At 42.2% G+C, this 140,976-nt stretch overlaps 12 protein-coding genes across 18 annotated transcripts in view; 6 read left to right on the plus strand and 6 right to left on the minus strand.

Annotated features, from left to right (window-relative positions):
• Window positions 1-3,439: 3,439 nt before the first annotated feature.
• stard10 (StAR related lipid transfer domain containing 10) lies at window positions 3,440-17,493 on the minus strand. The gene is made up of 6 exons (XM_085795465.1): window positions 17,057-17,493; window positions 9,094-9,241; window positions 8,791-8,894; window positions 5,925-6,042; window positions 5,243-5,295; window positions 3,440-3,901 (listed from the first exon to the last, which is right to left on the minus strand). The coding sequence occupies exons 1-6, from the start codon at window positions 17,213-17,215 to the stop codon at window positions 3,695-3,697; spliced, it is 789 nt and encodes a 262-aa protein (XP_085651591.1). The 5' UTR covers window positions 17,216-17,493; the 3' UTR covers window positions 3,440-3,694.
• Window positions 17,494-21,914: 4,421 nt separating this feature from the next.
• Window positions 21,915-51,780, plus strand: clpb (ClpB family mitochondrial disaggregase). Its single transcript, XM_085795466.1, has 16 exons — window positions 21,915-22,573; window positions 22,758-22,809; window positions 26,054-26,140; window positions 31,739-31,842; window positions 33,410-33,538; window positions 38,577-38,674; window positions 40,950-41,064; window positions 46,010-46,087; window positions 47,664-47,719; window positions 48,003-48,047; window positions 48,445-48,606; window positions 48,714-48,870; window positions 49,255-49,328; window positions 49,454-49,573; window positions 50,707-50,811; window positions 51,402-51,780. The coding sequence occupies exons 1-16, from the start codon at window positions 22,114-22,116 to the stop codon at window positions 51,597-51,599; spliced, it is 2,040 nt and encodes a 679-aa protein (XP_085651592.1). The 5' UTR covers window positions 21,915-22,113; the 3' UTR covers window positions 51,600-51,780.
• Window positions 51,781-62,101: 10,321 nt separating this feature from the next.
• Window positions 62,102-65,379, plus strand: phox2a (paired like homeobox 2A). Its single transcript, XM_085795467.1, has 3 exons — window positions 62,102-62,797; window positions 64,314-64,501; window positions 64,723-65,379. The coding sequence occupies exons 1-3, from the start codon at window positions 62,575-62,577 to the stop codon at window positions 65,215-65,217; spliced, it is 906 nt and encodes a 301-aa protein (XP_085651593.1). The 5' UTR covers window positions 62,102-62,574; the 3' UTR covers window positions 65,218-65,379.
• A 2,063-nt stretch (window positions 65,380-67,442) lies between these two features.
• Window positions 67,443-91,991, minus strand: inppl1a (inositol polyphosphate phosphatase-like 1a). The gene is made up of 27 exons (XM_085795468.1): window positions 91,411-91,991; window positions 84,548-84,611; window positions 83,711-83,858; window positions 83,540-83,621; window positions 81,861-82,007; window positions 81,433-81,523; window positions 80,658-80,747; window positions 79,876-79,974; window positions 78,342-78,492; window positions 77,657-77,763; window positions 77,013-77,115; window positions 76,684-76,880; window positions 76,381-76,498; window positions 75,980-76,076; window positions 75,651-75,789; window positions 75,418-75,517; window positions 74,654-74,742; window positions 74,434-74,515; window positions 74,140-74,229; window positions 73,367-73,480; window positions 72,810-72,986; window positions 72,562-72,717; window positions 72,202-72,286; window positions 71,735-71,821; window positions 70,862-71,636; window positions 69,914-70,047; window positions 67,443-69,798 (listed from the first exon to the last, which is right to left on the minus strand). Exons 1-27 carry the CDS (start codon window positions 91,602-91,604, stop codon window positions 69,699-69,701), a joined length of 3,816 nt encoding a protein of 1,271 aa, XP_085651594.1. The 5' UTR covers window positions 91,605-91,991; the 3' UTR covers window positions 67,443-69,698.
• A 3,824-nt stretch (window positions 91,992-95,815) lies between these two features.
• folr (folate receptor) lies at window positions 95,816-98,188 on the minus strand. 2 transcript variants are annotated; one of them, XM_085795469.1, is made up of 5 exons: window positions 98,051-98,188; window positions 96,991-97,123; window positions 96,669-96,857; window positions 96,358-96,493; window positions 95,816-96,154 (listed from the first exon to the last, which is right to left on the minus strand). In XM_085795469.1, the coding sequence occupies exons 2-5, from the start codon at window positions 97,117-97,119 to the stop codon at window positions 95,880-95,882; spliced, it is 729 nt and encodes a 242-aa protein (XP_085651595.1). In that variant the 5' UTR covers window positions 97,120-97,123; window positions 98,051-98,188; the 3' UTR covers window positions 95,816-95,879. The 2 variants fall into 2 exon arrangements, with proteins under 2 accessions (XP_085651595.1, XP_085651596.1); XM_085795470.1 differs by having other exon boundaries at window positions 98,046-98,187.
• A 2,490-nt stretch (window positions 98,189-100,678) lies between these two features.
• anapc15 (anaphase promoting complex subunit 15) lies at window positions 100,679-102,919 on the plus strand. Of its 3 annotated transcripts, none has more exons than XM_085795471.1 (5): window positions 100,679-100,764; window positions 101,048-101,169; window positions 101,491-101,550; window positions 101,733-101,873; window positions 102,029-102,919. In XM_085795471.1, exons 2-5 carry the CDS (start codon window positions 101,050-101,052, stop codon window positions 102,074-102,076), a joined length of 369 nt encoding a protein of 122 aa, XP_085651597.1. In that variant the 5' UTR covers window positions 100,679-100,764; window positions 101,048-101,049; the 3' UTR covers window positions 102,077-102,919. The 3 variants fall into 3 exon arrangements, with proteins under 3 accessions (XP_085651597.1, XP_085651598.1, XP_085651599.1); XM_085795472.1 differs by having other exon boundaries at window positions 100,691-100,715; XM_085795473.1 differs by having other exon boundaries at window positions 100,696-100,835.
• Window positions 102,920-103,680: 761 nt separating this feature from the next.
• tomt (transmembrane O-methyltransferase) lies at window positions 103,681-106,467 on the minus strand. Its single transcript, XM_085794446.1, has 5 exons — window positions 106,237-106,467; window positions 105,041-105,303; window positions 104,429-104,625; window positions 104,114-104,236; window positions 103,681-103,917 (listed from the first exon to the last, which is right to left on the minus strand). The coding sequence occupies exons 2-5, from the start codon at window positions 105,300-105,302 to the stop codon at window positions 103,720-103,722; spliced, it is 780 nt and encodes a 259-aa protein (XP_085650572.1). The 5' UTR covers window position 105,303; window positions 106,237-106,467; the 3' UTR covers window positions 103,681-103,719.
• An 812-nt stretch (window positions 106,468-107,279) lies between these two features.
• sfrp2l (secreted frizzled-related protein 2 like) lies at window positions 107,280-109,806 on the minus strand. Its single transcript, XM_085795474.1, has 3 exons — window positions 109,165-109,806; window positions 108,102-108,182; window positions 107,280-107,901 (listed from the first exon to the last, which is right to left on the minus strand). Exons 1-3 carry the CDS (start codon window positions 109,703-109,705, stop codon window positions 107,486-107,488), a joined length of 1,038 nt encoding a protein of 345 aa, XP_085651600.1. The 5' UTR covers window positions 109,706-109,806; the 3' UTR covers window positions 107,280-107,485.
• A 2,342-nt stretch (window positions 109,807-112,148) lies between these two features.
• Window positions 112,149-118,152, plus strand: lamtor1 (late endosomal/lysosomal adaptor, MAPK and MTOR activator 1). The gene is made up of 5 exons (XM_085795476.1): window positions 112,149-112,383; window positions 113,470-113,615; window positions 113,735-113,812; window positions 114,673-114,796; window positions 116,117-118,152. Exons 1-5 carry the CDS (start codon window positions 112,342-112,344, stop codon window positions 116,207-116,209), a joined length of 483 nt encoding a protein of 160 aa, XP_085651602.1. The 5' UTR covers window positions 112,149-112,341; the 3' UTR covers window positions 116,210-118,152.
• A 420-nt stretch (window positions 118,153-118,572) lies between these two features.
• lrrc51 (leucine rich repeat containing 51) lies at window positions 118,573-120,001 on the minus strand. Its single transcript, XM_085794447.1, has 4 exons — window positions 119,928-120,001; window positions 119,571-119,776; window positions 119,281-119,429; window positions 118,573-118,761 (listed from the first exon to the last, which is right to left on the minus strand). The coding sequence occupies exons 1-4, from the start codon at window positions 119,977-119,979 to the stop codon at window positions 118,626-118,628; spliced, it is 543 nt and encodes a 180-aa protein (XP_085650573.1). The 5' UTR covers window positions 119,980-120,001; the 3' UTR covers window positions 118,573-118,625.
• A 1,171-nt stretch (window positions 120,002-121,172) lies between these two features.
• Window positions 121,173-137,139, plus strand: LOC146975981 (uncharacterized). 4 transcript variants are annotated; one of them, XM_085795479.1, is made up of 25 exons: window positions 121,173-121,320; window positions 121,465-121,537; window positions 121,644-121,729; window positions 121,906-121,979; window positions 122,300-122,388; window positions 123,018-123,092; window positions 123,223-123,316; window positions 123,465-123,624; window positions 125,184-125,323; window positions 125,843-125,954; window positions 126,845-126,962; window positions 127,132-127,272; window positions 128,367-128,480; window positions 128,640-132,128; window positions 132,292-132,501; window positions 132,619-132,803; window positions 133,236-133,373; window positions 133,633-133,738; window positions 134,093-134,273; window positions 134,489-134,625; window positions 134,897-135,187; window positions 135,635-135,736; window positions 135,860-136,144; window positions 136,459-136,506; window positions 136,860-136,951. In XM_085795479.1, the coding sequence occupies exons 2-24, from the start codon at window positions 121,499-121,501 to the stop codon at window positions 136,501-136,503; spliced, it is 6,411 nt and encodes a 2,136-aa protein (XP_085651605.1). In that variant the 5' UTR covers window positions 121,173-121,320; window positions 121,465-121,498; the 3' UTR covers window positions 136,504-136,506; window positions 136,860-136,951. The 4 variants fall into 4 exon arrangements, with proteins under 4 accessions (XP_085651605.1, XP_085651606.1, XP_085651603.1 ...); XM_085795480.1 differs by lacking the exons at window positions 136,459-136,506; window positions 136,860-136,951 and adding an exon at window positions 137,084-137,139; XM_085795477.1 differs by lacking the exon at window positions 136,459-136,506 and having other exon boundaries at window positions 136,860-137,076.
• A 1,465-nt stretch (window positions 137,140-138,604) lies between these two features.
• The window catches only part of nlrc3l (NLR family, CARD domain containing 3-like), a 9,614-nt gene continuing 7,242 nt past the window's right edge, over window positions 138,605-140,976 (plus strand). The window contains exons 1-4 of the mRNA XM_085795481.1: window positions 138,605-138,971; window positions 139,842-140,030; window positions 140,454-140,543; window positions 140,862-140,976. The exon at window positions 140,862-140,976 is cut by the window's right edge and continues 60 nt beyond it. Of these exons, the coding sequence (XP_085651607.1) occupies window positions 138,946-138,971; window positions 139,842-140,030; window positions 140,454-140,543; window positions 140,862-140,976 (420 nt within the window). The 5' untranslated portion in view covers window positions 138,605-138,945. The remainder of the gene's footprint in view (window positions 138,972-139,841; window positions 140,031-140,453; window positions 140,544-140,861) is intronic.

A 140,976-nucleotide genomic window follows, 5' to 3' on the forward strand; every position in this document is an offset into this window, starting at 1 on the left:
TGAAGATATAACAAATGCTTAAAATCCTAAACATATCATACCTAATATCCCATTAGGGATAAGTAGTTGAAACTTACAGTGATATAAATTTTAAAAGCTTTTTTTTTTTTTTTTAAGTTGGATGTGTAATTTCATCCTTTTGGTCACATAATAAATGGCTGACACAGGGCCCACTCAGAGATGTTACGTATTGCAAGGAACCCTTCTTACTAAACTGATACTTTGTAACTGATACTTTGTATAAAGGTGGCAGTGATGTGGCACTCAGATAAGCAGACAGGGGAGAGGAAGATTGTAGCTGTATGGTCCCATAACAGCCAGAAGAGGGCAGCCATGCACCATCAAGATAATGAGCCTTGTCGATGGATTTCAAGAGAACAACATAATAAAGTGAAACACCAATTTATAGCAGAAAGAGAATGTTGTATCTAAATAGACTTTCAATTTTAAAGAGGATATCTTTGTTTGCATTTCAATCTTGGAAAAAAAAAAAAAGAAGAAAAATCCAAGATGTTAGCAGCTGAGACAGCATGTACAACAGAATAAAGATCCTGAGGTCGATCAATTTGAGACCGAACTTCACAGTCACAATGTAGATCACAATGTACCATGGGACTCAAGGCATGAAGCATTTATGAGCTAAGATAGCCCACTTGGGAATTTACATGAATAAAAGACATTGCATGTGGTATCATTCTGTATCAAACCTTTAATGTTTACCATGTGCGTTTTTATAGAATTAAATGGGAAACATGCCTATTGTGTCATTTGTGAATCTATATACGTGTCATGTATGTGATTCAGCGTGCTGTTCTCTCATGTTGCTGTCAAAAGCCATGTAGCCCTGAGGACCTAATGACTATCAGGATAATGATTTGGCTTTTAGGAGCCTATAGACAATACACCGTCTCTGTGGCAAGTCAGTGACTTAGTCATTCACTTCTGACATATAAGGACAAGGGGGTGTGGTCCAGAGAGATACGCTTGGGAAAAGATGGAAGGGGGAACATCGAGATGAAAGGAATAGAGAGAAGACGTAGGTGAGGGACGATGAGGAGTCATTTTGCGTAATCACTGAGTAAAAGTTCCAAGAAGGGAAATATAGATGGGTGAAACACCCAGAAAAAGGAAAGAGAAGTGATGAATAAATTAACAGGCTGGAGACAAAATGGGACAGGATGGAAATAAATGAGGGAGAACGAATGGTTTAGATTAATAAAGGAAAAAGAAGGAGAGGAAGAGGCGAGTTGCAGAGGAAAAGAAGAGATGGAGAAGAAGGGAAAAGAATGAGAGGAAAGGAATGAAGCACTGGGGGAAAGGGGGATCAAAGAAGAAAAGAAGACTGTGGATGAGAGGTGGATGGTGGCATGGATGAGTGGATGGAGAAAGTGGGAGAGGAAGAGGGAAAGAAAAAAGAGCTGAAGGGGTGAGGACTCAAGGAAAGGAAGAGCAGAGAGAGAGGGGGGTAGAAAAAGAGTAGGGGGGAGAACACAGGAGATGGAGGGAGAGAAGAGGAGGAGGTGGGGTGGTGGTGGTGGTGGTGATGAGTCATCAGCAGGCTATCAGCCCTGGTGGGCCGGGTTGCTGTGGGGGTGGCGGTGTGACACATATGCAGAAACACACACAGGGATGCTGGCCGTCATGCTGCTTATATAGCTCCTCCTGCTGTGGGGGCGAGAGGAAGACAATGCAGGGATGCCACTGGGACACAGTTCATGCACTCTCTCTCTCACACACACGTAACCCTGTCCTCTCTAACACACACACACACACACACACACACACACACACAAACACACACACTTTGCCTATAATGATGATGGCTGAGCTAGAAGCCTCATTAAGACTCTGAGGATGGATGGATTGTTGTGTCCAAAGGCAGAGAGGGACAAACAGTCAATACAGCTGTAGGAAAGAAAGCCAGTGCTGTATGAACCTCATGCCTCTCTGCATCTCTCACATACACTTCCCTTCATCATCCATACTTTATTAGATGGTGCATATGCAGAGGCAGATGCTGTAAAAGGGGAACAGGCACAGTAGATGACATGCAAAAAATATATCATGCCATTAAATTACATGTACAGCAGCAGAGCGTGTTCCTCTTACTGAGGCTTTAAAATAATTTTCTCAAGTTATGTGTTTAGTGTGTTTGGTGTCGTTTTGTAGCCAAACTGGAAGCCACTGTGCTATTTATGTTCTGTATGTGTGTGTGTGTGTGTGTGTGTGTGTGTGTGTGTCATGCGAGACAAGTATCCTGCATCCCGCTAACTCACCACAGGAAAACAAGACATTGTTGTGGAGATGACACATTCCCAAAATACAGTATGTGCTGCTCTTAAAGTCTAATTCTATACATGGACAGACACCCAGCAACATGTCACTTCCTCTGTGACATGCAAGCTCTCATCTCCCTGCGTCTCTCTTTGGTGCCGAGTCGATCTCAGAGTTGCCATGCCAACAGATTGGGGGGGGATTCCTAATTCTGATCTAGGCGACTGCACGCACACATGCAACAAAACATGCACCAGTGCAAAATCAAACTAATGCACATTCACACTTTCCACTGAGTGAAAATAGGTTATTACAGTACTCAAACAGTTAACCAGGTCAGAGATCTTTTATATGTGTCTTACTGTAGCATCAGCACAACCATACAAGTCTGCAGGCAGATGTCAACCAAAGTGAAAGGTACTGGCACATGTGAAGCAAAAAAACACAAACAGAAAAAATGCCCGGACTACCAGTGAAATTTGAAAACCTTTGTAGGAATCTGTATTTAATTTTTTAAACTCTACATACATTCAAACATCTCTCAAACAGAGGAGCAGACAGTACATGTGAGTGTAAAATCTGTGTGTGTGTGTGTGTGTGTGTGTGTGTGTGTGTGTGTGTGGGTGTGTGTGTGTGTGTGTGTGTGTGTGTGTGTGTGTGTGTGTGTGTGTGTGAGAGAGAGAGAGAGAGAGTGGGGGGGTTGAAGGTTGGGTTTGAATTTCCAGCTGCCTTCTGAACACCTTTATATTTATCATGTGCTTACAAAATGTGATGAAAACACATAATGAGTGACAGAGAGACCAGAAAGATACAAATCTAATAATGTTTATACATGTCTGAGTGTATAAATGTAATACGAATAAATGTTGTTTGTCCATTTGTCTACACAGGTTGGTATGTTCTTACGGAATACCTGACCATTAGGGGTTGCACCAGTGTTTTCCCAGCAGGAAAGCAGCTTTTTTAAAACCATTGTTCATAATTTGAATGACAACAGCATGTTTTAAACTGTGGATCTTAAAATATATTTTTGTTACGATCATCTGCATAGGCCCTGATTACAAAACTTTTATATCATCTGAACAGGCATGAAAAAAAAAAAAATCACATTTACAGGCACAAATTTGACAACAGTAAATATTAGTTGACAAAGTTGTAAAAATAATCTTGCAGCCCCTCATGAGTAGGTGCATCTATGATGCATGTTTGTACATGTATGTGGTCATACATTATGTATCTAAATGTGGAATCAAGTTGGTGAAGTATGAGTTGGTCTGTGTGCATGAATGCTTACATACATGTGCCTGTTAGCATGCCTGCATATGCAAATGCAGTATGGAATCAAGAGTGTATGTGCATGTATTCATGTGTGTGTGTGTGTGTGTGTGTGTTTGTGAGTGTGAATACATCAGTGTGTTTGTTAGTCGCTGTCTTCTCTCTCCTGGGTCTCAGCCAGAGAGCTCTCATCAATATTCTCCAGGCTGTCTGCATGCTGAATGCTGAGCTCAGACAGTGGGATGCTGGGTAATGTTGTCTGTTCGGGGTAGAGCCAGGGCTTGAAGCCAGGGTTGTGCCTCTGCTTCCACTCTGAATACTTCACACAGGCTTTGTTGATCTTCTTCATTGCCTACAAAGAATGAAAAATGATGACATGATGACAAATCTGTTTATTTTGTTACAGGATTACACTGATGCTGAAACACTCAAGCTTACAGAAAGAGAATAATGGTAATAACTGCTAGAAATAATTGATCTCGGTCAACACTGACATGAGGTGGTCTAAACTCAACAGAGTGGCAGACTATGGGACACCGTGTGGATAGACATATCTACAGAAATGTAAAAAAAAACAAGCCTAGAGGTCAAGAGGGAGCTATTGAGAGGTGTTGTGTGGATCCATACTGTAGATATATATGCTGACTAGATGCCGCCTTCTGCTTCTCAGCGTACGTCAATAGTGCCGCCATCTTGGTCTGGGGTTTCTGACCATAGACATATATACATCTGACAAGCAGTCAGACCCGGTCAGACCCTTGTAGAACAAATGTCAATCTATGTATGCATGTGGGTGTGTGTCTGAGTATGTAAGTGTATAACACATTAAAAAAAATTATCTATATTTTTTTGTTGTTGTTGTATCATAAATATATGTCTGACATTTATAATAAACCAAACAGCTTGAAAATCGGTTTAATATTCAGTGAGTTATGGTGATTTTAATGGTTGATAGACCTCTGCCTCTGTTGACTAAATGCAGTAAGTAGACATGGCTTCCCCGGACCAAGTTGGCTGCCGCGTTGACGTATTCCACTCAACAGAGCTGCATCTAGTCAGTATATGGTGTGGATCTACATGAAAACTGTTGTAAAGTGTTGAGTCCAATCATCAGGGACTGTCGTACATTTAGTACAAAAAGGCAAATTATACACAAATGTGTATAATTCAAAAAACTTTACACAAAATGACTACTTGACTACAAATGCGGCCCTTAATGTAACACTTTTTATATTTTTAAATTATGAATGATGACAAATAAGAGAGAGAGAGAGAGAGAGAGGGAGAAATCCCTAAATATTTACTACACTGAAGTGATCAGCATGGTTAGTTTCAGTGGGATTCGTACATCTTGCTGTTATTCTATTTTTTCACTCTATCATCCCAGGGTGCTCTCTCTTGTAAGAGAGACAGAGGGAAAGAGAGACAGAGGGAAAGAGAGAGAGAGAGACTCTTTGCCCTATTTCAACAAATAAACGCACTCCCTCAAAGAGACAAACAAATACAGTCAACTAGTGTGTTTCTGGAATATGTAGAAGAGACTGCACATTTTACATGCATATAAACGTCTGCATATTTCTCACGGTGAGAGGCACCGTGCCATGTATAACCTCAGTGCACTGTCTGTGGATTAACACGTCGACAAACACACAACACACTCACACAATCTGTCTTAATCTGCAAAATTACTTACGCGAGGAGCAAGGAAGTGGGAAGACTTGTTGACAACCCACTTGGGTAATGAACCTGCAAAAAGAGACAGAGCGAGCACGTGAGTATGAAGAAGAGACAGCGAAGGAGAGAAGTGTGAAAATGAAAGTGAGAGAAGAGAAGGATGGAGGACATATAAAAGAGGGATTTAAAGGTTGCTTCATTACATGTCATGTCATCTGGATCAAAGTGAGGCTTTGGACACACGTCACACCACAGACTCTCTCTCTCTCTCTCTCTCTCACACACACACACACACACACACACACACACATTACAAACGGGTGATTAAAGAGATTTACACAATCAGCACTCGCATGCAACAGAGTGACAACACAGTGAATTAAAGGGAGAATAAGAGAAAGGGATAAATTTATAGACAGACACCAAAATAAAGAAGGGAAAGAGAGAGAGCAAGAGAGAAAGAGAAGAGAAGGGGGGGCAGTGATACGGACTCTGTCCTTCATATGGTTACTATGACGACTCATTTTGACATAAAGGCAAGGGGATGAATCATTCATTACAAGTTAGAGCATGTATTCAGCACCTGTGTGTGTGTGGCTCAGTCTTTTGTGTGTGTGTAGTGAGTTTGTCCTTGTGTGCTGATTACCTCTAATTGTGTGTGTGTCTGTGTGTGTGTATGTGCGTCTGTGCATATTAGTTACCTCGTGGGTCGACCTGGGCCATGTATGTGAGCATGCAGTGGTTGGGTCCCTGGCTTTGGATCATGTAGCCAGTCTGAATGGACACAGCTCGCACCATGTCCTTTTTAGGCGGGTATTTCTGTGGAGACACACACACACACACACACACACACACAACACACACACACAGATTAATATCATACTTATGCAATTCAAGTATTTCCTGTCCAAAAAAGAAGCACAAGTAACCCATAATCTTGATCTTTGGTTACTTCAGATCAAACTGCCAGCTAAATATATCTCAGTCACATTAATTCACTTATTGACTTGTACACCACAAGTAATCATATATAAATTGATGAAAATAACACACACGGGTACCAGCAAGAAATCACAGCATAAGAACAACATTATTGTAATATCCATTTTATGTATGAACGCTTTGTCTTTAGATCATGTAAGCATCCATCAAATAATGTGTAAAAGGTCTGCAGGGTAAGCACTGGGATTCAGAGCTCTTTGCTGTGTTGTGTTTTTTAAGCTGCCAGTCAATTTGATTTTCTGCTCCACACTCATATTTCCGATGTAAATCCACTTCACACTACCCAGTGGATGCCACAGCAGTAAAGGCCAGCATCAGCCCCACTACTCCACTGCTGACTCCTTTTACTAGGCTTATATATCTAACATTATTATTCATGATGATAAAGTACAGCACTGGTTAGCCTGTGCTAATTGGGACAGGCACACTGCGGAGAACCAAAGAAGCACACAGAGCAGCAGCTGGTAAAAAAGAAATGTTATCTGAGGAGAACTTCTGATAACAGCTTTATCTTTTTCCTGCTATTTGACTCACATTTTTTGGTACCTGCTCTACAAACGGGTTACATTGTAGGAATTTCTTCTTGCAGTACAATGGCAGCTTTTGTGAATCATCCAAAGGCTTCTGGGAAATCAGGGACAACTTTATAATTTTCTGAATGTTGAGGATTTGTATGGGACAGCATCAAGAAATCTGAGGCATTAGTCAACAGCAACATGTTTCTCTACAATCTTGTAATATCAAGCTGTTGGCCGCACGAAAAAACTACAAAATATCACTTTGGTGTCGGGTAACTTGTCATGGGAATATGTTATTTTTGACATTTGCACAACATGATTTGAATGCAGAGCCATGCTAGCAGCTCTGGGAGGCTGCACTAGGCGCAGTGGTGCTTTGATCTAAATGCTAATGTCAGCATGCTAACATGCTCACAGTCACAAAGCTGCTGTAGATGATAATATCTAGTAGGACGATATACAGTACTAATGTAATGTTCACTGTGGTTTAGCATATTAGCAGGCTAACATTTAAAAATTGGAGCTACAAGGTGTTGCAGGTATTTAACCACAAACCACAATATTGGACCATTAAATTTGACCTGATAATGAAGCAAGTAGTTATAATTAATTTTGAGAAAGACCAGATTTCATGGTAATCCGTGCAACTAATGCAATCCCCGGAGCCACGCTATCACCAAGGCTTTAGAAAACAGATCAGCTGATAGAGCTGTCATTAGCACTTATGAGCTTCAGCACTTGTAGTCCTCTTGAAAAAGTCTGAATTAGATCATAACAATCTGCCATAAATGCAATGAAACCTGGATTCACAATGCTGATTATTGACACTATTTGATGACAGTAAAATATTCAGTTGTTATCAATCCTGGACAAGAGAGAAAGTAACATCAAATACAGTACAAGTGGACTGACTATGGACCCATGAACTCAGCACTCCACTCCACAAGTCAAGCTCTCAAATACTACTGCTTATCAAGAGTGACCTTGGCTAACCACACACACAGAGTCATGCACAGACACACGAGGAACACAAACACACATGCACACACTGTCTATTATGTTCGTAGCCACTTATTGATGCAGGAATGCGGAAGGCGAGGCGGAAGTCAACAGCTAGCAGTCACATGAGAGGTCTTATCCTTTTGTAAACACATCAGTGAGGGAAAACCAGGAATGAGCGACAGAAAGGGAAAAAAGACAGAAATGCAACAAATACAGAATAAAAAGAAAGCGAGACAGGAAAAGAGAGGAGACAGGCAGATAAGAAGACAGACAGATAAGAAGACAGAGCGAGGAAGGTAGAACTGAAACACTTACTTGGTTAATTGATTAGGTGTTGAAAATTAATATTCAGCTATTTGATAATCAATTTTCTGAGAAAATGGTGGAAATAATCAGCCGCTGTGGCCCCAGAGAGATAGGTGACGAGTGCAGGCTTTTTGGATAATGCATGTGCTGCTCTACTTGTCAGACAAGAGACACAGAAATAGAGCCAAGCTAAAAGCTGAGATTTTGGGCCTGATTCCAAACTGAAAGTCTCTCACATGCTCTCTAAGTGTTCCCTAATCAGTCTGTTTGTTCCCCTGCTCTCCGGCATTCAAATTACTCATGTTCTTAAAAAGCGCTGGACTGGAAGCTGAGCTAAAAACACACAAATCATATCAGCTATCCTACTCTCCAGCACACAGTGGGTACTACATGACTGAGTGTTCTCTCTTTGGAAAGATGTCAAACTTGTCTTCACTTCCTGAATGCAGTGGTTCCATATGAGCAGACTTTGAAATGACTAACACACAAAGCTTTGTAGTGCACTGCCGCCTTCCCACAAATATTTGGGGATTTCATTTCATGCAGCACGATGCCCCGAAGCTCGCAAAAGTTGATATATACAGTAGGTTTGTGTCTGCTCTCCCAGTGTGTGCTCATTTCAAAATGATATTTCACAGGTCACCTTTGAGCATGCATACACAGAGTTACCGAGGGGGGAGTGGGCAGGTCTCCAGCTGAGCATGTGTAAAACCCTGTGTGTGTTTGTGTGTGTACTTACAGCATGTTTGACAGAGTAGTTCATGATGATGTAATCTTTCCCTATTGGCAGCCAGGAGCGCAGTGTGATGACATCACGGTTCCGAAGAGGTTTTGGACACTTCCCTGTTGGCGAACAAGATCAATCTGGTGAACGCCACATCAAAAGGTCAATGTGCACTTCTGTGTGTATCTGCTTCCCTTCACAGCCTCAAATCATATTAATGACAAATGAGCGCAGGTGCTTGTTCTAAACAGCACACGTTTACATGACGTGCTACACGTTTACATGACGTGCTACACGTTTACATGACGTGCTACATACATGAGTAGTAACCGACATCCGCGTTGACCGTGAGTCTCCCGATATCGAAAGTCTCGATGACGTTTGTGTCCCATTTCCTCCTGTATTCGATGTCATGGAGAACGTCGTACATGGTCTCAGCTGACACGTCCTTACACACCATCCGACACTGAGACACAGGGACAGAAAAGACAGACAGGTTTTGATTCAGACAATAAAAACCTACACAGCTCAATTACAGTATAGAGAAACAATTTAACTCTAAACCATTTCCTTGAACATACCCTACATCTGCCGTATATCCTATGCAGGCTATGCAGCAGGGAAATGTATTAAATTTTAATGAAGCTGCATCCCATAAATTGACAGCAAAGTACTGTGCTATGGTTGAGGAGAGCTACAGAGTTCACTGCTATTCATGCTGACAAAGGCAGATGTGAAACAAAAACCAACCGTGGTGCACACATCAAAGGACCAACACAAATTTCAACATCCATACTTAATCTGGGATGGATACAAACAGAATAAATGAATGAAGAGGATCAGAGTAAATATAAGGGTTGAAGGACGCTGCACATACTCAGTTTTAAAGAGGCAAACAGAGACGCACACAAACGCACACACTGCAACTGACGTGTAAATGATTAGACATCAGATGGCTGGAAAGTGTCAGTGTCAGAGAGCAAAGAAAGAGACATTGTCTGTGTGTGTGAGAGAGAGAGAGAGAGAGAGAGAGAGAGAGAGAGAGAGAGAGAGAGAGAGAGAGAGAGAGAGAGAGAGAGAGAGAGAGAGAGAGAGAGAGAGAGAGAGAGAGAGAGAGAGAGAGAGGGGAAGAGAAAGAGAGCCTGAGAAAATTAGCAGAAGATCAGAGGATGGGCCACGGACCACAGATGACTCATTACAAGACCCAAGCTCTTAAAATTGGAAACAACACACTTAGAACAGGTCAGAAAAGGACACACACACACACACAAACACAAACACAAACACAAACACAAACACACTATCTACACCACACACAGTCTGTCAAATGGTTGTGAGAGTGAAGGGTTAACAGGGGGTCGGACTGCTTGATTTTTCAAGGCTATACACGTACACGGCTCCCCTGCTGTTTGGACAAAAACATGATGGATATGTACAGTTTTAAACCGTAAATGAGACTGAACGGCTTCATGCTTTGAATCGAATTCAGTCACACTCAACTCAAAATGTAAATGTAAAGTAGGCTGAAATATGCTAGTATCCATTTTGAAAAGTGAAACATTTTCAAGCTAAATTTAAGAGGAAGTAGTTGTTTTCACATCCACTCTTGTTGATATGAAACCTGTCTGGTGTAGGTGTGCTGCAGCTTCTTAATGAAACCATGGGGACTCGTGCCTCTGTCAGGTTTGAAGTAGATGGAGCTGTAGGTACACCCGATGTAAAGAGAGGTCTGCAGCCCCAGAGTGAAGCTGTTACTACAGTTACAATTGTCAGAGGGGAAAAGGCCTTCATAATAACAACAAGGAGAAAGAGAAGGGAGAGTTGATGAAAGAAAACAACTTGGATAAAGACACAGACGAACAAAGCAAAACAAGAGGATGCATGACACAAAAAAACCCACAATTTATGCATGTGCATGTGGTGGTTATCGGTCCCTGATGATTTTAACTCCCATCACAAATAGTCCAGACGATTTAAAGCTCAGTCTGTACCATCTTCTCTTCCCCGTTCCCTCAGGGCTTAATCGGAGAAGTTATCACTTCAGACTTCAATCTACATCTGGCTTTCCAGCTGTAAAAACAAAAAGGTATCCGCTCAAGTATATGAAAACAACAGCCACTACAATAATACACACTCTTCTCTGATGTAACAGCATGAAATATGCACAGGCCATTTAAAAACATGTTACCTGACGTATTCGTTCAGATACAAATCGGCAAAATTCATCACTGACTGATGATTTGGTCATGTGAAACACTAAGATAACTACATTTTGAGTCTCTCAGCGCGTTGAGCTAAATGCTACCACCAGTATGCTAGCTGCTCTGACAGATGTAACATGCTACTTTATGACAGGTAAAATGTTTTCCACGTTTATGGTCTCAGTTTATTTCCACTGTTTCTTAAGAGTTGGAAGTTCCACCCCTCACTCGAAAGGGGATACAACAATGCCTCTGTATGCACTATAGCAATGTTCACTTGTTGCTGGGCCACTGCCATTTAAATCAACTTTATTTATAGAGCCCTTAGATGCAGGCACAGGCTCGCAGTGCTGTGCTGTGAAACAAAAAGAAATTGAAAACACTAAAGTGAAATGACATCCGCCAAACACAAAACCCCCCCACTGTAAACAAGCCAATGAAGAATGGGGGCAGAAGAAGCAGGCGAAAAAATATTAACGTGGCAGAATAAGAACATGTTAAAGTCAGACTGTGGTGCAGGGCATCAGTGTTATGTGGTCTGACCTCAGCATTTATCATAATGTAAGACATCACTGGGGATAATTTATGGTTCTGTTCGGTAGGTACAATGAGTCATGATTTGGGGGTCAGACGCTGACACATAATGCGGAGAGAAATCTGAAAATGTCTGTTAGACTCAGTTATTCATGCTCAGAGCGCAGACCGCTAGAGCACTTGAGCAGCAGTCAGGCAGTGAGTGCAAGTTCATAAGATTTTAAGGACAGACAGGCAGCAGGTTCAGGTTCAGGTTGGACAAACTAAGCTGCATGCTGCAGTAAACACAGACCTACTGTATGCACAGACAGGTGGCAAATAAAAGGAAAAACCCTGAAAATTAGTTCAGAAACAGGATGTCAATGCCCCCATCCACAGGGCACAAAGGGTCACTGAATGGTTTGATGAGAATTACAATGAATCATGTGTTATGGCCTTTACAGTCACCTGATCTCAGCACCTTTTATGACCATTCTGGCCGCATGTGGTGAGTGACCCAACAAATTACGAGACATTTCTGTTGGGTTTTGATTAAATTTGTCTTTATGTGTGTGTGGTCACATTGTTGAATAAAAACTAAATAAAGACCAACACAAACTGAAAAGATCACTAACTGCTTACAAAACCATTACAAAGCTGGAACATATTATGCACAAATACCTCCACTTAAATGCATCGTTATACTGTAGAATAAAAATATGCAACCACTAAGCTTATTTACTTGGTTCACCTGCACTTAACGCAGTCTGTCATAAAGTCTTTATAATGTTAATTCAATTACATGTTTTAGCACTTAGCATCAGAGTTAGTGCTGCTGTTGTACTGGGCCCGGTTCTATTTTCTCAATTACCATTTTAAAATGTAATGGACAAAAATGAGAAACACCTGTCACCATAATGTGTTGTACCATTTTAACTATGACCTCAGTCATTAACATAATTGAAATGCACATTTATAATCAATACATTAACATTACAATAAACACATATTTCTGTGTGAATGTTAACATCAATCTAAACATTATCAACTTCACTGTTTTGTACACGTGTATGGATTAAGGCTGGGTGTATGAATCCAGCAGCCACAGCATGACTTTATTAATCCTTTACTTTATAATATGTGCAAACTATTTAATACTCCCTACTAAATTATAACCATTCTTAATTAAGTACGGGATGCAAGTAAAGTTTCAAGCACTGCGAGTGAGAATCCAGAGCTCAGGGAGTCAGTCCAGTGCTGTCTGCCTTTACTAATGTGATACAAGCCTATTAAAGACCTTACCCGGAAATAATTGAGTGAGTGTAGAAGGTCTGTGCAGATCGACATTACAAGGAGACAACAAGACCTATTAACAGAGATTGCATGCGGATTCCTGATGGAGACACTGTTGTTACGATGGAATTACAGGCTTGTTTCTGACTCTCCATACTGGAGCTATTAAAGCACATACAGTAAACAGTATGATGAGGTTTAGAAAATAAACTGTAACTGTGCCCGAGTCACTTTTGTTGACCGCAAAATGCTCCCACAAGAAAATAGTAATTCAGAACACCAGTGTCAGAAAGGTCCCACATTTGATATCTGTGTGTGTGTGTGTGTGTGTGTGTGTGTGTGTGTGTGTGTGTGGACAGATTCAAAGAAGACTTGTAGCTCAGAAAAGACCAGGGAGAATAAAGGATGTGTTGTATCCACACAGGCAAACTGAAACAGGAGTAGGAGGAAGGAAAAAAAGCAAATGAAAAGGTGAAAGAAGAAACTGCAGGGAGGAAAAGACGCCCAGCACAGGATAAAGACATACGGGCAGCGAAGTACACTTGTGCATGATCCCATTATGTACTAATTCAGTAAACTCAGCAGATGAAGCAAAGACAGCGAGAGAGGCGGGTGAAAGAGAGTTCAGGAAGATAAAACGGAGATGGAGGGAGACAAACAGGCGGATAAGTACAAACAATAGGTATATGTGTGTGTGTCTTTTCTTCAAGCCTGCCCACTCAGAATACCCAATGACCTCTGACCCCTGCACCAACCCACCAACCGCTCTTTCTCTCCCTTCTTCCCTGTCTCACCCACTCTCGTTCTCTCCCTGCCACTTTCTCCCTTCCTTCCTTCTCTACCTCCCTCCAACCTGTCAGCTCTCATCATTTGCTCCTCTGGGTGCTGATATGTGATTGAAAAAAAAAAAAACACTCAAAAAATAGAGGGGTGAGTGTGTGATTCAGAGCCAGGCCTCCCTCTGTGTCAACATGGGGAAAGGCAGACCCCGGAGTCTCCTGATGGCGTGTGTGTGTCTGTGTGTGTGTGTGTGTGGCGGAGAGGCAAAAGGAGCTGGCAGCTATCTGACAGTTTGTCAAACTATTAAAGTAAAGAAAACCACCTACACACAAACACGCACGCTCACATGCACACTGTGCACACCGCATGGAGTCATGTGCTGACAAACGGCACCATGATGATGACTGTGATGTGAGTGATTACAGCTATGATTACACGCCATTATTGGTTGAATATGCCAGCAGTGGTGATGGTTACGATGATAATGAAGCTAATAATTACACAGCTAATGATAATGATGATTGCCAGTCTGTTCTCTCTCACGTGTTCTCTGATTTGGACACAACCCCATGTTTTACCCTTTGCTGTTGTCATTCAATGCTACAGAAAAGAGAGCATCTGAAACAGGAGGTTGGAAAAACAAGTCTCGGCTCACATCAATCATTTGACATGCATCAGCAAAGATTAATGCTTTTACTCCATCTATAAATAGAAGAGCTGTATTCATGGAATCACTGAATGCCCCAGCCGCCACCGTTACCCACATATACACACACTTCTAGCCGTGAGTGTGATACAGCAACTACCACATTTATATGCGACCACAAATTCAATAACAATATCTTGTCTACGTTTGCAAAGTGGAAGATTGAACGTGTGGGGAAAAGAACGAAGAGATGCAAAATCAAGCTCCTGTAACTGTCATATTTACATAAAGATACAGTTTAGATAGAAGCCCCACCCAAACCTCAAATGTCTGTGTGTGTGTGTGTGTACTTTCTACTTCTCTCTGTTTGTGGAGCTGTTGTGAGGAAACACACCTGTCCTGTATCAAAAAGCATAAGCATTGACTTATCCTCCACACACACACACACACACAGATCTAAACACACACTTTTATTCCCCGCTGATGCAGACATGGTACACCGCTCCTTGTGCACACAAGACATGCCCTGAGGAATCACTCAGGCAAATGAGGCTAATTTACACAAACCTGATTAACCTATACACAACACAACACCACAACACACACACACACCCACGTACACAAAGAACCTGGCTCACAGGTACAAAGACAGGCAGCAGGGGGGCTGAAAGAAAGGACCCTCTGCTGTTGTGGCCCCTGCAAATGAAGACAACGCCCCTGTGCACACAGACACACACCCATGCACCAACTCACGCACACACACACCACTTTATTTAACAAAGTAAACACCTGGTGGCTTGCTCACGCTCCCCAGACCCGGATACAACAGCAGGAAAGCACACACACACACACACACACACACACACACACACACACACACACACACACACACACAGAGGAGAAGGTGTTCAATTTCCATCTCTGGATATGAGAGGGAAATGTTTCCCAGAGTCACTGACAGTAATCAGATTTTTACATCAGCTGTGGTCAGACCGGTAAGTAGTGTGAAAGTTGGAAACGTGGAAGCAGCTTCCTCTAAACTGTCAGCTGTGAAGCCAAATCAGCCTTGAAGTGAAACGGACCAACACGGAGAGAGGTCTGGAGCCAGTTAAGCACTAAATTGTCAGTCTCACAGGTTCCCAGCCAATATTTGAGGCTAAGTAGAGACTGTAGGAGAAGCTGGACTGCCACTATACCCGTCATATATATATAACTATAAATGTATTCCCCTCAATACTATTTTTTAGTATTTGAAAAATCTCCATGGGGCTGTTAGCACAAATCGCAGCTGGATTGGATCAGAACTGTGTTGAGATGTAGACGATTGGATGAAGTCTTCATACTGTACATGTGTTAGCCTAATGAACACATAACAGCCAACTTCAATGTTATGGCTATGGTGACACTCACCTGAGCCAACAACCTGCAGCATATTCCTATATATTCAGGAGATAATGGTGTGTTGTGTGCTGTGACGAGAGCATCTGAATTAGTTTTCTCCTCAAGGCCTCAGAACACAGAAAACTACGATGACATTATTAATGACAGTTTCCCCATGGCTTAAAGCAGAGACGTTCTAATATGAGAGAAGGACTTTGCTTAAAGTGACATTACAACTCCATCATCGACTCCCAAGACAAACAAACACTTACTGTAAGGCCAACTGCCATGACGGCTTCTTTAGATAGATAACAAAGTCTGCTCATCAAGTATTTCACATGGCTGTTCTATTATTTTCTTTCCTGAATTATAAACAGGAACTACTGCATTTTAAAAACCACCCAGCAGCACACCTATTGTTTTCAATGTCAAACCACAAAGTAATGTAGTAGAAGCAGACTTGAATCCTTGGCTTGAAGATTGTTGTCAAAGCACACGGTAATAACAAAATGGCCAGAATATGTTATTATATTACATATTCTACCATTAAGCCCAAAGATATTCAACTTATAATATAAGCCAGAGTATTGGGGGCAATCCTCTCTGTAACCACTGAATAAAAGAAAGATTTACAGCTCAATATATGAATTGATTTTCCTTTTCTCCCTCCTGATCAGCTCATTGACTGCTGTCCTCAGCTCCACTGTATATTGTAGGAGGTTGTGCCTCTGTACACTTCCCTGTGTATGTAAATGGATGACAAACTGCATGCAAATCCAATTCCACAAAAGTTGATATATCATTGATTGACCTTCTCAAAACAAGTTGAAGTAAAGTAAGCACAGGCGGAGACACGAATAGTTTCACGGGCAGAAGATGATGTGTCCCGAAGGGAATTAAACCCGCCCCCTGGGGCCAGCTCCTGCTGTCACTTCTCCTTAGCATGGGAGGGGGGGGTTCTTACATCTGTGTCTATCAGGCATGAATTCACAAGCCTATACCACTACACACATTCACACACAGATCAGTGAATCTAACACAGGATCACTGAACAGTAACTAAAAACACACTCTTTACAGTTGCACTGTCATCATCATGTTTGAACTTTTTTTTTTTCTTCCTCCTGTGCTTACAGTGACAACACTACAGTATGCTGCTCTGTCATTTGAAATCTGATGTTGGGGGTTTGGAGAAACCTCTGCAGTGACAATAGGACTGTGCAGCAAAAAGCAGTGGTTAAAGCATGTCAGCACTTTGAATCATAAGGGAATTTCCACTGGATAATACAGCAGGGTTTATTCCTCTCCATTCCCTTTGTGTTTGTGTTGCCCCTGACTACTTTCTAATATGCATATAAAACTCAATGGGTGCACTGAATTTATCTTTCTGTCATTCTAAGAAGTTCCTCTATATATAGCCTATTTTCTTTCTTGACACATTTCCTACCTGTGGGCTTAACAGGTCTCACCTTAATTTTGTGGACGGACTTCCCTTCCTCCAGACCCTGGGTCCACACCGTGATGCCCGCCTTGTTGTAGGTCATGCTCCAGCCCTCCTCGCACAGACACTCGGCCTTGAAGCTGGCGAACGACCGGTCGTCCGGGATGGTCACAGTCTGTCCAGACATGGCTTGTTACCGGGGGGGAGAGAGAGAGAGGAGGGGGGAGGGCTGAGGAGAGACTCCCTGGTGGGGCCCGGAGAGTAGACACGGTGATCCGGGGGGGAAGCGACAGCCAGCTCCTCCTGTGCTCCTCTTCAGCAGGGAACAACTTGTCTAATTCAATTTCCTCCTTTGCAAGAAGCTTTTTGTGGGCTGCACCGCGTCTTGTGATGATCTGTGTGTGTGTGCGCGTGTGTGCGTGTGTGTGTGTGTGTGTGTGTGTGCGCGCGCGCGCTCAGGGAGGTGCAACAACCGCAGTCCAGCCTGCACAAACTAATCAAACAGATGTGTAAAACACAGCAGAGGAGAAGTGACCGAAACAAAAATGAAGAGGGTGAATTAAAAAAAAAAAAAAAAAAAAGAGCCTCGTCAGTCGATCGCGGTTGGTTGAATAAGTTTGAGCCCGGCTCAGCAGCAGTCCTCTCCTCAGAAACACACAGCCGCTCTACACACAAACCATATGTTTCCACTCTCTCTCTTTCTGTCTTTTTCTCACTGTCTCTCTCTGCCTCTTTTTCTCCCTGTCTTTTACCTATCCTTTTCCTGTGCGGCGGCGTCTTGCTCTGTCGATGGCGGTGGTCTTCTGTGAGATTACAATAATTTGCAGCAGCTCTCCATCGCTGCGTCGCAGCTGTGGCAGGTGGCAGAGGAGATGCGGTGAGAAATAAGAGGAAGAGGAGGAGGTGGAGGAGGAGGAGGAGGAGGAGGTGGAGAGGAGGAGAAATCGGGCTGAACCGGCAGGAGACGAAACGATGGAAACGCCTCCCTGTGCTGCCTTCAGGTACTCCTCGTAAAACCTAGAGGTTTCCCCATTTACAGTCAATTCACGACAACCACCGGATAGTAGGCCTATAGGCTACTTGTGGTTAACTTATTACAGATCGTTATATAAATATTTTATTTAACAAGTGCAGGTGGTAATTGATGTGTCTTAATGTAAACATACGTCTTTAAAGCCAACTGTAGTAAAGTTTTGTCACTTACAAAAAACAAAATAGGCTATATGGATTGTTACGAATGGAGTTAAGCCTATCATTTTTCAAGTGCTGTTTAGGCTAAGACCTTATTCTCCCCTGTAAGAACACGAGGTGGTGGTTGAAATACAGATGTGCTATATTTGTTCCTATAAAGCTACCAGTAGCCAGCCAAGTGGCCTAGGCTATCACAGCAGTGTGGTGGTGACCTTTCTTGTCTCCGTGGTTTTCACTTTCAACCTTCATAAATGATAAGGATGTTCTCTGCAGCGTATAGGCTACAGGCAACTGCTGTATGTCACACAGTTAAATATCTTATCACATTTCCTACTGTACTTGAACGCAGCAGAAACTGCCACACCATACAGGCAAACCTGAGTTAGTTCACGCAGCAGCGGGCGCGCGCCTGGCTCCTGTTGGCTGACGTGTAGTGTTTACCTGTCGTTTTGGTATACTTTATATACTATAAATATATACACTATATACTTTAAGAACTGGTCACCATTAGAAGAAAGTCAGACAAAACACGGTGTAAAACGGAAAGCGATAAATATTTTGATGTCCTATAATAAAATAAATGGCCCTGTGTTGCCCTTTGACAGTCTATTTACTCTTTCATCCTGGTCTAACTTCATCTGGGAGTGCCCAGCCGTCTTTCTCTCAGTTTGATCTGTGGGTGTTCTCACGATGTCTTGAGACCCAAATAATCTCATGTTTTTTCTGTGTGGTGTAATCTAGGCTACGGTCACCTGTTTAAAGTATACACACAGTGACCAATAGGCTACATACATTTTGTCATTTGGGTATAATTCCTTTCAGCAAGCATGGACTTTCATCACTTGACTGTTACAGTTCAACTATCACACCAATGCAACAACTTTATTGATCAAAAACCCTAGAAAAGCCACATGTTTTCCATTACAGATTTCAAATCTTGACCTTTGACCTTCAGCAAGACAGAGGGGGGATTTCTATACCTGGACGGACTAAGCACCTCTTTGTCACAGTAAAAACATGAAGTACTCTGTCATAACACACATGTTTGACCTGTTAGATGCAGGTGTGATCAATCACATAATGCATTTCTGCATTGATAGCTGAAGTAGTGATATAATTTGTGTTATTAACACCACCTGTGATTTTCCCACTTAGACCAGTCAAGATGTCTGCTGTGAAACACTGGAATGGCATTTAGAGGCAGAATCTAGTCTGACCTGTGCTTGCCACTCTGTTTCGGTGTCTGGATTAGGCAAAAGTCTGAAGTTGCATTTATTCACTTTGATAAAGTGTGTTTGAGTTGCCGGTGTTTTTAAAAAAAGAACAGAATGAGGATGACGTATTGTCAGGTGACTACAATATTATAACTACTCCAACAAGCATTTTGCTGAGATGGTTTGTAAAGGTGCCTGTGGATTTATGATGGCAGAGCGTGTTGTCTTCTATGATTCATGTCTAGTGAGGCACAGTAAACCTGCTGCCAGCAGCACACAACACACCCACTTAATAAATTACAACCCTACTCCACCGTGGGAAGGCCACTCTGCTATATGTTGTGCTTTGACTGTATTTCAGTCACAGCACAATTACGTTTTCACCAACACCATGTTCCCTTGATCCCAGTGTCTTAAGTAACCTCATTATATACAGGTAATACGTGTAGATGAGTTAAACCATGGCAGATTTCTGAACAATCCAGTCATACCAATTATCCCACAAAATTTCTAGATTTCTCTAACTGCTTTAGGATAAAATGATACTTTTCCACATAACTGTCTGCTGAAGCATAACATCGCAACAGTAAAAATGCCATAAACCCAAGGAGGTCAGATGCCTTCAAAATAAAGTTTAATTGTAACTTAAAGGACATGCTGATACATTATTATTAGACATATCAAGCCAAGTTGCTGATGCAGGAAGTAATAAATTTATGTTGAGTTACAGGCACAGCCCTGCTTGAGTATGTGTTTTTGTGTGACAGACGAGTGTAGTTCTTCCTGATACTAGAACTTAGTGAATCATTTCTTGTTCAATGGTCCCTCCACTATGACTCTTTTTTTAATCCTGTGTTTTTCTTCCTTAACGACATAGTACACAATAAACAGGACTAGAAAAAAACTCCTAAACAAATGAATACAAATATGGCCTATGTAACACCATGGCTGATGTCATTCACAAGATGTGACAATTAAACCAAAATGCACACATAGTTGTCCTATTTATCTTAAAATCACAAGTGACAGAGGAGAAAGGGATTTGGGTCTATTTAAAGTTTGGGAAAAGATTTGATTTTTGGGGGGGGGGGATCTGTTCCAACAAATATTGTACTCTACTAAGTTCTGTGCCAGTGGAAAAAAATGAATATGGAAATATGATACAGCTTGAAAAAGGGAAACAAATAAACTCTGTTCAGGATGACTGGAACCAGTGTCCTCGGATGATGACATTTGCTTGCAATGGCCCCGTTGTGATGCAGCCGAAACCGCATCAGCAGCACAATGCATTGACGCCATCTGGCGGCCACGTTGGCACTATCACAGGCCAAATGCTTTCGACAAAACAACAGCTTGTCTCATCACATTTTAGTCACAGTGATTGCCCTTTAGAGAATAACAGCACTTGTTGAAAGGGGATGCAAAAGAAAGAGCCAGAAGACCAAAAACAATTGTCCCGTTGACGTTTTTCAGATAGCTACAAAACGACGGTTGAGAACTGTAAAAGAGACATCACCTCCTATTTTTTAAGGAAAACAGCCCAGTGGTTGTTTGAATGGGACACCGTGACACTAAAGTTGTTTTATATTACACCAATTATTCACATAGTATGTACAAAACCTTCTGGTTTGTAGACAAAACTGCTATTAGGCAACAAACTCCAGAGGTAGCCATAGGGTTTGGCATGCGCAATGATCAACATCAAGATTCTTACAGCTGTGTTTAAACCATAGACTGCAAAGGAAACCCTTGCGATATCTTTGCAGCATTATAAGAAAAAAAAAAAAAAAATTAAATATATGTAGGCCTATCAGGGTTGACATTTACAGTTGTTTCCTAACTGTTTGACTTTCGTTTGTCTCCCTCCTTGTCCCATTAGGAAATAGACGGCAGGTTTTCAATGGGAAAAGTGAACGTGATTATTTCGTCCCATAGTTAGGAAATTACTGTTTCAATTTTTTTGCAGCACATATATCCACAGAAAACAGACCCACACATTTAGGGGAAACCACAACTTTGTTTCAGGAACAAACTCTCGCGAGATTTCACTAAAGTCAGTGGTGCAGTGCAACAGATACCGGTTTCCAATTTTGGGGGAAATGAAACGTTCAAACTGAAATAAAACTAGTGAAACAGTTAAACTATTGCGGTGGGTTTGCACATGGTTTGATCAGATATCTGATCAGGTGTATGCTGACATTAACAAATGATCAAAACCACAACAACTGAAGGGACAGGAAGTGTACAGCCTTTCTTTATGTGCCTCTGGTCCTGCTTGAAATGCATTATTCTGTATAGCCTAGACTTCCTTCGGTAAAGTAAAATTGCAGTCAAACGTCCTCTTTACTTCACTATCTCTGCTGCAGGTTTGCCTGGTTTAAGCGAACACGGAAGTACGTACAGGATATATTTTGCATCATGCGGCTGCCGCAGAAATTTCTAGTAAAACAACATTTCCCAAAATGCACCGCGGATTCTGGCGACATCCACGCTACGATTATGCGAGGCGCTTGTTTTCGTCCCGGGGGTTGTGACCAGCTACCTGTAAACTGAAGCGTAACGGGCTGTTACGGCGGAAAAAAGGCATCATTCCCGGCCTGGAGGGTCCCGTTGCCCCGCGGAACTACTGACAGGCAGACGGTTTTACCCCCCGCTTCTTTTTTTTGGTGAGTTTATCGCCATGTTATCATCGGTACCCACCAGGCTAATTGCACGAAGGTCGCGCAGCCTGTCACCGTGCAGCCGCGTGCTCCAGACCAGCGCGAGCGGTGCCGCGTGCCAGGGCGCCCGTGAAACACCTGCGGAGACCAACCGCAACCCCATCGTGTCCACCTCCCGCGTTTCAAGGAGGGGGATTTTAGCAGAGGAGACCGCGGCTGGTGCTGGTGTCAGTCTGTCAGTGCAGTACCACCACCTCGCCCCAAGATGGCTGTCCAACCTGCAGAACCGCCGCAGCTCGTGGGCGGCTCTGGCCAGCAGGGGGCGCAACAATAACAGATACTGGGAGGAGAGCGGACAGAGCGGTGGAGGTGAAGGCCGGGAGGGGGGCAGCAGCAGCAGCAGGGCAGGGGTGGCATCTGTCGGTATGCTGTCTGCTGCAGCCATGGCCTTCTGCCTGAAGAAAGACTCTGACTCCAAAGGTAGATTTAATCAGCTGTTATTGTTTTGTCTGACTGAGAAGCAGTGATCATTTTGAGGACCTGTTACTTTTGCACATTTGCACAAAAATACACACAAGTTGTGTTGTGGTCAGAGCTACCACTGGGGTGTAATGATTTGTTAAACGTGTGCTCATGTTTTCTGTTTCTCTTTTGGGGCTTCAAGGTGACGCTCTTCTGGAGGCAGCAAGGACCAATAATTCTCAAGATGTGGCCAGGTACTTCATCATCGACAGCTACTCACGTTGGCTTTTAAATAATCCCATTTCACCTTTGTATATACCAAACCTTAAACATGGTCACACACATGCACTCTAGTGCTTAGAGAAGCATCCCTGAATTTCCATTATGATTCACATAATTCAGCGAGGCTAATATGTGTAGTCAGAGACGTTCTTGTAGTGCAGGTGCTCATAATTGGGTGATATGGTAGTTTTCTAAACTTAAATTGTTATAATCCATTCATTAGCCCAGGAAATAGTATATATTACCCTTGTCTGTTTTGCTGTCAGTGGACTGTATGAAGAATAATTGCCCTATGAAGTGCATATAGAACAAACTACAGTCATAATGGTTCTGTAGTCTGATTTATATGTATATTTAATATAAAGATATGGAGGCACAATTTGTGTTATAGGTCTCAACCTGGGCTGCGTGCCACTGGATTTCCTTGTATAAAGGCTCCATGGGTTTCTCCGTCCAGGGTTTTGCATAAAGCAAACAGTATCACTTGTAATTGTATTTCCACTGATAAACACTAGATGGAAGAAGAGGGCCGTGTGTGTGTGTGTGTGTGTGTGTGTGTGTGTGTGTGTGTGTGTGTGTGTGTGTGTGTGTGTGTGTGTGTGTGTGTGTGTGTGTGTGTGTGTGTGTGTGTGTGTGTGTGTGTGTGTGTGTGTGTGTGTGGTGTGTGTGTGTGTGTGTGTGTGTGTGTGTGTGTGTGTGTGTGTGTGTGGAGGAGCCTCAGCCTCATCTTAATTTCAACACTGCGCCTTAAGGTTTTCAGATATTTTTTTTCTCTCTGGCGTTGCATTACTGTTATTCATCTTTTCTAACCCACAAGTGTAATAATATAAACAAACGGTCTGAGCTTGATCTTAAACTTAAACATATCCCAAACAAATTCCCTTCACACTTGGTGCCACTCAACCAAAACAGGTATGCCTTAGAAAGGTGTGTGTGTGAGACCACTTTCCCAAGCTTGTAGTACTTCATGGTCCCATCTGTCTTGCTGATAAGATTGCATTGCTAGAGTTGGGGGACTGACGCAGGTAGAGACACTCTGTTAGTGAGATGCATCCACAGACTCAGTAAATCTAAACCCAGTAAGCAGCAGTAAGTGCATTGAGTACATTGGCACACACACACACACACGCACACATCACGCTTCATATTGGTGTGTGTTAATCGTGCTTTTCACTATTGGGGGAAAAAAACTGGATTAACATTTACATATATTTTAATAGTGTTAAATGGATGATTGTTGTGTGTTGCTGGACATTGATATCTCACTCCATGTATCTGAGTCTGTGCATATGTGTTTATCCATGCATGTCTCCATTTGCAGGCTTAGGTTACCTGTGCCCATGTGGCAGATGGTGCAGGTGAGAGTGCAGCCAGACAGCCAGACAGCCAGTCAGCAGGTCACAGATGTGTTAAGTGCTTTGGTTGAGTTTATAGAGGTAGTAGAGTGTCAGGGTGTGTCTGCTGAGAGCCACTTGATAGGTTGTAGAGGTTTCGCTTTCATACAGGCTTTACAAAAGATTCTGCTACAACTGTACCTGTGGAACATTTTACATTGATCAGTCATCATCATAGGATGCATTTGAAACTTATCTTGTTATTAAAGCAGGTTCTTCAAGGCTGGTAACATTTATGTATTTTTTTATTTTTTTTATTTTTTTTGCATTAAGGCTACTGTCACCGCACATTTTTTATTAAAATATATGTTTTTGGTATTATTTATTACTGGAATTGAAATGGGGATGTTGCATCTTAACCATTGAACTATTAGTGTGACTGATGCTCAATATTTTTAGATTAGTGGTTAGAAAAAGTCAATATATTCCTTTTTATTTTAGGTGGCTAAACCTCTTCTTAAGGCCTGCATTTAGATTCCTCTGCAGCTTCCAACGTATGGTTGTCCCATTGGTCGATCTTAAATACACATAAAATGTCATTCTTAGTCTACTGTAGTCTCACCTGTCACATTTGCTCATTTTGCTCTTTTAGTCTTTTCCACAGTGTCCAATCATTTAGTAGTAACAGTAAATTAACTGGACTGGACCGAACTCTCAACCTGCAACCTGAAAAGTCTGGATGTGTCTGATAAAACATAGAGAGCAGGCACTGAAAACAGAGCCAGAGAGCTGCAGAGCTGAGTGCAGACCTGACAGAGGCCACTGTGTTGACTGTAAACACACACACTGTCTGCCTGCTCAGCACAGGAGACGACAGACAGATTATTTACTCTCTAACACACGCACACACACTTATAAAGAAGGCTGTGCTGCTTCAGTACTTGATGTCATGCCCTCAGGGGAAAAAAAAAACTTAACACACACCTGGCTTACACCACAGACACTAACTGGTCAAGGAGCAAGTGTGTGTGTCATCAGATAAAGACAAAGATGTGGTGTGCAGGTTTCATGCTGCACACAGAAATCAGTGGTCAGCTGTAAATGCGTTTTCATTTACATTCTTCTTACTCCAGCATCATTATACTGTATTATATATGTTATAATGCCAATGAAACACTACTACTACTACTACTACTACTACTGACATACAGTGGTGGCCAAAATTATTAGAAAAACTGACAGATCTGAAAATGCCTGACCTTTCTTTGGCTCTGAAACATGATTTCATTTAATAATGTTCATGAAATATGCAGGTGGTTGCTCTGAGCACAATCGGATGAAGTGAGTCCTACTGTTTTTATGGTATGTCCACCTTTTGCAGCAGTTACAGCAGCACATTTCTCTGGCAGTGTCCATATTATTTCCTGAGAACTTCAACACTAATGTTATCCCATGCCTTCTGCTACTCAAGCTAAAGGTTCTTCTCTGAATGTACAACAGATGTGTTCAGTTCATTTTCCAACTTGCAGCAAATTTACTCGATGGGGTTGAAGTCCAGAATTTTGTAAATAATTTGGTGTCTTCTGTGAAGGAACACGATTGTGTGACATTTACAATGAAATAGGCCTAGCTTATTTTTATTTTTTGTGAGGAAAAATGACCTAAACCTTCTTATGATAGCTGTGTTCTATGGTTCATAGAGCATAATGATGATTGGTCAATTCAACAAAAACAACTGAAACCTCTTAAATATTCTAATAATGTTGCCCACCACTATGTCTAGTACTACTATAGAGACACTGGTTTCATACCACTAAATGTTGACATTAATCGTGATGCTGAAATAAGATGATAACTCTTCTATGTTTCTTTTCCCTATCAGGCTGTTAAAGGAAGGGGTGGATCCAAACCACCGTCACCGTCTGGGTTGGACCGCTCTCATGGTGGCTGCCATGAACCGACAGCACAGGTCTGTGTGTGTTACATCCGACTAAACCCGCTGAACAAATCCTGTGTCTTTTAGAGTCGTGAGACACCCTCACCCTCCCCGGTGAGCATATGTTAACAGTAACGTAGCGTTTTGGTATCGTGCAGCTGTCTGCACCAGCTCGCCTGTGAGCATATGTCATCCATGTCCCTGCTCCAGTTGTTACAGTAGGCCTTCAGAAGTGCAAAGTGCGACTTTCAGACTGACAGACGGTCTTTACCCGTTCCCCCATCTCTCTGTCCCAACAAATTAAATTAGCCTCCTGGCCCCCAGAACACACACAACACAGAGAGGGGCCGAGGTTAAGGCTGGGCCAAATCCAATTTACGGGCTCTTTTTTTTTTTTTTCTTTTTATAAATTTTCCATCAGGTCTGTGTGGTCATTGTTTCTGTTTAAGGGTCTCACGAGCCACTGAGAAGCATAATGTGACATTTGAATATAAAAAGTAGCTGAAATTTAGCTTCTTTCAAATCTCAGCTTTTTCTTATTCAAGTTTGTAAGATGGTTTGAATGAATGGCTTTAAAATGGAAGCATATTGTGCATCAGTGATTTCTAACGCTTCAATATGCATGTAAAGTAGTCAGTGTTGAATCAATTAATCAAAGCTTCAATTAACCTAAAGTTAATTGACAACTATTTTGATAAATGGTCAATAGTTTATTGACTATTTATCAACAAAAACTGTCAAATATTTAAAGATTAAAGCTCCTCAGACGTGAGAATCTGCTGCTATTATATGACTGCAAACTGACTGATCTCATTTACAGATAAAATCTGAGTATAACAAGAAGAAATATTAATTGTGATATAAATATAATATACATTCTGATATGTATTCATTACAAACAAGTGGGCATGATAAATGAGAGTTTACATCAAACTGCTTCTAAATATGTAAGATGCACAACCAGACGTCACTTTGGACATTTGGACATTTTAATTAACATTGCTTGTAATTTTTCTTCCATTTTAGAGACAATAATCAGTCATAAAAACGGCATGCAGTCTTCTCTACTTTGGTCATTTCACACAGTTTGTCTTTGTGTTACGTGACATGTGCTGAATTGAACATACTGATTTATGTTTTGTCCTGTGTAATGACGTCATGTGTCTCGCAGTGTTTTTGGATATGAATTTGGTTGTATGTTTGAATCTGCACTGTCTTGTGTGGGTGTGTGTTTGTGTGTGTGTGTGTGTGTGTGTGTGTGTGTGTGTGTGTGTGTGTGTGTGTGTGTGTGTGTGTGTGTGTGTGTGTGTGTGTGTGTGTGTGTGTGTGTGTGTGTGTGTGTGTGTGTGTGTGTGTGTGTGTGTGTGTGTGTGTGTGTGTGTGTGTGTGTGTGTGTGTTATTATGAGTGCTATAACTCAGCCAGGCAGTGACACTCCTCTATGTTTAATCCCGTCCTCCAACCCCCCAGTGAGCCGTCACTGCTGCAGGGAAGACAGAACATCGGTTCACACACATCACTCACACACACACACACACACACACACACACACACACACAAAAACAAGGGGATTTTATACCAAATATCTTACAGGCCAACTGTCTATTACTCAGCCACACACAACTTTATTTGTAGCCGTTAAGTGAAAACACAGGGAGCATTAGTCATGAACAAGGTCTACCCCGTAGCTAGGAAGTCAGTATGGATGCTGCTGGTGAATTATTTCACCCCTCCCTCACGGTGGATATATATTTTCCTGGACCAGCAGCGGTAACGGAGACGCCGCGCTGCCTTCTCAGTTGTAACTGTGTCCGTCCTCTGACTGTTTCTCCGTGCAGCATCCAACAGGCAGCGTTGTGTTGAGGGGTGGAGGTGCGGCTGTGTAAGGGCATCAGGGGTGGAGTAGCGGGGTAAGGGTGAGGCATCAGGGGGGCGTGAGTTTGCTTAGCTTTGATGTGGGGCTAAAACAGGGAGGCGCAGGGCCTGGGCCACTGTTTGCACTCTTTAACACACAATGCCCATCTCCATCTCTCTTTCTCTCCCTCCATCCCTCCATCGCTGCATTCACGTGCACAATGAGCGCTCAGCCGAGTGAAACGCCTGTTGACCGTTCCGACCTGTCGGCCGAGTGACTTGATGGGAGGGAGGAAACGAGGGAAAGCGGAGGGATGGTGGAACGAGAGGATGAGTGGCTCATTGGGAAAGAGGGGCATATCAGTGAAGAGAGAGAGAGGGTCATGTGGAGTGGGATTAGAGGTTTGGGATCAGGATTAGATTTCTCATTTGATGTTGTAAGAGACAGAAATTAGCACTTTTTTCTTTGTTTAAGTTAAAGTAAATCATTCTAGTGCATAATTTCTGTATAAAATGAAGATGTTTCTAAAATAATCCCATCTTCTAACTGCCGTGTGTCCAAAAAAAAAAAAATACAACAACAAGAAAACGTGTTAAATTTTGACCAATGTGTCAGTTTCCATATCTTTCTGGCATCTACCTGACCCCAGGTGTGTGCACCAGGTGAGATAAGGTCAAGTGAGGTCCAGCGTCTGGGCCAGGTGGTCAGAGACATGGATGGTCAGTTCAGCTCGGGTGTCTATTATAGCACCGGAGGGACGGAAGTGTCTGTTTCCTGTCTTCCTCCAGGGCACGATGGGGAAACTAACACCAGTGTCCTGCAGTAACACCGGTCACCTGCTGGGAAAAACCTCGGGCCGAGCCGGAAAGTTCAATCCAGTTTGTGAAATAATGGGTGGTTAATGTTTGTGGTACAAATGGAGAGAGAGTTAGCGTCCTTAAGCAAGACGCTGGCTGACCCCCACTCAGCGCTGGGAGTGGTGGATCCCTGATGAAACAGGCAACATTTTAATACAAGTACACCTGTTTGGTGAGTGGTGTGTAACTGCACCACAGGAAAACATGCAAAAAAATGTTGCGCCCAAGACTGGTGAAGGAACTGGATGATGGTGATGATAAGTCGGCAGCTGGATAACTGCCTCACATTCAGTTTATATGTATAGTAGGATTAGAAAGTAGAACAATCTTGTTATTGTTTTCTTAATTGTGAGATTGTATTAGGAAGTTTGTAATTTCAACTTTTGGTTCTGGTCTGTTTAAAATGGGAGTTTAACCTAATTAACCTCTGCATGCCTTCAGTTTGGCCTCAAATTAGTGCTGCAACTCTCCTAAATGTCCCAAAATAAAGTTAGCCACTTGATCATCAGTTGATTAGTAAAACTATAAAGTGTTTTCAAAAGCTCATTAGTTTTAGCACTATACTGTGTAATTAAATCTCCCTCTCTTTCATCTTTTTAGCTGCTCTTCCACTCCTCCTCCTCCTCCTCTCTGCCGTTTTCCTCTCTTTATCCCTCCTTGTTTACCTTTCTGATGCCATTAACCCTTTCTTCAGGCCATCTCATTTCTTCACACAGTCCTGCCCAGCCTCGTGTGACCAGCCATAGTTTGAGTTTGTGTGTGCGCGCCTGTATGTGTCTCGCAGGATGCATCGACGTGTTTGTAGAAGTGCTTGCAAGGGTGAGAGGAGAGCCCTCTGTGGGTCAAACCCTCCCCCTGCTCCCTCCAGCCACAGTGATACAGTAACAAAGGGGGACCTCCCGATAGTCCTTTTATCCCCCCTCAGCAAGGTCAGACACAAAGACTTGGTCAGGCTGTTCTTAGCCCGGCTCCCACAGGAACACGCATGTTCTGTGGCGATGACACAAACTCAGTCTGGCCAGGTTTTAATGATGTTAAAAGAAGCTGAAGGGAAGCACTGTCTCATGCTTTCTAAATTAAATTGCACTGATACATTAGAGTAATGTGTTTTCGTACTGTATTGTGATATTTCACATTCTACTGATACCAGATTTTATTTGTAGGCAAAAACATTTGAAGTGTCCAACTATGTCATACTTTGCATCATATCTAATAGCAGACCTTGTGGTTTGATAAAGCTAATAATCTGTGTACGTCATCTTGGCTCCTTCAAAAAATGTTCAGATTTTTTATTTTTACAAGAAAGAAATCATAAAAGGGGAAAATTGTCATTTAAATATCTTCTGATTCCCTGTTTTAAAAAAGAATGCTTTTCCTATTGCTGTAACAGGTGTTTAATATCACCCTTCACCTTTAAATTGGCTCAGTGGTGTAATATCAGCGTTGACTTACGAAGCTGCTCCATCACTAAGGTCATATCTCCTGCCATGTTTCATTTCTCAGAGCACGGCCTCTCTGGGTAAGAGAGGCAGCAGCCTGTTACGTGTGGTAGCTCTAAAAAAAGGAGTCCACCTCTCATCCTCTTATGAGTAATCATTTTTGCCCCATTTAAGCCTCCTCAGACCCCTGCCATAACCATTTAGCTGAAAATGATCCATCACTCCCTCCCGGGCTGCATTACATAGTCACAGGTTTAATGACAGCCAGCAGCGGGCTGGCAGGGTTCATGTTTCGGCCATCGCCCCCGTTCTCCTCTCCCAGTCGGCGCAGACGAGCTCGCTAGTCTTTGTGTGTTTTGTGTTGCATTCATGTGCACATCTGCGTCTCAATGTCAAAGCCACCGCTCATGTTCACGGCGGTAAAATGTAAAAGTGTGACGCGAGTGTGTTCTGTAGACGGAGAGACGGTACCTGGAATGTCCGCCGGGTCACAGTGAGTGGTGTTGCCGAGGTTCTTGTGTTTGTTCTATAAGGCGGTACGCTCCAATGAAGGACTGCACACAAACACCCACCGCAACACATCAGACCCCCACCCCACAACAGCGCCGGAAACAGGCCCGACCCTTGCCCCTTCAGTGTACACACATGTACATGTTAGGAGGCGGACGAGTGTGTAGCGAAGTAGAGAAGCAGCCATTGGAGCGTATTCACCATAACGGGACCGACTAGAAATGCAAGTGAGTCAGGTGAAAGAGTTCTTGTCATCTGAGGATTTTCTTTTTGTTTTTAACCTTTATTTTCACTGATGTTGAGAGTACAATTTACAACACAAAATACAAATAAGACGACACCAACACAGCACAAGTTATAGAAAGCAACACAGCAGTTACATTCATAGACAGAGGAGTTTGTTATCATAGTTTTAAACTGACCCAGAGACACAAGTGTCTGTAGTTTTAATGTTGGTTGTAAATTATTCCAGGTGGATGCTGCAGAAAAACTAAAAGCAGTTCTTCCAAATGTGTTTGTCTGTGTGTTTATGAGTGTCAACCAATTGGATCGTCTGTGTGCCTCATGTTTTTTAACATCTTACAACCCGTTGTTAAAGGGTGATGGTTTATGAAGGTGATAATGAGGAAAAGTCTCATCTTAGTCCCAATAAAGAAGGTTTTCTTTTATCCCATCTTTACTGATGAGCACATGTTGGCTAGAAAATGGTTTGAATAACTGAAGAAGAATTGACCTTGAAAATCCTCCGCCTCCGCTCAGCAGCAGGTTTTGAGTCACAGCTACTGTATTAAACTGTATCCACCCATTTATCTGCAGAAGTCGACTGTATTTGAACAGTAACAGCAGTGAGTAAAAACATCCCAGTCATTTGTCAGGAATATGGGGATTATATACAGTACAGATATATATGGTCCATCCGTTGTAAGATTTCAGTTTATATAAATGTGTCTGTGTCTTCTGTTGTTCTCCAGCGTGGTGAAGGTTCTGCTGGAGGCCGGTGCCGACCCGAACGCCGGAGATCACTTCAACAATGTTTACGACACCTCGCGGGAGAAAGGCATCCACTCCCTGGAAGGTAAAAAAAACAACCAAACAAAACCAAAAAAAAAACCCCACCATGTTTGTATTCATCGTGTGTGTGTGTGTGTGTGTGTGTGTGTGTGGTGGCTATATTACACATATGAATCCTAAGTGTTGAACCAGATATTATGAGACATTATAATTTGCATAAAGCTTTGCATATATGTACACGATTCATTTCCTCTGTGTTATTTGTTTTATATGTTCTGTGACAAGTAGTGTGTGTTTTATTTGTTTTTCCTCCTAAGCTGCACACACACAGTCACACACACACACACTGACAGGACGGCGCAGGAGCACACACACACACACACACACACACACACACACACAGAGGCATTACCCCCTCCCACCCCCCTCCTCAGTCTGTGTTGGGTTTCTGCAGACATATTTATATGGGATATGTATATTGCAGACATTTATATGGCTGTCAGGTTTGGGTCCACGTGGGGCTGGTGCAGCGTGGGGAAGCGTTTCCCAGACGCACACTGATGGATGGGCTAGGGGGGCCTGTGCGACGCTTTATTGGGTTAGCTATGATTATCCCGCCCTGTCTCTCTCTCTCTCTCCTTCTCTCACATGCACACACACACACACACACACACAAACACTGCAGAGAGAGACTGTCAGAGCGATAGAGAAAAAGGAGTGGGATGGATTGAAGAAGGAAGGGAAAGACTGATGAAGCAAGGAAGAAGGAGAAGAGAGGAGCAGCGAAAGAAAAAATGGGGATGGGAGGAAGAACCGGAGTGTCGATACGCAGCGAGAGATTAAAGATGGAGGGGAAGGAGGAAGATGTGGATGTTTGGAGGGGTGTTGGAGGGAGGGAGGGAAGGAGGGAGCGACCGAAGGAAATGGGCTGGATGATGAGGGAGGGAGAGGAGAGGAGAGGAAGTCAGGAAATGGATGAGACAAAGTTATTGGGATAGAGGGAGCGGGGAGAGAGGGAGGAAGGGAGGGAGGAGGAACAGGGTGCAAGTGATGAAAGGAATTGATGGATGCCGAGGAGGAGAGGAAGGAGGCGGAAAAAATAAAAAGGGATGATGGAGGAGTGGCACGAGATGAGTGCTCTTATGAAAAAGAGAAGTAAGGAGAGAATGATAGACTATCTCTATTATTAGTGAGGAGCAGAGCAAAGGAGGCCTTAAAACACAACTCGCATTACTCCGATCACGTCGGACAGTTGAGCTTAAATTTGTGGAAATGAACAAAGCTGGAAACAGGACGGACAATTTTGCACAGTGCAGCGTTATCATTGTGTGACAAACTGCACATAACATAACACTGAGGAGCGTCGCTGCTGAGTGGGAAAAGATTAAATAAAGTTCTTCTGGATTCAAAGGTTCAAACATTCCCTGTGAAGTTTGTTTGTTACTTCATGATAATAATGATTTCTCCAGCTACAGAGAGTGTATTGTTTGTATCGCTGGTTGGACTTGTTTCTGTATTTAAGAAATTTTCTTATATCCATTTTGATTAAAACTTAGGAGGGCTGAATTATTTGCATCACACATTAAAAAAGAAGTCTCATCTTTCTCTCTCTTTCCCCTCCTATCGTGCAGTCCTGGTGTCCAGAGAGGATGAATTCAGCAGCAGGCTCAGCAGCAGAGCTGGTTTCCGTGGCTGCACAGCGCTTCACTACGCCACGCTGGCTGATGACCCGCTTACTGTCCGCATGCTGCTGGAGGCTGGTACGACACGACACAACACGACACGACACAACACAACAACCCCACAATACGGTCCAGGCCAGACATCTTAAAGGTTTTTAGCACATACACATGAACACTTTTTGCATCACAAATCTGCAGTTTTCCTTACGTCAACAAAAACTTCCTCAGTCTTTTTTCTCCAAACCAAACTATTGAGTGTCTGAAGCTCTGGTTTGAAGGTCGGATCAGTTTCTAAGCCAGCAGGTATTTTTAGACTTTGCTGGGATTCACATTCTTCTTCCTTTGGTTTATTCTCTTGAGGCTTTCCATCTTCACCAGCTATAATAAAGACAAAGGAAGAAAAAGGATTCTTTTCCCCCGTGCGTAGATAAAACAGAGTTCATCCCGCAAGAACGAAAGGTACAAAAAAAAAAAAAATGAGTCGCCTGAATCAATCAGACTGTTCTCAGGTAAATTGTCCAGTGGAGGAGAAAAGTCTCTGTGGTTTAACAGAACACCCGCAGCTGCTGTTAGGACGAAGTTAAGCAATTTAAATTGTCGTCATTCGACTGTAAGTTTTCTCAATTATTACCTCTGCCAGGGAGTTCACGTTGCTCCTCCCACACAGTCTGTTTGTCTGTTAGTTATAGACGGTGTATTGTGTTCAGGTCGTCCATCTGTCCCGTTCTAGTGGACACGGTATCTCAGTCACACCTACAATGAACTTCTACAAACATTCACTTGAACTAAAAGACGAACTGATCAGGCTTTGAGGGTCAAAGGTCAAGGTCACAAAACTCAAAACACTTTTTGACAATACTCTAGATTTTTACCAATTTCTTAATAGATGCTGATTTGATTTAAGTAAATGGTGGTATCTAGAGATCTCTTTACATTCTCAGTCATGTATTTAATGTAGAAATAAAATTTTAGCCTCACCTTTTTTCTCCTTTTTTTGCCACAGTCTATAACCTGGTCCTCTTAATCTTGATGATCATTATTATTTACTTTTGCCCTAGTACATCATTGCACACAAGTTGTATTATCTTTTACATCCCACTTCTATTAGCAGATGTTGACTGAAAGTCATTCAAACAATCACTTAATTATTTTAGGAAATAAATGATTGATTCATGCATTTAAGTAACTATTTCAAGGGCACCAGTTTTACAGAAACACATGAAGGGCTCCTAACTTTACTCTTTGATGTTAACACACTAAATGGTTTTCATTCTGCCCTCAGAGCTGAGTCGGTGTTGTCTCCATCAGCTCTAAGACGCCTACATGTGTCATCATCTCAGTGTAATATAAACAGTATTACAAAGCTCATTTGAAATTGATCGCTTGTTCACCCCCCCTCTCCATTCACCCCCATTACACTCGCACCTGTCGTTGACTCAACTCTGCAGACACACACACACACACACACACACACACACACACTCCTAGACCCAGAGGGCAGAATATCCCCCTCAGCTTCCAGGCGAGCAGCTCTTAAACAAGCCAGGCCTAGTTGAACTGTGACCTCTGCACAGAACACGCCCTTGGGGTAACTCCACAATCACAGGATGTGTGTGTCTTTGTGAGTGTGTTTGTGCGTGAAAGCGTGTGTGTATTTGTGCACTCAAGCCTCCATTTCATTAAAATATTCATATATTCATGTATGCTTTCATCCTTTTTATATGCTTCTGTTAGTACACGCCTCTTTGAACCTTAACTCGGGTGACATTCGGAGCTGTTGCTTTTTAGGCTGATGGGTTTTTAATCTAAAAACACTTGGATTTTTTGGCTCAAACACCCCCTACACACACACACACACACACACACACACTGAGACAAACACACACAAACTAGTATTAATGTCTTGTTTATGTTTATGATGGATGATGCATCCAAAGCTGTGTCTGCCTGTCTCTCCCGCCTCACCCCTCGCCGCCTGTAAGCACTCTGTAAGCTTAAACAAATCACCTCGTCTAACTCGATCAAATGTTCTGCAGACGCATTTTTGAATTAAAAAGGTAAGAAATTTCACAAAGCAGAGACATTTGTTTTAGGACAATCAGATTAAAGACGGGGTCGGTTGTTGCTCGCCCGACGGTGCCATTGCTGGGTTGGCGCCACCATCACGGCCAATAACAATCATGACATCACGCACTCTCAATCAAAAACACATCGCTGTTTGCGTGTGTTGTTTAAATCAGTGTATAATTCAGTCTTTAACTTTTATTATCATTATTTGATTACTGATTCATTATTCCTAACAAAGCTTGTGTTGTTTGTATTCCTCTTTTTAGCTTCCCAACCATTGTGTTTTTTTTACATCATAACCAAAAACTCTTATGAGCTGCCGCAGCTTCAGGACATCCATGTGGACTTGGGTGTGTGCGCCACCTTCCCTTCATGTATGTGCACATTGTGTGTGCCCTGTACCTTGTTATTTCCCCTGTGTTTGTGTGCGTCCATGTTCCTCTGCCAGCCGTGGGGTTGCTCTTTTGGCCTTAGCCGGCCCTCGACTCACATCTTCATCCATCACAGTCTCCAGGCCCGGCCTCAGGCCTCAGTCCCTCTCTCTACCTGCGGAGGCTCTCCAGCTTCTCCCCGATCTCCACATCAGGCCCGTGGCCAGGGGCGCTCGGTAATGGAGCGCTCTGTAGGTGGTAGGAGGCTGGAGGAGACACACATGCTCACAGACACACACAATACAGATACAGGGACACACACACACACAAAGAGCAGCAGGGTCTCTCTCCCACCAGCTGCAGTGAAAGAGAGGGAGGAGGAAATAGGAAAGAGGAGGGGACCCCTAATAGGCATAACTAAAGCGCTCCTAATGAAGGGATCCTATGTATGCGAGGGAGTGTGTGTGTGTGTGTGTGTGTGTGTGTGTGTGTGTGCGTGTGTGTGTGTGAGTGTCGTTAGTGTTGATCCTGTTATAAAGTGCTATGGCCCAGAGGGTTGGCCTGATATTAAAGCCCTAAATGATGCTATTTATTATGTCCAGTGTCTCTGTGTGTGTGTGTGTGTGTGTGTGTGAGTGTGTGTTGGTACTTTATTGCTTTCCTCCCTCATGTTTTTGGTGGGCTGGAGGGGGGCGGTTATGTGGCGTATTGTTGTTTGGATCGATAGCTTTGTGAGCAGGTCACAAAATTTAGGGGATTATCAATAATCAGCTCAGTGATTATTAGTCTCTGTGCACAGAGCAGGAGAAACCAGCAGCACCTGTATCGATCACAAGCAGTTTTATAACTATAGTATAGTTTACTCAGAAAAACTTCAGGGGAACATTCTGGCTCGTAATTCTCTGAGTTTGTACATGTTGCACAGACGTTGCTAATGTCCTTGAATGATAATATTCACACATGTTGTGTCACTCCCATGCGTCTGCACTGTTGCATTTCCTCTCATGAGTGTCAGTAATGTCTTAAATTGCATTAGGGCCTCAGAATAAATTGCCAAAGATTGTTACACAGTCACTTGTCACAAAAAATGTCCTGGACGTGCAGTGGTCCCAGAAAGATCTGAGTCAATCCAGAGACATCTGTCACTGGGAGACAGAACATTATGCTGCAGTGTTTGGTTTTTCAAAAAGAGTAGAGAGTTTGAAATTCTCTTTTACTAGAGCAGATTTTTACACCATATTCATTAAGCAATGCAAAGACCTCTCAAATGCTAAATGTTGTTGAACTGTGCCTAAATAATCAACTAAAACTGTACTGGTAAAAATGTTGATTTAAAGGGACAACGAGGAGTTTTGGAAAGCAAAGTGTTTTCATACTACATTTCCCATGAGCCTCCGCGCGCACCGTGGAATTCCTTGGACCGGTGCAAGACGGACGTCTTGCCAAGAATGTTTTCATTCATCAAGAATGAAAGTCAGAGGTTCGAAGACGATCACATACCGTCGTAGTTCGACCATAAACGGCGTTTCGGCGGCGTTGTTATGACTCGCCGGGCAGCGTCCGTGAAACTGAAAGTAAGGAAACGCTGGTCGGCTCGCCCAGCATTTCCACCATTAATTAAAATAACAAAATAACAATAGAGACAAAACGATATATTTATCGAAAATGGAGCCGTTAACAAGTGTGGGTAACGTCGATTCATCCACATTAAGGTGAGACTTTTTTATAACCAAATACAAACTCCTCGTTGTCCCTTTAAAATCAGAATCTTATATCAAAGAATAAGTGTTGATCAGTGTCAAAGTTGATACTGATCAACAATATTATTATTAGGTGAAAGTAACATATTGATGCCAACAATTAAATATTCAGGGCCTTTCCTGCCTGTTCACAGTTATTAAGATGCTAAACTCCCACAGTCATCTTTGTTCACCGTGTGTGACTATTTAAACACCTTATCTTCTATTTATTTCCACTCATTGTCGGGTGAAACTCATGTGGTGGAAACATTCACTTGTTCATGTGCAGGCACGAGTGTGTTGGTGACTGAGGTTGGGAGCAGAAAGCTGCTAACCATCCTCACTGACAAGCCCACCACTGACCACTGACCAGGCCTGGCACACTTCACTCGTGCTGTGACATTATGTCTCCTCTACGTTTCTACTCCAGCCCTGCAAACGCGGTCCGTTTAACAAAATCTTTCCTCCGTCCGACCCCTCCCGCCGTGAGGAAGTGTGCGAGCTTTTGTGTCTTGGTGGCCCCCAACCTGCAACAACCTGCAGTGTGTATACATTTGATAATAGTCCAGGGCGGTGGTGTGCGGGTGTAGGGGTCAGAGTTTGTCTTATTGGCACGCGTTGCAGATATGAAACCCCCTACAGGGTCATTGCGTGGCCCTCCTGCTTCACTGCAGTTAGCCTCAGTGACCCCTGAACCCGTGTGACCTCTCACCCATAACCTCACAGGCCTGATCGATGTTCAGACCCTCCTGCTGAGGGAGTTTGTGCATGTTCTTGCAACTCTCAACAAAAGCAAAGAAATCATTCTTTAAAAAAATAGAAAAGATGTTGATGTTTTCTATGAGTTTTGGTCATTTTATGTTTGGTTTTTTTTGTTTTCACATGATTCATTCGTGTTTCAAATGAAATCTTTATTCATTTGTGTTAACTTGCAAACAGGTGCCAACCCGCTGCAGCCCAACGGTTTGGGACACGCAGCACGGGCCTATGCTAAGGAGGGAGAAGTGGGCACAGTGCTGCAGGAGTGGGAGGGCAAGGTAAGACACATGCTCACAGACACACTAACTTTGTTTTGCTTCCACACAAATTGTCCAAGCAATTAAAACGGCATTAGTTTCCATGCACACACATGTGTTGATCCTGTAGTTGTTTCCTGCAGCCTCCTCTAAATGACTCAGCAGCGCAGTTCACCCAGCAGACATCTGTGTCATTTACTTGCCCTCTTGCACACAGACACGCGCTCGTCAGGAGGTCTGTGTCGGTCTGGTGACTGAGTGACAGGTGCTATTGAATAATACGGATGTGAAAGCTGGAAAGGGTTAACTGGGGTTAAAAACCTGCTGAAGAACAAAGCCTGGTTACAGATCACTAAGAAATAATGAACATCTGATATGAGACTTGATAAAATCTGGAATTTCTTCTATAATATTGTGACTTACAGCAGGTAAAACGTTTTTCTGCACTGAAGGCTCTTTTTAGTGTGAAAATTTTAACAATAATAGTAATAAACACATGGACTTTAGTGCAACTATGTACAACCAAGTATAGTAATACATTCTCAAAAACAGGTGCCAGAAAAATATAATATATTATGTTTTACCATCATGTATGTATTTACTATTGTCACCCTTTTAAAATATTAGTAAATAATTAGTTTGATTGGACGAATGTCTTCTTCAAATGCACTTATTCCTTGTTTGAACAGGCAAGAAGATGTAATTCAGCACTTTTTTTGCATCTGAGGACATTAACACCCTCACAGTAGCTTTGAAATGACAGTCTGTGAAATGAAAAACACCCTCCTGGATGGTTCTGATAACGGTGTGTTAAAATTGTGAAAGGTTTTAACTGAGCAGACCTCCAGAAACAGCTGACTGAGAGGACTTCCTCCTCGCTGCACAGCTCTTGTTATTTCACAGGTGTGCAGTTGTGGAAGTGGGGGTCTGCTCCTTTGTTAAATAAAACTTGAGTTATCTGTAGTTATCCAGCAGCTTGACAGCAGGCTGGAGCTAAGCAAGATGGAGAGAGAGAATAAACAGCCTGCCTCGACTGCAGGGTGAAAAACCTGGAGTCTGAGGAGACAAAGAGGAGAGGATGAATGAGTCATGGGGTGGCTGCAAGAAAGAAAGAAAGACGGAGAGAGACCAAGGGGGAAGGAGAGGAGGAGAGAGAGAGAAAGGGGAAAGAAAGTACAATGATGGAAAGATATCAGATCTGCAGAAGAGAGGAAATGGGTGTTGGAGAGGAAGGCAAAGTCAGATAGAGAGGTAGAATGTGTTAAAGAGGATGACGACAGGAAGGAGATAGCTGCTGGGAAATGGAAAAGGAAATTTCTAAACTGATAGGAAGAGAAGGGAGAAATAAAGAGATTGTAAGAGGATGGAAGATTTCAGAGGGTTTTCAAAAATGTCATTATACACAAAGCCAATGTTGACAAAAGAATCATATTTATGGCCTGGCATTGCTCACAAAATAATGTCCATTAGTTAACAGTAAGTCCCTGTAACACAATGTATGAATCTGCTGAACAGCTACACTGTGAAAGTCCCTTATCTGGAACATAGCCGCTTTGTTAATGTTCATTAACATGTGTATGAATACAGGTCTACAGAGATTGCACTTCCTGTTTGACACAATTTAGCAGTAAAATCATTTACTACTGGGAGGAAAAGTCAAATAAATGTTATTGATTAACCCCAAAATTTGCTAATGTGTCTTTTTGTTTGTTCAACATGAGCCCACCCTCTACCTGTTTGGAGAGGCAAAACTGACACAGAAGTAATATTAAAGTAGAAAATAGAGGGAGGGAGTCACAGTCCCACATATGACAGCTTTTTTTTTAGCTGGAGCAGCAATTTTGCTTTTGATAAAGGTATAATGCGTTATAGATCCTAACACTCATGTTGTACAGATGTAAGGGAACGTGTTTGTTTGGTACAGGCCCAACAAAAATCATTCTCTTCTTTTCAGATAAAATCCACAAATGATCATTCCAACCAAAAAGTGACTCGTATCACAATCACAATGTCTGCCAAAAACAACAGCAGTATGATGTTGCATACCATTGATCTTTTAAACCTAAATCTGTCTAGGTGCATGTTCTTCCACAGCCTCAGTTCTTCACAAAGGGAAGAGCTGTGAAGTTGGAAAATGTGAAGAGGAAAAGGTGATGATAAAGAGATGAAGGAATAAGTGGAGACACACCTGCAGACTCTTTGTTCAGACTACTCTTGATTCATTGAGTGTCTCATCTGTTTTATTACATATTGGTCTCCTTTTTTTTTTTTTTTTTTTTTTTTTACGTCCATCTAGTTCCAGGAGGCGCAGGCTCGGCGGGAGGCAGAGGAGAGGAGGAGGTTCCCCCTGGAGAGGAGGCTGAAGGAGCACATCATTGGACAGGAGGGAGCCATCAACACCGTGGCCTCAGGTAAACACACACACACACACACACACACACACACACACACACACACACACACACACACACAGGTAAACAGGTGGACACGCAGCCACACTGATTCATACACAACACACAGTCTCGTCCTCCTCGTCCTCGTCGCCTCTTCTCGTCTCTGTTTTCAGCATGTTTCTGTTGTTCTGTCCACCTCTTCCTCTCCTCTGCTCTCCTCCCTTCCCTCTAGCAGTGGGCGGGTTCAGACAGACCGGCGGAGGCTGTAATTGGTTAATTGTGATGAATGAGCTGTCTGTCAGGCATACACAGGTGCTGTGTGCATGTGTGTGTGTTTGTGTGTGACAGCTGAAGAGGCCAGGCTTGGAGCCGCCAGTTAACACGATTACAGAGAGAGGAGACATACTACAGACCCCCCCTCACCCCACACACACACACACACACACACACACTCGTCCCCTCCTCCTCTTTTCTCTCCCTCTTTCTGCCCCCCCTTCTCCCCTTTCACTCCCTCTGTTTCTCCTTCCATCTCCATCTCCTTACCCCCTCCATCTCCATCACACACCACTCGCTCTCCTTCACCCCTCCGTCCTCTCCCACTCGCACTTTGTGGCCTTCGCACACCTCACAAGTCCTTCATCATTGTTTGTCCATGATGCGCCGTCCATCTCCTTCGCAGAGCCATAGATGGACAGGCAGAGACAGAAAGTGATGGGGACAGGAAGAGGAAAACAGATAAGATAGGAGAGGAGGGGGGGACGAATGAAAGCGATGGAAGACACAAAAAAAGAGAGACAAGACCGCTGATGGGAGAAGATAGCAGAGAAGTATCTGAGGAGCAGAAAGCGTGGAGCATTGACAGAAAGACAAAGAGAGCCAGTGTAATGCATGGAGAAGAGGAGGGAGGATGAGTTAGAGCACAATAACACTGCAGACAGTAAAGAGCTGATATTACACCAGGCATCCATGGAGGCCATGTATTGATCCGTGTGTGTATGTGTGTGTGTGTGTGTGTGTGTAGAGAGGGTTTCAGCAGAGGATGTGTGTTATTTTTATGATCTTGCACATTTTCTATTTAGATTTGTGAAAATAATCAACTCTCACTCCCAAAGCTAGACACAGACATTATAAACTGTAATGTGTATTTGTAATGTGCAAATACTGCAGGATTTATAACCAACAAAGGAACAATTCAACACTTTGTAAAAAAAAAAAAAAAAAAAAACTACAAATGTAAACGTAAAAGTTCACAGCCTTCGCAATAAACCAGAAGACATTGGTGCATTTTTAAGCAGCAGTTTCAAGTGCCGCTGTACAAAGGGGGAAGAAGTGGAGTCAGAGGAGGAGGAGAGAATCATGGGACCTGTAGTCTTTGGCAGGGTGATGAATGATTGTTGTTATCGTGGCAAATTGTCCTGAAAGCCATAGAAGACATCACCACGGTGATAAAGGAACAGCTTATTGATCCCTCAGAAATATTACAGTGAATATATCACACACACACAAACGCACACACTTAGAGGGAGTGAGAGAGTGTGTGTGAGGACTAAAGAGGTAGACAGAGGATCCATCTGCAAGGATGCTCACAAAAACACAGCCAGTCTGTGGCACAGTCCCACTCATGGCGTGTGATCCCAGCAGGACTGGGCCACGCTCAGGCGGGCGGAGAGAGAGAGAGAGAGGAAGCAGAGATTCACAGACATGAGGAGATGGACCAGGAAAGAGAGGAAGAGATATAGTCTAGATAGGGAGGCTGCAAATGAGAAGAGGATGTAGAGATAAAGAGAGAAAGAGTGCTACGTAGAGCAAAGGCTAGCCATATACTTTACATGGTTAAAAAATATTTTTTTATCGATTAACGTGGCTCTTGGTATTAATCACTTTGGCTGTAAAATGCCTGTCACAGCGTTTGAAATTTATACCGCGCGATGGAGACATCACCTGAATAATGCAATAAACATTTGTCTTGTGTCAACACCTCTTCTCTCTTCCTATTTGTGTGCCATAAAAAATATCACAAATGGCCGTCACAGGTTCCCAGAGCCTAAGGTGACGTCTTTGTTTTGTTTATTTGGTTTGACGAGTAGCACTGAAACACAGATAAAAACTAGACTAGAGAAAAATGTATTTTTTTTCTTGATAGATTAAAAGATGAATCACTTATCCAGATTGTATCAATCTGCTAATATTGCTATTGTTAATTTATCTGTATGTGTCATTGGGAATAAAAACAATTGGATGAACTGATCGTCACAGTAAAAACTAGTGCAGACTAAAATGTGAGAAGAAAAAGAAGTTAGTTTTTATATTTACATGCTGGCTGTTGCCATGTCTCCTGTTTCAACCTGAACTCCTCCTGACAAACAGCTGGCCTGCTGCAAACACACTCACACACACAAAGCACCAACACACTAACTGCATATGCACACACACACACACACACACACACACACACACACACTCATGCTTACACACAGGAAGGAGGTTAGATTGATCCAGGTTTAGCTCTCAGGGCTAAGAGTTATTGAAGAGAATCATCCCTCTGTAATCATGTTAGAGCCAACCAGACCTGCCCAATGCACACTGCTCGGAGTGTGTGTGTTTGCGCATCTGTGCCTGCGTGTGTGTGTGTGAGAGAGAGAGAGAGAGAGAGAGAGGCTGAGCTTTCATTTGTTTTGTGTCTCCTTCCTTTCCTTGTTGTTGTCAGGCTCCTCTGAGAAATGTCAATGTGCCCTTCTGTCAAAGTCGCTCTCAATCAGCTAAAACACACAGAAGGTTACGCTGTCATTCACACAGTCATTGATAAAGCAGACGGAGCTTTGGAGCCCCTCTTGTCACTATTCATCTCTGTGGCCATCTCTGACACACTCGTTTTGTTTCTCTGCCTCCTTATCTCCATCACTCCTCTCTCATGTATCTCCTCCTACATCCTTGCTCCTCTTTCCTCTCTTTTATCTTTGTTCCTCCCTCTTTGCCGTGTCGTCTCTCCATCTCTCTACCTCCCTTGTTCCGCCTCCTCCTCTCCTCCTGCAACACTTCTACTCCTTTTGTTTATCAGCTGTTGTTTAACACTCATATGTGTCTGTCAGTGATTTAGCTTCTCAGCCGCAGCAGCTTACAGTGAACATGCTGGACGAGGCGCCACCGTCTTCGCACAAGATAATTTGACGAGACTCAAAGCTGTTTCTTTGGCGCTCAGAATTAAATCCGAAGTTCTGGTTCCTCTATCTTCTCCTTAGCAGCTTGGCCGCGGGTTTCTCCTGCCACTTATCTGGCTGCACACGACAACTTGCCAAGAAATTGACACCTCAGAGACAGATTGTTTAAGCTTGTTATCTTGAACCGTGTTGCTAACTGTTATATATTTATGCTACACCCTTGTGGGCCGTTATGAACCTCTTGGCTTGATGTTTAAAGGCAGGGACAAGTTGAGAAGAATACATGGCGAGAAATCAAGGACAAATTTCAACAGGCTACTAAATCTCCAACAGTGGTTCTTGGGTCAAGGTTGTATTCTCACTTGTCAGATTCAAAGAGGAGTTTAAAGTTAAAACACGGCTTTTAACAGCTCAATTATACAGATGTCAAGTTTTCAACAAGAACACAAAGACAGACCTATTAGTTATATTAAACATGACCAACCCTGAAAACTGTCATTAAAAACATAATTGTTACTATTATAAAACTTAAATCATTATTTGTTTTTTTCCCCCCTTGTAATAGCATCTTATGTTTAGGAAAATGAGGAGTGACTGGAGTAAAATACACTAATCTGTATGTTGTGTTTTATGGTGAGACGATGCAGGTTTCTGCCTGAAGATGTTCAAACATACAGAATCTGATCTGCCTCAGAACGGGGAAGGAAAGCAAGTTGAAAGGAAACAGCTGCTGTTTTTTATTTTATTTTATTGTAAACGGTAATAATTTAAAATAAATGGTACATTTGTTCTTACAGAGGACACACTGGGTCCTCTACAGTCTCCTCCACACCCAGAGGGATGATCCTACCAGCCATGTCCCAGCTCCCAGAAGCACCGGCTGCTCTGAGGTTGATGCACAGCTCATGAAGGCGACTGTGTCCATTTTAGTCTCAGCTTGATTGAGATTTAAACACTAACTCAACTTAATAATGCAATAAGAAGAACATTTTTCCAGTTCATCTAAAATACAAGTTCTTGGGCTGTGGGAAGAAATGTGGAATCTGAAAGAAACCAACACGAGGAGCACATGCAGACACTACAGCCACTAGATTCAAACCCAGGAGCTCTATACTAAAGCCCGCATTGCTGATCACAGAGCTGCTGCTCCACTGACTGAACTCTGTTCGTCTACGTCTCTGGTCTTGGCCTCGGTCTCTCAGCAGGTTCAGATTTGGACGAGTTTTGTGCTGGTGTCTGCTTCTTCGTGGAGTGTCCGAAAACCACGGCCAAATACACTCTTTACTCTCCTGCCATCCACCTCATCATCTTGTCTTTGTGTATATGTGTGTGAGTGTGGTTGCTGGGGTGATGGCAGGGTTGGGTAGGCACTCCTCTTTAAGCAAGCAAGCGTGCGTGTGTGTGTGTGTGAGGCTACGATCCATGCTAAACTGATTTCGCCATGGCCGCGCCAGGGAGGCTAACACAATTACTGCTGGCTAATGGCCCCACTGACTGAGGTAGGGGGGAGGAGGAGAGGCATCATGGGTAGCTTTCTGGAGGTCTCTCATCTCGGGCTCTTGCTCTGTTTTCTCTCTTCTTTCTCCTTTTTTTTTCTCCACCAAATGTCTCTGACCTTTTTCTCATCCCCGCTCTCTCTCTCTTTTATCATAGTTTCTGGGATACCCGCTGCCCTCGGGTCAGCTCGGTTCAGTTGGGTGAAACTTAGATTACTTAGTGGAAAAGCAAAGTCAACAAATGCAAATGACTGAAATAATAGCCTGCCTTTCTTTTCTTTCTCTCCTGCCTGTGTCTGCGCTCTTCAGCCATCAGGAGGAAGGAAAATGGTTGGTACGATGAAGAGCATCCTCTCGTCTTCCTTTTCCTCGGTTCATCAGGAATCGGTAAATCACTCCCTCATCGTTCACACCCGACACTTCCTCTGTGTTTTCGTCTCATTAAGCGATGTACAAAAAAGACAAAAGTAAAAAGTTGCTGCCAAGATAAACACGACACTCGAGTAAGTCAAGTTTCTGAAGTGCACTGAATGCATCTGGAGTGTACTGTATTCTTTTGTTATTTAATTTGTTTGGCAGGAGGAGAATACACAAGGCTGAAAAAGCATGTGCCACAATGTAAATTTGAAAACACAGTTGGCTGTTTCTCACCCTCTATTGAAATGATTAATTCAAAGAAAAAAAAAAAGAAGAGCTTTGTTTGTTTACATCAAGACAAACAACTCCGGCAGTCACAAGAAGCTTCAATAATGAACCGTCCCTGCTCACAACTGATGGTTTAACAGGTTTACTAGTATTCGTGTGTTCAAGATAGATTGCTAAGTTAGTTAATTTATTAGCTAATGTTAGTCATAAGTTGTTAGTCATGCAGTCTCTCATATATGCAAGGTATAAATAGTCTCAGTCCGCCTGATTGGTTCTCAGTTTATCAGTCAGTCCATCTCCAACTTGGAAACTTGTCCACGCCCATAACACTTGAGCTGGAGAACCAAGCTAGCAATGTCACATCTAGTTCAACCGAACCAAAAGCAGACTTCCACAAACAGATCCGTAAGACGTGAGATGTGTTGGTATGATCTGGAAGATGAACGTCAGGCCTATTTAACGGCGTTTTAATTGATCAGTGATGGATCCATCTCTCTGATTGCAATGCATTGAACTCTGTGGGCACCAGCTGTCAAAAACAGCTCATTGCACTTTGAAACACTGGAAGCTCATCCTAACGTGACGTACTGTACTGTACATCTTTCTGAGTGATCAAACCTCATAGCAGCATTTACAAAACAATGTTTAATCAGATTTTAAGACTGAATCTGAATCATGAGATATTCCGCCGTAAAGGACAGAGGCTTAGTGTAGTTTACGCAAAATTTTAAATGTTCACAAGCAGCAGCAGAAAGTGTGTTAGAGTGAAGGCAGTGGGGAGACGGAGGAAAATGATGGGCCAGATAGATAGCTAAAAAAAGAGGGAGATAGTAAAATGGCAGGCCAGAGTGATAGATGAAGGAGAGGCAGCGTTCATATTCTCTGTTGCCTTCAGCGACAAACAGTGGCCATGAGACATCAATATTAAACACAGCAACAAGACACAAGCTCAGAGTCACACACACAATCACCAAACCCATATGCATACCAAACATAGGACATCAATATCGTATATGAGCATTTATATGCAGAATATTTTAGCGACAAACATAATGTGGAGAGCGGGAGATGATTGAAAGCTTTGTACGGGGAGGCGCTGGGATTTAGGCCAACACTTAACAGAAAGACCGACATCGTCTCTCTGTCTGAGATGAGTAAGACTTCCTGAAATCTCTGCATACTGATGGACTCCAAAAAAAACATTGAGTGTGTTTTATTTTTATTGTTTTATTTTTTTCTGTTTTTTAAATAATTGAATGGGTGCAAAGGTTATTGAAAAATTAAATAATGCCTACATTTTGTCTCTGTGGTGTCACAGGAAAGACAGAGTTGGCCAAACAGGTGGCCCGCTACATGCACAAGGACATTAAAAAGGTATGTGATGAAGCATCTGGTGTGTACGTACACACACACACAAACTCTCACTCACAGCTGTTTCAATCAAGGGGTGGCAAACGGGTCTTCTCACAGATATAAAACACATATAAGACATTTAATTTAGTCGGCCTTGCCGCCATGAAGAAATGACAGAGAATTCAATTTGTGTTGGTTCCCATGGTAACTGTACAGTCAGCTGAGTGCAACACAAAAACACACACTGACACGGTCCACACAGTGGTGTGTGTGATGGGAGGGTTAATCTGTTGTGTGATTGCAGGGTTTCATCCGGATGGACATGTCCGAGTTCCAGGAAAAACACGAGGTGAGACACTTCACACTGAGAACAGTTGGTTTCACACAGAGTGGGTGAATATTTGGCTGCAACAGAGGTTCATTCATTAATAGACCAGAGCTGATCTGTTACTGTTGCATCACTGCTGCAGATTCATGGCAGTGACACATTGGGTTAATTCTGTTTATGTTCCCATAATGGATGCATAAAGCAAAGTTAATGTTTTTACTGTTTTTTGTGAAGTTTTGTTGATGAATATATTCAATCTGAATTAGGAGTTACATCATCAGTGGAGAACTACATCTCACGATTCAACTTCAGTGCAATTTCTGCATAGCTCGCAGCAACAGAAAACGCTACAGGTGGAAGTTCATTCCTGTAAAACGTGTCTTCGTGCTCCATTGTTAAAGTCACCTCTGACCTTCAGGTGGCGAAGTTCATTGGCTCTCCACCGGGCTACGTGGGCCATGAGGAGGGAGGTCAGCTGACCAAGCTGTTGAGGGCGTGTCCCAACGCTGTCGTCCTGTTCGATGAAGTAGACAAGGCCCATCCTGATGTGCTCACCATCATGCTGCAGCTCTTTGATGAGGTGTGTGTGTAAGACAAACACAGTACATCATTGAACCTCTATTGAATGAAGACACAAATGTAACTCTACTGACTTGATCTCTCTCACCTCTCCTGTTCCTCCCTCAGGGTCGTCTCACAGACGGCAAGGGGAAGACCATCGAATGTAAGGACGCCATCTTCATCATGACATCCAACGTCGCAAGTGATGAAATCGCCCAGCATGCACTGCAGCTCCGCCAGGAAGCTGAGGTGGTCAGCCGCAGGAAGCTGGCGGACAACCTCGGTGAGAAAAACGCACACAAATACAGATTTTAAATGAAAACACAAACACAATGATGTACAACCTTAAGGTGTTTGTTCTCCGAGACATAACTCGCAAAATTCATTTTATTCGTTTCCACCCAGGAAATGTGTTAAAACCTGTTTTGACAAGTTGCTTTCCATTTCCATCTGTTGCTGGAGTTAAAAATGAGCCTGATGATTGGATCTGATGTTTAAATCATTTTGTTTATCAGATCATCTAAATGTATAGTTGGGGCTCATCACAGTACCTTGCCTAAATAAATAGGATCATGATCTTAATTACAAGCTACACTGTAAAGACATGCGTAGGTCATGTGAATAAAATCTGCAGTGAAATAAATGTTGATACTTTACTTCTCCTCAGAGGATGTACAGAAAAGTGATGACATCAAAATCCCCCGTCAGTTTAAAGACTCAGTGATTCGTCCGATCCTGAAGGTAACACAATTACACGAAATAACAAATAAAACGCATGTTGATTCGTTGTAATTACAATTTCCCGCAGCATTTTACTGGAGGAGAAGCTGTAGTTGTCACTGGTAATTGTTTTTGCTCCTGTCTAGGCTCATTTCCGGAGAGACGAGTTTCTGGGTCGGATCAATGAAATCGTATACTTCTTGCCATTCTGTCACTCAGAGCTGCTACAGCTCGTCAGCAAAGAGCTCAACTTCTGGGCCAAGAAGGTATGAAAGGCTATTATTGTATAAATACACAATTATTTATATCTTTCCTATCTGGAGAAACACATTTTCAGTTGAGTTTCCAAAAACCTGTTGTCTGAAGTGTTCATGACCTGGTTCATAGTTGATACTGTCAACTTGTATGTGAGGGTGGAGTAAGAGCTGCTTTAAATACCAGATCTAAACACTGGCTCCACGTTTATATTTTATACCCTTTGACAGTATAGACTGACAAATGATAGTTGTCACTACAGCAGCCTTACGAAGTGGAGGAGAACTCAGTGTGTGTGTGTGTTTGAGAGAAGGAAGCGAGGCCTGTCCTCTCAGCATTTATAACGTGGGTGTCCTCCAGTGGGACACACCCTCCTCGTCCAGCAGCCGCTGAGCTGTGCAGGAACACACCCAGATCAATATTATGTGCCACTGCTACTCACTATAATGTGATTACAGTGTTTAACATGTGGAGCCTTCATCAATATTTAATTATTAATATTACAGCTGGTGTCCTGACAGCAAACATGGGCCCTGCAGGCATCTGATAGGGACCTGACTCATGACTCTCATTCAGTCCATTTGTGTGTCTTTTGAATGCTGCTGGTGTGTGTGTGTTGTCTTTAATTTTTTAAGTGTCCATGTCTAGTATGTGTAGTATTTCTCCTCTGTCTGTATGAGGCGGCCGCGCTCACAGCACAGATCTCATTATTACAGGATCCTCTGGAGCCATTTGTTTGTCACTCAGTTGTATTAACTGAATTAAATGTTTAGTGTTCTCATTATTGCCTTACAGCAGTATTTAAATTGTTGTAATATTAGTGTTTATGTCTCTGGTGTAAAACGTGGCATCTTATTTATTGAATGCAGCGTTAACGTCAGCGGCTAAATGAGCAGCTCTGATCACTACTATTGACTTGTGTTTGATTAAAACGCATTAAGGGCCTGTTGATTAGCGCTGGCAGACATGTTGCTTGACAGTATCTCCTCTCTTCTACGTTTGTCTCTTTCTCTCCATCTCATTACTCCTCCGTATCCGTCTCCCCTGCCATCCTCTCTCCCTGGCTGGATTATAATACTTGTGTCATTTGAAGGTCTCACTCTCGTCTCTTTTTTCTCTTCTTTCTCTCTTTTTTTCCCATTAGGCTAAGCAGCGCCATGACATCACTCTTCAGTGGGATCGTCCCGTGCTGGACCTGTTGGCAGGAGGGTATAACATGCATTATGGAGCACGCTCCATTAAACATGAGGTATGCTCACACTATAACACACACACTGCTGCACCAGGGTGGATGACCTAAAAGGCCTGATATTATTTGTCTGTCCTAAAGGCATTTAAATATATTTTAATATTTATTTTCATCTATTATTTCAAGCTTTTTGCACTTTTTACACTGAGCGCACCTTTAAAAAAAAGTGCAAAAAGATATTTAAGACAGTTTAGTCAATAAATAAAATGTTTTCTTGAGTTTTAACTTCAACAACAGTGACACTAGGTTTGTGTAAAACCTGTGGTTGCCTTGTTAGATACATTACTAGGTCCCGACAACTCACCAGTGAAAAATTTTATAACTGGTAATAATGATGGCCAAACTATGAAAAGCCATTGGTGTAGTGCAAAAAAATCATCAGCCTATTTTAGTATTTTGCACAAAAAACTTATATCTCTGGAGAGGAGTAGATATTTGGTTATTGATCATGGAACAAACTTAAATCATCATAGACTAATTTCAGTATCAGCCAACAGCATGGGTGAAAAGCAACTATAGTTAATTTATTTACTAACCAAAATTGGAATTAACTTGAGAAACTAAACTCTGCCTCATGTCTGATCCCGCAGGTGGAGCGGCGGGTTGTCAACCAGCTAGCTGCGGCGTACGAGCAGGAGCTGCTGCCAAAAGGCTGCACCCTCCGTCTGTCCGTCCAATCGGAGGGCCAGGAGGAGCGGAGATCGCTCAGCCTGCGCCTGGAGGTGGTAGGAGAGGACAGCTCACCAAGAACACTGGACATCCGCCCTCCACTCAGCCCTGAACACTAACAACCAACACAACACAGACACACAAAGGATCTATACAGATACATATATATAAATATATTTATGCACACATCTACGCTCCATCACACAGCATCATCTACTTCATCATCATCATCATTCAGTGTCAGGAGGATGGATGGTCCCTGATGGATGTTACCAATAAAAGTACCTCTGATAAACACAACATCACTGCCTCTCTGTTTCAGTACACACATGCAGTAATCTCATGCCAACCTGTCCACAGCGTGCAGTGCAGTGTCTGCCAACACTGTACTCTTATTATCATTATTATTATTATCACAACAGACCTTCAGAGCAGTTGGAGCTGATATTAGAAGTCATGCACAGACTCAATAGATAGAAACTCAAACACAGACTGGGGCCATTGAAGCAGCACAGAGGTCTGTGTGTCTGTGCAGCTGCTGACCTTCATTTGATCAGTTCAGACGTTGATGCTCTAACCCCAGAGTGAACAGCACTCACTCCTACATTATAACAATACAACTCAGTTGTTACTACTATGTTATTACCTGAGTACTGAGTACTCACAGATCGGACCACACCTGTCTTTGAACTCAGCCTTAATTCTGATCTCAACTAGTTTCTGTCCACAGACGTAATCACCTGCCAAAGTCCTCGAAACTTTGGTCATCCCCGTGTCTTTAGGACCACAATTTGCCATTGATGACACACACACACACAGAGACTCACAATACCAGCCACACCGCCACAGCTGGGAGTCAGACATGTCACCATTAGTGGATCGAAGCCTTTGCACTAGCTGAAATGAAAGCTTTGCTGCATTGTGTTGGTAGAAGTGGACTGTTGATCCACTCAGTAGTAAAAGCTTAATGTCCACCTCATCAAAGAGAGCACTGAAAACAAGAATATTTATTTAAGCTATTATATGTAAGTTAAGTTAAAAACAGTGGGTAGTGCTATGGTGGTGAAAGCATGAAGTAGTTCAGGGGCCTGTTAAAGCTGTTGTATGGAAGCAGAGATGAAGAACGGAGGAAGATTAAGTCAGAAAATGAACTTTACTAGTAAAACTACTGATTTAATTCAAAAATGACTGAGCTATTTTCTCCATTTAGTGTGAAGGAAAAGAAAACATGACTGACCAAAGATAGTTTGCCTCATGTTGTTGCCTGTGTTGTCACTTTAATCACACTTCTCTCACCAGCGGAGCCACACTGATAAATATAAGTAGAAACAACCTGTTCAGTTCATTTCAGTAATGAATGTGTTAGTGGAGAAATCTCCAGTAAATATATGTGCAGCAGTCACTTTGAGTTACAGATAATGTAACTGCCAGGTGAATAGTTTTCTGTTGATGCATGTTAATGTAGAGACGTGTCGTCTGTCCTGGCAGCGTGCTCTGGTGCTGTACAGTATGTCTCTTGTGTGACATAAAGATGAAATCTAGAGTCGTAGAGAATTAAATAATCAAAGTGTTGTGTCATTAATGTTGGAACAGCGTGTTTACAAGGCGCCAAACATTTCTCATTCTTGTATCTCAAACTCGTCCGTGTAAATAAAATCATCACAACAAAAAGGGGAATTCCTGTTTTTTGTGTTCTGTTTGTGTTGCAGTGACACTCCTGATGGATGGATGGGTGTGTGTGTGTGAGACTGAGAGAGAGAGAGCGCGGTGCCTGGGTGGGACTTCTGCAACAATAACGCTTGTCCACCTTGTGAAACAACATGACAGAGGAATTTGCCTGGAATCTGGCTCTGTGAGTGTGTGTGTGTGGCTGGCGGTGGGGGGGGGTCTGTGTCGGACACTGGGTGCGAATGCAGCACGTTAAATGCCACAGAAATGTAGAAAGCATGTCACACACACACACCATGCAGGAATGTCTTCCCTATAGGGAGGAATTAGCATGTAGGGAAAAGACACATTCACTCTCACTGTGCTCCGCCTGGACCCCCCAACAACACTCACACTCTGCTGCATTCACTGCTGTCTCCTGTGAGGAGGAAGTGTCTCTGCAGTGTTTAGAAATCATCAGCATCAGCACCACCACCACTTTTATGATACAACACAGCTTTGAGATTGAAACAATCGGTCAATTAATTGATTAGTTGGATGACAGAAAAATTGGTCATGAATTCAAGTTTCAAGAGAAAAAAACACCAAATATTTGCAGGTTCCTGCCTCTTTAATGTGAGAATTGTCAGTTGAATTTATTCTTTTACGTACATTCTGACATTTTATTCTCATTGTTTGTCTAAGAAACGAATTGAAAGGTTCACAGACGAATCAATAAGAAATCTTTTATGATAGCACTACTATAGTTTTAATAATGGAAATCCATAGGAATGGCTGCTATTATCAATCTTATGCAAACTCTGCTGCCACCCGCTGTGGTTGTATGAATTGTAAACAAAGTGTCGCACACATGAAGCATCCACCTGCATGTTTTGAAGCTGATGGGAACTAAGATCTAGACGCCCACAGAGGAATCAGCAGCACTGACGTGGGACTCTAGAAACGGTCGCATCTGGACAGTATGAGGTTTTTGCTGTGATACCTCAAGGCTTTTCCCATCTCTATAATCCTCAAACACATCTACACTTTATGGTTTTAGGAAGTCAAGCTGGCGTGTGTGTCTATGTGTGTGTGTGTGTGTATATCCATTTACCCTCCCCGAGGAAGAAGACAAGAATAAGAGGAGGAGGAGAAAGAGAAGAGGCTCTTAGTCTGTCCGTCAGGCTATTTCTGACTGCTGCCATTTCTCTGATTAGATTATGGAGAAACAGAAACCTGGTCCTCCATCGTCCTAACCTCCCTCTCCCTCTATCTCGCTACATTTTGCTCACTCACCCACTGCCCCCCCCCCGCCCCCCATCTTCCCTCTCCCTCTCTTTCTCTTTCTCAATCCTCCACCTTTCTCTCCTAGCCCTTCCTCCTTCTTCCTCCTTTTGTCTGTCCATCTGCGTCCATCCCTCTTTGCCCTGAAAGCTCCCTTGAAGTTAAGTGGAGCTGCCCCGTGGACCAACACCGACATCCATGTCGCAGCAGTCGTGCATGTAGATAAAAAAGATACATAGACAATTTTTTCCTCATTTCTGTCAGAGGAGGTGCCCACACACAGGAGGAGCCTGGTCCAAGTTGCCATCAAGCACAATAAACACTACACAGACCCAAACACCAACCACTGCTATCGCCGTCATCAGCTGATGCTACTGCGCATCACTCTGTTTACTTCCCTTTTTCAGAATCTGCACTAAATTAGCACAAAACCCAAAGAAGACATGGGTAGAAAAAGGTTTAGTAGTACCTTGACATGTTTCAACAGATACTTCCGTCTTCTTCCATCGAAGCATGTCAAGGTACTGCTAAACCTTTTATATACTGTAAGAACCTTTTTCAACTAGTTGAATACAGACACTATGAACCCATTTGGACTAAAACCCAAAGCAGTGTGCAACATAAGGCCACAACATGAAATAAAAACGCACAACCTGGTTCACTTTAGAGGTGCAAATTCTCCAAACAAACTGTAATGAACCAAATTTTAGAAAAAACAAACAAACATCAGAAGTGCTCAGTCTGGACGCTGCAGGTCTAATCTGCACCCTCTCCTCTCTACTGTCTGTTGTCCAGCAAGCCCATAAAATGCACAAGAATTGTTTCTTAAATGACCATGCAGTTCTCCTGGGGGTGGAGGGGTCTGACAGAGCTGAGTTATGTGTGAGATCAGGCTGTGGCTCTACTTGGTGCTGAAAACTAATCTGTTGTTTGGAGGAGAAGCTGCTGGTGAAGGAGTTAGATTTGGGTGGCGTCACGGTGCAGCTGAGGCAGCAGCAGCAGCAGCAGCTCTGTGAGGTGCAGCAGCAGCCAGGTGGAGGTGCTGAATGATGAACGACTACTAGAGGCTCTCCCATTATCATATCTGTCCCTGCTCTTAACGGGGGATTTTCATCCGTGTCCCTCTGCACTACTCTCACCGCCCCCCACCCCTCCACCCCTCTCCCTCTCTCTCATTGTGCTCCCCCAGGAAAGCGATCGATTTCACCTCCATTACCTCAGTCCACTCAGCCCGGAGTGAAGATGCTCCTCATTCATGGAGAGACGCTGTTACCAGCCCGCACTCCGGGCTTTTATTTTGGGTTGATGTGTTTGTTAAAAATCAGACTCTTGACCCCCACCTGTGTTAACGCCTGGACTAACTGGTGGCTCGGTTCTGGTCCTGGTTCTGGTTCTGGCCAACCGGATGGTAACCCCCCCCCTCCTCCCCCCGGCGGATGGAGAATTAGCATAAAAGACAAATAAAGGACCCCACCAAAAAACACACCAGTCTGTCCTCCTTTTCTTTTAAAGAAAAGGAACAAATCCATTCCGCCTAATTCGAACCTTGCTCAGGGACAGCTCGCGTGGCAGATTGCAGCCTAATTAGTTTAGAGGAAATTTAATTCAATTAACTTTCCACAGCTCCGCGCGCCCCGCCGCTGGGCTGCTTTCAGAGCGCGGGGCCAGAGCTCCAGATCTAATTAGCGTGTTTGGAGAAGCTCTCCTGCGCGCGGCCATCCCTCGCTGCTCCAGCTGTGGTGTGCATGAGTGTGTGTGTGTGTGTGTGTGTGTGTGTGTGTGTGTGTGTGTGTGTGTGTGTGTGTGTGTGTGTGTGTGTGTGTGTGTGTGTACTGTGGTCTCCCGGGACCTGGTTTTTATCCTAAAAAGCTTCTTTTTTAAGTAACATGCCGTTATCCATTAGGATAATACAGGTCTGGTGCCGCAGTGGAGAGATGTATACGCAGCATGTGAATACCCGCAGCTGCTCTGCGTCATGTTCTGGCTGATGAGTGCGTGTTGAACTGATGTTAGAAGTGGACTTCAATTAGTCTGAGTGTAATTTGATGGGTTACAATGAATGCACCATATTTCAGTCTTTGTGCTGCACTTGTTATTTTGTCTCATTTGATTCTCGCATTATTTTGTTTAAAAATTGTTGTGTTTGTTTATGTGTTTATGATTTATGGATTTACTGGTATATTACAGGTGCCAGGGATGGTGCAATATATCTGAACATTGCTATCAACAGTTTGCCTCAAATGCGTATTTACATTGTTAATCAAAAGTGGGAATATAAAACATAAGATAAAGCAATACTTTGTAAGGCATTGTCAATTTGCTCCCCAATGTTCTGCTGGTTTCTGGCATGTCCATCCTTTGTGCAGGTGGTTTCTAGCTTCAACAGGCCCAAATACAACTCCTCAAAACGTTACTACTACAACTAAGTTACTAGTACTTGAAATATCTGTGTATTTTCCTCCTGTGTATTGGACACCAGGCTCAGTCAGGATCCAGATTTGGATCTTGTGTATCATCACTACCTGTCTGAAGTCTCACATACACAACACACTGAGTGCTGCTGCTCTCGTCTCTAACCCGGTTAAATGCGCGCCGTCGTCTCGAGCCGCAGCGTCACGGCACATTCCGGTAATTGGGGATTGAAATGCGGGGACTGAGGCACCGATGGGACCCCCCTTCCTCTCCTCCCTCTCCTCCTTCCTTCCCTCCCAGCCCAAAGCCCACCGCCACCATCCCCTCCTTCCTGCGCTCTCTCTCATCCATCACCGGGCAAATCAAATGCGCACCAGCAGCAGCCTCTGCTGCTGCAAAGACGCGGGGCCCGACGTTAACGGCGGGATCCGTGATTTCTGATTTTATTTTATGCGCAATCGAATCCACCTGCGAAGGGAGAGCATCTTCAGAGGGGCGATGACACGACACATTTCAGTGACACTGGTTGAGAGCTGTGTGATCACACCGAGGCCTGCACTCAGCGGAGCAGAGGAGCCTGCAGGCCCCAGTGGTCCCATTCAATTATACTCTTAAATATCAAGACAGGGACTGTGATTAATATTAATAATGCTGATAGGAGATTAAATATTCCATCTAACGACCACGGTAAATTATGGACAGATAGTAAAACCGGAGATGTTATGATGATACAGGGAGAACCCGATCAGATCAATCAAGATTCAATCAGCCACTGCACATTTTGCTCCAAAATAAAATACGCAAAAATTGCAATTAAAGCAGAGTCAGCGACTCCTAAACAAGATGATTAAGAACACAGATGTTTCTACTGTTGCCATCCATATCATATCTATCCTGAGTGGTCTATAATAAATCCATATTCACAACAACATTATGCCCAATCAAATTCAGACAAAACACACATGCCCAAATTGAGCGAGTAATTTTGATACATCATCTGGCCTATTAATTCATATATTATTACAAAATATAATATGAGGGTCGTGACTCGTGTTATACAAATAAAAGAAATAACTGTATACATTCAAATTGATTTTTACATATTAAAAACTCAAGTCACTCTATTCTTGAAGACAATTAAAACACATAAAGCTGTTGAAATTACTGCAACTGATTTCACATTAATTGTCACATAAATATCACATTGATTGAAATGTTATGCAGGGAATCGAGCGCTGGATGGTGAAATAATAATAAATGTTACAGTCCACACTAAAATCTCATCCAAAGTTTTGAGCTCATTCTGCCTGTTTCACCTGCTGTAAACATCAGCAGATTAAAATCAGTTTGGTGTATGATCTGGATCAGTGGCACTGACTCCAGTCTATATAGTGTGATCTCCGTATGTTATATGTGCCTCTAACTGTGTGTTTTACAAAGATCCACACAGACAAAGTTACTATCCACACAAGAGAATCAATAGCTGCCCGAGTCCGAAGCACGAAAAGCGGCTTTGGGACATTTGGGACGTGTTTTTCTTTGAGTCTCTCCATGATGGATGGAGCTGGCAGGCTCTCTGTCTGTCTGTCTGTCTGTCTGTCTGACTGCTTCAGACCACCACCGCGTGTCACGGGACAGATACCGGGCTGGGCCTCCCGCGTGGCTATTCTTTCAAACCAGTGTAGCGGTTTTCCCATCCTTTACTCATCCCTTATCCCCTGTCTCTATCCATATACCTCTCCATCTCTCCATCAAGACCATCCAGCCATCCATCATAGAGCCCAGCCTGCTCCACCGGCCTGACTTTCTCCTGCTGCCTGCTTCATTAAGGCCGGACTGGGTCTAAGAGCTGGAGGAGCATCGCAAACAATTACACTGGAAGGAGATATGCGAGCAGAGAGGGAGCAAATGAAAGGAATTTAATTAGGATTTATCGTGACTCAGCATGTTAGAAATAAAACTCGGAACGCTGAACGGGATCTGAATATGAGGTCCAAACATTTGGAATAATACATCACATAACATAACATATCTACATGTAGTCCCTAGTCCAGGCCTTACACCCTGACACCCCCATAAAGCCTGCTAACAGAAAGTACTCTGTTTATTACAACTGATTTGTTGTCTTCCTAATTATTCCTCATCACCGCTGCGGTAGGCCTATGGCCCATACCGTATGTTTCCCTCATTACTCCCATTCAGGGCCTTGTGGGTAATTGCTTTATGGTCTTAATCGCTGGACTCTTTCAGTTTCGGTCGCCTGCCATTAAAGCCTAATGACTTCCTAGTGGATGCTGCCTCTGCCTATAAGGCTTTTTGAACAAGGACACAAAACAATCGCTGAAAAGGTGTATTGGTCCTTTAATGTTAACTCAATCATAACTCTCACCAGAAACGGACAGCATAAGACTTTCCCTAATGGCCCAGTCCTCCATGGGCCCATAATCCCCTATATAGTCGGGGTCCCTCTCTCGGGCGCCCTCAGGAGCCTCTAGGGGACCATTGTGTCCCCCTCTGTTGACTCAGACGTCATGAATGCCAAAGCTCTGTTTCCGTCAAATCGCCCCATGAATGTAAAAGTCCAAAGTTAAAGCCTCCGCGGAGGAGAGGTCTCCCCCTGCGCTGGAGCACTATAGGGCGGATTAGTGGCCTGGAAGAGACCGGTCCCCTCTTTGAAGGGATTAAATGTTTAAATGCTTTAAAGCGGGACAGCTAGGGTCGCTCCTGGATGCTCTTTTTCGAGAGGAAGAACCGGCATGGAGAGTTTAACTTTGAAACAGTTTAAGTTTCTTGGTAAACTCACCTCTGAACCCTCCAGACGGGACGGGAACAGACAACAGAGGTGCAGTCTGAGTCTGGGAGCCGAAACCACCAGGCATTGCATCTATAAAATGTATAGGCCTATTTATTTTAATGATCTTAAAGAAAAAAACGCGCTCATGATCATGTACTAATTGATTTTTTATTTTTTATTTTTTTGTCGGTTGTGTGGCATAGCAGTGTGTTTTTGAGCCATGTTTTATTAGTGGGGTTCAGGACAGAAACATTTCTGTTTGCAGCGTGATTTCACAAGATGTGTGTTCCCGTCCAACAAATGTGCTGCAATGACATCTTTATTGTCTTATAAATTCGTCTTGCGGGGCACTTGTATACGTAAATGATGCAACAAGTAGCCTAACAATAGAGGCTGCGGTATTTTCTGCTTACACTATTTTATGCCGTGTAGCATCTATAAAGCCTAATGTGCACTGGGGCTTAAAGCATCGAAAGTGTGATGTAACACCAGCACAGACCTGTGATCCACGATGCATTATGACACTCCAGTCCAGTAAAAGGAGCTCAGCTCAGTATCTCCGGTGAGGCAAGTGAAACAAAGTCACACGATCTTTGTATTAATATGTGAAAGGACGTTTCCAATTGGAGCAGTAAGTTTGAGCAAATAATTACCATTAATAATTTGTTATTATCAGATGTATATTCAAAATATGCAATAATAACCATAGAAACAGGCCACAGTATAAAGCTGAAGTTACCACAGCTAACAGCTATAAAGACCTGGACTCGCACTGTAAATGTTGTATCTTTAGACTCAGACCGAGGGCTGGACTGTACTGGTTCTCTTGAATTCAGATCTGTCGTGTCCCCCGGCCGCAGCAGCGAGGGAGACAGAAATGTTAAACCAGACAAAATAAACCAGCATCAGCACAAGATGAACCGCGTGCCGCCCCGCCTCAAACACCCACCAACTCTCACCAACCACACAATAAACACCTAGAACAAATCTTATCATTAACACTCATTTGTAGTTTAAGTGAGTACGGCGCAGAAGATGCACGCATGCGCGCACGAGTGGGGTTAGTTAATGTCATTAAGGAGCATCTGCAGCCTCTGGTCGAGCAGAGAGATAAGAGCGCACTTTGAGCTCTATTATGCATTTTACGCACGCGCGCTCACGAGCCAAACTTAATTAATTTCTCGCGTGCGTCATGCACAACGTAATTTTGGTCGGTGGATTATATTATTTGGTGAAATTTATCCACTAATAAAAAGCCTGTTAATTTCACGAGGAGACTCTGAAATGTTTTTAGACGGCACCACATTTTGAAACAGCACGGAGCGCGCGCCCGCCTGTCGGTCTGAAGCCCTTCGCGCGCGCAAGTGCGTGCGATGGGGGCCGTGTGGGATATGACTTATCACATTGTATGACACCGAACAATAAACTTAAACCAATTTATGAAGCGTCAATGCGTTTATGGTTAGCCTGTCGTGGTTGCTCCGGTTGTCTCTGCAGCCGCTTCTCTCTCTAGTCCTATACATCAAACTGACGCGCACTCTGGTGACATCTCCGTAAAAGTGATCGGAATCAAATCAAAGCTTTTAATCTCAGCAATCACCGTCACATCTGGACGTTTTCCCCCTCATAAGGACTTCTGTGGTTGAGCTGCACTTGTTTCCACGAGCCGTTTGAGGGGCACTGAAACAATATTGACCGGTCATGGAGCAGTAGAGTATGTGAGACTCTACCTGCACCTGCTAAAAAAAATGCAGCAATAATCCCGATGATAAAAGTTAAAACATGCAGTTTGGTCTTGCATCTAAACCAAAATAACTACACATTAAAGACTGCCCCAATAGTCTGTTTGCCAGATGAGTCCAATATCGGACAATTCTCAAATATAAACCCTTCACAAACTTATTGTAACCCCTGATATACGGTAGACCTGTTTTCAGATATTTTGCCGGTAACGCTGCATGTATGTTGTTAATCTTAAATTTACACAGCCCGGCAGCTCAAATTGTCTGAAATAAAAAGATGGTATATCAACATTTGTTTATAATGCTGGCACAAAGGAGATCTAGCATAGTCTAATTGAAAGACTAAAGCAGCTAATTGCGAGTAAACATTCGGGAAAGGCTGTTAGTTACACAGATTATGTGCTGATTAGTCTCCTAAAGAACAGTTTGTTGACATAAATATAACGTGTATGTAACGGTGGCACTTTGTTTTAGTGGTGTTTGGGCTGGAAACGAAGCCTGGACTGACTCACCATTAGAGACGGAAGCAGTTGCTTTAAATGAAGGAGTCGTTAGGTTTTTGTTTTGTTTTACTCTGATTATTTAACTCTGCTGACACCTGCGAGCTCGCGAGGCTCTTGAGCGCGTGGGCGGGTGAAGTGAGCTGTGGGGCTGGAGGAGGAGGAGGAGGGGTGGGGGGGGGGGGGGGTTGGGGGGCTGTCCGTGTCCACGCTCACTCACTGGTGGCATTGTCATGGAAACTAGACCACCGCCTCGCTATTGTCTCGCGCTCTGCCAAGTTTATTATAAACACTGCGCGAGCCGCAGCGCGCTGTCAAACGGAGCGCGAGCGCACAGCGAACTGCAGTCCAGGGAAGAGACGAAGAAGAAGAAGAGAAGGGAGACACGGACACAGAGAGAAAAAACAACAGGAGAAAGTGAAGGAGCAGAGTGAAACTGTAGAGAGAACAGAGAAAACCTCTGGATTATTTTCCGTGAAAAACGAAAAAAAAAACAAAAAAAAACAGCCGCGTAAAAGCTGAGAGCTGACAGGAGTTTTGGAGAGACCATCCCACAGTCCGTGGACATACTGGAGAGACAGAGCCACTCTGCACATCCTCCACTGTTCTGAACAACATCCCCGCTATCTGCGCTGAGAAAACACCTGAAGACGCTCCGAGTCAGAGTTCACCTCCTCTTGTGTTTGCAGACCGGTGTTTGCACCGGCTGACCTCCATGTATAAGATGGATTACTCCTACCTGAACTCCTATGACTCCTGCATGGCGGCCATGGAAGCGTCGGCCTACGCGGACTTCAGCTCCTGCAGCCAGGCCAGCTCCTTCCAGTACAACCCGATCCGCAGCGGGCCCTTCTCCAACCCGGGCTGCACCCCGCTCAGCACGGCCAGCTGCACCCTGGGAGCCCTGAGGGAGCACCAGCCCACGCCTTACTCCTCAGGTAAATAAAAAACAACAAACAACAACAAAATATTCTGTAGGTCTATGTATCTAAAGGTCAGAGATGAGGGAAATCTTGGTCATAACGTTAAGGAAAAAAACAAGGAGAGAAAATGTCACAAGCTCCACCACCTCATCTGGTTTGAGCTCCGAAAGAAAATGTTGAATTGTCAACTCTACTTTTCATTAAATGTGATCCAATCATCTAGCCAATGCAAGGCCTAGAATGTTATACGTGGATTTTTATTACAGGCCATTTGACTTAATTCCCAATTAAGAAAAATCACTGCAAAACTTAATTTATAGAAGGAGACAACTTCATGTTGAATCAGTGTATTGCTTTATTTACTCATATCATTATTTTTAATAATGTCAAAAAGCTCAAAGGACATATTTAAAGGTTCAACGCGCAAAATAACTCAATCTGCAATAAACCAGATGGCACGGTGTAATGGGCTTAGCCAACAACTATTAATAGCCTAATAATAATGATAGCAGTAATAATAATAATAAGAATAGTCTAAATAATTATAATAAATATGGCCACAAAAATGCTAATTTGACAGCTGATTGATTCTTAACGAAACACACACTCACAAATCTGTGGCCATTCGTGGGCCCATCTAACATCTATAACAGTTTTTATGTGCGTGTGCAATTTATCTTTATTCACAACCATAACCGCATCTTGATTATATAAAAAAAAATAAATGAAATAAAAAATAATCAGTGTTGGATTTTTAAGCTCAGTATCCGTTTCATCCTAAATGAAAACGCCGTGAAACAAATTTCATTTTTTAGTTTAGTCTAGATTTAACAGGTTTCTACTTAAACTAAATTACTATTTTATTATGCTCTGACATCCCCATAAACCACGACGTCCAGCGTTCAAAATAAAATGTCACTGATAAATTCGCTGAATAAACAGACTAATTACATTTCAAGATAATACGTTCAAGTAGGCTAACTATCATTAATTATATTCCCATGGTATTTTGACGGTCAAATCCCCCGGATCAACATTTTAAACAAATTACATGTTGAGGAAAATAAAAATGAAATCAGTTAAATTTAACCAGATTTGTGGAGCAGCCGTCCGATGATTGTATGTGATGATCATAGTTTCCCTGTATAAATGAGGCCTGTCTCTCACCAAGTCATGATTGCTTCAATTATATTTTTTATTCCAATATCACTTCTGTTTGGCTCCGAAAACGATAATTTTATCCAGAAATGAATCCGCCTCTACCAGCCATCAACCCGCCTACTGTGCCACGTGCTGACTAAAAACATCTGATTATCGTTTATTAATCAGTGAAAGATTTCCTCCTTTAGAAATATTTTCTATAAAAATAAAAAACAACGACAAAAAAACAAACAAGGTGAGCTTAAGTTTCTGCTGCATTTACGCACGGCCTTCGTGCGTTTGCGCATAGCTTCTGCTCTGTTTAAGTCTCGATCAGCCCGAATAAAATTTGCCTTTCGGTCACTAAATATTTCTTATTATCTCTCTCCAGTTCCTTACAAATTTTTCTCGGACCCATCCGGTCTGAACGAGAAGCGGAAGCAGCGACGCATCCGGACCACGTTCACCAGCTCCCAGCTAAAGGAGCTGGAGCGGGTCTTCGCCGAGACCCACTACCCGGACATCTACACCCGGGAGGAGCTGGCTCTGAAGATAGACCTGACGGAGGCCAGGGTGCAGGTGAGAGGAGCAGGCTCTTTTCCTCATGCCTTACAGGGTTTTCTTTACTAGTTAACGTTTACATTTCAGAAGCTCAGACTTCACACCTGAATCATTGTCAACCACTGCAAATAGAATATGATATTCAATTGATCTGCAATTTCACAGTTTAAGACTATTTATATGTATCTTAGCATCTGTCTTTCATCAAATGTTAATTCCTACCTGTCTGTGTTCACCAGGTGTGGTTTCAGAACAGGCGTGCCAAGTTTCGCAAACAGGAGCGTGCAGCCAACGCCAAAGCCAACAACTCTGGTGGCAACACGGGCAGCACGACCAGCAACAGCTCCGGAGGGAAGAAGGCCGGAGAGCCCAGATCTTCATCAGACGATGATGAGTCCAAAGAATCCACCTGCAGCCCCACGCCCGACAGCACGGCCTCCCTGCCGGGCTCGGCCAACGGAAACCTGGGCAGCCCTGCCAGCCTGAGCCCCAGCCCGGCTCCCGCCAACAGCGGCTACACCAACACCTCCAGCTCTCCCATCCTCCAGGGGCTGAAGCCGCCCAGCTGGTCCAGCCTGGGGCCGTCCAACCCGGCCGTGGCTCAGCCCGCCGCCCAGACTCAGGAGATTCTGAAGGCCTGGCAGCCGGCGGACAGTATGACCGGGCCTTTTGCTGGAGTCCTGTCCTCCTTCCACAGAAAACCCAACCCGGCCATCAAGACAAACCTGTTCTGAAGCACAGAGGAAGAGAAAGAAAGAAACAGACATTATGTGGTCGACTGGAACGGTGAGGAGTTTCTAGCTTTTCATGAGAGAGTCAGGACTTCCCCACTAAAACGCTGATTTCACTGGCAAGCAGCTGAGCTGTAGTTCAGCGAGGCCCTTGGTTCTCCTCAACCACACTATCCTGTCCAAGTGATTCAGAGCTCAAGACAATACATTCACACGTCTGGTCACCAAAAAATATTATGCAACTGTGCACATTATAGCTGCGAAACTCCACCTGCACATGGACAGTTTCTCTCCAGCAACGACTTCAACTCAAATCAGAGCTGCTCATACAGTTCGACCAGAGATCACTCTTCCTCAGATCAAACTAGAAGACACAGTGTTGTCAGCTCTATTTAATAATGTAAAACTCTTCATGTACAGGCCCTTAAACTGTTACCTGGCCAAAACCTTCACGGTGTCAAAACAATGATTGTGTGTCCAGCCCGACTTCATGCAAAATGTCTTTGACTCACATCTTACACACACACACACACACACACACACACACACACACACACACACACACACACACACACACACACACACACACACACACACACACACACACACACACACACACACACACACACACACACACACACACACACACACACACACACACTCTCCCTTCTGTCCTGTCTTATTCTTGCACTCTTCCACTCACATTCCCACACTCGCTGCATTGCAACACACCCAGTCAAGCACTTGGACAGCCACAGCAGCCGCTCCGATGAGCATGGTGGAGGGGAGGGGGGGTGGTAAGGTATGGGGTTTAAAGCAGAAATCTAAACATCGAGTCTCTGCTGAAAAAACAAAACAAACAAACTTTTACCCTCAAGCACAACTTCCCCTAAGCCCCCTGACACACAGAGTCCCACAAGGAGGAACAGGGTCCCCCTAAATCTCTTTGCCGAGCAAAACGGGGCAACCCGAAATCCAATTAAGGCAGCCGGGTCCAGACTAGACACCTCCCCAGTTCAATTCATCCCATCCCTCTTCTTTACTGTATCAAGTCCTGACTCCCCCCACTCCCATCATGCCTTTCTCTGTCAAACAGTGCACACTTTGTTAAAATTCAGCAGGGGAGACGGGCGGAGAATTCTGTTTTCAGTTTCCTGCCCCTGTTGAACAGACGGATAAAGGTGAAGATCTGCATTGATACACAGAAATCCTTCAAATCCGTCAGTCTAATTAAAACTGAATTGTAGAGTTGGTATCATTGTTCGACAACTGGTCTCTCATATCATCGATGACTCAAGAAGCGTTTTGATTCTCCTGCTTGGATTGATGGGAATGAATGAGTCTAACCTGCAACAACCGACTCCGACTACTCCATCACTTTTTCTCAGCTCACATTCATTAACCTGCAGCTGACAAATACTGGACAATCTTTCCCAGACACAAGCCGGTCAACGCTGGCAATCTACAGTTTTCTACTCTATATCTATTAACACCCTGATTTGTGTTCATCCTCATTGTTCTCTTTTTAATGCAGAAAAGGCCCAAAAAATGTTGTTTCTACTTCCTTTCACCTTGCAAAGTTGCTTGTGAATCATCTCGATTTCTCTACTGAAGCAACACTGACTACAGAGCTGATTTTTCTTTTTGGGGGAGGATTTACTCTAGAAGGGGAAAAAAACATGTATTTATTAATATTTTTTATTATATCTGTGAGAAACCCACACATTTCTTTGAACTGTTCCATAAAATTTTGTGACTGTAAATTCTGTAATTAGTAATATAAATAATAGGTAGCCTTTTGTTTATTTCTCTCACGTTGCTTTACAGATTTATTTCATTGCAGAGTATCTGTCTCACAGACCAACATGTCCATGGAAACTATGAATCGACAGATGCTCTAGTGAATGAGAAGTTATAGCACTACTCTGAATATTCTAATAAATCTACATTATGGAAACACTACCTGACGTGTTCAGTGCTTTGGTCTTTTGTGTGTGAAACAATGATGAAGATTGTTGTGTGTCAAAGTGACAAAGCTGTTTTCATTACAAGCTCCTGAGAACATGATTAAATAAAAAACATAAGTGACTTTCATGTTCATTTTACCGTACACTCTCTCTTTCCCTCACTGAGGCAGGTCTACAGCTCTCAGGCTGTAACTGTTTCATCCTGACAGCTTTCCCTGCAGACGACAAAAGCAAAGAAAATGAATGAATTTACAAAATAAGGAAAGATATTAGATTTTAATTGAAAAAAAAATACATGGGTGAACAACTTACATTAACTTAACACGATCAAAGGAGACTACATGAAGGACAAAGATAAACTGGAGTGTGTCAGAGAAAACGACAACAGCAACTCTTTTTCACTCATGCACACAAATACAAACACACTCGCACACGCAAACATACACACATCACTGAGAACACTGAAAGGCCCCCCAAAAAAAACAAGGCTAAAAAAAAGACATTGGATTTAACAGGTCTGAACTGCAGATACACATTCTCTGCATTATAGATGTTTGGCTGTTAGAAAATTAGACACATTGTACATTTATAACACAGGCAAGTCGCTGAGTCTAAGGGTCTGACAATGAAACTGCTACAACAACATCCTAAAAATATTTCATTCTTTCATATAGTCTCGATTACGGGAACAGCATGTTAGAGTTTGACTTTCTTCTCACAGTGAGTTGTTGATGTGGCAAAAATGATTTTTTAGGTTGTGAGTTTAACTGAAGGACAAGTATTTGGTTTGATCCACTTCGATAAGCAGACAGCAGTATCAGGTATCTATCTGTAATCAGGTCTTTTAAAACAAACATAATCTGGCTTTTCGGTTTTGGCAGAAAAGGAGGCAGGATTCAAATTAAAACTAAATACAGGCAGTGTGAACACTAACAGTGACATTATGTCAGATTCTTAACAGCTCAAGGGCAACATATAAAAATCATGGAGTAGAGCTGTAAAGAAAGACCACAAAGAGTCTCATGCCCCATCCCCACAGCCAGCATCTACTGATGAGGTTTATGGGGCAGCAGTGCCACCTGCTGGGTAATCTGGGAACATGTGGCATCACATTTCTTTGTCCACATGTAGAACATACGTGACGACCCTATAACAAGGCTATGTCTGTGGTAATTTGACAAAAAAACCCCAAATAAAATCAGCAAAAAAAAGAAAACTCTATAGATTATATAACAGGAAAAATTATTTGGTGACAAATGGTTTCTCAGACAACGACTAAATGATGGCTTAGTGATGTAATATTGTCTCAGACAATGAAAGAGAGATCACGAGAAATGCACTGAAACCTTTGAAGTGATAGGTGCAGCACTTACAACCTCCAGTATATTTTTGATTTTATTGCTTTACCTACTTCATCGTTTCAACCAGTCAGACTGAGCCCAGAAACTGTAGGCAGCATGTCATTTCTCCACTGAAATGTCCTATGAGAACCAATTAACTTCTAATCATTTCACTTACAATCAGAAAAAAGCTGAAAGTCAATGTTGAGTGTGTGCAAATTCACACACCAGGGGTCAGGTGGTGTAAAAAAAGACAACTAATACAGTCATTTAAGGGTGAAATGCGCACTTTTAGATATCATGGGTTTGGTTGGTTTGCTCCATTTTCCCTTTAACTTTAAAAAAGTATACATATATAAATATTTGTAGAGCACTGAGACAATAAATGCTGCCATTTCAATAACGGTGGCACAGACATTGTGACGAAATTACAATGTCAGAAAAATGCGAGTTCAGCTCACTCCAGCCCGACATGCCTCAGAAGAGCTGATCTTCTTTCACTACTTCCTGTCTGCCTCCATTACATAAGTGTGTGTGTGTGTGTGTGTGTGTGTGTGTGTGTGTGGGGGGGGGGGGGTCGATATTACTCGAGTGCTCTCTAACAGTTCCCAGTTTCCCAAAACGTAGGTATTATTGGGGAGAACTCTGAGAGCAAACAGTGTTAAAATAGTCTGAACTGAGAGGAAAAAAACATCTCAGTTTACATTAAACCTGAAAGTCTGACAGACATTTCAGATTTCTTTTTTTTTTTTTTTAGGAAATTCTGTGTTACGTTTCTCAGGACAAAGACAGAAATAGCAGCTCTACTACAGGTCAGAGCTGATGATACAACCTCAACACTTCACCAGTGCATCTCCAGCTCTGTCTGGCCAGAAAAAAATCTTCTCACTAGGTTTAAAGCTGAGGGTTAGGTAGTGATGCTTGAAGGACTGAAATGATTATCATTAAATAAGGCCACGCCTACGACAATGACAACACACATACAGTACATGTGAAAAAGGACGTTCGACAAGTGTTTTTTTTGAAAGTACAAATGGAGTGCAATTTCTCTCAGAAGGCACAGTCTGGCATCGATTGGCAAGTTCCAGCTCAGTTCATTTCAGCTGAGATTTGGCCTCTCGGGACCTGGTGTGGTTCCAGGCCGGTTTGGACCAGTCATAGACCAGTTTGGTACAGTTTATTTCTGCTGCTGCTGTTGCCTGAGGCTCTCCAGCAGGATCCGCTTGTGGGCAGGGTCGAGCACTCCCGCCTCCTCCAGGTCCTCCTCTGTGATGTCACTGGAAAAACAATAAAAGATGTAAGAAACAAAGCAGAAGCAGAAGGGTTTTTTGTTTTTTTTTGCCTCGATCAGAACAACTGCCATCTCATATGTGAGTTTAAAAGTGTTTGTACCTGAGGAACTCCAGGTCATCCCAGCCGTTGTGTAGAAGACCCTGCTCATACCTCTCTAGTCCCAGCCTCTGCAGCCACTCCCCCACTGAAGATTCACCTACTGACAAAGAGGAGCTACTGCTGCCCCACAGAGCCTGCACGGGAGAAATATACTGTGGGTTAAACAAAATAAAAACATGCTAACATGCCAACAATATCAGTCTGCTAGCTAGTGGGGCTCTATTTATCTTCACCCTATGAAAAAACCCCACCAAAACTAAAGATTTTCTGGTTCAGTGTTTTAAAAATTATGATACTTGCTTTCTATGACTTCATAAGACAAAAACTGTTTAGTAAGGTAGATCCAAATAATGAATTTGTGTGGTTGGACGATGCTGAGAAGCTAAAACATCTTTTTCAGTTGAAAATATTTGCATTTTCTTTATTTATTGAAAAGGCCTGGGCAATGAGACGAAGAGTGATATACAGATGAGTACTGAAAGTAATCTTAAGTTGATTATTTATGTGTCACACTTGTGTGGCTGGTAACACCAACAGGAAGGACTATCTAGTTTTTGATTTGTCAGTAAATGTGTCTTGTAATCTCATATGGGATGGGCCACAACGGTGGCATGACACGAAAATAAATATTCATTCATTCGATAGAAAAACTTGAAGGGCAGGGCGCCGTGTGGCTCAGTGGGTTGAGCAGGCGCCCCATATGCATCGGGCGGCCCTTTGCTGCATTCAACGTTTCATTTATTGTCATTCAACTTCATGTTGCACACTTGACTCCCCCTTCCTCATCTTCCTCGGGGAGTATGACATTTGTACTGCATGTCATTCCCCCTCTCTCTGCCTCCCCATTTCCTGTCTCTCTCAACTATACTATCAAAAAAAGGAAAAAAGCCCCAAAAATACACTTAAAAAAGAAAAGAAAAACTGTGTCAAGGTTAATGAACCACCCACCTCCTCAGGCATGTCCTCTGCGATACTCTCTGTGATGGGATTTCTGGGGGGGAAGGTGCGGCAGGCGTCCAGACCCAAACCCAGGGGCTGCCCCCTGAGAGGCGGCGGTGCCGAGGGAGTACGTGGAGGCTGTCCAGGAAACTCGCTCTCACTCAGTGTCTTTGCCATCTGGAGCACAGAACACGACTGGTCGTCTAACGCCCCTGCTCCGACTCCACCACCTCCACCACTGCTTCCTCCTCCTCCTCCTCCTCCTCTCCGGAAACCCTCCCCAAGACCCAGCGCGGCGCCAGGATTAGCTGGCGGGATCCTGACCTCAGCCATGTCTGGATAAGCAGGGCGAGGTTTGGGGAAGGGGGTCTCGGTAACCATCTCCAGCGCACCCTTAGGAAGAGGAGGAGGGGGGAAATCGGGCGGGGGTCGATTCAGTGTGCTTCCTACTGTTCCTACGACGCCTCCGCCTTGTGCCCCCACCACACAAGTGCCTCCGTCGTCTTCCGAGGAGCCCTCCTCGCTGATCGCACGGACCGGGTGTCCCGCCATGTGTCTGCGAGAGTGAGCGGGCCCCGAGGCAGCACAGGGGGGTTTGGTTCGAGTTCCAGCAGAGGGAGGGGGGGCTTTAGCTGCCTGGGGGTTTGTGGAGGTAGGAGACGGGAGAAGTTCAGGTGAGAGAGCAGCTGCTGACTGGTTGGGAACCCCCTCCAGGATGTAGTAGGCGGGGTTATTGTAGCTGTTCTTGCAGATGGATGGATCATCTGACGCTTCTTGCTTAGGTCTGCTCAGTATAGGAGGCAACAGAACAGAGGGTTAATTTCTCACCGTTTCATGATGCGTTCACTGATCTGTTGGCGTGCAGTATGAATGTGTCTGTACCGTGCAGCGGTTTCCTCCTTGCTGTTTCTCTCTCCCTCCTCACTGACCTTGCCCAGCTCTCCTAACTGTTTACGAACCACAGACGGCCTGCATGGTGAACACAACAGACCAGGATTGAAGTTTACTAAGGGGAAAACCTTACTCATTACATTATATTTGATATTTTATCACAACATTACTGTAGTATTTCCTTGGATTAAAGAGTAAAGTTCAGAAAACAGAAAACAATGACACAAAATGCCACATATTCTAAAACATGGATGGATGGAAAATTGTTATGTCATCCTAAACTGAATTTGTAGTAGACTACCAAACTGGTCCAAACTGGTCCACAATGTTTTTTTCCATTGCACCTTGGATTATGAGTATCTCCAATATACTGTACACATATGCAGGAATGATTATAATCCCTTTTAGCATTTTACTATAAAACTAAATAGACAATTATAAGAGCAGAGTTCACTGACTTGACATATTCATGTCCCACTCTGGACACCAACATGGATTTCCCTTTAGGTCCACCTGTCTCATCCTTGTCAACACTGATCCACTCTGAAACACAACAATATTGATAGTTTCATAAATGCATCATTTGAACAAATCATGTATAATAAAAACAACTTGTTTTTTGTTTCACTGCTCAAGCCTACACGCTTTACTATTTATTGTTATTCTGTATTGTACTTTTTTGATTGCCAATTTTGTTGTGTATTTCTATTGTTTTTTTTTTGCCGCTTGCTGCACCACAAATTGCCCCTCGGGGGCAATAAAGATATTTGGAAACTTGAAACTTAAAGCTATCACCACACTGGTATGCCGTGCATTACCATAGAGTCTTTCCCTGGTTCCCATCCTTTCAGAGGGGACTCTGACCCTCATGGACCCCCTGATATTTCCTGTTTCCTCGCCACGATGAGACAGGTAGGTGTGGAACTGCTGAGCTGTGCTGCCAATCATTGACTTCAAAGCCAGCACACACTCTCCTAGCGGGGAGAACACATGGTTGTGGTCTGAATAATAATACATTTCAAAGAATTGCATCAGCACACAACAAACATGAGTATTCTCTTTATACCATAGGACTCATATCCATCCAGTGATTTCACTGTTAGCAGCAGATGTTGGTCCTGAAGGTACTCGATCTCTGAGAGAAGGGGTTTCAGCGTCGTTAGCTGTTTGTTGGACCAGCCCACGCGCAGGAAATTGACGTTGTCGCTGCTCTGACTGTCGTTCTCGTAGCTCTTCTTAAACTCTACAGATGAGAAACAGAGAGAGAGATGTGCAGGGCCGAAGGGGTGTGGGCGAGGACAAAGGGAATGAGGGGGGAAGGAGAGGGAGGAGAGAAGGAAAGAAGAGGAGGGAGATGTTTCTATTGCATTTCATTCAAAAGTATACGGTGGACAGGAGGTGGGGATGTGGCACAGGTCAAACATGGAGTCTAGTTTAAAGGTATACTGACTGCCTGAGATCGGGAGGGTGGGAGGGGGATATGAGAAGGAGAAACAGATACAATTTTATTACATCCACTTGGTGTTACAGAAACCCTGCCTGTGCTGGATTCCGGTCAGACTGTGAAAAAGCCCTATGTGTGAAAATGAGTCACAGCTAAAGGTCCAGACACATTCGTCTCACCTTCCAGACAAGTGGAGTAGAATTCGATGAAGAACTTAGTTCTGCTCGCTGTCTTCACTATGGCCTCGATGCTCTCAAACTCAATGTAGGCCTGCTCTGAAGACTTCGGCAGACCTACACATAAAACAGATGAAGAGAGTGAGTAGGTGGTACTGAATACAAAGTACAAATACAGAATTAGTCATTTAGTTAAGGTTACATTATACACAGTGAAAAGATAACACAGTAGGATGAGCCAAAAATTTATGAATGTGACGAGACTGAACTTTATTAATTGGCATTCACTCGGTGCCTTTGCTCTTCATACCGAGTAAAAACAGACATGAACTTTGACAGCATGTGGATTCCTATCTTGTGAAAATATTTGGTGTGATGTTACTGCAACACAGTCAATGAGTAACAGGCTGCTGTATGTTCCCTCTGTTCAGCTGAACCCATTTCCCATTTCTGGTCTCGGTTCAACCGTGAGTCACTGACTAGACAGAAGGAACAAATCGCTGTGCTGATTTCAGCTGAAAACGAATCTCAACAAACAAATCAAGTTCTTAAAGCTGATACACTACAGACCATCTGCACATTTGTAACCAACGTGCACACAGTCTGGCCTTCTTTGAGAATGAGCCATTATGACTAAAATTGTCTATCGGCAGCCTGAAATTGAGGAGGGGCAGAGGATGGAGAGACTGTGTGAGACACGGAGGCAGAGCGACTGACAGAAGAAAATAAATAAAACATAACTGAATATGAGTTTTCTGAAATTAATGCACTCGTACCTTTCTTGGAGACAAACTGGGAGGTCACCCCCACCTCAAATGTAGCAAAGACAGGAGAGTGATCGCTGGTCACTATATCATCTGTACAGCCTGAGAAACAAAAGAGCCTGTACTTTAGTCTCCATGCTGATCAATCACATTTACTGCAGTATAAGCCACTGATGGATGAAGTATCTTATACTGGATAGATGACAATGAAATATGTTTATGTGAAATTAACTGATATACAAGGTTGACCCTTGTTATACTGAACTGAAACAAATCTGTGTGTTTTTTTTCTGCTGAAGCGCTTACCATAGGAGTTGCAGACAATGTGTGTTTCTGGGTACGACTTCCATAGGATCCTGTCACACCAGGAAGGAACATTTGTCCTCATCTGGGACAGAAAAGTAGAAGAACACACAACAGGATAATCAGGACGATCAAGAAAGAAAGAAAATAAAGTGGCTATGTATTAGTCAGACATTTATGGGACTGCGTTAACTCCGGATGTTGGTTAATTTTTTGAACATACCCCTGTGGCCTTCTGCTTCTGCCATACATATGTGTCCCTTGAGCCGCGTTCATATCGGTACGTGGGTGGGAATGAGATCTCTTCCTCCGCTGTGAGCAAGGAGACACACATGTTCTTGTTACACTTTGTTGTGGGTAAGTTAAAGACACAGAGCCTGGCATTTTATAACATCAATAAACAGATACATTTGTGATGCCAGTATAATTAAAAAACTAAAAGGCAGCTTCTCTCTTCCTCTTTGCACTGTGTTATCTGCCATCAGCTGATTTTATGCAACCCCCTGAATGCTGAGTAGCCACATCCTGTGATAATGCTTACTCGTGAGACTTATTTTTGACTGCTGTTAAGAACAAGTTTTTAAACAGCAGTAGCTGACAAGCATCTATATATACATATTGTCTGTCCTATGGTCTTTCTGTTCTCCTTCCTTACAGTAAGTGAAGAAAGCAAGTGACCCAAGTGAACTATTCAAGGGGCAAGAAAACAGTGGTGGGCAGCTGCTTTTGAGACATGTGAGCATTCACGTCATCCACGAGACCACTGAAACAGTTTTAAGGCCAGAAACCTTCCCTTAACATTGGGATCTTTTGAACTATTATTTCTCTAGAATAATTTGTTTGTTTTTGTCTCTGCTCTGTGAAGCACTTTGGATGACCGTTACAGGTCTTTTGAATTGTGCTATAAAAATAAAAGTGAACTTGAACTCTATATTTAAAAGATTCCTCCTTTGAATACGTTTTTGTGCTTGGCTGAGGAACACTAACCAAAGCGTAGAAATACTTTGTTCTTCTCCCTCTCCAGGTTGAGCTGATCCACCTTCAGCAGTGGGTCAAACTCCTTCCTGTTAATGTAGTTGAGGATCTCCTGCACACACACACACACACACACACACACACACACACACACACACACACAAAAGACACAGGATCATTAAAATATAATTTCACCCAAATTTGCTGCATTTTGTCACTTTGTGCGTCTTTGTGCTCTCCTTTACCTGAATATCCATATCCAGTCTGTAGTTGAGGTCTCCCAGCCAGAAGAGGTGTGTGAAGCGCAGAGAGATGTCAAAGGAGCTCAGCTGTTTGTCTCCTAGTGACAGCAGCCGCAAGATATCAAGGTAGTTCTGGTTCCTCCTGCAGAGGTCAAACGTCACATGTATCATGTGTGATAATAATTAGTGTATGAGATGTGTTCTTGATACACTGTAAACCTACATAATCACAAATGCATTGCAAAATTACAATGTTAAGGTTGTAAAATACAAGACACAACCTCCTCACTGGTATAGCCATAAATAATTGTGTGTAGGACTATGGTAGGTACCTGGCGATCTTCTCATTCCCTGATGTCAAGTGACAATTCACAAAACCGAAAGATGTCCCGTTGAACATAAAGGACACGCCTACAGCTCCTTTGTTACCTAGGAAACAATCATAACAAACATACAACCTGAATAAATTACAGTGAATGACAAGCATTATTTGATAGAAAAAATGAACACAACACAGAATCATTATTTTCTGGTTCATTCTGATGATGTCAGACATGCCATCTTAAAGGGTAGGCTCATGATTTGATTTTTATTTGTGCCACTTTGATCGTTCAGACATCAAACATGGATCAAGTCACATTCTTCATCAAGTGATGCAGTAATACAATTATAACATTTCCTATCTCTTCAGACATAAAAAGAATAAAGAGGGAATACCAAGCACTATATTTACCCAGTGTATTGGCGATGCCCGTCTTGACACTGGACATTCCCACGTGGCTGATTCGATTCTCGTGTTCAGGTTTTACCAAGACGGCAATCTTAATGTTCCACAGAGTCTGCACCGCGATCTACAAACCAGAACAGCAGACGGTGAAGAATTCATAATCATCAGCTTTATTTAAAACTTATCACTTCCACATTTTCTTCATACTGCTCGCATGACTTGAATGGATTTGTAGGTGTGAGCGAGCACAAGTAGCACCAGTGTAACAACAGTGATGTGACCTTCAGCACAATGGCCTGTTTTCCTCACCGGTTTATACTCAAGTTCTGTCTGTTCTTTCAACATGCAGCGTAGTGACTCCACCCACTCCCGCTCACACACTGAGTTTTCTTGGGTTCCATACACATAAAGGTCATGAGGGATGGTGACCGTCATCTCATCCAGAGTCTTCCCGAGGCCGCGACACAACACCCACGAGGCCACCGACTTAGGGGAAGGCACCGAGCCTAAACAACAGAGACCACAATGCTACATTCTCATTCTCTAAATTACTGTTAAATGCAAGATATCACAATATATTATAGGTCATCAACTCCAGTGATATTAGACAATGTGGCAGATGCATGTGTGTGTCTAACCCATATTCCAGGTGCCTATGAAGATCGAAATCATGTCTGGCTCGTCCTGGTTGGAATGTTTGTTCTTCATCAGCTGCAGCAGCTGGCAAAACGCCTCCCGTTTCTGAAACACACACACACAAATCAGCGAGTGGAAGACACCACAAAAGACGCCCTGTTTTTACGCAGCAGCACTCCAAGGTTAACTATCAATCATTGGATAAATGTGCTTTCATTAAATCTTTAAATATTCTAAAATACATGTGAGTTCAGATAAGACTTTTCATATTATCCAACATGTTTTCTTGGGGAAAGCAATAAAGGAGTTCAGAGATGTATGTGAATCACATTGTGCTAAGAGTCTCGCTGGAAACTGAAATCATTGTGGAAGCATGTTTATGAGTCTGCGCCCAGAAGTCTGGCACCGACAGTGTCCTTAGCGTGATACTGAATATACAAATGAAAAGGTGAGCTGTATGTAATGTGAGTGCATTTCCTTGTTCATTTGCATATGGATGTGTAGACCACTGTCGTGTGAGCTGGTAGGTGTTTGCATGTTTGAATGACAAAGTAACTCTAAAAGACAGTGCCTTCTTACATCTAGGAATTATGTTTGAGAGAGTCTGTGTGTGCGTGCATGCTTGTGTGTGTGTGTGTGTGTAGACCTTGGCACTAGCAAAGATGAAGTCTTTCCTCTGGCTTTTGTCCTTCTCCTTCTCAAAAACAATGCCCAGTTTATTCTGCACCCTCTGAGACTTGATCAGCTGACGAACTGAGAGAGACGGAGACGGATGAAGCCACAGACAGACAGGAGTTAAAGATAAAGACCGGGAGGGAGAGCAAGGAAGGTCAAACAAGAGATTGGAAGGGTTTAAACAAGGTTAAAGTTAAAGGAAGGCAGACTAAATTGTAGCTCAGCTATGTCTCAAACAGATACCACTGAGAATATTAAGTTTGGATCTGTATTATATATATTTCATCTTTTGCCCTGAAGTCCAGAGACTCTTAGGACTGTCTCCATCATGATGCAGCTAAACATGACACATTACTCGTCAGAGTTTGTTACAGTGACACTGACAGTCAGTGTTGCTTAAAATAAAGCAAATAACATACAAAAAAGGGAAGCAGCTCCATTTCCCACAGAAAATGCAATTTCTCCTTTAATGAATGTGGCTTTTGTTTAGGCTATGATCTACTAAGTAACGTGATCATAAGACATGATGTGTCAGTGGGTGTTTTACTGCCTCTGTCATACACATTTCTGCTCACTAATTTCCTGAGGAAAACACTAATTACTCATCTCACAACAGTGTGATTACTGTCTATGGAGTGCATGTGTGGGATTCTCACTTTTGTCATGTGTAAAGGTGGTCCAGTCCTCTTGGCTGTCTTTCACCTTCTTCATAACCACCAGTCGTCCTCCCTCCACATCCACAGACAGAGTGTACTTTTGACTTTTTCCTATCTTTGTCAGTTCTGCCAGGTAAACATCCAGCTTTACCTGTAGTGGACCAGAGCACATAGAGGTTAATGTGTGACTCTATGTGACTACACACATCTTTACTTTTAGATCATATCAGGTCGTCACACCACCAGGGGTCTCCAAAGTGAAAGTAAAAGAACCTTCAGCTGGCTTTCTCTCCCTCTATTGCGATCACATACACAAACTGCTTCTGTGGAATTAACAGAGCTTAATCTATCTCAGCCGTATGCAATCAGCAGGAATCACAGGCACATCCTGATCATCTCAATAGCAGCTTTAGAAGACAGTTCACACATTTCTGTATATACTATATGTATATAATATTATATTTATATTTATATAATATAATATATATATATATATAATATTTGACTTAAAAGTCTAACTTCTTTGAATCTTTAGGGTTTTGTTTCTAAAGAAATGACTCACAATTTCTTTGAAAATTTGTGGGGCAGAAAACAAGGCATTTACTCTCACTTTGAGTCACTTCGGTGGGGTCTGTTTGTGCGTCAGCTGGCGAATCAGATGTCACATCTTAAACCTATGGTGTCATTGTAACAACACTTCTGTTCCTGTGCAACAGGAAGCTGCTGAGAGGATATCACCAGAGAGAATGCAGACTTGGCTGACAACTGATATTTCAAATCAGTCATCTCCTCTTCCTCCTCCGTCTCACCTGCTTCCCAGTGTGCTACAAGTGACATTTATCTCTCTACTGTTTTTCCTTTAATTTCTATCCCTCTGATTCTCTACTGAACCACCGTGTATTAATAGATTCATAAACTCACATTTTCATATACTTATCATAGATGGGAAATATGACAGCAAAAGTGATGAATACCCTTTCATATAACTGCTGTAGACATATTTTGAGAATGCAACAGGAAATGCATTGCAAGCATTCCTTTGATCGCACATCAGCAACTGCAGTGTGTTGGCTCGACTTCACAGACTGTTTAACAATGACCATTCCTTGATACTTGCATTTGATAAACAGCTGGAGGAGGTGTTTAAATACTCTATATTAGATTTAAACTTTGTGTATGTCCACACTAAAATCACCTCAGGAAAAATTATTATATTTTTTTATATTATATTTTTGTGACTTTTAAGTGTCTTGACAATTACTAAAACAGGAGATTTTTTTTTTTTCTTTATTTGTAATTTTCAGTTAACATATAAAACAATCATATTCTCTGTATTACAAATAACTATAACAAACAGTCCCGACAATAGACAGAGACAGTTCAAACCCAAAATCAACGAGAAAACAGCAGATACAGTATTTCTAATGTCATCCATCCCTTATTATATTGAGGGTAAAGATCTTTAAGCACTGCCCTTATACTGAATCCCATCACCTTGTGTGAATTGTGTCCATATGTATGTGTTCATGATTACCTCAAAGGCCTGCACAGGGATTGCTTTGCTGTGACGCATAGAGAGAGGAGGAGGGGAGCATGGTGACGACAAGCTCATGTCTTGGAGAGCTTTCAGAGCCTGAGAGAGGGGAAACAAGGGGGTGGAGGTGAAACAAAAATCATTTTAAAAAAAGGAAAGATGGAAAGAGACATCATGTGCAAAAAGGACACACAGAGATAATGTTGATGTCAACAAGGAGGGAGTTTTCCATTTCCTGAGTGAAATAGAACAGGAGCGCAGAAGGTGGAGCTAGTGATATTACATTAATTAAGATACACAGTTTGTTTGCACTTGAGCTATTTCCTGCTGTGCCAAACAAGCTAGAGACCTTCCTTGCAGTCCAACTCAAAACTATTTGATATCAACATGTCAGAACTGGTCAAAGTGACAAAAAACCAAGCTAAAACTAAGCTTTAACTCTGTACTGTTTTTACTCTTGCTTCCTGTGAATTACACACTATATGCACTGTGCAAATAGACAAACGGCAAAAAGGTCACAAAATCACTCCATCCCCTCCCATTTGTTTCTTTTCAATGTGTATTATGTCAGAACCCCACAACACACACACAGACACACACACCAGCCTGGAGTCTTCCTGGTCATGTGGAGAGGTTTATCTAAACTGACCACCTCCAACTAACAGCTGTGTGTCTGTCTGAGTAGAGAAAGAGAAAGTAAGGCACATAAAGACCCACACAGAGGGAGCAGTAGGGATCATGTGTGAGGGTGGAGGCCTAAAGATGACTGAATGTGAGTGTACCTTTTTCTCTATGGAGGACAGCAGGTCTTTGAGGATTGCCAGCTTGGTCACAAGGTTCTCCAACTCCTGGTCTCCACCCTGGTTCACTGACTATTGTTGGTGCGAAAAAAAAAAAACACCACTTTGAACACAGTGTCTGGAAAACTGTGTTTTTATGGTACGAAATTCTGAAAACCACTGCATAATGCATAATGCATTTCATCCAGCCCCCCCCAAACAATGGTACAGCATGTTAAACTGCACAGCTAACAGACACCTCACAATCTGTCTATCTATCTATCTGTCTACCCATGGGTAAATAAATCAGTTTTTATTCAAACAAAAAACCACCTGTCAGTGCATGCTTTATGACTACTGAACAGCTTCAAAATGTCAGTGAAATATTACTGCTTAAATAACTCAAAACGTAAGTAATAATAAAAAAAAACATCAGTTGTCAATCCAGCATTTGCATTTATTGATAATGATATTAAAATTGTATTTCATATCTATTCTGCCTGTCTCATGAACACATCATGAGAGTTTTAAATGAGTTACACAACAACACAAAACTATGGAAAAACATTACAAATACCACGAACATGCACATATACTACATAAACAAACACAGACTGCATGAGTAGAGTGAGTATAATATGACCCAAGCTGTCCTCAAATAACCTGAGAGTGGAAAAAAGCTTTTCGTCATGACATTAACTTCTATGTCTATATGCTACCACCCCTATTCATGTTTTTAAATACATACAGGTTCAACCATGTATTTAAGGAAACATACCTGTTGGATCATCTTGGAGACCATGAAGGCACTTTGCTGATCGAAGACTTTAGACAGAATCTCCAGACCAGACAAAACCTTATCTACCTCCCTGAGAAAGAGATCACACAGTTTGAAAAAATGGCTCTTTAAATCATGTCATGTTTTTATGTGTGCATGGAGCTGCACCATTAACCACAGATGATTAATGACCACATGATTCAGTTGTATTCCCGTACATTTTTCCCCACAAAGTGTTTAAATGTGCAACATGTGTCATTGTGACCAAAACAGAGAGATGGGGTTGCAGGCAGCTCTGCACACAGAGAGAGCAAACCCTTATAAATATATTATGGTCAGTGTTGCGATAAGCAAAATACAAATGAATAGCTGTGTAACCACGCATGTGTTGTGGAATATGGGCAGATGAGCTGGTGTGTCTGTCTTACCCATTAAGGCGCTTGCAGGAAGCTACTAGTGTTTTGTTGAGGTGAGGCAGGGAGCAGGCTCCCTGTTTGACTGCCTCCAGGTCCAGAGCGTAGCTGCCCTTCAGATACTCATGGGAGATAGTGCTCAGGCCGTTAGCTGCTGGAGCACTGAAACACAATAAAGTCCAATGGTATTTTAACATATCCACTAAATGCACATAATTACACAACATAAGGTTTTAATCAAACACAAACAGCATTCTTGCGATTAGATGTTTTATACATCCTGGTTTTGCATTGTCAGTAGTATATTCACATAATTTTAACGCTTAAACTTGTCATATCTCCAAGTCTTCCCCGTAGCTTATTCTATCACCCAGTATTTGTTATTTTGTTTACTATATTGTTGTCTTTTCTATCTTTCTGACGTTGCTGTTTTCTCCTACTGAAGTCATATAACTGCCACAAGAAACACGCAGATTTAAACTTTGAGCAGATGAGTATTAAAATTGCAGATAAATTGCATCCCTTTTATTAGAAGAATAGAGAACTGTCATGGACGTCACATTTGCCAAGCTGTTTTTGTGTGTGTGTCTGTGAGTACTATATTATGTGCAGTCAGGACTTTTAAAATCACATACTTCCTCTAAACCAGTGACCTGACTTATGTCTGCCCTGACATGGTCAGACAGACCCAAAAAAAACCTTATTTAATCTTGTGAGCCAGCAAAAAAGCCAGGTGTTCACTTCTGCAACTAAGGCTTCAGCTTTTGTACCTACAGATCTCTGTATTTACAGTTCCTTACTATGGTCTGCATTGTGGCTTCTAGGTAAGCTAAGTAAATGTTCCTGAGCCAAGTCTTATTTTTAACATGCAGAGTCTGCAAATATGCAGACTGTTAAACATGTGGAGTGACAATGAAAAGGTGTCTTGTTCCCCCACTGCCTCTGATCTGTGATACATTTTTTCAACTTTACTCATAACTTGCACATAACTGAGAACATTTTTCAGTTTCAGTCAGTTGAAAATTAAAAAAAACAAATTACGCCTGCTAGAAAAATATCTGAATGATTAATTATGATTAATTGATGATTATTTCACACAATAAACTTGACCTCTTCAAATGCAGCACTGACACAGACTTTTGTGGATTAACCTACAGATCTGAATACCACACAAACTCTGACACACACATCTGCATGGACGCAAATGGCAACCCCCATTCATCAAAGCTTTGCATCATCTGTGAGCAATGTGGTTTTCAACAGGATGTTGGTTCCCTCTTGATGCAGTCAGAGGGGGGGGGGGGCACAGGGCCAACAGAGGAGCTTAATTTACGTGTGCGCTAATAAATATGAGTGTAGGAGAGTCGTTATTATGTTTTAATACATAAAAAATTGTTCATGTCATGAAAGTGACTGAGGCATGGTGTGGTGTTGTGTTATCACCAGTTTGGATCAGGTTATACATCTGCTTACTATTTATGACAAAATCACATTCAGAGTGAAACAACATCCTTCCTGTGTGCGTATATGTTGCGGTTGAGTGTTTAGATTATGGTTGTTGGTGCCAATAACATGGTTAACGGGATGGTTAAGAAGCTCTGCACGTACTTCCTGTAGGTAGTTTCAGCACTTTACATATTATCAGAGTGAATAAGACACAAGTAACTGTGGTCCAGTCAGTGTACACTTTATACCTGTCTGTAGGTGTGTCTGGTCCAGGGGGCGTGGAGGTGGATGCAGAGCGAGGGGGAAGGGGCGGCTTCTCATCCTCCCCATCTACCAATCACAGAAAGGGAGAGTTAGCATGCGACAAAAGCGAGGCCAGTGTGAGCATGTGAGTGAGCTTGCGGAGGCTCTAAAGATACCTGAATAGTCTCTGTCATCGCTGACAGCTGTTTCCTCTCGCTCCACGGGGTAAAGCAGGGTGGTGACCAGACCCTGGCTGGGCTGCAGGTACAATGACACCAACTCTGGCAACGTCTTAAACCGCTTAGGCTGCACACCCTGAGATGTCTGGGAGAAAAGAGGGAGGAAGAAAACAGGGAGGGACACACCGAGAGGGAGAGGAGGAGAAGCAGAGTTATTTTTCTACATGGTAGGAACATAACAATTACATCCAAACTCCTTGGCCTCAGCTAGTCATGTTATTAAAATCCCTGGTGCTCCCTATTGTTCTACATTTTATGTTGTGTAAGCACATGCGACCCCGTAGTCTAAATATAATTCAAACCAGGAGGAAATGTTTTAGTAAACAGTGCCCAGTAAACAAATTCAGTACCAGGAAGCCAAATTATACTTTTAGACTCTCTACAATGTCACAGCGAGGATCCTCAAAATCACTCTAAGCTGAGAAAGTCACACAAATCGTCTGAAGCACTGTGTTGTTGTGTGTCTGTGTTCGAGAGTGAGTGTGAGTGTGTGAGCGTGTGTGTGTGTGTGTGTGGCTGGGGGCGGTGGTGAGGACTTCACAGCTGTTGGGCACAAGGCACAAAGACTCTGCTGTTGGTGTGTGTATATGTGAGAGCAAGAGAGCTCAGAGCCAACAAAAGCATCTCTGCCTGCCAGCTGCTACTGAAACAAATACAGTTTTTGCTGCACACATGTACACACACTTAACCTCAGTGGACTGCGTGTCTGTGTGTATATAAGCAAAATGAGAGAGAGAGGAGGAGATAGTGTGTGTGTGTATGTTTTCTCTGTACCTGTACAGCCAGAAACCCATCGTCATCTGGGAGGATTCTGTATGTGTGGACGTGCTTCTGAAATCTGAAAGTGTAGTAAACAATAGAAAAGGGAAGATGTGAGAGAAGAAGAGGTTTTTTTTTTTAGAACAAACAAAACACAACATTTTAAGTCTCACATTTCGCACGCACACTCTTGTACTTGACCTCAGAGGATAGGGATCTCTGTGTGTGTGTGTGTGTGTGTGTGTGTGTGTGTGTGTGTGAGAGCGAGGGGGTTCAGACGGTGCAGAGAGCTCCAACCTGTTGCTGTCTGTCACAGCTGTGAGCGGGCTTTATCCTTACAGTAGCACGGTACATTAGAGCAGAGCAGTGTTGAACCTAGTGTTTATACATTGTTAAGTTACAGTGAGAATATCTTTTTCTTGAACCTCTCCCAGAATTTTCTAGTGTGATCAGCATTTCTCATTGAACCACAAGGTTGTTGTTTTTTTGTTTTTTTTCAAACCAATCACAGATCAATGCTCTGACATTGTGATTGCGCAGTTGTTGACTACACGCCTGCAGCCACAAGCTGGAGTTTAATGATTTTTATGTCTGCACTTCATGTCTGCTCAGTGGACTGGAAACACAATGTCCAATTTTGCCAAGCAAATGTTGTGGTTGATGTCTGTTGGTGTGTTTACATGGTTCATGGTCACGCACCTGTTTCGACGTGTGGTCGCTGGGATGGCACCGTATGCAAAACACTTCAGTAATGCTTTTTTTTTTTACTTCTGCTTATACTCGGTGCTTATTTACATTACGTGCGTGTGCGTGTGTATACACTATATAAAAGAGTGGGAGGATAAATCCATGCCAGGAATTCGTCCGGTCTTTTACACTCAGCTGTTTTTCCGGTCTTTCCAGGTCAGTATCCTATACAGGAACTAACACACAAACTAGAATAAAATATCAAAAGGCTTATTCTTATTTTTTTAATAAGAATAAGCTATACTGGCACAGTTCTGTTAGATTCACTTAATACAAGAAGAGGTTTTACAAGCCACAAAACTGGTTTACAGTTTCCAGCTTCTGGAAATAAGTTATGATGTTTTTTTTTTATTTGCTCTAATTGCATTTAACCTTTGTACCATTTCCTTACTGAGGGCAATAATGATTTTACAGCCTGCTAATTACTGATTCTTGCTGTTGTTGCTCTGTTGCCAAAACCTATAGGTGGCTGGGCACATTTGGGTGTGTTTCTTGATTTGGCATCATTGCTTTAATCTGACGGCACACACAGTGTCATAGTTGTACTGATTTAAACACAGCATACGTTGTGTTATATCAAGTCATCAGTATACCCTACTTGATAAATGTTTGTTTTAATTGTGCATCTATAAAGACAGTCAGTGAGATGAACTGTTCCTTTTGTATAATCAGGCCTGCAAAACCATATCCATATTTAATCCTGTCATTTTTTAAACACAATGCATTTTGGGTGCAGCAGCATGAGATCCGCACACAGTATAGAGCTTTTTGTGTGTGTGTGTGTGTGTGTGTGTGTGTGTGTGTGTGTGTGTGTGTGTGTGTGTGTGTGTGTGTGTGTGTGTGTGTGTGTGTGTGTTTGTCTTCCTGTTGGCAGTTGATGAGATTCCCTTTGGGTCTGGGAAGTAAATACTATTGTTTCAGTAGCAGCAAAGTTATAACGTGGGGGGAGGGGGGAGTTGGAGAAAGAGAGAGGGGTTTATTATGGGATAGACATGGACCCAAAGCACACTGTGTATGTGTGTCCTGTCAACAACAGTCTGCGTTGAGGTTAATGACTGCCCCACTGACTCCCTCTGCCCTGTTCATTTAGAGTGCCACCTCCTCCTGTTTGGTCTCATCCAAATAACACACAATCACACACCTTCTTCAAATAAACCCACGCTGGCAAAACGCATGACTGTCTGGCCTGTCAGTTAATTGTTGTTAACAACAATCAAAAGGTACATTTCCTCCCTCACAGCTCTGTTGTCCACATCAGGTAGTCTGCCCTCCACTGACTCAAAGTGCAGCAGGTCAGATTCAGCGCTGACATTTACAATGCACAGGCAACATAAGCAATAAAGCAATAAAGTATATAAATGACTAGTAGCTACATTTATATCATTCTATTGGTACATTTACTTCAAAATGTTACCTACGCAATGTTGCATGGAGCAAGCTACGCCTAAGTGCAAACTGTTATACGTTTATGTACAATCACAAAATATTAATGAGGAGCCACTCATTCCTGAACACACTATGCCATATTAATACCAAATACAACTAAAGATGAAGTGGTTAAATAGAAATTATGACAAAATTTTGACAACTGTCTGGAATATATGGGTGGTGTGAAAGCTACAGATCTGTACCCTTGCATCTTCATATATTGGGCTGGGCTGTAAGATAGCTGTATGTCCTGAAAGGATAGAAGGGCACATAATAACGATACCACATAATCCAAATTTTATACAGTACTTCTACTTAGAACTAGCTATTTACAAAAAAAAAGCACAGCTCCACAATGCAATATGTACTGCACACCCATCCACACACCTTCCTGGAGAGGAATGCTTTCACAGAAACTTCCAGGTTTCAAACACAACACAGGGGGCCATGCCTGAACCGTGACATGTTAAGACGCGCTGTACACTGATAGTAATGAACATCTTCTGACAGCTAAAATAGACATACTGCAATATTCAACAGGTAGTGCTTTCACACGCCGCTGCTACGTTTCACTACATCAGTGAGGATACTCTAACTGTAACCTGTATAACCATACTAAATGGTGGTCACTTCCTACAAATGTCAGGGAATTACCTTAAAGGTAGAGTCTGTAGGTTTGCTCGTTGCAGTTTGTAAACACAACAGTCAATTTGGGCCCCTCCCCCTGACAGCGGTTGTCAAGACGCTGTCAGCCTTCAAAGTTTTCGTTTGAATGCTTGATTCCACCACCACCAAGGTTGTGACTGGACGCTGTCAAGCCAGGAGAAATACACACTTTAGCAGCGAAGAAAAGGAAATACAGTCCGAGCTGCCGACTGCATTTCGTTTTCTTCACTGCTTCAAGTGTGTATCCCACCATTTCTTCCTTGCTTAACTGAGTCCAGTCGCTGTGTTTTATACAAGCCCACTGCACCCCACGCCCAAATTCAGCTGCACTGTCATTGGCTGGGGAAAACACACCGACTTCCCGCCCAGAAACATCCCGACTACACCAAAACACCTAAATACAGGCAGTCCTATTGTTACAGAGCAGACACCACCACACACGAGTAGAAGAGAGGTGATGATTAAGCAGGATTTCTTTTCTGTAAGTCTATATTTCGTTTTTTTTTTTTGTCTGTTTTCCTACAGACTCTGCGTTTAAATCTCAGAGTCCACAGACTTGGATATACAGCAAGAGGAAGTGAAAGGCGAAGGCCGACACAAACAAAGTGACCTAGGAGTCAGACCCGCTGCTACTACGGCTTCTTCCCAGCAGTCTATTCTCAGACAACAGCGGTGGAAACACTTCCTAAACACATTGGTCCCTTCAAAGCTCACAAAAAGGAAGTACACTTTTGTTTTTGTAAGTCACAAGGACAAGCTCAACAAAAGCCATGACTAGTTCAGATTAAAACAGAACATCTTGGTATCTACTGTGTGTGCTTTGTGGTGCCGGATCCAAAAAGAGGTCACTTAGTAGAGAGACTAAACCGAGGTAGTTTCCAGCCATGTTGTAGAGAGAAGCTGACAATATTCACCAGATATTCAGTATGGTAAACTTGAATTTTGCCTTGTGTCTAAAATCTCAGAGTGACAGTTATGGTGACACCGTGTTGAGTTTTGTTCGTTTCAGTGGACGGTGTAGTGTGGAAACTGAAGGGTACGGGAGATAAAGAGGTCGTTCAGCATCAAGAGGACCTACAATACACATCAGTCCTAAGCCTCCAGGATCCTGAACCAGAGCCATGACTAAAAACAGTCAGCCATTCAGCAGCCTGGAGCCTTTTCAAGCCTCTGATTCAGATTTTACTTCCTGGAAATTGTTTCCTTTTTTTTTTTTCTTTTATAGTAACAAAGGAATATTAGCAAAAGGTGAGAAATAAATGCATTGTCTGGCCGCATAATATTTTCCTCTATAGCCTTAAAGGAGGATGTTGGGAAATACTGGCCTCCGATCTACAAGATACAAGTTGAGGTCTGACTTCCCCTTGATGCGGTGAACATCAACGAGACAACCTGACAAGTTTTGCCTATTTCCTTTCAATCTAATTTTAACATCTCTTTCTATAAAAGGAACAGTGTTTATGAACGGAAGGCTTGCAATTTCCCACATGACTTTATCACTGGGGTTGAATTATACGTGGTCAAAATCACCACTCACCATGGATTGCAAAATTAACACATCAAATGCTGCAATACACAGCAAACTGGAACCACATTGATTTCCCCAATTCACGTGTCGTCTTCTTTTAAAAGTTGACAAAATCACTGTCCTAATAATCACGGACTTTAGCTTGAATTGCTTGTGAGTATTAACTGTTGTGAGCAAATCACATTATAGAACAACTGCATGGCATCCACTAAATAACTCAGGTTGAGTGCTCCGGTTTCCCCCACCACTAAAAACATGTCGGCTAGGTTAATCCTCCAGTCAGCACCCCTGACCAAAGGCACTGGCTCATAATCTGGAGTTGGTCCCCGGGCGCCGCACCATGGCTGCCCACTGCTCCTCAGGGATGGGTTAAATGCAGAGAAAGAATTTCACTGTACTAGCTGTATATGTGACAAATAAAGTACCTTTACCTTTAGAAGCTGCACACATGTGGTTTAATTATGTAACTTCTTCCTGTTGTTCTTCTTTTTATGTTGTAATATATAGTATATTGTTTCCTTAAACAAGCAGAGGCCACTCGACCAGAAGCAGATCCTATATTATAATACAACCTCACTTTCTTCTTGTATGTGAAAACCTCTGCATAAAAACAGTACCAGCTTTTGTGAGGCTCAGTTTGTCAAACTTCTTGCCATAACCAGTCTCAGCTTATCCTGAGGGAAATTATCTGAGATGAAACAGGTCGCTGATGTGAAAGGTGAAACGGGAGAGGAAGGGAGAGGTGGAGGCGGGAATAAATCCGGAAACGGATGTGAGGAATGTTGTTGGTCATGAATTACTGGTGCATTCAGCAAAGAATGAAAAGTGGATATTGTAACTAACTGATGTTTATATGAAATGTCTTTGGTTGGGTATTTTAAATAGGCCAGTCGCCAGAAATAATTCAGTTTAGACTGATGTCAAACTGAGAAAAGCAGAAAAACCACAAAGCAAGAGAGGCAGCTAATGAATATTTGGCATTACTTAACAGTTACTATGGTAATTTGATTGGGTTTTTGTTGATGAAGAAATCAATTGAACAAACATTTTTAGTATATTCTTTAGATATTTTTGCATTTCCACATATCTACATAGAGCATAAAGTATGTAGTGCTGGTCTGCACTTGTATACACACACTGAACTCAGCATGGGGTAAACTTTCAGATAGGGGATGTAGGTCGAGTCAATGTCAGAGTATTGTGTCACATGGAACAGGCCTTTTATTTACTGCATCTGCACTATTCAGTAGCCCGTGATGCATCCGCAGGCGAAGAGCATGGCATGTGAATCATTTTGGGTCATTTGTAGTTTTTAAACGTTGACATTCCTTCTCCATGGGTCATTTGACCTGGCTGAGTCACTGTGTGAGGACTGATTGTACCGTCTCTGCATCGAGGTTTAATTGTCTGGCTGAACATGGAAATAGATGTTTGCAAAGTCTCCCTTGTGAAATGGAGGGTGGGCGTTTCATCACTTCTTTTAGCAAGGAGGATGCCCGGCCCTCCATCACCACCACCACCACCACACTCTAAAACAGACACAGTAGACTACACACTGTCCACACCTACACATTGTTGTTGTTGTTGTTGTTGTTGTTGTTGTTGTTGTTGCTGCTGGTGTTGTTTTTCACATAGTATGTGTGTCAGTGTGAAGATAATTTGTGCAACCCCAGATAAAGCCTGGTCTGCTACTTCACCACTGCGCTGATGTTAAACGGGGCCTCCAATTAAAACATTTGATGCTTATATTTACCAGCCCTCGGTTTAATGTCACTGCTCTCAAACCCGCAGGCTGATTGTAGCAGTATGCCCTGTAAAAACGTCTCTGCAGGCGACCACATCAGACTGTAGACAGAGAGGGACTGCCCTGAAGTTGTGTGCCATGCAGAAGTTTCACTGCTACACACACAGAGAGAGACACACACACAGGCTCTTTCCAACTCACTGACTTCCAGGAGAAAATAAACAAATGCGTTTTTACTCAGACTTCACTGTACAGACTGTGGTACAAGTTGATCACATACTGTGCCTGTGTTTGTCGCTGCTGCTGCTGCTGCTGCTGCTGCTGCAGGGAAGTTAAGTTATGCACTTCCTAAACGTTTGCAGACGTAGTAGTAGTGACTTGAGCACAAAATCCAAGATTACCTGAAGGCGTGCGTGCGTGCGTGCATTCGTGCGTATGTGCGTGTGTGTGTATGCTAGTGGTTAAATTCAAATACCATTTAAACTAACCCTTGGGCAAAGGCATAATAACTTTTTTTCGCTTGTAAACAAAGTGACCCGAAGCAGCACACGCTGGTTATGGATCTCACACACGCACATTCACACACACACACACACACACACACACACACACACACACACACACACACACACACACACACACACACACACACACACACACACACACACACACACACACACACACACACACACACACACACACACACACACACACACACACACACACACACACACGCTTCTCTTTTTCTGCGGTAAAGTTACTTACAGTACACACAAAGCGTAAGCCCCGTTGACACTCTCACTGTCCCGCACCAGGAAGCTGCCGTCTCTCCCGGCCCGGGCCAGCAGCTCCTCGGCCGCCGCTCGACTCAGGTCCCGGTGATACCACATCGGCGGTGCGGGCCCCAACGGAGAAACCCCACCGCCACCACCACCTCCTCCTCCTCCTCCCCCGGCCATGGCCACAGCCCTTCACACCGGGTTCAAGTCGAGCTGCTTCCCGAGTTCTCCGAAAAAGCTCCCAGTCCTCCTCCTCCAGAGACGTGACAAAATAAATCCACCACAGGGAGAAAAGTTACAAACGTTGGGAAAGTTAAGTTAACCGTAAACGTTCCTCCGACGACGGCGCCGACCGACTTGACGACTGGGGCTACAACAAGTTGTTAATTAATGTGTGAAGTTACGCCGTTTGCGTCTGATTCCTCAGTTCCTGAAAGGCTCACCACCCTCCTCCTCTTTCGCTTCCCAGTCCCACGGAAACCAGGGTATGTAAATCCACAGCGCTGGAGACCGGGGAGCAGCAGCAGCAGCAGCGGTGACGACCCGTGTCAGCACCGCCATAGTGTCGATACAGCGCACTTCCGGTTGGGATTTTCAAAATAAAACGAGCTGCTGGTAATTTTTACACTGAGGTGTTTTATTCCAGGGCCAAAGTCAGCCAAAGTTTATTTCCGGTTACGCCTTTCTTTAGGTGGCTTGACGTAGTTCTGTGGGAAGGAGGGATGGTGGGATAAAGAGATACTGTGAGAAAGAGAGGAAGAAGGAGAGATGGAGAGAAAGAGGAGTAAAGGAATAGCACGCTAAAGGGGAGGGCAGTGGTGGAAAGTCACCAAATGTAGGCTACCTTACAATTACGAGCTACTTTCACTTTATTCAGCTTTACACAAATCTTTTTAATCCATTCAAAGAGAAATGTTGTAGGTTTCCTTAGCTGCATAGGACAGCTTCAGTCATGCTCATAGACTGTAATGGTCATGCTGCAAATTCAGAGTTTAGGCTACATACAAAATATATGACCAACAAGTAAAACATGATGCATTGTTGCTGATTGATCTAGCCTACAGTGTACAAACAATTAGCCCCACCTTCACCAGCTGCATCATTCAATGGCGATACCTGCTTCTATAATAAACTATAATCCAGCAATATGATAATACAACACCTTGAAAGGCACAGTTTCTCATTATGCCTACTTTAAATTCTGTTTTTGTTTCCTATAATACCTATAGTAACTCCCTGACTGGTCTCCCTTACTGGGAATTGTATATTTTCACAAAGTGGGATAACTAAAATCCAAGTAGGCCTAGCTTTTCCACCAGAGCACAGTAGTCTAGTAGCCTTTTGTTGTAGTAGCCACAAAACAAACTTTCAAAATCCTATGTTAGAACCTGGCATGGGCCAATGTTTCTGTGATTTTTATAACTTTATGTACTTGCACCATTTAGAATATAGCTCAAGCCAATTTTCACATAAAGATAAAAAAGCAGTAAAAGACATGCTACTGACAAAAAACACTTGTAAATTACCAGAGGTTTGCAGTAACAAAGTACCTGAAGTCCATGTTTGAGGTTTTGGAAAGATTCATTTCATTTTAATGTTTGCTGTGTTTACCACAACCAAACGTCATCCTCATCCATTTTGAGAAAGCATGTGATGTTTCTCCTATCCCAGACAAACTTTTAAACAGACGGCTTGTAGTTGCTGTTTTCATTCTCTGGTTGGTTAAGTGACTAAGAGCTATTTCTACAGACTTTGTATCATATCCTACAAACTTTTTATTATATAGACTCTACAATATGTCCGTGGGTTGCATCGGTGTCAGTAGGTTATGTAAAGCTGAAAAAAAACTTCCAAATACTAATTTAAGTCTAGTTTAAAAGCAAGTTCTTGGGTTCTCTAAATCAAATAACAATCCACTTAAGTCCACCTCTGTACCTGGTTTTCATCTCCACTCTTGTATCACAGCTCTTGTGGCCAAAGCCTCCACTAATGCCAAAGGGCTTTCCTCTTTGAATGTTACTGACCTGCAGCCACTGAGGTGGCCAAGCTGCAGTAATTTCTCAACACAAGCCCCAATCCAGTTATGCAATTCTTTTCTTTTCCAGACCACACACACACACAAACACACACAGTCTCCCACAAGGTGTAACTGATCACCTAGGGGGGCAAGACTGGCAGACCACAAAAAAATATCCAACCCAATTCAGAGTTTGCAGCACTTTATTCCTTCTTTTATTTATTCATTGTTTTTCCTCCAGCTGCCCACAAAAAGTCTGACTCCAGAAATGTGATGTGGACCCCACACCTCCCAACCCCCCACTGTCCAACCACACAAACACACACACACACACGGCAAGAATGAGGCAGAAAGTGAGAGAGAGAGAGAGGGAGAGTTGGGGCAGTGTGCTGTGTGTTGCCAATGACCTCAGAAAAGTTGAGTATTAATAGCCACAGGGACAGCAGCCATCCCAAAGCTATTTCTGGCTATGTCATCACACTGTGTATTGCCCGTGTGTGTCTATGTGTGTGTGACTCGACAAATTAAAATGTGGCTTGACAATATGTCTGCATGTGGTGATCATCAAAGCGTGTTGCAGGATGTCACATCATAATAAAACTTCACTGTCTGCAAAATGTCTTGCAAATAACTTAAGTTTTCCACATTTTCCTTTTCTGCGTCTTTGTTACGAGACCAAAAAGCTGCAGCTAGCATGATGAGCTGAAGGCAAAATTGTTGGTTGGATGAACAATGAGTAAACAACTTTTGAGACAATGGCCATTCTTCAGAATTTGTTTTGATGAGCCTGAGGGCGTAGCTCGATGACAGACCATATTGTAACCTGTAATACAGTATCTTTTTTTTGTTTTGTTTTTTTGTTCAGGCCACTGTATTTAGACCACACTGACATGCATGACGTCAACTGCGTTATGAAGATGGATGGGATCATGACAAATGGATGGTGGGTGGTTCAAACATCTCTGTTCTTTTAAGCGTTCTGGTCACAGATGATATTGATGCACTGTTAGGCTCATACACCAATGAAACTATTGGGTCACTTGTTGTCCCAGTATTATGAAACCTCTGCAATGGTATACTGTAGTTCCTCTGTGTATAGGAGCTGCATGCAGACATACAGCACATTCATGCTGAGAAAAAGAGATTAGAGCAGCACATCTGATCCATGTCAGAGGGTTGAGCCATATTTTTGGAAGTGTCTTTCCAAATTACTAGATTAATTTTCTCAGGCTATGAATGTGAAATTACAGAATGCATAAAAGTTGCCAAATTTATGAACCTTATCTTTAATCCACCAAGGACCTCTGCTGATAACACACACACACACACACACACACACACACACATACACACCAGCTGACCAATCACAAGACTTATTCAGATGTGAGAAGACACACTCACACGTGGCATTCACACACACACATGCACGTGAGGACACACACACACACACACACACACACACACACACACACACAATATTGTGTGACACTAAAATACACTTAAACATAGGGGGAGTGAGAGAGACATTAACACACCCTTATTCTCCCTATTTTTTCTCTTTTTCTCCCTGTTCCTTTCTTCCTCCGTCCCTCACACACACACACACACACACACACACACACACACGCACACACACACACACACACACACACACACACACACACACACACACACACACACATAATTACCAAGCAGTGGAGCCCACTGCTCAGGCTCAATGTAGAGAAACACTCACCCTCAAAGCAGATCCTGGGTCAGTTTTACAGTTTCCTCGCCAGTGGTTGAGGTTATAAAGGGGTTATTAAGCTGATCCACAGTCTGCACTTAAGATAAATCTCATCCCAGAGCTGTGCAGTAATACATGTGGCATGTTCCGTCATGCTTTGTGCAGAAACACAAGTTTATTTTTGTTTTATTTTCTCTATCCAAACATCATTTCATTTTCAACACCTTCACAAACACATACCGCCATGCTGCCTTGATTTTGACTACCTCTATATTGTGGTGGGAAAACTATAATCTTGTTGTTGTTGTTTTTTGCATGTGTAAACTGTACTTAGTGCTGGGAATCCATCGCTGTTTTTATTTATTTGCCCTACATGGACATTTTCCACTGTCCATCCAGTAAATGATCACAGCTTTATGGACACATGGGGATTGATGACTGGGTGGATAAGAGATATGGAAAAGAATAGTAGAAGAATAATCTAAGGGGGAAATGGGGGGGGGGGGGGGGGACACAGAGAACTGCAAATCACAAAGAAAACAAACCAGTTATAGCTGAAAAATGTATGTTTACGTGAGAATGCAAAGCACAGTGACTGTTTTACTATCAGTGACTCAGAAGCAGACAAGAAAGAAACAGAAAGAGGAATGCCTTTCGTATTGGTTTTATTTGTTCCTGTAAGACTGATACAGAAAAACATAAGGATGTCATGTTAATGCAGCCTTAAAGAGAAAGTTGCTACCCCAAGGAATAGAAGTGTTGTCAAGGCAAAGCTTTGGTGCTGCTGCACATTGTTGAGGTAATACTCAGCCACCTTCTTGTTGGGGTTTGGCCCATTGAACCAGAGCTGCATGCAGCGACCAGAAGTGTTGGAGTGGGTGGTGTAAAGGTAGGAGTTGGACCAAATCTGCTCACACATGGACTTGGGTGTGGGGAAAACATTGGTCCACTTTGTGCACTTGCTGCCTTCAGGGCATCTGTTAGTACCTGTCACAGAGAGCGATATATAGAGATATGTTTGGACTGAACAAGCATCATAAGACTAACAGTTAACCATAAATATTCTTCCAGCATAAATTTGATTCAAATATTTAAATTGGAAACCAGTGAGGAAATGTGTGCTAGAAAATCTCTATTTGTTTAGCATGATACAGCATTGTGTGCAGAAGTTTCTTGTGTTGTGCACTTACCTGAGCTCCAGTCCCATCCCTTGTGCCAATTAGTTTTACAAGTGTAATCATTCTTGCAATCTTCCCACCATTTGTGGCAGTCCTCCTTGCACAGGGGCACATCCAGGATACGCTCCTTACGCCAGCTCTGATCCACCTTCACACATCATTCAACACAATTCACCAGTTTGTGTGAGCCACATTTCACAAACCAGTGACAACGGGCTGACATGAAAGGTGACAATATCCTAATGAACCATTATAGTAATTTCAATATCTTATGCTGCCATCTAGTGTTGAAAGTACACACATGCAAGAAAGACAGTACACACTTTTTGTATCCAGGGTCCCAAGTGTGGTGAGCACTCATAGAAGCAAGTGTCCTGGACAAAATGTTTCTTGCACTCGCTGCTCATAACACCACAGTGATTCCAGTTGAAGTTGTACAGGTAGGAGTTGTCATTATGGGCTTCTTCAGTGGTATTAGCCGTGCAGCAGGCATTGTCGCGCCAGGGGGTACACTGGGAAAAGGGAAGGCAAAGAAGGGTCAGAGGTCTGGATCAGCTGACAGCAAGATCAGAATTTAAAGGAACATTACATGTTTATCATATCTGTGTATTTTGTTCTATAACTGAACATGTAGGTATTCATCACCTGATTGTAAAGTTTTCCCTCAGGGCCTGGCTCTACTTTGTGGTGTTTGGCATCCATACACATGTTGAGTTTGTCCAGAGACAGAGCCCCACTGGAGAGGCCAAGCAGCAGGGAAATGACAACCCACATGGCTCTGCAGGGGGGAGGCAATCAGCCCAAATGACCAGAAAATCATGGGGGCGTGAAATGACACCTGTCAATCATTTACACTCGGAAAACGAATAAGAGCAGATTTGATGAGCTGCATAAAATTAGCCCGTTTAGAGATATCCTGTGTTTGTCTTACTATTTGGTGCTGTTGCCACTCTAGGTTTCACTAAAATGTATAATCTTTTGTATCTTATTCAGACAATAACTTTCTCATCATATTGTCAGAGAAGTATAGGCCTACACAACAATTCAACTGTCCTTCTCATTTGTGAACAAATTATGTGTATTTCATTAATTCCACAATTGTACAATGTGTTTTTCATTTTCAATAAAGAACCTTTTAAAACATCATTGGCTACAAGTAAAAGCTGTTTAACGTCAAACTCAGCCTTTGATTGTGACAATAAGAGAATGAGGACATGATATGATTTCTATTGGGCTTTGACCAAATGAGCAACTGGTATGTGCGTTAATCAGCTTCTGAAATGCATAAAACACACTTATGGACTACACAGTAACTCATACGCAGAATGAAAACAATACAGCAACCTTTTCAAGATCTATACAACCTATGTCACTTTATCCAACAGCCTAAATATATTTTGCTTCTTTTTTCTTGCCTTTTGCATTAAGGAATTCTTCTATTATTTTATGCTTCAGCTTTAAAAAAAAAAAAAGAAAAAAGAAAAAAAGAAATTACAGATATCGATCAAATTCTATCATAATTTCATCACACAAATAAAAATAAACACACCAGAACCACAACCAAGTGAATTATCCAGGCCATCTTACATGTTGTAAAGGAATCAAAACTTACACTACAGACAGAATAAATCAGAAAGTCACGCATTGTCTTTTGGTTTAAAAAAAAAAAAAAAAAAAGACTATATGATGAACAGATTTACCTTACCTTGTTAGATTCCTGAAAGGATTATCCTGGAAATGAGTGTTCCTACTGGTCACCTTTTACACACTTGCTTAGCTGAAACACGATTTAGAAAAGACACATCTGTACATAAGCAACATGTGTATGCATGTGAGTGAGTGAAAATGGGGTTGGTCCTTTCACAAGGAAAATGTGAAAACTGTCAATTAATATGTTTCGAAAGTCCAAAGTCTGTGCGTCACACCGAGAAAAAGAGTGAGTAAGGTGCAGAGTATGTCCATTGAGTGTGTGTGTGAGTTTTATGGGATCTTATTGTGTTGAAGGTTTGTCTTATCTCAAGGTCTAGGCTACTACACACACACAGTGGATGGTAATTGGTGTAAAATGGCAGTGTGACCTGGTAATAACCAGAATGACAAGACTGCAGTTAAGATAAGTTTCTGCTGGATGTGTGCTGGTATGACTCCGCAATAAACGTTTCAAGCTTTTTACATGGTTAATTTGTAAATGTGCTTGGTGGTTGTATCTCAGAATTAATAATAAAAAAATAAATAAAAAACAGAAAACATGAACAACATTTACAGTAAAACTGCAAAGTCTGGTGTAGCCTAACTGGATAATTGTTAGTGCTACAGGACCAAGTAGGCTACAGTAGGGGAGGCTGGGGACAATTGCAACAATTTTCACATTTTTCTCAGTTACTCAGAGACTATTTGGACTATAGGCTCACCAAACTTTGATAGATTAAACATCCACGTGTCTGCTAATTAGCCATGCCATTTAACGATGGTTACATATGACATGTCAATCACAATATTCATTTGAATTGAAAAATTCAGACGTTGCAACTGACCCCAATAAGCATAGTATTCCTAAAGTTTGCATTGTCTTACAATATTACTATAGCCTAATATTATTTAGTTATTTAGTAATATTTATCAGAGAACAGTTGGAGTTTTATTTTGTGTAGAACATTGGCCTTGAGTCAATGTGCAGAAGTTACCGGTGGTATTACTATAAAACTCAATAGCTTAGTGTGAGACAAGAAGAATGGGACAATTTGCAACACAAAAACGTTTATGAAACATGTAGGCTACTTTACTTTTGGATGATTCATTCACTGTATGACATCAAATAAATTAACTTTTCTCCAATTTCCATGTGGCTACTTTTGTCCCATAGAACAAGATACATCTAGGCTATAGATACAACCATAATTGCAAATTTCATTTTAGGAAGTTATTTGGGGAATTATTTGGTTATCTTTAGCATTAGTCTCTCATGGTTTAATATAATTGGCTGTTCAAAAGAGATAAATTGTGCCTATCCTATTTTAAGCTAAAAATATTCAATTTTACACATTTGCATTGACATGTGCTTCCATGTTCAAATGGCAGTTGTTGCAACCATCCCCACCCTGTCAGCCATGACAGAACATCATGTAGCTAGACACAATGACATTGACACATGCTAACCATGTCACTTAGTAGTCAACAAAACTGTGATTCAAACTAGGAAGTTTTGAATTTATTCATACAAAAGGTCAGGACAGTATGACAAAAATACAGCTCAAGGAAAAAAAGCTACTTTCATACCGTTAAAACAATGTTGTCTCAGTACAAGCAGGAGCAGATGCTGAATATGTCTCTATTATTGGCGGGCAGAGAGTCTGACTGTGCATGTGCAGTGTGAGTGTCATCACTCTAGCATTTCTGATGTAAAAATAAGACTTGTTGCAACCGTCCCCAGTCTCCCCTACTTCCTGTTCCCTTTCAAGGCTGTCAGCCAAATATATGGAGTTGTGATTCTCCTATGTTTTGGGAAAGTTTGTGATGCTTTCAGTTTGGTTTCAAACTAAGTAACACAGGAAGGAAATAGGCCTACATTTAAAATGCACCCCTTATTTCCCACTGAATGACTAAACTCAACAAAGATTTACTCAATCAACACAAGCAGAATCAGAATCAGAATCAGTTTTGTTTTGATCGAGGAACAACGAGGTAGCTATATGTCGTCTATTCATCTTCCAGAACATGTCATACTACCCATAAAGTAGCCTACTTGATTTAAATATTTACCAGAAATTCAGTGGGGAATATTTGCATTACTATTATTAGGGCCACGGGGCAATCACCACAAGCACTGGCCAGTGCTGAATAAATGGGAGGAGGTCAAAAGATGAACAAATGATGGACTTTTTGTACTGCCTAAAGTAGCTGTCTACTGCTCAGGCATAGGCTACTTTCACCTAGGCCTAGATACTTTAAACTGTGGACACAAGTCTTGTGTATTGTCTATTAATCCACGTTTCTATAGGTTATATAGTTTTTGATCAATCACTGTTCAATGACCATGATATTTTTTGGAGAAATTTTTAAATTATAATGGGTTTTCCAAATTAGTTTTGTCTCTCACAATTTGCTCAAAATATTTGACTTACAGAATTTGAATTGGCAGCTGGGAAAATACCGTCATTCCGACCATAGGAGGCAAAAATTGTCGGAATGATGGGACGTTTGATAGAAAATTAAGTGTTGCCATTTAGACAATTAGAGGCCTATGTCGGACTGGTGGGAATGGCGGTTGCCCCCCCCTTCTTCTTTCCCCGCGGCCTTCCCTAAAACGGAACCATTGTTCGGTGGCACTGGCGCACAGAGGACTCTTGGAACGTGAACACCAGCAACTTCCGGTAAAAATTGTTTTTGAATTTCTACGAAGCTGCAGCGAGAGACTGCCAGGTATTTATGCAGTTTGTAACTGGAAATAGGACATTATACTAAGATACGTAACCGAGACTATTGATACTGAGGTGATTTTAAACTTCAAAGTGTCTTTGTCTTAAAGCGAAGAGACTTACCTTCCATGTTTAATATCATTTTATATGACAGTAACCCAGACAGGCTTCAGTTAGGACCCAGTCTGACGCTCAGTATTTGAGGCTAAGGATAAATAACACCTGCCGACTGACTGTGTGTCTGTGTTGTTGTTGTCGTCGTCGTTGTTGTTGTCCCTGTGTGACAGACATGTCCACACTGTTCCCGTCTCTCTTCCCGCGAATAACTGAGTCCCTGTGGTTCAACTTGGACCGACCCTGTGTGGACGAGACCGAGTTACATCAGCAGGAGCAGCAGCACCAAACCTGGGTAAACAAAACCTCTGCTGAAACAACCCGTCTCCTACTCAAGCTAACCAACATCTAACTAACGTTTATACCATACCACTCACTCATTTATTTACATGACATTCAGATTCTCCACACAAACATTGTAAAAGTGTTATAATGAGGGGATTGTGACCATGTGTGGTAAGGTGGACATTTTAAATGGGGCACTGCCCTATAATTTTCCCTAATAATACCTTTGTTGACTTTGAACAACTATTAACCATTTTATTGACCATATATGTTCCTTCTCTGTCTTTTTATCAGTCAGGCTCTAAAGTTGTGTTTATTTGTCTTACTGTAGTTGCAGAGCATTGCAGAGAAGGACAACAACCTGATGCCCATTGGGAAACCTATATTTGAGGTACTACATTTTTCATCCTATAAAATGCAACACGGTAATTGATTATCACCGGGTCTCAACAGATGTGTTGTGGCACAAACAACAACAAAAAAAACTAGTCCCTACTCCATAAACCTGTTTAGAAGCATTTTTAAATGAGCAGTTCTGTTTCTTTTTCTGTTATCTTCATTTACTGCGGACAGGCAGGGTATGAAGAGGAGGACGAAGAGGACGACGAGGATGAGGAAGACAGTGAGGAAGACTCTGAAGATGAAGAGGACATGCAGGACATGGATGAGATGAATGATTACAACGAGTCACCTGATGATGGCGAAATCAACGAGGTGCTTGGAGAGGATCTTTCCTGATGAACACAAGATCTAAAATTAATTGGAACAGCTATTAAAGATACTAAATGTTGTTTTCTGTTTCATCTGATTTTGTGTCCTCAAACAGCGAAATTTACAGTCCTTAATCTGGCTTTGTTTCTGTCTCTTAGGTGGACATGGAGGGAGCAGACCAAGACCAAGACCAATGGATGATTTAAGACAAAAGACAATTTTAGTATTCATCAAGCTGCCTGCCACTGGATATCTGCTCCCCACTCAAGACTTGACTGCTGCCTCTTCAGTCTTAGACATATATATTTTTATTTGACTTTATTTGTACCACCATATCCTTCAGATAAAGGTTGGGTAGTATCTCCTGTCAAGCTTCAGTCAGCAGTGGACGACACAGCGAGTGTTGCAGTAGCACTCTGTTGTTAAGGTGTGTGAAAATAATGCATGGATCTTTGTTCAAACACTTGCGCAGGTGTCATATTTTTTGTGGTAAATCAGTAAACCAGCTTGATACCTGTAATCATTGAATCCACTAACAGCATTTCCAAACATATTCAGTGCTGTAAAATACACAAGGTCCTACTGTTTTGCAACCACAGGGGCAAACTCCCACGCAGCAGTGCCACTGGTAGGTATCATCATCGTGATCTCACCCATTTAAACTTTAACCTCGTCATATCTCCAGTCATGTGCCACTTCTCAAAAGTCCGAGCTGAATGAGCACAAACTCCAGTTAACTCAGCAAAATGATAAATTATAAGTCATAAGTACACACAGTCCAATTCAGTTTCACAGCTGTTGTGTATGATGTCTTTCACTACATATGTCATACCTTCGGTAGCAATTTAAGAACAGCTTGTTGAATAGTATAATGCTCATATTTTAACAGTTACAAAGTAAAGTGGCCATTCACAGTTATGTATTTAAATTTTATTCTGGTTACACATAATGAAAGTGTCTCATGTTTGTGCTCAGCAAGGCTTTACTCATTTGTACAGAAAAGAATAGAGGCCTTGACAGTTTGTATTAAATTAAATTATTTTGATGAACTTCTGTTTTGTTTATTGTGTGTCTGTTTTCTACATGTTGGTTTGTTGTTAATAAAGAGCACACGTCTAGCATGTTAGTGAAGTTTGTGACATTGTCCAATGAGATTTTTTTTTTAATTACAAGATTAAAGTCCAGATCTGATATAGACTTTAAAAAAAATGTAGTGTTGGTAAAACGCACCATTTAGTTGATCATTCAGCTGATTATTATTTTGCTGATGTCCACAATTCAATTTACCTAATTCAACATTTAAACTCAGCTAAGGTTTTAACAGGAATTGGTCACAACACTTAACCTAGGGCAAAGTTATTCCAGTATTAAACATTTACATCGATTTCATATATTAACACCAGACATTTGCATAACAAATAATGAATTTGCTCTTGTGGTCATTTATTATGATTTTTTTTTTTTTTTTTTTTATCAGATAGCTGAGAGAAGATGGTGACAAGTGACAAAAATCCCCAACTGGAATAAAAAGGTGGATCTGGTTTCCAAAAACATACTACCTACTGTATGTGCTTGTTACTCATGAGGATGTGTTTTACCGATTGGTGTCTTCTCCCCAGTAGAGGGCGTTGAAGTGAAGTCTTAGAGAGATAATGTGCAGTTCCTTGAGTTTTCGAAAATTAGATGCTTAAGTTTTCAGTTTTTTTCTTTTTTTTAGAAGGATATTCAGTCATTGTTTCCATCACATTAGTCTTCTTATTAGTTTTCATATGAGCTATAAAAGAATTCAATCATCCCTCTCCTTAATGTGTATTTGTGTAGTAGTGTGTGATTTCCCAATCTGTATGATCTACTTGATTCCCAGGTACACCAGTTCAGCCATCCCATCTCTGATGCCCTTGCTGTACTCCAGCGTGGCACGGTGGACCTTCCACTCATACAGGCCGCTCTTGCGAATGTGTCTGAGGAACTTCGGGGCCCCAGGAAACAGTACGTTGTCAGCCACGATCATAGACCCTTTCCCCAGCAGACCAGAGCCCTCCAGCATCTGTGACAAACACGGACAGTGAAATCTAACTGTGACATTTAACCAGGTAACAGAGGTACGGATCATAACTGTCATATTTTGACTTGATTAATGGTATTTCTTGAGATTTCTGCATGACATGTGGTCACTTTAGTTCTGACAGATTGGACGACAAACTGTGAGCCAGGATTTTCATTCATGTAAGTATTCTTCCCACCTGCAGATCAGGGCAGTAGGATTTCTTCCAGTGGTCCATGAAGACAAAATCAAGCCTTTCCAAACCATAGTCCGAACGCAGGCGAGGGATGACTTCATCGGATGGATTCACGATAAGCTCCACCTTGAGAACACACGACATGAAGGTCTCAATATTATAGTACTCTGTGTATCCAAAACCTGAACATGTCTGAGAGTTGTTATAAAAACAAATAATGTTGGTGTCCTTCTGGTAGGTTTTTATCAAACGGAGATCACTGGATATATAATATACAGTGAAATGTCAAAGATAGGTCACATCTTTCTGCTCTCTCACAGTGTCATCATCAAACCCTGCGAGGCGGATGATTTTCTCAGCGATGGCTGCATTCCTCTGGTCCATCTCGATGCTGTAGAGCCTGCCACCCAGAGGCAAAGAGCGAGCGATCCTCACAGTACTGTACCCACAGTGGGCACCCAGCTCCAACACTACCAAAGGGCTCTGCTCCATCAGCAGGCGGTCCAGGATCTTCCCTGCAGACAGATAAAGTCAGACACATATGCACAGTATGCAGTAACACATTGTTTGGGCTTTAAAGCAGAAGTAAGCGATCCGGTCGTTTTGGCTAACTTCCTGTCAGCCGATGGAGTTAGCAGTCCCCGCCCTCGTCCCTACGTCACCACATTACGCGCATCCCTTGGCTGCACACACAGAGAGGACCGCCCCTTTATGCCGTTCTCTCTCCTCATTGGATAAAGGTTGTAGGATACAAGGAAAGTTTTCTCCTCGGCTTACAGCAGAGCAGAGTGACTGACAGACCCGTGTTTCAGACCAAACACTCTATATAAGTGATTGCTGTCGGAAGATACAACTATTTAAGACTTATATTTAACACAAATATTCCGCTTACTTCTGTTTTAAGTCATGTTGTGTTCATTATCTCCTCACCTTTTTTGGGCCCAATGTTGCTGATGAACTCCACCTTGCTGCACCAGGCATCGAAGGCGTCCAGGATGCTGTCAGGGTCTCCAGGGGTGGCATGAGTGAGAACATACTGGTAGGCGCGCTCCTCTCGAGTCAAGCCAGTCACACAATCTTTCCATGTCCTGACCAGAACCGCCCGATAGAACAGTGTAAAGTAGTGACGGTACCTGATGATCAGTGTCAGCAGGAGGGGGAGGAAGGCCAGAGCGATAGCCGGAGACACCATCCTGTTGCATGCAGAGAGAGAAACACACACACACACACACACACACACACACATACAAAACTCAGTTCTGTGGTTTTATTCAACTTTTACTAAAATGTTTTACGAGAGAGGGGGTTTAAATCTCTGTCTTGCTGCTCTCTGCTTTTACACTTAAACTGTGGCATAAAACTGCTGTTTCTGTCTCTTTAGGAAGCTGCCATCAGAAGGTAATATATGAAGATTAAGAACATCTTCAGTCTACAGAAAAACTAATTTTCAGAAATATTTTTTCAATATAAACTTCATATTGAAAATAGATTGACAAATAAAAAACAAGGGTCTCTCTTTTGCCACCTTTAGCATTTTGTCATATGAATCAAAGAGTAACAAATGAGAGGATTGAAGGTGACACAATGTTTGTACTTATAATGATCTGGGAACAGGTTGTAGGATTCATTTTTGTCATTTCACATGATCATTTGAGATAATCAAATTTTATTGGTGTCTGAAGAAACAAACTCATTGTTCCTCTTCTGCTTACCTTAATAATTACAAGAAAATTACATAATCACCCACAATTATCACAGAAAAGGGAGAAAAAAAGGTGCATCACTGTAAACTGCTATTATGCCATTGTGAGACTGAAATTATAGTGACTATTTTATGAATGGAATCATCTTTTCCTGAAATCATAAAATGCTAGATGAAACACGTTGAGACAAATATTTTCCAAGCTTTGAACAATGTGAGATGAGATCCACACAGAAACAAGTCACATTGCTTTGGTCCTGTGGTGGACATGAGAGAAAGTGGCGTCACTCTGGATGTTTCTACTGCTGTGGGTAACTGAAGACGCCACAGGTGCACTGCTCACATAACAGATGTTACAACATATTTGCATTAATGTTAACAGTAAATCTCTCTAACTGCCCCCATGATAAACAAACAAACTCACCTATTTTCAGAAAGGTTTGGTGGAAGCAGAGATGCTGCGCTGAAGATGGCAAAGATGAAAGTGGTACTTCAACTGTGCAGAAAGACGACGAGGTGTCGTGTGTGTGTGTGTGTGTGTGTAGGAGAAGGTAAGAGACCTGAGGATATAAATTATTTATGCATTACGTGCATGACAGTATATGTCCTGTAGTTATTTCTAGTTAACAGCTGTTGAAGCTGGTGTCAGTGTTTAATGTTAAACATCAGTTTTTGTAGATTCAGCTGAAACACATAGTTGAGCTCTTCTCCAGATATTCTGAATAGACCGACACTAAAACTAAGCAGAGACAGGGAAGTGAGACAGGGAGAGGCAGCATGAAAGAGACATTTGATATATCAAGTTAACATCAACAGGTGTGTGTCTGTGTGTGGTTGTATGGAGTCCAATTTCTTTTACTGAGTCATGATGGAAAGATCAAGAAAAACTACAAGCAGAAAGAAGCTAATTTATGCAATATTATCTAATACAACACATTATAAAAGTCTTTTTGTATAAGATTATTTGAATGAATAAAAATCAACCAGCCATTTAAAACCTACAATTGAATCATGATGAAACAAAATGCAATAAAATAGGAGACCAAACCCAAAATCTAAATGATTTATTGTTCAGATCACATTTCTCATCCTGTCTTTTTTTCAGTGCTTCTCTTCTTACATGACTTGAAATTACAGCATCTTAACATGTGATAATCGCACCCTTGTCTTTTCACTTGTTTAACTACTGATGCGTGAAGAAAAATTGACATGTTATATTATATTTGTGTATAAAACTGTTGTGATAAAAATGCAGGACAGTGTCAGAAAATATTTTATCAGGACTAATAACTATTTTGCTGCTTTATTTCAAATATGTATCCATAGAAAACTTGATGACATGATTGTTGTCTTTTACCAAAAACATTTTTGTTTTGCCTATATACATAAATGTACACAAAGATACAAATACAAATACAAATAAAATACACAAATATTGCCAGAGCTGGAATTATCCTCATCATCTACATGTATGTTATAACTTTTGTCACAATTGCTTATGATTTACGCCTCTGTGAGAACCAACAACACCTCTTCTCCATTTTAGGTCTACGAAAAATTAAGTCCATTATCAGTGCAAAAAAAGAAAAAAGAGACAAATACAAAAAACTGAAAAAAAAGAGTAACAGAATAATGTCCATGAGGCAGGACTACAGTGATTGATGACTCCATGTCTACAGCTCTGGACAGGGCTGTTTGAGCAGAGCTCTGATGAACTTCTTCAGCTCTTTGTCTCCTTTGGTCCACCTCACCACCCTGGTCAGCACCAGTCTTCCCTCTTCAGCCTGAGCCAGGGCCAGGTACCATCCACCGGGAGCCCTGTTTCCCTCCTTCCCCCCTTTAGCTTGTCCTTTCCCCGTCTGTCCCTCCTCCAGCCTCCCATTTTCATTTGCGTCTGCAATGTCTAACCCAGGACAAGTACAGGTGCCTCCTTCGTTCAGCCACAAAGCACTGTGGGCCATTGCGCCTCCGACCCCCTCTGCCCTCTCTGCACCTCCCCCTGCCCACCTCAGGATACGGCTTCGGGCCACTGGCACCAGCTGACGGTCCCCTCCCACAGTCGACACACTGCCCAGACGCATCTTAAATGCTGTGACAGAGACAATGAGAACATGAGTCAACAGGCGTCATTTCAGACACATTGTAAAACAACCTCTCTATCTCAGTGATTAGATGATTTCTTCTGTGGCGTCTTTGTGAGAATTAAGTTTCTCAATTGCAGTGATACTCGAATGGAAAGGTGGTTTACAAGTTAGATTTTAACATTTTTCCTCATGAGATTGTTCTCACCATATGGACTGTGGCAGAAGTTTTCCTGGATGTCAGTTTCTCCTTCAGCAGCAAGACTGCAGGCATCACAGATCACGCTGCCTGGGGGATGGAAAGGAGAGGTGATTAGATATGGTGAGTGTCTGTAGTAGAGATGCAACAAAAAAATCACACGGTTGGGTTAGGATTGCTGCTTTATAAGCAGAAACTCTAAGATAAGTGCATGAAAAACAACTAAAAGTCAAAGATGTTGTAATAAGTTTCACATAACAGTAGCCTACCTTAGACTCAGACCATTTTGTCTATGAACTTCTAATACTAACACTGATTGTTACTTAACAGAAAAAGCATTGATAGCAACATTCTCATGTACAAATAGCATTGGATAATAATACAATGACATGCTAATGGCACATAGTTTGTCATTGTGCAAATAAATACATGCAGTGGCAATAAAACTGTGGTGCAGTGCACAGATCTGGAAAAGCAGGCTGTCATTTTTAAACTTTGCTTTTGACAGAAGATAAGTGGGATTGTTTGGTGGAACATCCGAAACATAATTAGAACAGATACAGCTACACTGCAAATCTGTAGGGAGGTCACAAGCCAAAAAACTTTGTTAATCTTTCAAAATGCATGGTCATTCATTGTATGTTTTAATGTAAAATCACACCCTACAAAGTAACAATACATAAATGTCATACCAGAGTAGCCTACTCAAGTAAACTAGGCTACAACTACATGTAGCCTATCTCAAAACTGCACAGTAGCCCATAATAAATGCAGACTATTTATGTTGTAGGCTATAGCATAGTCTATTTAGGTGTAGCTGACAGTTTCCCAGTATGCATGACATTAGCCTACTTGACTCAGTGATGAGTGAAAATTAAATTAAAGTTGTAACTGTAACAAATGTATTAAATCTCAATCTATACAGCTATATTCAGCCTATTTTCATAATCAACTGATTATGCCAAACAAAAACCTGCTCTTAAGAAAATATTCGGCATGATGAAGATAAAAGTAATAGCAATAGCTTTTAAAGCGTAAAACCGACCGGACACAGATAGATCCATCCTCTGACCTTTCAGCGCCTCCTCGTGCTTCACCTCCTCCGCCGTCCGCGCCTCCTGCTCTCCGGTTGCCGGGATACAGAGCTCGGTCCCGCGAGGGAACCGGGAGCAGTTGAACATCTGGGGCCACGGGAACCCGAAGGCGCTCATCACGGGCACGCAGCCGTCCCGCACGGCCTCACACAGGCTCCTGCAGGGGCTGACGGGTCCGCTGAGCTCCGGCAGACACACCGGGGCGAACAGCGAGCACAGGAACTTCTTGGTGTCCCGGTGGCAGAGCTTGGAGATGAGGGGCAGCCAGGCCGCCGACTGCTGCTGGGCCTCCCTCAGCGAGTCATGGCCGAGCAGGTTTGGGATCCGCATCTGCCTGTAGCCGATGCCGTGGCACAGAGACAAGGTGCTCGGGATGGGTTTACACACCGAGCGGGACGACGAACTGAAGCCGAGCGTCGGTGGCCCGAGCTGGGTCGGAGCCCCGGGGTCAGAGGCTCCAGAAGCTCCGAGCAGCACAACAACAACAACAACCACAACCACGGTGAGGAAGACAGGCATGGTTGGTGTCCCAGTGAGCTCACAGTGAAGTCTGCAGAGCTACAGCACCTCTGCTCTGCTCTGCCTGGACTTGACCGGCGGCTTGTAGGTGTAAACAAAGAGGTGTGGAGGAAACGGGGGGAGAGGCCAGGCGCCTCCCAGTCACCATCCCACCCATCAGACTGGAGCCTGGAGTCAGCGGGGGCAGGTAGACTAGGCTACTGTTTGTTTCTTGAGTAACTTTACATGAACACAATGATGGTGCATTCAAGTACAGACATAACCAGCTTTTTTTTTTTTTTTTTTTTACTTTAAACATTAACCAGAATCTAGTTTAGCCTATCTACTTAGGCTACTTTATTTAAATTTCTGATTGATAAATGAGACGTTCATATCTTTTTCTTTCTTTCTTTCTTTTCCATCTTAAACTAATTGCATTTTTGTTAAGTATTTTTGAACTTTACTTTTTTTTAAATCAACATTTGAAGGTCTTCTGAAAAGGACGAATCCTGTATAACAGCCTATACATTTTGCTTTTGTTTGTAATATGGTAACGTTTAAGTAAATCTGTTTTTTTTTTTTGTAAATTCAGTGTAAATGTGTATAGCGTTAATGGTCATTACTGGAAATGTACTGACTGTTGTGGCATGTTAGAGAAGCAGTGTGTGTGGTAGTCTTTCATCATACTCAGCCAGAGGGTGTTACAGATTTTTTTCTTTCCAGGTAGACTGCCACATGTGCATTGACAAGCCTCATCCTGTTGCCTCCGCCTGCTGCTGTCTATCAGGGTTGTCATCTGACTCATCTTGGCCTTGGAGAGATGTTCCAAAGCATGACTTGTGGAGGGAAACAATAAAAGTGCTTTAAGAAACGCAAGAAGACACCTACTAAGGTTTAAAGGAGTCAACTTAGAAAGCTTACAGTCACAGGTGTGCTGTGTGTTTTTTTAATTATCTTTACTCCTCACTGACATCATGTTGCAGTGTAGCCTCCAGCGCTAAATCAACATTTAGTCGACCTCAACAGAGAAAGCTCCCATTGTCTGCTGGCTGACTCAGTCACGCGCCTAAAGTTTAATTGATTAAACAGTAGAGTAAAAGCAGTCACAAAAGTGTAGCCTATATGTGTAACAGGTTGCTGATCTGTGAGGAAAACGAAAAAAATTGAAGGTGATTTTGGTGTTTGTTTAAGGTTTACTACAAAAGACTAGGATACATGTTGGAGCATATTATAACTCGTGGAAGGATACAGATTTTTTAATAAATAAGAACATTGTATGCCAAAATTTCCCTTCTTTTATCCTCATCTGTCCTTATCTTAATAATAACATGATGTGTAATGTCCAAATTATGATTATTATTCAAATGAGGGTAATATATGGTTGCTCTCTCTGCACTGGATGACAAAGTAAATCACCGGTTTCTTTCTTTATATGGAAACTGTACACAGACATTGTATGCACTTACAGACAGCCCCAAAACACAGGTGCCTGTGCTGTCATTGAACATTTGACTGCTCTGTAGAATATTATTTGTTGAACTGAAATAAAAATAACACTTGTGAAATTTCCACTTTCACTGCCTGTAGATTTATATTAATGCACATTCATTTCAAGGGTCTTGCACGATATACTTAGTTCACAACAACTGACAATGTTGTTGAATGGCATCACACAAATGACAGGGGAAACCACACACGACAACACAATCAGACGACACACCATTCAAGTGGAGTTTAGAGGGGTCTAACTTAAAGGGATAGTTCAACATTTTGGCAAATGCTTATTGCCATAATCCCTATAGTCATAGGAGTAGGTTCATTACCTTTAATTGTCAGTGCATATTGTTTTGAGATCCGCAGGGCAGAGACGCGAGCTGCTCAGTGAACACAGTGGAGGTGAACGGTACAGTTCAGTGAGGGACATTGGACCCTTGATCAAATACACAATCCAACAACTCCAAAACACTCTCGTGGAGGAGTTGTGACCTGCACATTTGTCACACTATGAAATAATCATGCAAATTATGTAAATATGTTGTATTGTGTATTTAATGAGTTTTGGGGGACAGGGACTTCTGCCCCCTTTTCCTGACTGCACCGGGAGCACTGGATTTTGGCAAATACGATTACAGGCTGTAGGTGGAGCCAGAGAAGTTGGATTTTGTCCTAAATTAACTAGGCTATTTCTTGTACTACTGTCAGAATAGTGACAGTTCCAGCAAATATGCCTGAATAATTGTTAACTGAAGCTTTAAGATAATGAACCTACTCTTATGACTATAGGGATTATGGCAATAGGCACAATTTACCAAAAATGTTGAACTATCCCTTTAATTTGAACTCGAAATTAACTACCGTATTTATGTATTTATTTAGGCGAGGTTGAAATTCACCGCGTCACGTGAGAAAGGCCTGGGCCGCCTCTCAAGTACCGGAAGTGGTCGTTATGTTGTTGCACCACACACACAGCTGCTGTCATGTGATAGCTCGACCGAGGAGCTGCTGCTGTTGACAGTGGCTTCCTACCTTTTGGAAGAAGCTAAATCATAACCACGCAGGCTAAGAAAAGTTTTGTCTTTGTTGGAAAGGGAAAAAAGGACAAAAAACACGGCTCCATATCTGACGGAGGATAGGGAAGCTGGGGTTGTGACGTTGCCATGGGTTGCTGTTACAGCAGCGAGAACGAGACCACAGAGCAGGTAGCTATTAGCCGCTAGGTGGCTAACACAGACCCGATAAATAAAACAGGGTGGATTATTTAACACTACATGTTGTGTCATTTTACTCACAGGGGCATGTTTCATAGATAAAATGCATTTTAAGGGACCGCGCCCAGGTTATCTAGTGGTCACTGTTTTTGTTGTGTTTTGTTCGTCAAAGTTATGATACCTAACAAGTAGCAATTAGCTAACTAGCCTAAGCCTAAGGGGTAAGGCCTGGTCCAAAGCAGCCCGAGAAGTTGGCACAAAGATGAAAAATGGTCATTGATAAGAAGAGCTATGTAGATCTGCATGCTTTAAGTAAAACTATGCATTTGGCAGTTTTTTTTTTTTTTTACAGACACTTTATGGGCCCGGTGATGTGTGGCTAAGTTGGTTTAATTATTTCCTGTGACCTGTGAAGTAGTGAGTTACCTTTAAATTCCCAGTCGTGACATTGAGAGGCAAAATACTTTCAGATGTGACTGATATCGTATGTGCCGTGGTTTTGTTGTGTTTTGTGTCACAAGACTCCTTAGCTATTTTTAGTTTGCGGAAACAAACTCCGGTTCTCCCTCATGCGGAATATTTCCTCATATGCAGTTAATCTTGACAGCTGCTAAAAGAGTACATTGACAATTAGCACATTTAATTCCATGTCTGTGTTATAGCCACATGTTGCGTATCAGTGTGATTTTTTAAATATTTTGTTTTCGTTAATCCTTACATTACAGATTTGTGTTTGTTTAGGGCCAGTGTCAACCAGTGTAGTTTAGATTCAACTGTTTTTCAGATGTGCTCAAAGTTAGAGAGTGTGTTCAGGTGACTGGGGGATGTTCATTTTGAGTTAGATTTTTTAATGTGGGAAGTTGAGCACACACAGGCAGGAAAAATGCTCAGGTAGCTATGATGCATTACCGTGTGCTGTTAAATGGCATCCTTGTAAAGTTGATAATCTACACTTCTCTCACAACATCTTATTATGTTGTAACAGAGCTAACCCTTGCCAATTGTTGCCAACCGTGCTGTGAGCTGAACACGTGCTCATGATCATCATTCACTTATATTTTGATTGTCCTTCTCAAGGATCCTGATGAACGTAAGCCGCTGATCCCCCACCCGAACCCTGTCAGCAAACCTCCAAATGGGACCGACTGGATCACTACCAGCGTCCCATCAGCAAGGACTGATGAACAGGCCCTCCTCACATCCATCCTCCACAAGACAGCACAGTAAGATGCTCCTTCATGCAACCAGAGACACGCCAGACTCTTGATCTGTTTCCTGATTGTAAATTAGTAAAACATTTGGTCCTTCATTAGTAATTATACAATGATTTTTTCACTGCCAGGAACATCATTGATGTCTCAGCAGCTGACTCTGTCATGATGGAGCAGCATGAATACATGGACAAAGCTCGGCAATACAGGTATGTGGGTGGACATAATTACAGAAGGCTGTTTTCGGTTTTGTTTTCTGTGTGTGAGTTTTGGAAGGGTCTCTCTGGAGGTAAGGTTGCTTTTAATGAGATGGATGTCAATGTATTGCCCTCATCAGGAGATGGTTGTTATTCCCAAGCCAAATCATGATTTCAAATTTGTCAAAGCCATATAATGGTAACATATTAGTTTCCAAGTTGTTGATGGTATGCTGTTAGAAGCTGCTTTTAGGTGTAGTGTTTTATGTTGTATGATCCACATCAACTCAATGGCTCAAGAAGATGGTGAGAACATAACTCAATCATAATAGACCTAGCCCCTCGGGTGTTACAGAGGAACTATGCAAGTCCAGTCGCTTTTCTGCTGTTTTGCTAACCCTCCTCCTGGCCATGTGCATTTGTTTTCAACGAAGCAGGCCAGAAATCAATTAATAGAGTGGTAGATGACGTTATTTATCATATACAATGTTGAGACGTGTATATTTGTGTGGTTTAAGATGTCATAAACAAGAGATTACGGGTTACGAGGTGCGTTTGTGTCGCGGTGCGCAGAGACGAGAGCTGGGACACTGGGTCAACGGCCCTGATCTTGCAAAGTTGTTTTTCAGCCAAGAGACACAATAAGTGACACGCACATGGAAGGCAGAGAGCCTCCATTCTCCCTTGTAACAAGTTAAGCCATTTATTAAACCATAACAATTACGTCAAAGCTGTTTAAAGGTAAAAATGTAGTATAGTTAAGGTAAAACTCCTGCATAGTTCCTCCTTTTACAAACTGTGTTTAAACATGAATTTTAAATTGCAGAGTAACAGCTCCAGTAAACCTAAAGAGTCTGTTTTTTATATTCCAGTACAAAGCTGGCTGTGTTGAGTAACAGTCTGCCCCAGAAGAAAGCCCTGGCTCTCCCCTCCCTCACCAGCCAGCCCCACCAAGTGCTTGCGAGTGACCTGGTGCCATACTCAGATGTTCAGCAGGTAACCGGGATATGTTGGTATATTTTTCCAGCACTGCTGTTGCTTCTTTTCATGTGTGATTTAGTTGTTGAATACATTTATCATCAGAGTGAAACACTTTTGGAAACAGTATACTCCATGTGTAACTGTGTGGTATTTTGAATGTGTGGGGGGTGCAAAGAAATGTTTGGTTAAAAATAGATCTTAAAGATATCTAATGCTTTGCTGTTGTTGCCCATTTTACCTCCCTGATACTCTGTTGGTCTGTTGTTTGACTCGTCTTGTTTCTTAGTAACATTGGGAATTTAAGGCCCAATTCCGATTCTATTTTTCATCCCTACCCCTACCCCTAGCCCTACCCCTAGCCCTTACCCTTGCCCTTGAAACGGAGCTACAAGGAGTAGGGAACCCCTACGAATTGGGACACCACTTCAACAATCACATGCGTCATCAGTCGTCTCTGCTGGCTTTCACATAAGCAGACGTGACGAGCTTTTGCCACAAATCCTTTATTCAGAACCACGTTAACTTAATAAAATAAAATAAAATGTAATGAAAAATGATCGGTTCATTGTAAAACATTTATTTATTGATGTAAATGTGGTGATTTCTGTATAGGCTACAGATCCCCCAGGCAGTGCTGCTTCTGTGTCTAAAACACATGAGGCTTCACTTTTAATTCAAACAAATGAATGCGACAATTGTTACATTTCATCAATGAGACGAGGATTTATCTTCTAAAAAGAATGTAACTACGCGGCGGTAAACCTTTAAAACCCTGCGGGTAAGTTAATTAGCGGTCGTCTTTTCTACCGGGATGAGGTCGGGAGGTTGGCCGGCTGACAAGCTCTCCGGACGGGGTGGTGTCTCCGTGACGAGCCGCTGATCTGCTCCACAGGTGGAGGCTCCACCGTGGAGCTTCACTTCTCCGAAAAACATCGGAGCAAACGTCTAAACAGCCTCATGTGGATAAACCGACCGCACATTGGGATCTAAACAGCTACTTTCTCGCATGAAAAAATATTAAAACTTAACAAAATGACGTAATAACAGCGCTACAGTGAGAAATAAATCAGCTGCCGGTTGCCGCAAGATGCATTCTGGGAAACTTGCCATAGCCCTCGGTCCGTAGTGTGCCCCTGAAAAATCTCCGTTTCGAGGGCGAGATAGCCCTACCCCTTCCCCCTAACCCTCGTCTGAACCAGAATTGGGACACCCCTACCACTTCACGTGAACGCGCAAAACGAAGGGTTAGGGCCAAGGGCTAGGGCTAAGGGGAGAATCGGAATTCGGCCTAAGTGTTTGCACACTAATCCTAACGGTCCTTTTCTTTCTTTGCAGGTGTCCAAGATAGCAGCTTATGCTTACAGTGCAATCTCTCAAATTAAAGTGGATGCTAAAGAAGAACTGGTGGTCCAGTTTGCCATTCCCTGATTCTCCAACTCTGGCCTGCATATTGTTCCTCCCATCCCGCGCTCTCTGTGTCACTCCTGCATCCTCCACCTCCAGCCCACCCTTTATTAAAGCATCTTGGTCCTTGTGCTTCTTAGCTATGCCTCCAACTGCTACAAAGACAGAGACAATGTAGGTTTGCACCCTATGGCTGTCCACTAGTGTGTATCATTATGGGTCAGTGACAAATTGTCATTATGGAAATAAGTTTCCCGTAGATGGGCCACTGGGGTATGATCTCATATTTACAACAACCAGGCCTCCTCTGTATGGAAGATGTGGGTGAGAGGCTTTGTCAGAGCCAGCTGTGGAAAAATCATTGTTCATTCTTCTCAGTGATCTCTCTGATATTCTTAAACGGTTGTCTTTGTGTTTTATCTGGCTAGTTTCCCCAGACTGTTATCCAGAGGCATGGAAGAATGTACAGTATATTCACCTTGGGCAGAGCAGTAGAATTTTTGATACAAGGCATTGGCTATTGTTGTATTTATTTACATACGTACAATCTCTACTGGAATAAGATAAAATATTTATCTCTGACACAGAATAATGGCAATTGTCACTGTACCCTAGGTGCAAGTTCAGTGGTTGAATGGTTTAACCATTTACCAGGTTAAAAAAAAAAACTTGCAAGTTTGCACTTCATGTGTCTTCAACTGTTCTGATACAGCTCATTCTCCAGTGTTTCTCTTTGCACATTAAGAAATATGTAAAGATTAGAATGAAAAAAAGAAGAAGAATATGTTTTCTGTCAAAGTTTAAGTTGTCATTATAATTTAAAAGTTGTAATGATGTATACTGGGGTATCAATCATCCCACAGTAACCTGGTGTCACTCAACATCAATCAGCAAAGTAACCTGACCTGAGCAAATTTCATTGATGTTTTTAGCTGTAATAATGTTAAAAACTGACTGAAGCAGGTTGGTTTATTTGTCGTCCAGGGTGTGATCTGTTATTCTAGTTGAGTGAACTTGTCCATGGTTGGTGTCCTGTGCTGGGTGAAGATGCAAACACAAGCTGGGTGGGTGCTGGGGGGGCTTACTAATGTCACAGGGGGGAGGGGGCAGGAACGGCTGGAGCTTTCTTGGGGCACAAGTTCTCAAGTTTACAGACAGTAATTTGTCCTCTGCAATTTTCTAGCACTAAAATAATGAGCTGGCCAACTCTCCAATTCCCAGACTCTTCAATAGCAGTGGAGACATACAGAGATGAAGGGGGTGGGTGTGTAGAGGGTGCAGGGATAGATATCATGTATTCATGCCTTCTCTTTGTACAGAATTTTCTGATCGAATATAAAAACAGATGATGGATTGTATGAAGTTCTTCTTTTTTGTAGAGAGTTCATTGGCCAGGATTGGCTAAAGTCTTGTGGTGATAACAAATGTTTTTACAAAACACGAACACTTTTAAGGCCTGCAAAGCTTTTCGCTGCAGATTGTAATATGATTGATTTGTTCATATTAATCAGAAACTAACCATTGTAGCAGTGTGGGGGGACTTGGGTGGGAGGGTGGGGCGGGGGGATAACAATCTACAGTATGCGCCACAGCAGATAAAATGATCCGAAACCATTTTTTTTGTGATTATTTATTTGTGTTTTAAATGTATATTTGCTCTTCGCTGGAGAGCACTCGACTATGCGTGGGCAGTGAGCATGGTGAGCTGCTCTTGAGTCTCTAAAGGGATGATCTGCAAGGCTGTGATTATTTCAACCACCGAATTGATTTGAGCTTTTTTTTGCAAGGGGTTCTTGGCATTTTTTTTTTTTTTTCAGTTTTGTTTGTTATTCAAATGTGTAATACTACCTGAAATATGTTTGTAATATCTTAGGCTAGTACCAAAAAGTTTTAAGATTCTGGTTTTTGTTTTGTTTGTTTTTCTTTTTTGGGTTTAATTAATTCATTAAAGACTTTCAACATAAGAACCTGTGTCTTATTTAATAGTAATGAGCATCCACACTCTTACATTTGGGGGTAATTGGTGTTGTCATTCACTGACAATAAAGACTGGATCTCTATGTTGAAAAAATAATAACAATATTCAAATGTTAGAATAACTTGAGTGATGTTGCTCAGGACAAAAACCAAATGTCAGAATGTTTCACAATTTAATCCCATGTCTGAATCAATATTAAAGAAGTGACACACAACTATACAATGTCAAGAGCTGGTATCTCAGAATCACATACAATTCACTACCACAGTTTTGGAAAGCTACAGACATGACTTCTGTGTGGAATATCTAATAATACATAATTTGTATCAGTAGATAAAAGCCTTAGCATAAGTGCTGATATATATACAGACAAACCTGGTATCAGGTATAACTATATAACTATCACAGGTCATTTGAGTGAACCTATGGTTTTAACACACCACTACTGAGATGAGTGAGCAGTCACCGGAGAGCGTCTTTGCTGCTTCTGCTGCAGTTGTAACTGCGATGCCAGATCTTTGCCATGACTCGTTCCTGCCTCGTCACAGCACTGAAGTCCATTGTCTTTAACCGAGGCAGAGCAGAAATCACACGATTCCTTCAGATGGAAAGATACACACATACATGACTATATTTTACGTACATTTAAAATCTCTTCAGAGAAATACATTATCTATACATTATCTATGTTTACCACCACTTATCTCTATTTAAGTGGTGCTACACATATTTCATAAACTGACATATAATTCAGTTAGAACGCTGAATTGATTCGACAGTTGAGTTGAGTTGAGTTGAGTTCAAAGGAATCATGTTGAAGCAGCAGCTCCAGTTGCTGGCTGTGTGTGTGTGTGTTTGTGAGCAGTGTTGCTATGCAGACTAGGCTGTGTAATATGAGCTTGATCTGCATTTAAGCACCTGTTACAATGTTATGCACCTACTAGCTTGCAAAGCATGTCTCACATATGCACAGTACACACACTCTCACAATTGTACATGAATAGTCTCTCACTCTACAACTCTGAATGTATGACAGTAGGAGGTTTCTGTGTCAATATGTGTTCATTAATATGTGATGTGCATTTGGGGTGAATTCATTTAAAGAAAGTCTCCACACCTGTAAGCTTTGTTGGTTTCAATGACATTTCCATGTAGTGTGATGGTGTGTAAATGTGGCAGTACTCCCAATCTGTCCACCTCTGACAGAATAGAGATGCTGTTGCCGTGAAGATACAACACACGCAGCTCACACAGCTCACACAAAACCTGGAAATACACATATACACATATTCACACCCAGCAGGCATTGAACTGAAGTCTCGCCCCAGTGTTAATAATAATAAGTGTGAGTGATGCCAACACAGATTCCTTTACAACATATTGCCGTCACATAGAAATTAAACTTACATGGTCTATATGTGTGATTTGGTTGAATGAAAGATCCAGCCAGGCGAGCTTTAATGGCTCTGCCAGGAAGTCACTGACAGTCTTCTGGATGTCAAAAAGGTCAATGATGTTGTTGTTATTGAGACGCAGTGAGTGGCTTTGGTATTTCATCTCTGAATTTTTCTTCAGAGGCCGCAGACCACTGTTGGGCTCCTCTATCCATGCATCTGAGACCACCAATAGCATAAAGAATGACTCAGCCTTTATTGTACACATTTATCAAAAATATACTGATACCTACACTGAAAAAGTCAACGAAGTGGCTGTGCAGCCATTTACAGCTGCAATAATGTTAACAGAGAGTGTAGCCAACTATACCTGCCAAACTGCTGATGTGTTTAAAAGACAAATCCACAGGAGCTCCATACATACCCACACCTGTAAAATAATCACTTACCTGTGGAAGGAATACATAGAAAAGTGAGTCAACAGTAACTTATCATAAAACGCCATAAAAAAGCCCTCATTGTTGGCTATACGCTGCCGGTCTAGTTTGAACGAATACACTCATATTTTTTTAAATATTTATTAGTCTACGACAATAAAATACACTTACCCGCAATGTTAAGCAATCAATAGCAGCAAGTTATTTTAACCTACTGTTATTTGGATAGCGTAGTGTGGATTTAGCTACGACAGTTCTGTCCAAGGACAACACACAACACGTCGCCAAGGAAACGGACAGGTAGGCTATACGTTGTGGGATTTGTAGTTAGGTTACCGGTAGACTACCATGCACTGATATGGATTTTTTTTTTCTTTTGTCTCTGGAAAAATAAATTTTCATGGGGCGGTGCGTGGCGCCCCATGTAGAGGCTACTACAGTCCTCAACGCAGGCGTCTCCCCGGTTCGAATCCCGCGTCGGGCAGACCTTTCCTGCATGTCATTCCCCCTCTCTCTGCCTCCCCCTTTATAAGGGCATAAAAAGCCAAAAAAAAAAATATATATATATAAATGTCATTAAAAACACAACAGTTGGTAGCTATGCTTTTAATTTTCATTTCAAGCCAGAGTGAATACCCAACGATTTATATAAATATTAATTATTTTATATATATATACAATTATTTATATACTATTTTTTTTAATTCAGTAAAATTAATACTTTTATTCTGCACCCCTCTACATTCTGTGGATGCATTTTTTTTTTTTTTAATTAATCCTTTTGATGAAAAAGTTGTAGCTATAACCTTTAAGGCAGGTTTGACTAGCTGCAACTTGACTAATGAAACACACAAACATCAGACAAAGAAAAGAAAAAATAATGTAAAGTTGAAATACTCTGAAGGGTGGCTACAATTAAAAGTTTAGTTAGCGGTCCCACCGTTAATATAATACATCCATGGGTCCCCTATCGCTCTGATCCCACCCTGGTCCCACCATGGATGTCCCACCCAGACTGTAAAAGGTCCCACCCCGCTCACCTCCTCACAGACCGCATGGGTGTGAAAAACCAGCACACTATTCAGTTGACGCAAGACGTTAAACCAATCAGTGCGGCCGCTTTTCCCATGCGTCGATACGTGAGACGTGATTGGTTGGTTCAATCTCCAAAAGCCCTGTTTGAATATTGTGCGGCGTCTCAGGACTGTTTATTTCACAGCTGTAGGTACAAGTCGACGTGGTTGCTGGACCTCTCTTCGGTTGATTTCAGAGAAGATACGTTGGAATAAATAAACTGAAAAGTGGCCAAAGTCGTTGTCTTTTAAGGTGAGTCGCTATACATGGAAATGAGCAATGTTAAAGGTAACGGCCGCCGCTAAATTTGTCTGTGCGCATTTGCTAACAGTTAACGTTAGCTTAGCAGCGCTAACTATACAAGCTTGTATAGATGTAGTATATTTTCTCTTTCAGGTTGAAATCTCTTTGAGATAAAGGGTCAGCCGAGATGGCGATTAATTTAGGTGTTAAGGCTCTTCTCTGCTGGGTAAGTTGTTCATAACATTAGCTGTGTAGTGTAAATTCACCAAGTCCAAAATCAACATTAAATAGTTGCAGCTTTGTTGAACTGACTCTTCAAATTACTTTTATAGGTCAACAGCATAAAGCTGTCCCACAGAGAACTGACTGTCCCTGATTTAAAAGATGGGGCCATACTGCTGAAAGTGGTTCATATGCTGTAAGTTGGAGAAGTGTGTTGAGATGTTTGGTCTGTATAAACAAGAGAAGGGTCACTGACTGATAGTCAGCCTTGCATTTCATTTTAAACTCAACTCCTCCAGTGAGTGGGGTTTTCATAGTGAACGTTCCTGTTCACTCTTTTTATTATTATTTTTTGCTTTTGTGTCATCTCAGGAAAAAGGAGCCTAGCCCATGTTTCAGTCATTCCCTTGAGGACCGGTTGAAACTGGTTGCAGACTTTGTGGAAAGTAAGTTTTTTGCCAGTGTGTTTACTGCATGTATGATCTTAATCTTTTCAGCTGAATGTGATTTTCACAGCATTTGAGTTTGGTGTATTTTCTTGAAATTTCTGTGTAGTAGGTCAGAGTACGTTTGATTGCTATATTTAAGATAAAAAAAAATACTTCCTTTTGCTGTTGGGTGTGGTCTCTTGTGTCCTCTTACACCTGTAACTGTGCCAGATAGTAATATCCGGGTATAAATCACGATTGTAGTCTTGTAAGCAGACAGTTGTTCAACATTGCTGTCCTTGAAGAATTAATTTACCGTTATCTGTTTTGTTTATTAGGGGACTGCAAATTCAGTGCAGCCAGGGGCACTTCCTTATCCTGGGACGACATAAGAGATGGCACAAACCTAACGGTAGAAATTGCAAAGGTACATGACAAAGAAGAAATAAATACTTTTTAAAAGAAAGAATGAGGAGATTGCCTTGCACAGCACAGATTAGAACCTCACAATGGTGCCGGTGGTGTCAGGAATAAAGTCCCAAAAAAAAAGGAAGGCGTTCCACCGCACACAAAGAGGTCGTATAAACACTGATTTATTTATTTAAAAAGTCAAGCAGCAACGCGTTTCACCCGTGATAATTCCCATCCCTAAGTGAGTGTGAGTGTCTGTTTTGGATCTGGCTTAATGTTCACCCGTACCAGCTTGTTGCGCAAGTTTGGACATCTTCTGTAAACAAAGAGGGGGGGATCCTTAAAAAGCTGGGTTAATGTAGGATCAGAGGTCAAAATGGACCAGTGTTTTAGGATGGCATTTTTGAGGATATATGCCTTGGGGGTATATGTGGAGATACAGGAGACAGAGTACTTTCTATCTTTTTTTGGACACTTTTTTTTGTAAAAGATCAGAACGGGATTTGGAAAATGCAACTTGGTGCGCCTCATCGTTACACTGTAAGGAGTAGCGTCTGTCCAGAAAACGTTTTTTATAGCAGCAGCTCACCTAAAAGAAATTAACAACATTTACCAATTCTGATTCATGATTTGTAATTTCACCAGGTGCTTTTGTTACTCGTATACTATGACATGATGAATGGCCGCTGCACTCTCAACACATTGGAATGTGATGTAGAGGTAAGCACTCAGATATTTTTCTGTGTCTTATTTGTAACTGAGATGTATCACATTTAAAATATCATGCCTTCTGCATCATGGCCATTTAATTCTGTGCCAATTTATGTGTATTCCTCCTCTTGTCTCTTAGTGCGAGATAGCAGTTCTAACGAGTTCCTTTGTGATGGAGAGTGAGGGCTGTGTTTATCTTGCTGATGGACTTGATGCCCATTTGGCAAGGAAAAGTAAGTCACAAATTTTAGTCTTTTGGGCATGTCATATTAAGAGAAATTGGTGTCATACAAACAATGCTGTTGTATAATGTACATTTCCTGGTTTGAGTTTAACATTCATGTTGTTAAATAAGTCAAAAACCTCTCTCCTTCATTCAAGATTTGCCAGTCTCCCGTGAAATATTTGCACGATCACCAACCACCTCCACCTCCAGTGTGCCGACAATCTCTTCACTGACTGATGAAGACTCCCCTGTGTTCCATCGCACACCAAAAGTCACATTTGTGGGCATGCAAACTGTGGCTTCCTCCTCAGTCAGGTATCGATGTGGCTTTTCAATTTATCCAGCGTGGTGCACTGCATTCATAAAATGTGATTATCATCTCACGATAAATGTTAATACAGTTTCTTAAAATTATGTTTTGTCAACATGCACAAACTAACATTATTTTATGCAAAATGTCTGTATTGTAGATTTATACTAGACATTTTCAGTTAAAGAATGAACCTTTTTTGTGTTTTTACTGAAAACATGTGACACTTTAATTCACCATACGTTGCTAAATGTGCAGTAGTCTGGGGTCGTTGACTTGCTGACCGGAACCAGAATGCAGACAAAATTCAAAGCCTGCCACACACATAAAGATAATCGGGCTGATTTTGCCCCGATTTTCCCCCTTCTGACCACGAACAGACATCGCCCGATTATCTTAAGCTCTTAAGATTATTTTATAAGATTCTCTTGTAGTGTGTGTGTGTTAAGAGTCTAAATTCCCCCGACAATCGGCTCGGAAAACGTTCGGCGCCGATAAAGCCTGCCACACACATAAAGATAATCAGGCTGATTTTGCCCCGATTTTCCCCCTTCCGACCACGGACAGACACCGCCCGATTATCTTAAGGTCTTAAGATTATCTTATAAGATTCTCTTGTAGTGTGTGGTGTGTTAAGAGTCAAAATTCCCCCGACAATCGGCTCGGAAAACGTTCGGCGCCGATAATCGTAAGTATTAAACATGTTCAATATTTACGATTATCGGGGCCGACATCCGTGGCCGTTTCAATCAAAAGTCATGTTGTGTGTGGAGAGCCGGTGTTGTGCGGATAAGTGCCTGCTTGCCGAGCTCTGCACGCTGCTCGCGGCAAGCCAGTTCTCCGCACAGGACCGGCAACCTCACAGAGAGCCACGGTGCAGCCCTGGCATTACATGAGGTTCACACAGACATTCACGCATACACAGGAGGCTTCCTGATAGCCGATAGCAAAGACGGTAGCGCTCATAGCCAGCAACAGCCGGCAATACAGCAGCCATGTTTAAACGATCATGTGACCGCCGCTCACAGCCCGTCATGTGACAGCGCACGGGTCCCTATTGGACAGCCGCTTGACTGCTCGGCGTCCGGAGCCACAGACACACACAGATCGCTGTAAAGGCTGAAGTGTCCCGCTTTCATAAAAAAAAAAAAAAATTACGTCGCTCTCATTGTCCATTCCGGAAATAGACCCGAAAGAGTAGCTACAACGACACCCCTGGTATCGCTGCTGATGCCGCGGATCTCTTTCTGAGTTTTCTGACCAGAGGGTCAAGATTCTGAAAAATCTTAATGTGTGTGGTGTGCTGTGTTTGGAATATCGCAGGACACCACACACAATATGATCAAAACTGTTCAATCACAGATTTTTTATCTTGTGTGGGGTCTCTCACAGATAAAAAATCGGAGGCTGTAAGAAACCAGGCTCTTCGCCTCTCTGAAGAGCCTGGTGATGCGAGGCTACTTGTAGTAACAAAGATCTTGTATGTCACTGCTCAAAGTCCATGGGATGTTGGCATGTCAATTATAGATCTTAACTTTGTGTATTCTGCCTTTCATTCCCACAGCAAGTCTCCTCTGCAGGATATTATGAACACCCCTATATTCCAGATGAGGAGAATGCAGCGACAAATGTTGAAAGAGAGAGACTACAGAGATGCGTTAGAGAGGGACCTGATTAGCAAGACTGCAGTTCTTGCACAGAAAGGTACCTTTTCTAAGTATTTTTTTTTATTTAAAGCACCTGTACGGAGCTTTTAACTGGATACGCAAAAGTCTCTGGTTTCTGCTGATGTGTCTCTGTTACCTACAACAGCAAATACGCTATTTCTAAGTAGTCTAATACCCCTTTCCCACTGGTCAAAAAACCCATTTAAACCCGCTAACAATCGGCTTTTGGTGGCAGTGGGAACAAATAGATACATTACGCTGCCCCATCTTCTTTCCGACGTTTCCAAAACAAATCTACACGTACCGGCCAGACAAATGTCTTCATGACAGTGGGAAATGCAGTCTTCATTCCGCTGCTTTCGTCCACAGGGGCCGCCAAAATCAACACTAAATTTAAAGTCTGTACTGGGGCTTTAAAAGTTTTGATTAAATCCCTTGACATCAAATGTGTCACAAACTTTGGGTGTTCTGTCAAAATTATCTATATCTATAACTAGATCTGCTCTGCATAATAATTTTTCATTTCTGTTTTTGTTTGCAATTTTGATTTCTTCAGAGTCTCACATTAGCAAATTGCAGTATCGCCTGGATAAGTTGAAGGATGACCAAGGTGAAATGGAAAAAGTTTCCACGGAACAAATCCATGATCTTGAGACCAAGAACGACACGTAAGTATGCACTACAGTGCAATTTATAAAATATAGATTTTGTAGTAGTGTAGTAAGCCCTTTCTGATGATGTAGTAAGCCCTTTCTGATGATGTCTGATGATGCCATGGTAACACCACTTAGGAGATCTTGTATTTTGTATGCAGATGAAAATATTTAATGCATACATTATACACATGTCAAAAACATTAAAGACCCCCTCCCATGAAAATTGTGTTTTTCATGCTTTTCACATGTTCCTGTGGCATTTTTCTTGTGATAGAGGACATATCAGCAGAAAAGGAAGTGCAAAATTGCATTTCTGAGTTTTTCTGCCTTCAAATTGCTGTGAACCAATGGCAGACGCAAACTGGCAGTTTCAGGGAGACTGGAGTTGATGTGTCACAACTCCAGGGGAGGGCACTAGTGCTACAAGCTCCTGCCCCGCTCTGCATCTGGCTCAGAGGTGAAAGGCTTGACAGCTCGGTGTAGCTGTCAAGGTATAACAGGTATAGCTCACCTGGTAGAGCAGCTTGCACCGTGAGCAAGGACTATATATCAGTCTGGGATTGAATACCAGTGTGCAGTTTTATGCTAAACGCTCTGAATCGGTAATGGGCTCTATGCACAGCTCCACCACTTCCTGGATTTAAGGCAGGTCCTTCATTTCCTGTCTTAAATTATTGGACACACTGATTAATCCAGGTGTGTCTGAGTAGTCACACTGGTCAGACACACCTGGATTAATCAGTTTAATCTGGGCAGGTGCAGAGCAGCGCAGTCTCCGCCCACCCTCCAGAGGCGCATTGCTAATGAGCTGCTGGTTTTAAAATAACCAAAAAGGGTCGCGGGAGGGGGACTTTAAGACCTCAGTGGAAAATTTAAGAAATTGCTTTGCTTTTTCGTCTTAGGTTACAAACACACCTTGGTGATATTTTAAAGCAAAATAAAGACCTTAAGAGCACCTCCTCACTTATGGAGCGTAAAGTGGATGAGCTGACAGAAGAAAATGGTGTGCTGTCCTCTCAGGTAATGACACAAGCAAAGTTTATTTTGTTGTAAAAGAATCATTAACTTATGGAATTTGCTGTTAGTAACTCATGCAACTCTTGCATCCTTGAAAATATCAACATGAACAAACATCTTGCAGCTGATATGTGAATAGGTGGTGTAAAGTCTTTCCATTTTTTTTTCTCAGATGAGAGCAGTCTGTTCACAGCTGGCCGTCTTCGAGACAGAAGTCGGTCGACTGACAGAAGCGCAAACATCAGTTCAGGAGGAGTGGACAAGCAAAGCGAGCTACCTACAGTCTGAGCTCAACCAAGCTAATGCTCAAAAGGTAGCATAGGGTCTTAACAATATCAGGGATGCAAACAGAGCGCCGAAAAGCGAAACTCGCTTTTTTCATGACCAGTTAGGTGACTTGTGTGAATCGTTCAGATCCGAAGAGTTTTTGTTTTGAGGGGAGGGGAAGGGGGGGGTGGTCTCAGCGTCTCAGCTGGGGTCAGTAAAATGTTTTTCTAACAGGCTGACAGTGACAATCACGTGAAACTGAGGCGCACTCATTCATGGTTGTCTCTGATTATACTGTTAGAGCAGAAGTAAGCGATCCGGTCGTTTTCGCTAATGCTGCGTTCGAGGCAGGCTTTTGAAATCGTAAATTACAGCTTCAAGTCACAACTTACGACTTTGTAGCGTTCCAGGCAACCCACTCGTGTTTTTCCGACCTGTTTTACCTGTGAAAGTCACTATAACGGCCACTCGTAACTTCCGACCCGTGAACTCCTACCAGATCAAACTGATACAACTTCACAGGACGGAAAAACACGAGTCTACGAGTTTCCTTGAACGCACCATAACAGTCCTCGTCCCTACGTCGCCACATTCACGGCGTCCCTTGGCTGCACACACAGCCCTGCATGCCGTTCTCTCTCCTCATTGGATAAAAACTGTAGGATACGATAAATGTTTTCTCCTCGGCTCAGAGCAGAGCAGAGTGACTGACAGACCCGTGTTTCGGTCCAAACACTCTATGTAAGTGATTGCTGTTGGAAGATATAACTATTTAAGACTTATATTAACACAAATATATCACTTACTTCTGCTTTAACAGCCTACCTCCAATGTAGACGCGCGTGTAATGTAATTATTTGTTAATGGTGAGGCCCCCCCCCCACGCCAGACAATTCCTCTCTTTTTTGGTCCTGACCCGTTTGCATCCCTGAATATATACTGTGTAGTTAGTGTTTCTAAATTATTCCAATAATTTTCTTCTCCTACTTTTGATCAATGTCCAGGGGCATCCCAGTACCCTAGCTGAATTGTGTCAGGTTGACATCAGTTTACATTTCATGGGTTAAAACAGAAAGGAGAAACCGGGTTCTAGCTATACAAAGCAATATGATGTATCATGATATATTCCTTGTTTCTCAGGAGCTCCTGACTGAACAAATCCAGATCCTCCAGGGAAAAATATCCTGTTTGGAGGAGGTAATCAGCGGGGCTACTAAGGAAGAAGTAGGGGAGAATATGGGGCCTGTAATGGAGGTAAAGTGCAAGCTTCTATGTAAAACATTATCATTGTACTATCCAGCTGACTACAGAAATGCTTGATACTAAAATATACCAGTAGTCTGCATTTTTCTTATAATTATAGAATCTATTTTTGGATTAGATAGTTACTAACTTCTCCGCTTAAATTGCCAGAGGCTGTTGGAGACTGAGATCAGTGGTTTGAAGAATGAACTGGAAAGCACAATTTGCTCTCTGAAAAATGCTGAGATGGATATTCAGGCCAAAACACATCAGCTAGCAGGCTACCAACAAGAAATTACTCAACAGAGGGAGCTTCTGGAACGACAGAAGTCCCAAGCAGAGGAAACAATTCAAGCCAAGGATGAAATGTTGGACAAGATGCAAAAGGACATCACAGAGCAGCGAGCAATCCTTCAACAAGAGATCCAGGATCTCAAACTTCAGCTTGAGCAAGTTGAACAGCAGAAAACTGAGCAGATGATCAGGCTACAACAGCATGTTGCTGCTTGTGAACAAGAAATTGAAAAACTAAAAGAAACTAAGAAAGAGAAGGAAGACCTTCTTCAAGAGACTGAAGAAAAGGTGACAGATCTTGAGGCAAGGCTATCAGCTGCCAATTCACTCCTGGCCGAAAAAGACCAACAAATTAAAGGTCTCCAAGAAGAAACGGTTGTTCTTACAAATGAAACCAAAAAATTAAAAGATGAAATTCAAGCCAAAGAGGAAATGCTTGCCAAATTACTCCTGGAGAAGTCTAATGAGCAAGAAATTCTTCACAGTAAAATTCAGACCATAACTGTCCAAGTGGAAGACCTTAACTCATCTCTCAAACAGGCTGAGCAGGAAATTCAACTCAAGCAAGAACTACTGGCTAGAACCCAACAAGAGAATGTCCAACAAAAGGAAATACTCCAACAGCAGGTTGCAGCCCGTGAAGATGCAATTCAGAAGCTTACGACAGAGATATTGGTAAAAAATGAGCACCTTGACATGCTAAAGAATGACGGCTCTCGACAGGCTGAAATGCTTGAGCAAGAGATCAAAGGTCTAAAAGGCCAAGTTGAAAGTCTGAATGACTCTCTCAAAAAGGCCGAGCAACAGGTTCACACCCAGGTAGCTGCCCTCAACAACCAGGAGCAGGAGAGTGCTCATCAGAGGGAGCTTCTGGAGCAACAACTGTCTGCTTCTGAAGGCAGGGTTAGGAGCATGAAGGAGGAGATCCAAGCTAAAGAGCAACAGATGAACATGTTGCAAAATAATAGTTCAGAGCAGTCAGAACTACTCCATCAAGAGGTCTGTGATTTAAAGAGACAAATAGAGTTTCTTAGCTCCTCACTAAAGTCTGCAGAGGACAATTTGAAATCGCAGGAAAGTCTGTTTGCTGAACAACAAGTACAGAACACTGAGCACACGGAGGCACTACAGGCACAGTTAATGACATCTGAAGATGAAGTGAAGCGGCTAAATGCGGAGATTCATGACAAGGAGGAACGACTGGTTCAGCTGAAGACTGACACGTCTGCGGACTCTGAATTTCTACGGCAGGAGATTGGGAGTCTGAATGAACAAATGCAAAGCATGAGCAATTCTCTTGAGGTCTCCAAAGAACAGCTTCAGGCCAAAGAAGATTTGATTTCAAAGCAGGAGCAGAAAAGCTCTTTGGAGATTGAGGGACTTAAACAGCACAGTGCAGTCCTTGAAAAGGAGTTGAATCAGCTGAGGGAGGAGATCCAAACTAAAGAAGACGAGTTAGACACGCTAAAGACTGAAAAACACAAGGACTCAGAGGTGCTGCAAAATGAAATCCAGACTCTAATACATCAGGTGGAAAGTTTGAGTGAATCACTGAAGACTGCAACAGAGCAGGTTAAGGCTAAAGAAAATCTGCTTATTCAAATGGAATTGGAGATTTCTCAGGAAAAGGGTGTGCTTCAAAACATGCTCACAACATCTGAGGAGGAGAAAATGGGGCTTAGGGAGGACATCCAGGCTAAAGAACATGAGTTGGACATGCTAAAAATCGAAAAACACAAGGACTCAGAGGTGCTGCAAAATGAAATCCAGACTCTAAAACATCATGTGGAAAGTTTAAGTGAATCACTGACAACTGCAACAGAGCAGGTTCGGGCTAAAGAAAATTTGCTTATTCAAATGGAATTGGAGATTTCTCAGGAAAAGGATGCGCTTCAAAACATGATGACAACATCTGAGGAGGAGAAAATAGGGCTTAAGGAGGAGATCAAGGCTAAAGAACATGAGTTGGACATGCTAAAAATCGAAAAACACAAGGACTCAGAGGTGCTGCAAAATGAAATCCAGACTCTAATACATCAGGTGGAAAGTTTGAGTGAATCACTGAAGACTGCAACAGAGCAGGTTAAGGCTAAAGAAAATCTGCTTATTCAAATGGAATTGGAGATTTCTCAGGAAAAGGGTGTGCTTCAAAACATGCTCACAACATCTGAGGAGGAGAAAATGGGGCTTAGGGAGGACATCCAGGCTAAAGAACATGAGTTGGACATGCTAAAAATCGAAAAACACAAGGACTCAGAGGTGCTGCAAAATGAAATCCAGACTCTAAAACATCATGTGGAAAGTTTAAGTGAATCACTGACAACTGCAACAGAGCAGGTTCGGGCTAAAGAAAATTTGCTTATTCAAATGGAATTGGAGATTTCTCACGAAAAGGATGCGCTTCAAAACATGATGACAACATCTGAGGAGGAGAAAATAGGGCTTAGGGAGGAGATCAAGGCTAAAGAAGACGAGTTAGACATGTTAAAGATTGAGAAACACAAGGACTCAGATGTGCTGCAAAATGAAATCCAGACTCTAAAACATCATGTGGAACGCTTAAATGAATCACTAAACACTGCAACCGAGCAGGTACAGGCTAAAGAAAATCTGCTGATTCAAAAGGAATTGGCGATTTCTCAGGAAAAAGATGTACTTCAAAACATGATGACAACAACTGAGGAGGAGATAAGAGGGCTGAGGGAGGAGATCAAGGTTAGAGATGAACAACTAGTCAGACTAAAGAAAGAGGGCTCCTTGCATTCTGACAAGCAACAGCAAGAGATCAGTTGTCTAAAAAAGCAACTAGATGATATGGGTGACTCCCTCACAAAATCTGAGGAGAAGGTTCAGACACAACTTGTTGTGCTCAGCAAGCAGGAGCAGGAGATTTCTCATCAGAAGGAGCTTCTGCAGCAACAGCTGTCTCATTCTGAGGAACAGGTCAGGAGCATGAGGGAGGAGATCCAAGCTAAAGAGGGACAACTGACACTACTGAGGACTGACGGCTCAGAGCAGTCTGATTTACTGAACCAGGAGCTCCACGGTTTGAAGGAACAGATAGAGATCCTTGTTTCCTCACTGAGGAAGGCTGAAGAAGATATGCAGTCCAAAGATGATGTGTTGGCTCAACGTCAAGAAGATATTCAAAAACTAAAGGAGCAACATCTCAACACTGTCACATGCTGGACAACCTGCAAGGAGGGTCTTGTTCAGGAAAAATTAGTACTTGCGGCCAAGCTACATCAGGTGGAAAAAGATCACAAATCCCTGCAGAAACAGCTTGAAGCCAAAACCTTTGAGATGGAGAGACTTGTTCAACAGCTCACAGCTAACTCGGAGGCTGCAGAACACTACAAAGGGCAGGTCAGTATCGCCACAAAACACACAGCAATACAGATTTGTTTTTAATTCAAAAGCACATAGACCTTTTCTTCAACTCCTATTGACTGATTTCTGCTGTCAGATGAGTAATCTGGATGGAAGCACTGATATTAAAGTACTTGTTTTTATTGTTGCAATGCTACAGTTGGAGAAAGCAGTCAGTCATTACAACAACAAGAAGGAGCTTCTCCAGGAAAAGCAACAGGTGGTGGCTGAACTCAAGCATTCCCTAGAGGTTAAGGAAAGTGAAGTGAAAACCATAACCATGGAAAACAAGCTACTTCAACTGGATTTGGACAGGGCCCAGACGAATGAGAAAACACTCTCTGACACAGTCGCCAGTTTGAAGGCACAGGTTGGTAGTGTATAAAGCATGAGGACATGTGAACACTTTCAAGTTCAACATACAGTTCAAGGGTGTGTTTAACATAGACTTGATCAGATTCCTCTCACTACATTTGTCCAATTTCAGCTGGCCTCCGCTGACCACATGTTGCGGGCCCAGAATAAGATTCATAGCAATGGAGGAAATACAACAGATGTGCGTCACTTTGACGTTCCCAACACACGCTCAAGTATTCAGACAAGGGTGAAGAGAACTATGAGCTCTGATAGCCTGGACCAGAGCTCTCTGGAGGACTCTCTGAACAGCACCAGGTAATGGTCCTCCCAGATAAGTAGCATGAAAGTTCTGCACCAATGCCATTGAAATAGAAGTAATATAATACTCTGCATAGTGTTACAATATCCAGCCATTTCTTTTCCAGGACTTCTTTTTTCAATGTTGGATTGGATTTATTCTATTAAAGTAAACCTCTGATAATTTGTATGTTCTTCTTGATTTTACAGTAGCGTGCTGCCCTTTTGAAATACATTAATGAAATTGACTTGACTTTGTTTCCCCTACAAAGAGTGCCTATTGTTCTCAAGACTTCCCAGGAAGCTGGCTTTTTACCTTGCCCGTTTTCTTGCACAATTAATGTTAATGTATAAATAAATTTGGGAAAAAGGAGATCAAATCTTCAGAGGCATAGTGGAAATCTGTTGGTGATTCTAACCTTGCACAACATTATTGCTTACCTTTTGCAGAAAACTTTCAGCACCCGGTGAATCAAGCACACCGCTTGTTCGCAGTTCAGAGCGCTTGGCAGCCAAGCGACGGGAGCTGCAGGCGGAGTCGTTGGAAACACTTTACTTCACACCTATAAACACCAGACACATTAACAGGTATGTCACACAGGTGTTACAATTGTGTCCTTCTGTAATTGCTAAAACCATCTCTACCCAATATTATATTGTCAACATGCACTTCAGAAACTTTTTATGATTTTTGGCAAGACACAATGTCAATATCAGTCCTATCAGATTTTATGTTTCAAAAAGTATACCATTGTATGTTGAAGTTCCCTGTCATCAAATTGAGTGTAATCTTATTCCTTCCCTCATACTCTACTATTAATGAATTGTTTTCTTTTTCATCACCTAGGACCAGTACAGACAATAAAATGGAACTGGATTCAGCCCAAAAAAATCTAAGTTCGTCTGTCAAACGGCGCAGGACCACACAGGTTATAAACATCACCCTGACCAAGGTGGCGGAAACTCACCTGCACACTGCATGTTTAGCATGTTCACAGTATGGCACACACACTGTAGAAGATGGTGAAGGATCACTGTACATTTTGATAATCATAGTGTTTCTAACTTTTTTCTGAAATGTAGTGTTATGCAGGATGATCTTAGGGTCAGCTGTACATATTTTTTGCTCTGTAACTTTTTTGTTGGTTTAAAAATACTTATCTTTGACTAAAACTTTAATGACAGCATTTTTACACTCGGTGCACTCAAAGATAACTAAATGTTTCCATTTGTCCTTTCAAAACATCCCATACGGTCACTGCAGCATCATTGTAGCCATATGTGATTGTATTAACTGTGATCTACAGAAAACCCCAGGCCGCAATGAAGCTGATGAGACTTTCTACAGTCTGGTCTCGGCTCGCTCTCAACCAAACCTCTCCAGTGCACGACCGGTGTCTGTGGAGCTGTCTGACACACCCGCCAGAGCTGGAGCTGATCAACTCTCTGGTCTTCCAGGGTTCAGACGGAGCACAATCCATTCACAGAGTAAGTGCATACTTGGCTGACTTGCAGGAGGTTGTGTGCTAACTAGGTGAGAAAATGAGAGGTCATATTTCAAACATAACATTTCCTCACAGTTTCTTTCAGTCAGCTCAGATTAATTATTCATTAGTTTGATCAGTTTTACCATCACTCTGGTCAGGAACTGAGATTTTTGAAGTATGTAACTTTTTTTTTTCTCCGCGTCTGTATGGCTTCAGCTGCTAGCACATTCTGTGTGGGGTCAGAGAATGAGCCAGAGGGTGGACCTGAAGATTGGATGAGGATTGCTGAGCTCCAGGCCAGGAACAAGGCCTGCCTTCCTCATCTGAAGAGCAGCTACCCAATAGAGTCTGAGGTGAGAGGGACACTTGGACCGACAGTAAACAAATCAAACATACAGATGCTTTTTTGCTACTATGCATCTGGTGATACTGCCTAAAATTGTATTACTGGTACTTGGATTACTACCAACAGCAGCTGACCTTTTGACAAAACCGTGTACCAGTGACACCACCAGTTTGAACATGCTTTGCTTGGTAGCTTTAAATATTCCTTCCATTGCATTTGGTTGCCTTTCATTCTTTTCCCAGTTGTTTCATGAAATCCCTTCCTATCTTTTCCTTTAGACTGGCAATGGTGGTGGGTTCATTTTCACGGATGACGAACTACGTACAGGTGACCCATCTGATACAATCCGCCGGGCATCCATGATGCCTGGCCAGCTGCAAGACTCTCTCTTCTCCCACCGGCACTCTCTCATGATGGGACAATCAGGTGCTGCAACCAATACTCGTTCTCGTCTGTCCCTGATGCCCGGCCATCTGCCATCAAGAATGGTCAGCTCCTCTCAGCTGAGAAGTCCGAAAGGCACAAAACGGTCTTCATCTACATTGTCTGTGCTTCCAACTTCCCCTGAGGTTGGTTATTAATAGTTACACATATTTGTTACGTCTTCTGTTGGATAATATTTTCTTTGCATTGGAATTTGTTTTGTTGGACTTAAATGTGCTTTTAGGTGTTTTTTTCTCTTAATTTGCAGTAGTATGTACTGTATAATGTAATCTTGGAGAAACTTAGAAGTCAGAAGATACTGTTTTCTGATAATTGGTGTTTATACTATGATGATCAAGTTAATTAGTGAATGATACTGCCATAGTATACATCTGTCACTGCTCTTAAAAAGAAAGGAAGAAAGACACTGGTTAGGCTTTTGTGTTGTTTACTTCAAAGGAAATCTGAAAGGTTACACTTAAGTAAGTCACTGGGCAGTTCCAAAATTATGTAATTAGTAAATGTTTATAGATTTAATTTACTGATGCTCTATTTGTCTCTTTCTCACATTTGTTTTTATCTCAATTTCACAGAAAAAGGTGAGGGCCAGCTGCTTCCCTCGTCCCCTCACCCCTAAAAACAAGAATGTGCACAGTGGACCGTCCAGCTCACAGCTTCGGCCTGCTCTCAGTCCAGTGAGTGTAGTATATGCACACGCATAAATATATTAATTTACTGTTGGCTTGAAAATTAATTTCAATGCATGTTACTGTGGAATATGTTTTTTCATGCAATAGTGTCACTTGTTGTTCTCGCAGGCTAACCGGAGGCAGTCTATGGCGTTCTCTATTGACAACACCCCAAAGAGCAACAACTATCTGAAGAAAGGGCTGAATAAACTACGCAGCTCTACCAGAAAATCTCCAGGAAAAAGTTTTAAGTCACCCGCTCAGGCAACTGCGCGCAAGTACCAAGAAAAGGTATCTACAGGAAATCCTCAGGCTAAAGTGGGACGAGTAAGCAAAGCTACAAAAGCACAGAAGTCTCCACAACCCACCAGCCGATCTGCAAAGTCCCCTGGACTGACTGCCAGTGCTCGCAAGGTAAACACACAGACACAAACCCATTCAGGTTTTTACAGGAAATAATCATTTTAACTTACCCTGTGGAGTTTTTGGATTGAACTTTATTTGCCCATGCCAATATGCTGCCTGCTGTATTGGCAGGTGTAGGAGGGTCAAACAGCTGCAGGTAGAGGACACTCTGTAGTAATGTTGAATTGCATTCTTTTACATATTTTAGTTGTTGGCAGAGACAGTACAGTCTCTTACTCATTTGAGCCATATGAGATAAGCGATACAATATGTATTTGAGTCAGTGCATCTCAGTAACTGCTTAATTTGAACACTGTTTTCAGAAATCTGTGTCTGTTACGGAAGGAAAACCTAGCTGGCAGTCATAAAAGGTCAAATGTCACTTTGAATTTGGTTTATGGGGATTTGGATCTTATGGTGGTATTTATTATGTGCTGGTTGAGGGTTCTGGTATAACTCACGGTGTTTTTCTTTTCATGTATCAATGCAAGGGAAGGGGTGTCCACACTAACAAAACTCGATTTCAGCCAGAAACTTCAAAGTTGTATTGCATTTATAGCGTTATCTCTGACTTTTGATTTAATGTTGTTTCTCCTTTTCAAATCCCACAGATGATGAGGAAGATAAAGGTGTGAGGAGAGACAGTCTTTGAGGACTTCTTTGATTTTATTTCTGTATTATATTTACATGTTGTTTCTTAATAAAAACCATTTTGTGACACAAGATGATGTTGAGGAAGATAAAGGTGCGAGGACAGTCTTTGAGCACTTATTTGATTTTATTTCTGTATTATATTTACATGTTGTTTCTTAATAAAAACCATTTTGTGACACAAGATGATGTTGAGGAAGATAAAGGTGCGGGGACAGTCTTTGAGCACTTATTTGATTTTATTTCTGTATTATATTTACATGTTGTTTCTTAATAAAAACCATTTTGTGACACAAGATGATGTTGAGGAAGATACAGATGTGAGGACAGTCTTTGAGGACTTATTTGATTTTTTTTTGTATTATATTTACATGTACATTACATTGTTTCTCAATAAAAAACATTTTGTTACACAATGTGGAAGGGTCTGCTTGTTGATCCCTTACCAATCCTCTGAGTCTGAGGATGGTCCAGGGTAATCTTGGGAGAGAGATTCGCCTCATGTTTGACACGGGATGTTTTTGCTACCACACATTTTTCAGAGCATCAAATAATGACATTTTGATCTGTTCACGGCATCAACTGCCAGTGACATTAGGGTTTTGAAGTGAGGAAACTCACTCGCAATAATTTGGTTTTGGTCCTTGCTGCCCACCGGGGAAGCCCAGTTTGAAATGTATACTGAATTCTTACTTGATGAATCAATGCTTGTGGTGACTATCCAAAAACAATATATAGTATATAGTCCCATAATGGTGGCTTGAGCATTGAACTTGACTTGATTCCAGGTAAAACAAAGTACTGTGCAAAGTTGTTCTCTTTTGGGTGAAAAACGGAACGTAACCATGAAATTGATGTTGACTGGAGCTAAAAAAAAAAAAAAAAAAAAAGGGTAAGAACTGTTGTGCTCCCCCACCACCATCCAACTCGTACTAATTTTCACCTTAAACAGGAAAATAACTACACTGCACCCTTGTGGTCAAAATAAAGTACTTGCAAAAATCAAAAAATGAAGAATGGCTCACTACGACCTGCTTGGCGCCTGCTTGGCTGAAAAGTGTATAAGAGTCACCTGAGTTTCTGCCTTGTATTAATTCATGAGCCGTGAACATCAAACACATCGACTTCCTACTGCGGTCACGCCAGCCGTCTTTCGTTGGCTTCCCCACTTGTTTCTGTGCGTTTGCCATAAAGTCTGTAATAACTTGGGCGCACTTAAAATGTTGGAGCGGCTGGCTTGACTACCTGAAAACGAAAGACGGCTGGCGTGACCGCAGTGACTTACTGGCTGTTCCTGGCCATAATCGCTGTGTCCTTCACAATAAAAGCAGAATTATTTGTGTTAGTAACAAAACTTGAAAATTATGTTTCATTATTCGCATTTAATTATTAAGCTTAAAGATAACAATTGCATTTATATGCAGTCATGGCATTTCAAACATTTAAATCTTTACACAGTTGATGGACAGAAACATCTTGACCAAACTCTACGGTTTTCCATTTTGTATCAGAAGAAACAAAACAAAACAATGAAAGATTATGTGAGTGTGAGGATTATTTATATTTAAGGGAGCTACATCGCAGTGAAGTAGTTTCCACCAATTTTGACTTGAACAATTTGAGCATGTTTTAGTTAGCTTAGTCTTGTGGACAAATGCACAATATCCATTTCATACACATAAAACTAATTTAATATTCACGTCAGGATAAACATTTTATTCACGTCAACTGAATGCCGGTGTCAAGAACAGGAAGAGCATGCTTTTATTCTGAAGGATGTGAACCGGAAGTCAAAAAGTTTCCGACAGTGAACACGCCCTCTAGAAACCGAAAGAGCTCGCCAAACATGGCGCAATAACCAAAGAAGTAGACCACCAAACTGACCGTGTAGTTCGTCGTTTATATTTAGAATAGACACTTTTCTATGAAACATTCATTTTCACTGTGTTTTTGTCGTAGTGCGTCTTCTGCTCCGTTAGCTCAAGTATCAATATTAGTAGCGTAGGCGCCAACGCGGAGAGCGACAGCGGGTTTTTACCTCCAGCGATGTGACTGCGGTGGTATCTGTCCGTGGGTGGAAAAGTTACTTCGTTCATGAACATTTAGTGGCGTCAAAGTCATTATTACTGTAAGTGTGTGAGTCTGTTACTACTGGAGACATGGACCCAGACAATGAAGTGGAAAGGTACGTGTTGTAAGACAGCCGAGTTCTGCCATCTTTACTATCTGTCATTTCACCTTTTACAATTTAAAAAGTAAAGGTTTTTACGATGGCAAATTATTTAACCTTTCGTCTGCTAACGTTAAAGTCACATTATCTTCTGTTCTGGATGTAACTTGTGTATTTTGCCAGTTATTAAGTAGTTAGTAGGTAGTTATAATGAATCTGCTTTATGAGTCCTTCAATGTCTTGTAACTTTCTACTTCCGTCTTTACGTCACGTGACATTACGCTACGTTGTAAATTAATATGTTTCAATGCACACTGGTGGACCGAAACGTTGTTTGTTTTATTAAAGTCTTTTGCAAGTGACTTGACAGTGTGCGGGAGACCCTTTTTGCCTTTGTTCACTCCTAACCTATGCGCCAACGCACCTGTTTTTCAAGATTTTTTAGGTGTGCATCAGCCTTCACACCTTCAATGCACACTGAACAAATGCAAATTGTACGAATTTGGTGGTTTGATAATTTTCGTTTATTATCTCACTGATAGGTCCTGATAATTCAAATCAAATCAAATCAAATAGCCTTTATTGTCATTGCAACAGACAAGTGCAACGAAATTGATCAGTAAATAACACACATATTATTTCCGTATTGTTGTATCCTTGTGATTTAAACCATGATAGTATAGCAGTAATAATGGCCATTATTCTACATTGAGTACTTAAATAATATATGCACTGCACTTACATTGTTATACTTGGGTAGCAGTGTCAGTTATGCACTCAAATTCACATATTTACACTACACTACTCAAAAAAATACTAGTTGAACATGACTCCTGTTATTAAACTACCTGATCCGTATTCACCTGCTTTTTTTTGTTCCCTCAGCATCTTACAGCAGAAGGCAAAGATGAGGAGGCCACCCTCTAGCTATGGTTCAATGAAAAGTGACAGTGAAGTGGATGAGGAAGAGGAGGGGGACGAGGAGGAGAGAGAGAAATGGCGGGAAGAGGAAAATACGGGAAATGAAGAAAGAGCCCCTGCATTACCTGAATTCATTGCTCCTGGAGCAACAGTGTAATATGTCTTTGTGTTATATTTGAGTATTGTCTTGATGTGTTTTTGTCTTGTCCAGTTAACTTCAAATTACATGAGAGTCATATTACTACTAGCATAGACTGTTTCACTGTTTCACTTCATCTGTACCCTGCCCTTGCGCTGGTGTTATTTCACAAAAGTTTGATTTCCTATTATCCAGACAGCCCTTTCCTTCTCTGTAAATTTTAATGTACTTCAGGCTACCTTTCATAACACAAATTTTCAAGATTGTCATCTACTTTTTCTGAACATAAACATTTAATCACTCAACTGTTGAATAGCCTGTAGATGTGTGAGTGAAATGAGCACAACAGTCTGTTGATGAAAATGTGAAGTCAGTTCATAATCACATCAAATTGAAATGCTCTTACAGTATATACCCCCCACGTTCACTCTTTCCAGGATGCAGCTGATTCGCTCCGAGTCTCCAGAGACCCTCTATACTATGACCACGCAGCAGCAACCACAGGAAGCCGCTGTCATTGACACCAGGTGGAGGACACACGCTCAAACACTCAGACATTGTCGATCTGTAAAATGTCACACAACTAACACAACCTGTAAATGTAACCACCAGAAAATACTTTGCCGTGTGTATTTTACTTCAAATTCTCAATTTAAAGATCTGAATGAGTTGGGGTTTTTTTTAATCGATGGATATCATTTACATTGACAAACATTTTAAATATGCAATATGGTTTATTCATGTATACAAGTCTGAGAAAACATTTACTTGTGATTTTTGTTGGACATTTTATCAGTGGACAGTGTTTTGCAATTTCTGACCCTGGGGTTCCCATTGTCTCTCAGGTCTGAAGATCTGGGGGATTTTGAAGAAGACCCTGAGGAAGATATGGATGAGATTTTGATTACAAATTCTCCAGAACCACCTGAGCCTATTGAACCGGATGATGCAATGCAGACT

This window comes from Trachurus japonicus, chromosome 13 (genome assembly GCF_045865225.1).
Source record: "Trachurus japonicus isolate A0001 chromosome 13, Traja_1.0".
Classification (NCBI taxonomy): domain Eukaryota; kingdom Metazoa; phylum Chordata; class Actinopteri; order Carangiformes; family Carangidae; genus Trachurus; species Trachurus japonicus.

Excerpts from the sequence above, each read along its gene's own strand:
- folr (XM_085795469.1), bottom strand. The coding sequence starts at position 97,119 with ATGTGGGTTGTCATTTCCCTGCTGCTTGGCCTCTCCAGTGGGGCTCTG. Across the intron at positions 96,858-96,990 it reads AGGGAAAACTTTACAATCAG|TGTACCCCCTGGCGCGACAA; the intron begins GTGATGAATACC and ends CCCTTTTCCCAG. Across the intron at positions 96,494-96,668 it reads TGGGACCCTGGATACAAAAA|GTGGATCAGAGCTGGCGTAA; the intron begins GTGTGTACTGTC and ends TGATGTGTGAAG.
- anapc15 (XM_085795471.1), top strand. The coding sequence starts at position 101,050 with ATGTCCACACTGTTCCCGTCTCTCTTCCCGCGAATAACTGAGTCCCTG. Across the intron at positions 101,170-101,490 it reads AGCAGCAGCACCAAACCTGG|TTGCAGAGCATTGCAGAGAA; the intron begins GTAAACAAAACC and ends GTCTTACTGTAG. Across the intron at positions 101,551-101,732 it reads TTGGGAAACCTATATTTGAG|GCAGGGTATGAAGAGGAGGA; the intron begins GTACTACATTTT and ends TACTGCGGACAG.
- clpb (XM_085795466.1), top strand. The coding sequence starts at position 22,114 with ATGTTATCATCGGTACCCACCAGGCTAATTGCACGAAGGTCGCGCAGC. Across the intron at positions 22,574-22,757 it reads GAAAGACTCTGACTCCAAAG|GTGACGCTCTTCTGGAGGCA; the intron begins GTAGATTTAATC and ends TGGGGCTTCAAG. Across the intron at positions 49,574-50,706 it reads TCAACTTCTGGGCCAAGAAG|GCTAAGCAGCGCCATGACAT; the intron begins GTATGAAAGGCT and ends TTTTCCCATTAG.
- stard10 (XM_085795465.1), bottom strand. The coding sequence starts at position 17,215 with ATGTCTGGACAGACTGTGACCATCCCGGACGACCGGTCGTTCGCCAGC. Across the intron at positions 6,043-8,790 it reads ACTACTCTGTCAAACATGCT|AAATACCCGCCTAAAAAGGA; the intron begins GTAAGTACACAC and ends GTGTCTCCACAG. Across the intron at positions 5,296-5,924 it reads GGCCCAGGTCGACCCACGAG|GTTCATTACCCAAGTGGGTT; the intron begins GTAACTAATATG and ends CTCTTTTTGCAG.
- lrrc51 (XM_085794447.1), bottom strand. The coding sequence starts at position 119,979 with ATGTATGGAGCTCCTGTGGATTTGTCTTTTAAACACATCAGCAGTTTG. Across the intron at positions 119,430-119,570 it reads AAATCACACATATAGACCAT|GTTTTGTGTGAGCTGTGTGA; the intron begins GTAAGTTTAATT and ends GTGTATTTCCAG. Across the intron at positions 118,762-119,280 it reads GAAACCAACAAAGCTTACAG|GAATCGTGTGATTTCTGCTC; the intron begins GTGTGGAGACTT and ends TTCCATCTGAAG.
- lamtor1 (XM_085795476.1), top strand. The coding sequence starts at position 112,342 with ATGGGTTGCTGTTACAGCAGCGAGAACGAGACCACAGAGCAG. Across the intron at positions 113,813-114,672 it reads GACAAAGCTCGGCAATACAG|TACAAAGCTGGCTGTGTTGA; the intron begins GTATGTGGGTGG and ends TTTATATTCCAG. Across the intron at positions 114,797-116,116 it reads CATACTCAGATGTTCAGCAG|GTGTCCAAGATAGCAGCTTA; the intron begins GTAACCGGGATA and ends CTTTCTTTGCAG.
- sfrp2l (XM_085795474.1), bottom strand. The coding sequence starts at position 109,705 with ATGCCTGTCTTCCTCACCGTGGTTGTGGTTGTTGTTGTTGTTGTGCTG. Across the intron at positions 108,183-109,164 it reads GCACGAGGAGGCGCTGAAAG|GCAGCGTGATCTGTGATGCC; the intron begins GTCAGAGGATGG and ends TCCATCCCCCAG. Across the intron at positions 107,902-108,101 it reads CTTCTGCCACAGTCCATATG|CATTTAAGATGCGTCTGGGC; the intron begins GTGAGAACAATC and ends TCTCTGTCACAG.
- tomt (XM_085794446.1), bottom strand. The coding sequence starts at position 105,302 with ATGGTGTCTCCGGCTATCGCTCTGGCCTTCCTCCCCCTCCTGCTGACA. Across the intron at positions 104,626-105,040 it reads CAACATTGGGCCCAAAAAAG|GGAAGATCCTGGACCGCCTG; the intron begins GTGAGGAGATAA and ends ATCTGTCTGCAG. Across the intron at positions 103,918-104,113 it reads CCTACTGCCCTGATCTGCAG|ATGCTGGAGGGCTCTGGTCT; the intron begins GTGGGAAGAATA and ends TGTTTGTCACAG.
- LOC146975981 (XM_085795477.1), top strand. The coding sequence starts at position 121,499 with ATGGCGATTAATTTAGGTGTTAAGGCTCTTCTCTGCTGG. Across the intron at positions 121,730-121,905 it reads CTGAAAGTGGTTCATATGCT|GAAAAAGGAGCCTAGCCCAT; the intron begins GTAAGTTGGAGA and ends GTGTCATCTCAG. Across the intron at positions 135,737-135,859 it reads TTCGGCCTGCTCTCAGTCCA|GCTAACCGGAGGCAGTCTAT; the intron begins GTGAGTGTAGTA and ends TTGTTCTCGCAG.
- inppl1a (XM_085795468.1), bottom strand. The coding sequence starts at position 91,604 with ATGGCCGGGGGAGGAGGAGGAGGAGGTGGTGGTGGCGGTGGGGTTTCT. Across the intron at positions 84,612-91,410 it reads GCTTACGCTTTGTGTGTACT|ATTTCAGAAGCACGTCCACA; the intron begins GTAAGTAACTTT and ends CTACACTTTCAG. Across the intron at positions 81,524-81,860 it reads TCCTGCAAGCGCCTTAATGG|GGAGGTAGATAAGGTTTTGT; the intron begins GTAAGACAGACA and ends TCTCTTTCTCAG.
- phox2a (XM_085795467.1), top strand. The coding sequence starts at position 62,575 with ATGTATAAGATGGATTACTCCTACCTGAACTCCTATGACTCCTGCATG. Across the intron at positions 62,798-64,313 it reads GCCCACGCCTTACTCCTCAG|TTCCTTACAAATTTTTCTCG; the intron begins GTAAATAAAAAA and ends ATCTCTCTCCAG. Across the intron at positions 64,502-64,722 it reads TGACGGAGGCCAGGGTGCAG|GTGTGGTTTCAGAACAGGCG; the intron begins GTGAGAGGAGCA and ends TGTGTTCACCAG.